We start from the raw sequence: 121,896 nt of genomic DNA, 5'->3' as shown, positions 1-121,896 counted from the left end.
GATGTTGGTGAGACCGCATTTTGAATATTGTGTTCAGTTCTGGGCACCATGTTACAGGAAAGATATTGTCAAGCTTGAAAGGGTTCAGAAAAGATTTACAAGGATGTTGCCAGGACTAGAAGGTGTGAGCTATAGGGAGAGGTTGAGTAGGCTGGGTCTCTATTCCATGGAGTGCAGGAGGATGAGGGGGGAGCTTATAGAGGTGTACAAAATCATGAGAGGAATAGACCGGGAAGATGCACAGTCTTTTGCCCAGTGTAGGGGAATCGAGGACCAGAGGACATAGGTTCAAGGTGAAGGGGAAAAGATTTAATAGGAATCCGAGCGGTAACTTTTTCACACAAAGGGTGGTGGATGTATGGAACAAGCTGCCGGAGGAGGTAGTTGAGGCTGGGATTATCCCATCGTTTAAAAAACAGTTAGACAGATACATGGATATGACATGTTTGGAGGGATAGGGACCAAGTGCAGTCAAGTGGGACTCGGGTAGCTGGGACATTTTTGGCTGGTGTGGGCGAGTTGGGCCGAAGGGCCTCTTTCCACAATATATCACTCTATGACTCTGTCTTGAACTTTTCAGAACATAGAACAGGACAGCACAACACCTTGGGCACACAATGTCACCTGGGCTTGGTGTGCAATTTCCAAGTAATGTATTTCAACAGTTTATTGTCCACCATCAAGAATTGGAGAAAATGCAAAATAGTGCCAATATTTGGATCAGGGTTTGTGCTGCTCCCAGAAACAATACTAATTAAAGTGAGAGGGTGAGGTCAAAGGCCAGGCTGGTCAAACAGATTTTGAAGGGGCCATGCCAAATCTAAGAAGATTATCACAACTCTTTAACAACGAAGCTTGTGAAAAGACCCTTTATTACTAAACAAAAAAGGCTTACTTGTAATGGAATTATGATAGTTGACCATACAAAATATTTAGTGGGGAAATATTGCTTGGAAAATGTGACTAAAATTCCCAACTAGAAACGAGGCCTAAGAAGAAATAATGAATGCTATGTTCAAAAATATGTCTTTTATAAAGTTATTTAAGATTCCCTTTTGATAGTTATAAAAGAAATTGAACCTTTGGAGAAGAATTATGTTTTTCTATATAATTAATGTTGATTGACTCTACATCATGAAAGTTATAATTGTTGGATCTTGATTATTCAATTTCATCCTTAGTTGCTGTGCAAGGTCTGAATAGAGGGCAGATAATAATTTCAATGCTTTGAAGTAGACAAGCTTTATACTGTTGGTGTTTCATTATATTTATTGTTTACTTGTTTTTTTTTTAATGAAATTGTTTCTTGATCATTCATGATTGTGATTAATGCAAAGAAAATACATCTTAATTGCATATGAACATATTTGTGGCCTATTCATACTTTCATAGATTCGCCAGCGAGCATAAATTGTGAATATATTTTGAATCCTCAGTAGCCATAGCCTGTGACATCACTTCTATCATGTGGACAAATGTGTGGATCATCATTAAACAAATCCCACCCACAAAACAGGAGGGGAAAACAAAATAGGCAGCTACATTATCCCCTTCTATGTCCTGGTTCAGCTGGCTATCAAACACAAGAAACAATCAGAAATATTTAACAAACAAATTAATAGTCTGTATTATGGTCAGTGTTACTGAAGGTACTATCATGTATGAAGGTAGACAAACTCCAGGGCTTGATCAGATATATCCGAGGATATTGTGGGAAACTAAAGAGGAAATTGCGTGAGCCCAGGTTGAAATTTACGAGTCTTCTTTAAATACAGGAGAGGTGCCGGAAGACTGGAGGGTGACAAATGTTGTGACTCCATTCAAGAAGGGCTGCAGGGAAAATGCTGGGAACTATAGGCCAGTGAGCTTAACATCTGCAATTGGAAAGTTACTAGAGGGTATCTGAGGGAATGGATATTCAGGTATTTCGATGGACAAGGGCTGATTAGGGATAGTCAGCATGGGTTTTTTTATGTGGGAGGTCGTGCCTCACAAATCTAATTGAGTTATTTGAAGATGTGAAGAAAAAGGTCAATGAGGGCAAAGATGTGATTGGTATTCCTGGACCAGCAAAGCATTTGACAAGGTTCCACATGGTAGGCTGCTCTGGAAGGTTAAATTGCATAGGATTCAAGGAGAGATAGCTGAATGGATAGAAAATTGGCTTCATTGAAGGAAGCAGAGGGTGATGGTGGAAGGTTGCTTTTCGGACTGGAGGCCTGTGACTAGTGGTGTGCCTCAGGGTTCGGTGCTGGGGCCGTTACTGTTTGTCATCTATATCAATGATTTGGATGAGAACATACACGGCAAGATTAACAAATTTACAGATTACACAAAAGTGGATTGTTTTACAGATGGTGAAGATGATTGTGAAAAATTGCAGCAGGATCTTGATCGATTGGCCAGGTGGGCTGAGGAATGGTTGATGGCATTTAATACAGAGAAATGTGAGGTGTTGCATTTTGGGAAGTCTAACATGACCAGGACCTACACAGTGAATGGTAGGTCCCTGGGGAGTGTTGAAGAGCAGTGTGATGTAGGAGTGCAGGTGCATGGTTCCTTGAAGATGAAGTTGCATGTAGATAGGGTGGTCAAAAAGGCTTTTGGCACATTGGCCTTCATCAGTCAGAATATTGAGTATAGAAGTTGGTGAGGCCATATTTAGAGTATTGTGTTCAGTTCTGGGCACCATGTCACAGGAAAGATATTGTCAAGCTGGAAAGGATTTATAAGGATGTTGCCAGGGCTAGAGGGTCTGAGCTATAGGTAGAGGTTGAGTAGGCTGGGACTCTATTCCTTGGAGCGTAGGAGGATGAGGGTAATCTTATTGAGGTGCATTAAATCATGAGAGGAATAGAACGGGTATATGCACAGTCTCTTGCCCTGTACAGGTGAATCGAGGACCAGAGGACATCAGTTTAAGGAGAAAGGAAAAAGATCTAACAGGAATCTGTGGTGTAACATTTTCACACAACGGGTGGTGGGTGTGTAGAACAAGCTGCCACAGGAGGTAGTTGAGGCAGGGACAATTCCAACATTTAACAGTTTATAGGTACATGGAAAGGACAGGTTCGGAGCGATATGGACCAAACGCGGGCAGGTGGGACTGGTGTATCTGGGACACGTTGGCCGGCATTGGCAAGTTGGGCTGAACAACCTGTTTCCACACTGTATCACTGTGACTCTAAATGTTAAATATGTCTAATGTGGTAAAAATTTAAATATTCATCCAAATTTGAAGAATTTGATGGCATTGTTCCACATGGATAAAACAGGTTTTTTCATATTTTTTAAACATTCGGCAACCCCTGTTGAAATGTATTGTGAATTTGCTAATTTGTTCATTTGTTTTTTTTTTAGGAGAAGAGAGTACACAGGTTTACAGTTTAGAAGTAGTCCAGCAGCGTCTGAAGTGAAGTAACTGGTCCTGTTTACAGGATGGATGAAACTAACTGATCTTTGCTAATATCAATATTGTTGATCCTTAAGACTGGGGTACATTATTTCTTTTGGTTTTGTCACACAGCACTTTTGATCATGTAAAACTAAAATCCATTTTCCTACTGGAAGCACGAGTATGTGTGTTCCTGGACACATTCCTGTTAAATCACTCTTATAGTTATGATTGACAATATACCTGTTTTATATTTCTGATATTTCAACTACTATACAAACTTGGGGTTAATGTGTCCTAAGGTTGTGATTTATCTTGTAGGTTCCTTTTGGAATTATCTTTTCATGAAGAAGCTCAGTTAATGAATATCCAATGAACTACAAGTTTAACTTACATTCTGGCTTTTTTTTTGACAAACTTAAAATTCTGAATAAAATGAGATGCTAATGATAGTTAACAGTAGTGGCAACATTGCCTTGATGGTAATAGCTTCAGATTTCAGGAGAGCACAATTATCTTTCAGCCCCAGAACTGCATTGAGTATTCAAAACCTGTTTATTTTTAGTACACATATCCACAAACTTTTACACAAAAAATACTGGAAACACAGCTGATTATTCAGTGTGTGTTAAAAGATCAACCATTTGTTTCTTATTTTTTGTTTCTCAATGTCACATTTTGCTTTATACCCTTTCAAGCACATTATATGGCTTCCACAGAGAATTATTATCATATTTACTTAACAATTTATTTCTTAATGCAGATCAGAAAAATAATTAGGCAAAGCTTTGTCATAACTCCTGAGAAATAGAGATTTTATTATCATAGCAGAAAATATAATAGAATTTCATATTTGTTTAACAAGGAATATTCAGATTTACTTGGCCAAATATTGAGATATCACTACCAAACACAGCGATTGCAATTGTGTATTTTATATCCATGCCATCTTATGTAGGTGACATGACTTTTCATACATTATTGGACCAAGGACTTAAAATCGCTCGTGCGCTCAGTTCTAACCTACAAATCTTTTAGCATATGCTTCCTCTTTACTGTACGTTGTAGTTAAACTGAAACAATTGAACTGTAACCCACAGTAACTTAATGGATCTATTTTTAATATTTATTTTAATTTAGCCACCAAATTAAATGGCTCTGCAAGCAATAAAACTTAACTCCTACAGAAACTTTTATTTGATAACATGTCTAATCTTTAGCTGCCTGTACTATTATTTCTGATCTGACATTATATACTTTTTTGTTTTAAGTAATCTCATTTACATTTTTTAGAACCTGCACAGTCTTTTTTCTCCATTAATTGTGTTTTTGATTGGATTGTGCTCCTTGAAATACCATAAACCTGGAGAAATTTAAAATAAAATATTTTGGTTGAAGGCTGCCTTGTACTTGATTAAGCTGATTTAATTAAAATCTATCCTGACGGTTCTTGATTTTAAACAAAACTCAGTGAGTTCTTTGTCCATCTTACTCAAGTAATATTTAATTGGCTTTAATACTTACAAATGGTTTTCTTTAAAGCAGCCATTTGGAGGAATATGCCTCTCGGACAAAATGGTTAATCTGCTCCAGATATGAATATTGGAGTTTCCAACTTTGTAAAATAAAGGTTAATTGGATCGCTTCATAAAGTATGTTTTAACCATGCTATACCTTATCTGGTAACCTGGCACCAATTTGAGCTTGCGATTAATATAACACTAAAGCCAAAGCTTTTTTGTACAGAAAACAATAAATGACAAATCCAATTTTAATATGGGGATCATCTTTTCCAGAATTTAGCAGGGTCAGTACTTCCTTCAAGTTGTCTAGTGTAAAATCAGTGGAAAAATTTAAACTCTTCAGATATAAAAAAAATTCTTAGACTTTGTTTGTAGTGAAACTTAATAAAACATTTTGTAGAACTGTGTAAAAGAAGCCACCTTCCTTATTGATAAAAGTAAGCTGTCGTGAAGATGACATTTTTTGTAAGTTCGAGATAATATATGTATGAAGTTTTAACTTTAAGTTTCTTGTCCTTAGTTAAAATATGGAATAAATGTCTTTCTTTTGTGAATGCCTTAATCTCATTTTTACAAGTATCAAAATTTGTAAATGTAAAGATTTGCCTTTTTTATACTAAATATGTCAAACTGTAAAATATTGTTTTGCTTAAATTTGTCTGTAGTTCCGTATGCTATCGTATTTAAGTTTTTGATCCATTGTATTGTTTGGAATAATCTGCAGTAAAGATTGACAATCACATCTAAATATACTGGCTGGAAAGCAATTGTTCAACATTTCTGAATTGCATTACATTTCTACATAACAGTAATAAAATAGGTAATTGGAGATGCAAGAGACTACAGATACTGAAATCTGGAGCAAAAAACAAATATCTGGAAGAAATCTTGTGCAAGCAGCGTTTGTGGATGCTACTGTAGGGTTACGACTAGATGCTCCTTCACCAATTTGTAGATTCATTGTCTTCTGTAAAGATTGTAAATTGTCCCTAGCATGTAGGATCGTGTACGAGGATCACTGGGCAGTGCGGACTTGGTGGGCCGAAGGGCCTGTTTCTGCGCTGTATCTTTAAACTAAACTAATTGGTTTATCCGGCAGTTATTTTTGCTCAAGAGTACATCTGTCTCCATTAAATTACAGAGACTCCTACCCCTTGTAAACTGAGGACTACTTGCCTCTTAATCTATAAAGTAGTACTGATTTTAATTGCTGAACACATTTTGACCATTTTAATATGTGAAGAAGAGCAGGGTAGATTTGATTTCTTAGTCTGTATGTAATTAAATTTACTTAACTAACACAGCTCTTGTGCAACAAGCTGGTGAAGCACTGGGAATTCTTTCGGTCACTTTAGCTTTGCTGATATTGAAAGAAAAAATTGTAAACATGTTACCTTGGGGAAAAGTAGGTAAAGAAAAGCCTATTTAGATGGTAGTTGTACAGTATTTCAATTGGAGATTTTCAGTAGATTTAATGTGAATTGGTCTTGGGGGAATTTCATTGTAAACTTTGCCAGGAAGACTTAAACAGATGTTTCATTTGCTGCTCAAGAGGTTTTGCATGCTACTGAAGTGGCTTTAATAAGAGATATCAACAACACTGATATTACCTCTCTGAAAATAATTGCCCCCGAGGTGAAACACTAATGATCCAAAACTTTAGTGTCATAGAGCAATACAGCAAATGGGCATTTGGCCCCACTTGCTTATGCTGACCATGATGCCCCATCCAAGGTAGACCCATTTTGAATGAATAAAAACTTTGTCACATGTGACAAGTCACAGTGAAATTCTTTGCTTACTACATTGCGAGACCCGAAATGTCATCCATTCCTTCTCTCCAGAGATGTGCCTGTGCCGCTGAGTTACTCCAGCATTTTGCGTCACACCAGTTCTATGTTGTCCCACTTTCTTATCCACTCCCTACATATTACCCTATAGACTCGCATATCTTTAGTGTGTAGGAAGGAACTGTAGATGCTTGTTTACTGTGAAGATAAACAAAAAGCTGGAGTAACTCAGCGGGTCTGGCAGCATCTCTGGAGAAAAGGAATAGATGACGTTTTGGGTCGAGACCCTTCAGACTGGGTGAGGGGAGTGAGAAACAACAATATACGTACATAGAACAAATGAATGAAAGCAACGATGATCAAGGAAAGACAGAGCCCACAATGGCCCATATTGGCCATGGAGAAAGTAATAACAAGTGATACAAACTGAAATTGCAACAGGACGACAGTGAAACTAGTAGGAAGACTAGGGTGGGGGAGGGACTGAGAGAAAGGGGATGCAAGGGTTACTTGAAGTCAGAGAAGCTGCCCAAGTGAAAAATGAGGTGCTCTTCCTCCAATTGACAGTGAGGCCAAACACAAATTGGAGGAACAGCACCACCTATTTTGTTTGGGAAACATACAGGCATGAATTGATAAATGGCAAGTAGCATTTGCATCACTAAAGTGCCAAAAGTGACCATCATCAGCAAGCAAGAGTTGAACCACCCATCCATGATGTTCAATGGCATTACCATTGGCAAGTCCTTCACAATTAACATTATGGGCATTACCATTGACCCTAAACTCAACTGACTAAGCAGCATAGATGTATGAGTACAAGACCACAGCAGAGGCCCAGTATCTTGTGAGTGACTCACCTCCTGACACCCATAATACATAGGAGCAGAATTAGGCCATTTGGCCCATCAAGTCTACACCATTCGAACATGGCTAATCATTGTTCCCTCTCGACCCTAGTCTCCTGCCTTCTCCCAGTAACTTTTGATGCCCTTTCTAATCAAGAACCTATCAATCAATCTCCATTAAAAAATATCCAAAGTGTTGGTCTCCACAGCCGTCTGTGGCAATAAATTCCACAGATTCACCAACCTCTGGAAATGTCCTTTCCACCATCAATGAGGCACAAATCAGAAGTGTGATGGAAGCTATTATTAAAGATATTTTCTGCTGGGCACTTTCCAAATTCAAGGCAATCAAGCAAAGTCAAAGTGAATTTGTGAAAGCATATCATGTTTGACTATTGCATTGGAGTTCTTGAGCAAATGAATGGAAATAAATAAATATCTGCAGGCTTGACCATCCCCCTGAACTTCAATAACATAATATAATTGTTTACTCTCTGGCCCCATTCATTTACCATTCTTTTAATCTGGAATAATGAACATTACAGTAATTCTACCAACTGCTGCATTGCCCTCCATAATGTTTGGGACAAAGACCCATCATTTATTTATTTGCCTCTGTGCTCCACAATTTGAGATTTATAGTAGAAAAAAAATCACGTGGTTAAAGTGCACATTGTCACATTATAACAAAGGCGATTTTTATACATTTTGGTTTCACCATGTAGAAATTGCAGCAGTGTTCATACATAGTCCCACCATTTCAGGGAACCATAATGTTTGGGACACAGCAATGTAATCATGTAAATTAAAGTAGTCAAATCACTGCTTGAAGTCTGCGATTCATGGACATCAACAGTTGCTGGGTGTCTTCTCTGGTGATGCTCTGCAAGGCCTATGTTGCGGACCATTTTTAGCTTATGCTTGTTTTGGGGCTAGTCCCCTTCAGTTTTCTCCTCAGCATATAAAACGCATGCTCAATTGGGTTCACATTGGGTGATTGACATGGCCACTCAAGAATTGACCATGTTTTAGCTTTGAAAAACTCCTTTGGCGCTTTAGCAGTATGTTTGGGATCATTGGTACACAAAAATGCTGGAGAAACTCAGCGGGTGCAGCAGCATCTATGGAGCGAAGGAAATAGGCGACGTTTCGGGCCGAAACCCTTCTTCAGACTGATGGGGGGTGGGGGGGAGAAGGAAGGAAAAAGGGAGGAGGAGGAGCCCGAGGGCGGGGGGATGGGAGGAGACAGCTCGAGGGTTAAGGAAGGGGAGGAGACAGCAAGGGCTAGCAAAATTGGGCTAGCAAAATTGGGAGAATTCAACGTTCATGCCAACGCAAGCAACCCAGGCGGAATATGAGGTGCTGTTCCTCCAATTTCCGGTGTTAGCTCACTTTGGCAATGGAGGAGACCCAGGACAGAGAGGTCAGGATTGGGAATGGGAGGGGGAGTTGAAGTGCTGAGCCACCGGGAGTTCAGGTAGGTTATTGCGGACTGAGCGGAGGTGTTCGGCGAAACGATCGCCCAACCTCCGCTTAGTCTCCCCGATGTAAATCAGCTGACATCTAGAGCAGCGGATGCAGTAGATGAGGTTGGAGGAGATACAGGTGAACCTTTGTCGCACCTGGAACGACTGCTTGGGTCCTTGAATGGAGTCGAGGGGGGAGGTGAAGGGACAGGTGTTGCATTTCTTGCGGTTGCAACGGAAAGTGCACGGGGAGGGGGTGGTACGGGAGGGAAGGGAAGAATTGACAAGGGAGTTGCGGAGGGAGCGGTCTTTGCGGAAGGCAGACATAGGGGGAGATGGGAAGATGTGGCGAGTGGTGGGGTCACGTTGGAGGTGGCGGAAATGGCGGAGGGGTATGTGTTGTATTTGCCGGCTGGTGGGGTGAAAGGTGAGGACTAGGGGGACTCTGCCCTTGTTGCGAGTGCGGGGATGGGGAGAGAGAGCAGTGTTGCGGGGTATGGATGAGACCCTGGTGCGAGCCTCATCTATGGTGGCGGAGGGGAATCCCCGTTCCCTGAAGAACGAGGACATTTCCGATGCCCTGGTGTGGAACATTGTTTGGGATCATTGTCTTGCTGTAGAATGAATCGCCGGCCAATGAGTTTTGAGGTATTTGTTTGAACTTGAGCAGATAGGATGTGTTTATACACTTCAGAATTCATTATGCTACTACCATCAGCAGTTACATCATCAATGAAGATAAGTGAGCCAGTACCTTCAGCAGCCATACATGCCCAGGCCATAACACCCCCACCACCGTGTTTCACAGATGAGGTGGTATGCTTTGGATCTTGGGCAGTTCCTTCTCTCTTCCATACTTTGCTCTTGCCATCACTCTGTTATAAGTTAATCTTCGTCTCATCTGTCCACAAGTACTTTTTACCAGACTGTGGTTGCTCTTTTAAGTGCTTCTTGGCAAACTAACCGGGCCATCCTATTTTTGCGGCTAACCAGTTGTTTGCATCTTGCAGTGTAGCCTCTGTATTTCTGTTCATGAAGTCTTCTGCGGACAGTGATCATTGACAAATCCGCACCTGACTCCTGAAGAGTGTTTCTGATCTGTCGGACAGGCGTTTGGGGATTTTCCTTTATTATAGAGAGAATGCTTCTGTCATCAGCTGTGGAGGTCTTCCTTGGCCTGCCAGTCCCTTTGCGATTAGTAAGCTCACCAGTGCTCTCTTTCGTCTTAATGATGTTCCAAACAGTTGATTTTGGTAAGCCTAAGGTTTGGCTGATGTCTCTAACAGTGTAATTCTTCTTTCTCAGTCTCATAATGGCTTATTTGACTTTCATCGGCACAACTTTGGTCCTCATGTTGATAAACAGCAATAAAAGTTTCCAAAGGTGATGGAAAGACTAGGTGCTGAAAGCTCACTTATATCTGCATTAAGGAGGCAATTAAACACACCTGAGCAATTACAAACACATGTGAAGCCATGTGTCCCAAACATTATGGTGCCCTGAAATGGGGGGACTATGTATAAACACAGCTGTAATTTCTACATGACAAAACCATAATGTATAAAAATGGCCTTTAATAAAATCTGACCATTTTTTTTCTATTACAAATCTTAAATTGTGTAGTACAGAGGCAAATATATAAATGATAGGTCTGTCCCAAACACTATGGAGGGCACTGATGTCATATGATATTACAGACTCAGGAATACTTCTGAAAGCGCACTTCAGCCCACAGTGTCAAATGTGATTAATGCAACACCCAAAAATGCTTTGATATAACTTATCATCAAGATGATAACTATTAGCACTTTTCCTTTCAGAAGTTTTGCTGATTCTACTACTTCTTAAAGCAGCTCTCCTTGTAATGTCATCAACGCCACAACTAAAAAATTTGCAATTCAGACAAAAGTGTATCTTGAAACAACTGTTTCTCTCTTCACAGATACTTGACTGATAAACCTTTTCAGCATTTTCTGTTGTTGATTATGTTGGGTTCAACAGGGTCTTGATAGTCTGGGTTTTCGTGGTGTTGGAAAAGGTGAACCACAGCTGGATTGTTGCACTTCAGTTGCCCTGGTCATCCTGGTAGGTTGAGAGGATGCTGAAAAAGAAAATGTGTTCACTGCTGCAATGTGACAAAATGTACCTCTCCCATACCACCTTTGCCACTCATACATCTTCAGTCCACCAGCCTGATTGATTTGTGCACCACACCTCGTGGTAGATTCAATCCATTGGTCCTTTCAGTTTGGGACATGTTGAGCAGTTACTCCAGCTGGTAACATTAGCTGTCATTGGAAAGGCCAGGGTGCAGGAGCAGCAACAGAATATAAGGACGTACCCTTAGAAAGGAGATGAGAAGGAATTTCTTTAGTCAGAGGTTGGTAAATCTGTAGAATCATTGCCACAGACGGCTATGGAGGCCAAATCAATGGATATTTTTAAGGCGGAGATTGACAGATTCTTGATTAGTAAGGGTTATGGGGAATAGAGTTGAGAGGGAAAGATAGAACAGCCATGATTGAATGGCAGAGTAGACGTGAAGGGCCAAATGGCCTAATTCTGCTCGTAGAACTATGAACATCCTCCTAGATATGATGCCTACTGGTGATGTAGTATAAAGAACACCTAATAAGATGGAGGAATATTTCTTCATTCTTTCATGTGCAATAAAGAAATTCAAAAGGAAGCCTTCCATCCCTGCCTTTATTGTGAGATGATTTCATCCAGCAGTGGTCCTTATACTGACCTGTCCCTGGCGGCTATTGAGGGAGTGAAGTGTAGGTTTACAAGGTTAATTCCGGGATGGCGAGACCGTCATATGCTGAGAGAATGGAGCGGCTGGGCTTGTACACTCTGGAGTTTAGTAGGATGAGAGCGGATCTTATTGAAACATATAAAATTATAAAGGGTTTGGACACGCTAGAGGCAGGAAATATGTTCCCGATTTTGGGGGAGTCCAGAACCAGGGGCCACATTTTAAGAATAAGGGGTAAGCCATTTAGAACGGAGACGAGGAAACACTTTTTCTCACAGAGAGTTGTGAGTCTGTGGAATTCTCTGCCTCAGAGGGCCGTGGAGGCAGGTCCTCTGGATACTTTCAAGAGAGAGCTAGATAGGGCTATTAAAGATGGTGGAGTCAGGGGATATGGGGAGAAGGCAGGAACGGGGTACTGATTGGGGATGATCAGCCATGATCACATTGAATGGCGGTGCTGGCTCGAAGGGCCGAATGGCCTACTCATGCACCATTGTCTATTGGCTCTTGCTCATGCCGGTGCATCACAACACACGGAATCCTTTTCGATCACTTTCCACACCTAGGTTCGATCCTGACTATGGGTGCTGTACGGAGTGTATGTTCTCCCTGTGACCCCATAGGTTTTCTCTGGGCACTCTGGTTTCCTCCAACACCAAAGACATACAGATTTGTAGGTTAATTAGCTTTGGTAAAATTGTCTCTAGTTTGTGGGATAGTGATAGTGTACGGGGATTGTTGGTTGGTGCGGACTTGGTGGGCCAAAGGGTCTGTTTCCGCGCTGCATTTCTAAAGTCTAAATTAAGAGGGGAAAGGTTTAAAGGAGAGGCAAGTTTTTTTATATAGTTGGTGCCTGGAACTCGCTGCCAGGGAAAGTGAATGAAGCTGATACAATAGCAATGTTTAAGAGGCAAGGAATAAAAGGATAGAGATTGTGTGTAGACAGAAAGGATGAGTTTAAATTGGCACAACGGTCTGCACAACATGGTGTGGTGAAGGCTCTATGTGTTACAGTTCTGTGTTCACAGACCAAGGTCTTGATCCAATGGCAGAGGGAGACTAGGCTCTACTATGATCATTCCACATTAAATGTGTACCATTATCATATCGATTATGTTGCTAAAACAATCATCTGAAACACATTGAGTTCACGGTGTAAGCATTTGGTGGCTGAACACTTATTTCACGTCCCTTTACAAAAATACTTCTTACTGATCACATTTTGCGCTGAGAATGATGCGTCTAATTTTCTCAGCAAAAAAGTAACTAAACAAGAAGTCTTTCCAGACATTGCTGGAGGCTGCCTTCAAAACTGCATGAATTTCTTTGAAATTACATGAATGTGGAGCAACAGGGGCAGGAAAGTTCTGTTTATTTGAAAGGTGCTACTAGTGATTGTGTACATGCCACTAACATTTGCTTCTTTCCCTTCAGCCATGTCCCTTGGTTTCACTGGGGACCTGGTGCTTGTAACTCTGCTGAATAACATCCTTCCTCTGTGGGGTTGATGCACTGCATCGTGGGGTTTGATGAATGCTCCCAGTGTGCCTGGCACCTCCTCATGATGAAAGGGCAGTAGCTTTGCATGGTACGGCTGTGCACTAGTTTTGTGATTGGGTATGTATCTGAATTTGGGGTGAGAATGATCGACAATCATTCTTTCCCAAATTTCCAGTTATAAAAAAACAGAGCTACATGTTTTCTGCCTCCTTTTACAGTAAAACTGTTTCGGGATTGTTAATCCGCAACATTCCCTGCTTTGACATCAACCAGATAATTGAGTCCCATGTGGCATTTCTTTTTGAACCAGCAGATCTTCCTATTGTTTTATTTAAACAAAATTTCAATTAGTCACAGATTGTCCCAGGAGTGGGTTGCCTCTTTAACAGTCTCCTCTGGAGATCGGAGTAATGGATTTCAGCCTTAGGGGATTGTTCTGGGTCTTAAAATATGAATTTCATTGAAGAGTGAAGTCAGCATGCCGGCGAGCCCCATCTGGCTGCTGAAGTGGAGCTCACACACAGTTCAGCTGGGTAGCCGTTTTCGATGCATTCTTGGCTGCTGTTCTGTCTTTCACCTCAGTCAGTTCACTTACTTCAGGGATCTTTGCGAGACTGTGGCTGGTATTTTTGTGTCGCCTTCAAGAAGCTGTGATTGGACCAGTAAAGAAGGGGTAAAAAAGAAAAACACTGAACTGTTACAGGATGTGGTTTTACTGAACACGCAGTACTGAAGATTAAAATTTTTGATGCATGACGTTTTCAACAGCAAAAGGAAGTTAACGGATAATTTTAGATCCAAATGCTTCAATTGTAAAATTTGTAAAAGTATCAGACCATTTTCTTGCGTAGTTTGGGTTCCTCATATGCCATTCTGGAATTCTGCTTTGTTGCACTCAGCCTTTGCGAGTTAGTTCTTGCTCGTAAAGCTGTTCTAAGTTTCCTTCAGGGACAGTAATTTCCATTCCTGAAATGAGAGTAACTTTAATTGTGGAGGAATTTTGATCGTATGCAATTCTTGAAAAGGTTGCTGGTTTCTTTGAAACATTTTTAGTGGCAAGCATTCCTCAGGTAATTAATAAATAATTATTTGTGTGTTTGGCTGCATGTATTAATTGTTTAATATTAGTTGTACCCTTTGGTGTAATTTTTGGTGCTAAGAATTAAAGCTTTGCTAGAGCATTTTATTTGGTCTTTAGAATCTAATGCTTTTGTTTAAATTCTTCATTTACTTGGTTCATTAACTATCACAGGAAGTGTGTTACTTTGTAGATGTGAAACTGCCAAGAGTGCTCTTTCTTTAACTGTCTATGGACCAAAGTCATCTCTAAATGTCTGAAAAATAAGTATGGGCTCTAGTATTTAATACTGCTAATTTTCATGACAGACGTAGAAAGGATGGTCACTTTATATTTAATAATTAAATTGCAAAAACAACTTTGAATTTATAGAATTATATGTATAGAATATAAAAAGCACTAGCCTTCCTTCAAATGGTTAAATGTTCTGTTTAATATTTTCTTCATATATAATTGCATAATTATAACACAGATTTCCTTTGGTACCTATTGGCTACGTAATTATCTACATCTTAATTAAATTAAAATCTTGCCAAGCTGACAACAAATATATTATGATTTACAACCCCTAAAAATTATTCCATAAATTACAACGTTAACATTTTTAAAATGATTTTGTGTTACAAAATTGTATACATTTTGTGTATATTTTCCTGTTAAAGATCACGTTGTACATAGGACCATTTTTTAACATGCTTTTCGTAGATAACCCCTTGAAAGAGCTGGCAGTTGCTTGAAACTGATTATAGAGCCCAATAAGATTATGACATTGTCCATTGTAAGGATAATAACCATGTAGGCATTAAACATTTTTTTTTAAATGGTACTTTTTATAAATGACCCGCTGTTTCAGTTATTTGTGTGACTGTACAATTGTTTTGAAGAAACACAAGTAAATACATAGTATTTCAGCATACCCAAATTTGTGAATAGGATGGCAAAAACAAAATCTCTTAACTTAGTGAGGCCAGGGCCATTGAATTGAGTACTGGGCTCAGCTGGGTAAAGTAATCTTTGTGGAGGCTGCCTGTGAATTCCCACTTGCATCTTCCCGCAGACAAATGAATAAAACTGATCAATATGGGAGTTGAAAATTGTCATCATTTAATCTCTAAACAAAATAACAAAGGTAACATTCTTGATAAATTAATCTTAAGAAACATGTGTTTAAAGGTAATGAACATGTGTTGTTATTTGGGAGCAGGGCTCTACCATCATAACAGAAGCAATACTGCACATCAGTCATCCATCAGAGATATTCTTTAATAATGTACATCAAGAGGTCTGCTGTGAAATAACTCAATATGCAACCGCTCTCCATTAGTGCTCCAGAATTCTTCCCGTTACTCACCAAAATAATAACAATGTAGACTTAAGAAAACCTTTTAACCTTAGCTCCCTGGAAAGAACTACGTCCTGAAGCTGCAAACTTGCTGAAAAAAACATACTGGATCCTGCCTTTCCCAATTTTTAACGAATACATTTACACATTAAAAGCCAGTGGGATCCTAATTCGCCTCTGCTAATCAGATCTCCTCAGCAGTGTATATTCCAATCAGAAAGCTTACAGGTAAATGAGTATTACATGCGTGGAGCGCTGCAGCATGCCAGCCAGGACCAATGGGTAAAATTGTAGCAAATTCATACCCTCATTTAACCCTTAAAACCTATCTATCCTTTCAATCGATATGGCTGATCTATGCGTTGCCCATGTTTAGCAACCCTTGCTCCATTTCCTTGTCCTTATCAAATAGAAATTTATGTGCTCGCTCTTGAGACTTTCATTTGAGCCAACAATATCAGTTTTTAGGGGAAGAAATTTTGGGCTGCTCACTCCCCTTTGTGTGAAAGCACTTCTTGTTTTAATTTCTGCATGACCCAAATCCCTCAGAATGCCATGGGAACAAACAGTTTCTGTATCTCCACCATAATGAATACAGTTGTTATTTTAAACACCTCAATTAGACGACTTCTTGACCTTCTCAACTGGAGGGAATACAAGGAACACATGCAGCCTGTCCTAATAATTTAATCCTTTAACCCACAAATAACTGTGGTGTAGACAGTAACATGAAGCTGGGAAAACAACTGGCTGGCTATTAGAATCGCAGCCTGCCTCAACCCGCCCTTATTTTCTCACATGTCAAATCTGTGATCTGAAATGTGTAATCTATTCTATCATCGAGCTAGTTTTTAGGTATCTCATGACAAATGCTCCAGGAATCTAAAATGTTGCATTTTTATCTTAGTTGACGTCCTCACAAATAAAGAAGTAATTATTTTCTTATTTCTCCTTAAAGTGAATTTGACCTCCATAAAGTCTTTTAATCATTCCAAGACATACTTTGGATGGAGTCAAACAGCACGGAAACAGGCCCTTCAGCCCAAGCTGCCCATGCCAACCAAGATGCCCCATCTGCACTAGTCCCATCTGCCTGTGTCTGGCCCATATCCCTCTAAACCTTTCCTATCCATGCATCTGTCCAACTGTCATTAAAGAAGTGAATTAAATGATAAAATGTTGCAGATCCTGGACATCGTAAATAAAACTAAAACGCTGGAAATACTCAACTGGTCAGGCAGCGTCTATGGAGAGAAAAACAGAATTAATGTTGGTGATTATTTATAAATCTTGCTTTTCAAAGTTCCCACTGGTTAATCCGTGCCTTCATATTTGGCCTTTAGTTTTATCTAAAGTGTTTCAACTCATCAAGAGTTAAAACATTACTATATATTTAAATGAGGAAAAGTTCTCCTCCAATGCGGTTATAAATTCTATCTAATTATAATTTATTCCAGTCATATTTCATTTATTCCAGTAGCATTTCTGTTAAATAGGAAGTGCGTTTGGCAATAAAATGGAAATGATGGAAATATCAGCTGCTGTAAAAGAAAAAAAGGTTAACTAGGACATCGCTTGTTCAGTATTGCCAAAATTTGCAATCAGTTTTTTATACTGAATTTATTAAGTATTTTCAAATTGATATTAAAAAATATGGAGAAAGAACTCAGTAATTAAAAGATCAACTTCCTGGTTTGCGACTTAAGAGGTCTGTGGTTAAGGTAGGAACACTATTATGAAGTTTTGGCGACAGTAAACAGTCACAGATCAATTAATGTCACTGTTTTTCTAACTGTAGTATATGACTACAGATCCATTTTACTCGTGTATATGTGACACACAGTTAAATCATGCCGACAGTTGAAAGAGAGAATAGCAAAAGTGGAAAATCTTTTATAATGGAGTCATTGTGCATTTAATGCTTCTAAATATTTCCACAGTGCCAGCTGCAGTGCGAAGGATAAAATGGACTGAACAAAGTCAATGTGACATCTATGACAAATAGCATTCATAAAGTTAACAGCATGTTTATTTGATTAAGATTTATTAAGTTTCCCAGAGAAATCTGAGGGTGTCGTTTATTGCTGCTGTGTTGTTGATTCTATCATTTCTGCACCCTTCTATTGTAATTAGCAGCTGAGAAAATGGGTTGTGGCTTACCAAAGCTGGAAAAATCTGATGAAAATAGCCCTGGCAAAATCTACTCAACACTTAAGAGACCACAAGTGGAAACTAAGGTGGACACAGCCTATGAATACAAGCTCCTGGACTTCACAATAGCAGCAGATGGTGGTAAGTGGCGATTATGTTTACTCTTCATAATATTACAAGGCAAAACCATGAATTGTGATCCCATTGTTGAGCAAGTGACACACAGGAATTATTCTTGTGACTTTTGTGTAAATTATAAAGGTCTGTGATGAAACAGTAAAGCAGTTATCTCACTTTCAATGCTGCATTCAGTCATCTTTCAATGTGTCCGAATAGATTACTTACCTTCTTTCAGGTGGTCGCCCAATGGGAGTATTCTTGGAATTATACAGATTCAGGACAAAATAATCAGAGATACAGCAAAATAAATAACATCCATGTTTAATTTAGTTTAGTTCAGTTTAGAGATACAATGTGGAAACAGGCCCTTTGGCCCTCTAAGTCTATGCCGACTAGCACATATACCTAGTTCCATCCGACACACTAGAGACAGATTAACAGAAGCCAATTAACCCTCAAACCTGCATGTCATGGCATGGCATGGGCTTTATTGAACATATATAACATGAATGAACATATAGTCTGAATATTGGTTCTGACCCAAAACATCACCTATCCATATTCTCTTAGGATACGGCCTGACCCATGATTTCCTCCAGCATTTTGTGTCTATCTGAACATATATCACCCACTTCTGCGCTGATTCTACCCTAACCCATTTTTTCCTCCTCATATTCTCATCAATGACCCAAGATTCTACCCCTTATCTATACAGTGGGGTCAATTTACAGTGGACATTTAACCTACTAATCCATAAATATTTTTGGATGTGGGAGGAAAGTAGAACACTCAGAGGAAACCCACGTGATATGAGGGAAAACATGCTAACTTCATGCAGCCTACACAAGAGGCTGCCACTTACTGTCTTCTGCTGCTATTGTGAAGTCCAGGAACTTGTATTCATAGGCTGTGTCCACCTTGGTTTCCACTGGTGGTGCCTTAAGTGTTGAGGAGATTTTTGCCAGGACTGCTTTCATCAGATTTTTCCAGCTTTGGTAAGCCACAACCCATTTTCTCAGTTGCCCATTCAAATAGAAGGGTGCAGAAATCGTAGAATCAACAACATAGCCGCAACAGACGACACCTTCAGATTTATCTGCGGAATTTAATAAATTAAGTACATTTCACCTGCACTTAATTCTGCCTCAGAAAAATAGCAAACATAATCAATGACCACTTGCATTCCCTTTTCTCCCTCTCCCATCAGGAAGAAGATAGCACCTATTACCAAATTTAGAAACAGCTTCTTCCCTGCAGTTATCAGACTACAGAATTATCCTCTCATAACCTAAGGGCATGGTCTCAATCTCCCATCCTATCCCATTGCGGCCTGTGTACTTTTTTAATCTACACTTTCCCTGGAGCCATAACACACGGTAATGCTGCACACTACTCTTCACTTCGATTATTTTTCTCTTGCACTATCTGCTGTATTGGTATATGACTTGATGTACACATAAATGTCTGGCTAACATACAAAACAAAGATCTTCACAGTATCTCAGTACATGTGACAATAAACCTGACTCTAGAGCTGTGAGGCAGCAGCTCCACTAGCTTTACTTTAACCTGTCAGGAGACCAATTGCTGACCACTTCCATTGAACCCAATGGTGCTTGAGCCGCTCAGGTCACATAAATATGTAGACAAGACTGGCCACCTGATATCGAGTCATATGGCGTGGAAACAGGACCATCGGCCCAACTTGCCCACACCGGCCAACATGTCCCATCTACACCAGTCACACCTGACAGCGTTTGGCCCTTATCCCTCTATCTATCCTACTACCCATGTACCTGTCTAAATGTTTCTTGAACGTTGCAATAGTATCTGCCTCAACTACCTCCTCTGGCAGTTTGTTCCAAATGCCCACAAACGTTTGTGTAAAAAAAGTTACCTCTCATGTTCTAATTAAATCTTTTCCCCCTCACCATAAACCTTTGTCCTCTGGTTCTCTATTTCCCTATTCTGGGCAACAGACACTGTGCGTTTACCCGATCTAGTCCACTCATGATTTTGTACACTTCTGTAAGATCACCCCTAATCCTCTTGCGCTCCAAGGAATAGAATCCTAGCCTGCTCAACCGTTAAGTGATATTTTAAGTTGTGAGTTAGATTTCTCAGTTAGTTTCAATAGTGGAGTGTGGCAAGATTTGTTGAATACCACAGGTTTGTTCACTCCAAGCACTGGTTTTGGCTTGGAAGGAGCAGGGATATTCACTCAGTCCTGTATCCTTCCTCCCCCACGCCAGCAACCTCTTTCTCACTCCGCATGATTGTAACCACAAAGCATATCATGGCCATATCCTGAACTTAATCAGCACCTCTACATTTTGCTGTGTCCTGCTGAATTCTCTGCTTCCTCCATCTGTCCTTAGCTGCCACTGATCTATTCACATCACTTTATCTGTGGCCCTGACTCCAGCAGGTCCTTATTTCATTGGCTTCTGCAACCCACCCATAATCTTATCAAATATACCACAGCCTCTGCCCACATCCCCCACACGCTTTATCTGAACTCAATTTGAGCTAAGTGCAGCCTATTCCTACCAGGCTATTGACAATGAATCCTCCCCATACCCCACCTGTCATGCCCTCCGCCTTTGCTGATCTATCCTTGGTCTCCCTCTCTCTGTCTCTGTCTTGGTCCATGACACATAGAAACATAGAAAATAGGTGCAGGAGTAGGCCATTCGGCCCTTCGAGCCTGCACCTGCAGGAGTAGGCCATTCAATATGATCATGGCTGATCATCCAACTCAGTATCCTGTACCTGCCTTCTCTCCATACCCCCTGATACCTTTAGCCACAAGGGCCACATCTAACTTCCTCTTAAATATAGCCAACGAACTGTCCTCAACTTCCTTCTGTGGCAGAGAATTCCTGAGATTCACAACTCTCTGTGTGAAAAATATTTTTTCTCATCTCGGTCCTTAAAGATTTCCCCCTTATCCTTAAACTGTGACCCCCTTCTTCTGGACGTCCCCCAACATCGGGAACAATCTTCCTGCATCTAGCCTATCCAACCCCTTAAGAATTTTGTAAGTTTCTATAAGATCCCCCCTCAATCTTCTAAATTCTAGTGAGTACAAGCCGAGCCTATCAAGTCTTTCTTCATATGAAAGTCCTGCCATCCCATGAATCAGTCTGGTTAACCTTCTCTGTACTCCCTCTATGGCAAGAATGTCTTTCCTCAGATTAAGAGACCAAAACTGTCCGCAATACTCCAGGTGTGGTCTCACCAAGGCCCTGCACAACTGCAGTAGAACCTCCTTGCTCTTATACTCAAATCCTTTTGCTATGAATGCTAACATACCATTCGCTTTCTTTACTGCCTTCTGCACCTGCATGCCTACTTTCAATGACTGGTGTACCATGACACCCAGGTCTCGTTGCATCTCCCCTTTTCTTGATCGGCCACCATTCAGATAATAGTCTACTTTCCTGTTTTTTTGACACCCCTTTCCTGACACCCCTGATGACCTTTCACTCGATGACCTATCCATGCCATAGACAACCCCTCCTAGCTGCTTCTCTATCTTTCCTCCCAAGAGCCAACCAGCCTCTTAATTTACAGTGGCAAAACACGTCAATTAATTCCTTAATTTGGTGGCACCTCTTCCTGGAAAACTGTCCTTGTAGTTCTTCATCACTACACCTCCCAAACTCACTCCCATCAATGAATGAAGACAGTGTCCAGTAAATGGGAAGATGATGCTCAATCCCACTGGCTGGGGAAGAGTATTATTTATCTTTAATCTATTCGGATTATAAAAACTACCACCATTCCAACGGTTGTGCAGGATAATGGAATCTTTTGAATTGGAGTAACTACTTTGCAACTCACTTAAAATGAAATTTAATAGCTGATTGCCAGATGAAGATATTTTTTATCTTTGTTCTCATCACTGAATGGAATTCCAATCCTGCTATGTCAGTATCAGATGCCCATTGAATACTCCATTACATCTCACCTGGATAGAGAGAATGTGGAGAGGATATTTCCATAGCCTCAGATAATGACATACCTTTAGAATGGAAATGAGGAGGAATTTCTTTAGTCAGAGGGTGGTGAATCTGTGGAATTCATTGGCACAGAAGGCTGTGGAGGCCGTCAGTGGATATTTTTAAGGCAGAGATAGATAGATTCTTGATTAGTACATGCTATAGGACTGAGTGAATATCCTTGCTCCTTCCAAGCCAAAAACAGTGCTTGGAGTGAATATACCCGTGGTATTCAGCAAATCTTGCCACATTCCACTATTGAATCTAACTGAGAAATCTAACACAACTTAATATATCACTTAACGGTTGAGCGTTAAGTGATATTCTATTCCTTGGAGCGCAAGAGGAGAAGGCAGGAGAATAGGGTTAAGAGGGAAAGATAGATCAGCCATGATTGAATGGTGGAGTAGATTTGAAGGGCCGAATGGCCTAATTCTGCTCTTAGAACTTATGAAGCAGTTTGAAAAGGGTCCCTGACCTGCATCGTTCTTTCTTATAAATTATTTCACTGTGTCTAGCTTGTTCCTATTAATATAGAGTGGATAATTTCTATTGGTTGGAAAGCCTTTCAACATCTTTAATCTACTGAGGGTCAAAGAAACCATGTGGAAATTCTTCAAGAAGGAGAGAGGTTTGCTAAGTTAAGCATTTTCTTCACCTTGTCCAATGATAGGACTAATTCTCCAGGATATCCATCTAAAATCATAACTAACCTAGCTCAGCCTGACAGGTCAAATCAATAGTTGGCAGTTTCAGAGAGTCTAGGCCACAGGAGCACATATCCTGAAGGATTTGATCATTCATGCCCAATATGTACTCTCAGCCTTCAATCCCCTAACCAAATACCTTCCAGTCAAAACAAGGTTGGAACGATAGAATTAAAAAGTATTACGGCAACACACTGTACAAACTATATGTGCCATTCATCATATCATTTTGGTGCTGGTCCTTGTAGTCCAGCCAATTCACTCCTTCACTCAGTTCACTTGCTTTCCATACCCCTGCAAAGTATCTTCCCTCTGTGTGTCTGTCCAGTTCTCATCGTTGTCCCTGTTTCTGCTGTCCCTTCGGTCAGTGAGTCCAGGATCATAACTGCTCTCTCCATGACTAAAGGTTTCTTTCCACCCCTCCATTGACTTTTGCCCATACTTTAAATCTCTGTTTCCTGGTCATTGAACACTGTGCTAATGAGAACAGGTTCTCTTTTCACATTATCTAAACCCGATTTAGTACACATGCACCAAAACGTCTCTCAATCTTATTTGCATCCAGATAAATAACTCGGTCTCCAGTTTAACTTCATGGCTGAAATTCCACATCCCCAGAAACATTAGAGTAAATCTTTTCTGCATCCTTACTAGGATTTTTACTTCTAAATTGTTTTGACCAGAATTGGATACAGTACTCTAGTTGTGGTCTAACCAACATTTTATAACGTTTCAACTTTACCGCTCGGCTCTTGTGCTTTGTGCCTCTGTTTATGAAGCTCGGGATCCTTAATACTTTATTAACCACGCTTGCATCATATCATGCCACTTTCAGACATTTTGACCTATTTTTTCACAGGTCCCCTTGTTTTAGCACATTTTTAGTTGAGTTCTGTTCAGCCGAAATTGTAACATTTCCTTTCTGCAAAATGGTATATCTTCAGCACTCTCTGTATCTTTTCTGCTCCTTTGACCGGCAAATTGTATTATTGAAACTGGCACTAACTCCTGGAGAACACCATCACTGAAAATCTACAATCTGAAGAAAATATATATTTATCATCACGTTTTTGCCTTTATGACCCAGACAAACATTTGTGGTGTAATGTTTAAGAAATTGTTGATGACACTAAACTTAGAGGTGCAACAAACATCCAGGAAGATGGTCGTTAATTCACATTCTTAGCCACACTGACATCAACCCTTTTTATATTCCTTGGATTGCAATTTTGCTAACTAGCCTGTCAGGCAGCATCTGTGAAAAGAGAAACAGAATTAAAATTACATAATACTAAAATGATTTTTGAGCTGAAATGTTAACTATTCCTCTTTTCATAAATGCCACCTGACCTGCTGAGTGCTTCCAGAATTTTCAAACCTCCTGCAGATTTTAATTTTAATTTGCTAACCAGCACGTTTTGTGGGACATTATCAAATACCGTCATAAAACCATCAACATCTACTCCATTTCTTTTATCAACTTTCACTACCTCATTTAAAAATTGAAGCATATTAGTTAAACAGGAATTGCCTTAATTAACTGCACTGGCTCTATTAACACAAACTTTTCCAAGTGTCTCGTAATTTTTTTCTTTATTATTGTTTCTAAAGCTTCCCCTCAAAATTTAAGCAGGATGGCATGTAGTTGTCGAGGCATATCCTCACATTCTGTTTTAAATATGGGTATATTTTTTTGCTTTTCCAGTCCTCTGGATCTCTTCCAAGGTGAAATGAAAGATCATGATAAATCCTTTGACAAACTCCCAAACCACTCTACTCAGCTATCTCTGATGCACTTCTTAGAGAATCTCTTCCTTACCAGTCTTCACCCCATTCATCACCGCTACAACTTTTTCTTTTGAAATATTGGTTGCATATTTATTTGTAAAGACTGATACAAAGTGTTCATCAACGATTTTAAAAGTGTTCTCTACTTCCATGCATTTAACACCTCATAGTTCCTAATCTGCCCCACCCCTCATATTTACAACCTGATTACTATTCATATTTACATTCTATTATCAGTTGGATTGTATTGACAACACTTTGGGCAAATGTTCCTCAGCCCCACTTTAATGTCTGATTTAATTCTCTAGATTTGATACTCATTGCTTAAGTAACTCTGATTTACACCATCTTTTGCACAGAAGTTCAGCCGTGCAGCTGCTAATTTCAGGATTATATAAATGAAAATGTTTATTTCTCAAACAATTACACAGGTAGCCCAAACTAATTATGTTGTGCTGAAAATTAGTCAGGGCACTTTCAATTGCAAACTGTGCTTGAGCAAAACAGCGATTTTCCAGACAGATGTGCACTATGATAATTCACAATGTAACACTAACTTTGCGTCTGGCAGGAAGAAAGATCACCTTGGTCTTTAGTTCTTCCACCTTTGGTTACCCACAACCTAACCAGAACTTTAATTGTGTCTTTTGTTCTGCAGAGCAATCTATGGCAAAGTAGATTGTGAACAGCAAGTATTCCAGGACCAATCCCTAAACCACCTTACTAGTCACTAGTTACTGGACACCAGTAATCTCTTGTGTAGCACGGTGGTGCAGCTGGTAGAGCTGCTGCTTCACAGCACCAGAGCCCCGGGTTCTGTCTGTGTGGAGTTTGCACATTTTCCATTTGGGTTTCCTTCAGGTGCTCCGGTTTCCTTGTACATTCCAATGACGTGTGGGTTTGTAGGTTAACTGGCCTCTGTAAAAATGACCCAGGTATGTAGGGAGTAGATGTGAAAGTGGGAAAACATAGAACTAGTGTGAACGGGTGATCGATGGTCGGTGTGGACGGTAGACTGAAGGGCCTATTGCCATGCTGTATCTTTAAACTTTAAATTAAACTATACATTATCAAAGGTTTTTTTTTAAATCCACCTTCACTTGCTTACCTATTATAAACTTATAAAACACTAACACATTTTGTCAAACCTTTTTAATAAATGATTTATGTGGATTTGATACTAAGAGTAGCTGTTTTCCTCCTTTCTAACGTATCATGTTTCTTCTCGTTTTTCTACCTCCTAATAATTATAATGAGATAATGAGGATAAACACCCAGGAGGGGGTGATGGGGGTAAAAGTCTCCCTCTGTTGTGAAACATGTTGATCACCCCTGTCCTGGGATGATCAGGGTAATTACCAGAAACAAATAAATGAATTCAGGTTTTTTTAATCTCAGTTTAATAACATAAATGGAACCTTTGACTCATTACAAGATGAAGACATAGTTTCAGTTGAGCTCAGGATTTTTCATCGCTAAGCTTGAGCAAGTTAAAAAAAAAATCATATAGAGCTGTCAGTAATTATCAGAAACTCCCTTGATAGGGTGAAAATCCAATCAGGCACGCAATGTTATTGTTAAATTGTTTGATTTAAGACATCTGAATGTTGTTGAGAACTTGTGGATGGTGATCATTCCTCCATTGCTCCATGCTTTGTTGCTATGGAAATGGAGAGAAACATGACAGTCAGAAGTATGTTAATTGTATGTACTACAAAAAAACCCAGCAATTTATGTCAACATTAATAAACTTTCATTTGAATACTTCTTTTGTATTTAAAGCTATTTCATGGTTCATCTTTTTATGAGTTGGGTACATATAGAGGTAAGAGAGGCTAATACCAGGATTATTTTCTGCAAGGAAATTGGGAGGGACAAAAGGAAGAGAGAAAACAACAGATATAAAAACTTGAAACCTGTACATCTACATAATACCTTTCATAATCTCCCAAAATGTTTTTAGAAGTGTGCGATGCAAGAAATGTGGGGGCCATTTTGCATGCAGAAGAGTCCTGTGACCAATAATATGGTAATGATTGGATAACTGGTTCAGTTAAGTGGTAAGTGCTGGAAAGACTCAGCCAAGGTTGGTGAATCTCTGGAATTGTCTCCGCTGGATGGTTGGGGAGGTTGGGAGTGTTAGAAGAGGAAGTAGATAAATAGTTGAAAGATCAGAGATTAGACTAGGGCTAGACCAGCTGTGTTCATATTGAATATTGGCAGATTTCTGAGGAGCAAAGAGGCCTGCTCCTCCGCCTGTTTTCCAATGAAGGTTTCTCCTCCGATGGGAAGAGAAACAGGTCAATGATCCTTCAGTAGAGCTGGAAATGTAAGAAAGCAAACATATTAAGCTGTAGGTGGGGGAATGGTGAAGAGAATAAAGGGAACATTTGTGTTGGGGTGCTAATCAAGATTGCCAAGGTAATCCTTAGTTTAAATTCCAACAGTTAGAGGTCAAAATGGGAGTAGGTATGGGACCCCGAATTAAAGTAGCAGCGACTGGAACCTTGTGGGCTGAACAAAGGTGCACTGCAAAACAATCACCAATCTACTGATTAGTCGATTAGATGAAACTGATTAGCTATATTGATAATCCGTATCCCTCCATTTTCTGCACATCCATGTGCCTATCTAAAATTCCCTTAAACACTATCATATCTGCCTCCACCACTACCCTAGACAACACGTTCCAGCACCCACCACTCATTATGAATAAAAAAACTTGCCCTGCACGCCTCATTTAAACTTTGCCCCTTTCATCTTAAAAATATGCCCTCTAGTTTTTGGCATTCCTCCCTGAGAAAATAGTTCTGATTGTCTACCCTATCTATGCCATTCATAATTTTATATACTTCCATTAGGTCTGCACTCGTCAAGAAGAGTCAAGAGTGTTTTATTGTCATATGTCCCAGATAATACAATGAAATTCTTACTGCAGCAGCACAACAGAACATGTAAACACAGTACACAGTGGGAGAGAAAAAAAAAGTTCAGTGTGTATATATATATACACATATACGCATACTCAATAAATAAACAAATATAGTGCAATAATAATAATAGTCTGTTATATTTCAGAGCTTACTTGCTGTCGTGTTTAATAGTCTGATGGCTGTAGGGAAGAAGCTGTTCCTGAACCTGGTCAATACGGTTTTTTAGGCTCCTGTACCTTCTTCCCGATGGCAACGGTGAAATGAATGTGTATCCAGGATGGTGTGGCTCTTTGATGATGTTGGCTGCCTTTTTGAGGCAGCGACTGTGATAGATCCCCTCGATGGTGGGGAGGTCAGAGCCAGTGATGGACTGGGCAGTGGTCACAACTGTTTGCAGTCTTTTCCGCTCCTGGACGTTCAAGTTGCCAAACCAAGCCACGATGCAACCAGTCAGTATGCTCTCTACTGTGCACCTGCAGAAGTTCAAGAGAATCCTCTTGACATACCGACTCTCCGTAATCTTATCAGCAAGTAGAGACGCTGATGTGCCTTCTTTATGAATGCATCAGTGTGCCGGGTCCAGGAAAGATCATCGGAAATATGCATGCCCAGGAATGTAAAGTTTTTGATCCTCTCCACCATCGTCCCATTGATATAAACAGGGTCCTCATCCTTCCCCTTCCAAAGTCCACAATCAGGTCCTTGGTTTTACTGGTGTTGGGAGCCAGGTTGTTGTGCTGGCACCATTTGGTCAATCGGTCAATCTCACTTCTATACTCTGATTCATCACCATATGTAATTCGTCCAACAACAGTGGTGTCGTCGGCAAACTTGATGATGGAATTTGCCCTATGTCCGGCTACACAGTCCTGAGTATAGAGTGAGTAAAGCAGTGGGCTGAGCACGCAGCCTTGAGGTGCTCCCATGCTGATTGTTACTGAGGATGAGGTATTCCTGCCAATTCCGCCACTCGACCTTCAGTTCCAGAGAAAACCCCCCAAGTTTTTCCAATCTCTCCTTTTTGTTCATACCCTTGAATCAAGGCAGCATTCTAGAAAACCTCCGCTACACCCTCTCCAAAGCCTCCATATCATATCTGTAATGGGACAACCAGACCTGCACACGATACTCGAAATGTGGCCTAACCATAATTGTATAAAGATTTGGCTAGGTTATCCTCTTGCATGGCAGAGCAGTGTTACAATGCAAAATCCAATGATGTGAACGTGACAACGGAAGTCTTATATTAGGATTATATTTCTTATCTTGTCTTGATATTCTCCTGCCTGTTGTGGAGGTGTTGGTACTGGCCATTGTGTCTGGGTGTTAATTAACACGTTGTGGTGCTTGTCACCCTTAAGGCTTCATGAAGGTTGTTTGTTATGAGCATTGTGAAAGTACCAATCATTGTTACATCCCTGTTTGTGAATTGGCTTTGGAGGGTTATTGCTCTCGGTTTCCTACAACTACTCACTGCTTACTGTTACTGTACAAATAACGGGTTAATTTCAACTTTGGAGCCTGGAGAAGTGACTGGGCTGCAGATACAATGTGTGAGGATTTCTGCCTCAATTATCCTTTCAGGTCATGAGTTACCAAACCCTGCTCTCTGTGAGAAATAATTCTTCCTCTAATCATTCTATCAATCGCTTTAAATCGGTGCCTCCTAGTTTCTGATCCCTTTATTAAAGGATGTTGGCTTCTCCCTTTTGCACTATTTGTTCCCTTATAATGTTAATTAAATCTTCTTTGGACCTGCTCTGTTCCAAAGAGAATCACCCTAGCTATGAACATTTTTCCACATAGTTAGATGTTGTCTGTCTTTGTAATATCCTTTCAAATCTTTCGGCCCGAGAGTACTTTCTCTATTACTACGTTTATCCCACACGGCATTTCTTGCTCCCTATCCTTTGCAGTAGCATCAGTGCCATCTCTTCCTTTTGTAAAGGTAGATGAAAATACTTAAGGACCTCACCACATCTTTTGCCTCCACACACTGTTACCAATTGGCACCAATATCTGGCAATCATGCATTTGTGGTTGTGCAAAAAGAATTTCGCTTTGTTGTGCATACATGACAATAAGGAACCATTGAACTATTTCATCTTTGTTCTCTGTAACCTTATAAAACCTCCTTGAATGTGGTTGATTTTACTTTTTAATTTATTTTTCTGATCTCCATTTGTTTTCTTTATTTCCTTTTAATTTCACTTCTATGCTCTCCACATTTTCTGTGTGTTGAGCTTAGATTATCTTCCATTCTTGTTCTGGTTTTGCCTTTTTTACCTCTTCTTACTGTCTTTGTATCTTGTCTTCCAAAAGACTCTGAATTTGGCAGGTCCACCTTTTCTCTTTGGGGGGAGTATGTTTACCTCGAATCTGCTTCTCATTTCGCCAAAACATGTTTTTCCAGTAATTTTCTTAAATCACTTCACAGTCTTGTAAAATTGACCTTGCCCCCCATTTAAAACTTTCCTGCTTGTTCTTCTCTCTAACTATGCTAAAGAAAACCAAATTATGATCACCATCACAAAAATGTTCTCCCACTGTTACTCCCCAGCTTAATTCCTGACAATAATCATCCCGTCTTGTTTAACTGCTTGCATCCTGGCTAAATTAGTTCTTCTGAATACAATTCAGGAATGCAATGCCTTCTGTATCCCAGTTACTGTTAAGGTAATTGAAATCTCCAACTGACCTAATACATTTGCAAGTTAGGAAGTTGCTTAAATATTTGCTCTTTGATTTTGTTTGGATTACTAGTGTTCTAAAGTGTACTTCCAACTGTGTGAATTACCCTTTTTCATCCTTTAATTCAAAGCAAATAGACTCATTTAATAATTCTTTTAACATATCTCCCTTTCTCATTTCTCTGATTATTTATTTATCTGATTATGTCACTGATTAATTCTCATCTGTGCCTTGTCTGAAATCTCTGTAGCCATGAGGATTAAGCTGCCAGACATGCCACCATGCTATTAAACTTCTGTGTGCCTATTAATGCCCCTCAGCTCACCAACCTTGTTTACTTTACTCTATGCTGTACAATCAGACTCCGTTTATGTCTAAATTCTAATCTTGCTTTTCTCTGCTTTTCAATTTCCACTGATTTTGTTTTCCTTTTTCCGGTTTCGTTCTACTTTCTTTTGTATATTTGCTCAGCTTCCCATTGTTTCGCCATTCTAATTTAAAACCTTCCCAACAATGCAAGCAAAACCACCTGTGGCAATATTAGTCCCTGCCCTGCCACTTCTTCCAATTTCAGTAGCAATCTACCAGTACAGGCATAGGAATTGTTTAGAGGCATGTGGATGCGATTGCAGAAAAATCGGACGAGCTTAGATATGGCAGCATAGAAACATAGAAACATAGAAAATAGGTGCAGGAGTAGGCCATTCGGCCCTTCGAGCCTGCACCGCCATTCAATATGATCATGGCTGTTCATTCAACTCAGTATCCTGTACCTGCCTTCTCTCCATATCCCCTGATCCCTTTCGCCACAAGGGCCACATCTAACTCCCTCTTAAATATAGCCAATGAACTGGCCTCAACTACCTTCTGTGGCAGAGAATTCCAGAGATTCACCACTCTCTGTGTGAAAAATGTCTTCCTCATCTCGGTCCTAAAGGAATTCCCCCTTATCCTTAAACTGTGACCCCTTGTTCTGGACCTCCCCAACATCGGGAACAATCTTCCTGCATCTAACCTGTCCAACCCCTTAAGAATTTTGTAAGTTTCTATAAGATCCCCCCTCAATCTTATAAATTCTAGCGAGTACAAGCCGAGTCTATCCAGTCTTTCTTCATATGAAAGTACTAACATCCCAGGAATCAGTCTGGTGAACCTTCTCTGTACTCCCTCTATGGCAAGAATGTCTTTCCTCAGGTTTGGAGACCAAAACTGTACACAATACTCCAGGTGTGGTCTCACCAAAACCCTGTACAACTGTAGTAGAACCTCCCTGCTCCTATGGTTGGCATGGATGAGCCGGATGGCCTGTTTCCGTGCTGCATGACTCCATGTCTCTAAAACTATATGAATCTGAAGCCTTTCCTCCGGCACCAATTCTCTAGCCACGCATCCTTCTACACTACTTCTACATGGTACCGGGAGTATTTTGGAGATTATTTCATGTGCCTCTTTCCTATTCTTTCACATCTGTTTGCAGAATCTTTGTCTTTGCCCTACCCAATTCCATTGATATGGACCACAACCTCTGAGCTCCAGAATGTTGTGAACCTCTTCAGTGAAGCAGGTAACATGCTATCCAGAAACCCAGAACTACAAAATGTCCGATAAGCATGTTATTTTGAACTTCCTACTCATCCCCCCTGTACAGCTGCGCCTCCCATGGTGCGCTGGTCTTGCTTCTGGTTGCACTCCTTAGGGGAAAACCCCACCATTGCATCAGCACTTTGGACAGATACTGGTTAGAGAACAAAATCAGAATGGTTACTTACAAAAAGAGGCCATTTGGCGTGTGGAGTCCATAGCTACTCCATGTTCCCCTACCCTCTCTTCATTTTATCCTTGCAGATATTTATCCATCTCCCATTTAATTGTCACGATTAGAATCAGAGGATCAGACAGCTTGCAAACGGGCCACTCTTCCAATTTATGCTGAACAGTGGGCACCCTTCTGTATTCACTCCATCTCCCAGCACCTAGTTCCTGGCTTTCCATGCCAGAAGTGATTATAGTGTTCACAGAACAACTTCTTAAATGCTGTCAGTGCCCCAGCTTCAACCACTCTGAAATTCTGCAGGCAGCAGCTTCCAGACCCCAATCATTTGCTTTATTAAAACACTTCCTTGGGTCACTCTTGATTCTTATGCCAATCATTTTGATCCTGGTTCTTTACGCCTCCACCAAAGGGGATTGCTTCTCCTGCAAACTAGTCCATTTACATCCTTCAGTGTTTTAAATGCTTGTATCAGATGACCTCCACTTTACCAAGAAGTGTAACCCTAGCATCTCCAATCAATCCATATAACTGATGTCCCTGGATTTATTTTGGTAAATCTCTTCTGCACTCTCCCCAAAGCCTTCACAGTTATCCCGTGGACTGGACACAGTATTCCAGTTGCAGCCAAACCCATGTTTACAATGCCATGACTGAATCTGCTTCCTCCATATAGCAGGCAGTGCATTCCATATTCTAAGCACTCACTGTGTGAAAAACAGTTTTCCTTTCCCTTTGCCAGTTATTTTAATTTCATGTCTTCATATTCTTGACCCCTCCACCAATGGGAACAATATCTCTACCAATGTCTACCTTAGATTTTCCAGCATCTGCAGTTCCTTCTTGAACACAATATCTCTCTATCTACTCTGTCAACCTATCATGATTTTCAGTCCATTTACCTGATCCCATCTCAGCGTCTTGTCTAGTTTAGTTTAGAGATATAGCACGGAAACAGGCCCTTTGGCCCACGAATCCGCGCCAACCAGCGATCCCCGCACATTAACACTATCCTACACACACTAGGGACAATTTACACTTATACTAAGTCAATTTACCTACATACATGTACGTCTTTGGAGTGTGGGAGGAAACCGAAGATCTTGGAGAAGATCCACCCTGTCATGGGTAGAACGTACAAACTCTGTACAGACAGCACCAGTAATCGGGATTGAACCTGGGTCTCCGGTGCTGCATGCGCTGTAAGGCAGCAATTCTACCGCTGCGCCACCATGCCGCCGTGACTCCAGCTCCTCTGGTCTATCCAAGCAGATGAAACCCATTGCCTGACATTTTACTCCTTTAGGAAGATGCTGTCCTAAACTAGCTGCCTTACTATTGCAGGCAGTGCATTCCATATTCTAAGCACTCAATTCCATTGATATCAACATGGACTTCAACCTCTGAGCTCCAGAATGTTCTGCACCTCTTTTTTTAATGAAGACAAACAAAGGGTGAAAATACTCAGTTGGTCCAGTGGCATCTGTGGAAAGAAAACAGTTAATGTTTCAGGTTCGCGATCCTATACACGGATGCTAAATGTTTCCAGTAGAGTCATAGAATCATACAGCATGGAAAACAGACCCTTCGTACCAATTTGCCCATTCCAACCAAGATGCCCCATTTATACTAGTCCCACCTGCCTGTGTTTGGCCCATATCCCTCTAAACCTTATATGTTGCTGCCCAAATGTATTTTAAATGTTGTTATAGTATCCACCTCAAATACCTCTTCTAGCAGCTCGTTCTACAGACACACCAACCTCTGTGTGAAAAGTTTACCCACAGGTCCCTATTAAATCTTTCCTCTCAAAACCTTAAACCTATGTCCTCTGGTTCATGATTCCTCAACTTTAGGTAATAGAACCTGTGCATCTATCTATTCATCTCACAATCCTAAACACCTCTCTAAGATTGCCACTCATCCTCCTGCACTCCACGGAATAAAGTCCTAACCTGCCCAACCACTTTCTGTAACTCTAATCTTGGCAACATCTTTGTAAATCTTTGCACTCTTTCCAGCTTAACATTTTTCTTATAGCAGGGTGACCAAAACTGAATACAATACTCCAAATACAAGAACTGAGTACAGTACTCCAAATGTAGTTATAAGTTCAAGTGATAGGAGCAGAATTAGCCCATTTGGCCCATGAAGTCTACTCCGCCATTCAATCATGGCTGATCTATCTCTCCCTCCTAACCCCATTCTCCGACGTTCTCCCCATAACCTCTGACACCTGTACTAATCAAGAATCTATCTATCTCTGCCTTAAATATATCCACTGACTTGGCTGCCACAGCCTTCTGTGGCAAAGAATTCCACAGATTCCCCACCCTCTGACTAAAGAAATTCCTGCTCATCTTCCTAAAAGAACGTCCTTTAATTCTGAGACTATGACCTCTAGTCCTAGACGCTCCCACTAGTGAAAATATCCTCTCCACATCCACTCCGTCCAAGCCTTTCACTATTGTGCACATTTCAATGAGGCCCCCCCCTCATTCTTCTAAACTCCAGTGAGTACAGGCCCAGTGCTGTCAAACGCTCATCATATGTTAACCTACTCATTCCTGGGATCATACTTGTAAATTTCCTCTGGACCCTCTCCAGAGCCAGTACATCTTTCCTCAGATATGGGGTCCAAAATTGCTCACAATTTTCCAAATGTGGCCTGACCGGCACCTTAAAAAACTTCAGCATCACATTCCTGTTTTTGCCCTACAAGCACTCTCGAAATAAATGCTAGCATTGCGTTTTCTTTCTTTACTACTGATTCAACTTTCAGATTAACTTTTTGGAAATCCCACCAATGTCTTGTACAGGAAAGAACTAAATCGAAGGTAGACACAAAATGCTGGAATAACTCAACGGGACAGGCAGCATCTCTGGAGAGGAGGAATGTGCCACATTTCGGGTCATATAACCATATAACCATATAAGACCCTTCTTCAGACTCTGGCGATATTTCGGGTCGAGACCCTTCTTCAGACCTAATGTCTTGTACAACTCTAATATAACATCCATACATCTATGCTCAATACCCTGACTGATGAACGGAAATGTATCAAAAACCTTTTTGATCACCCTATATATGTGTGACGCCACTTTCAAGGAACTATGTACCTGCACTCCTTGATCTCTCTGCTCTACAACACTCTGCAGAGCCCTGGCATTTGCCTTCCCCTAGTTTTTGTCTTCCCTAGTTTGACATAATGCGACATCTCACACTTACCTGCATTAAACATTCTTAGCCCACTTGCCCAACTGATCAAGATCCTGCTGTAATCTTTGATAACCATCTTCACTTTCTACAATGCCACCCACTTTAGTGACTTCTGCAAATTTACTAATCTTGTACTTTTATCCAACTCATTGATATAAACCACAAACAGCAATGGGCCCAGCAGTAATCTCTGAGGCACACCCACTAGTCACAGATCTCCAGTTCAAAATACAACCGTCCACCATCACCTTCTTCATGAAGCCAATTCTCTATCCATTCAGCTATCACTTCCTGAATCCCATGTGATCTAACCTTCCAAAGCAGCCTACCATGCAGAACCTTATCAAAAACCATGCTGAAGTCGATATAGACAACGTTTACGGCTTTGCCCTCATCAAACATTTTGGTTACATCTTCAAAAATCTCAATCAGAATTGTGAGCATCTGCAGTTGTTTTTCTATTTTCATCGCCTAATCTTTATTGTCTGTGTGTTAGTCTGCCAGTCCCTCTCTGCGAATACTTGATCTGCAGTGTGACCACTTCCTGAAATATGCTCTTCACAAATCATCCAGCCGCACGGAATGGAACAGAGTGAAGCCAGTTGCTGCTCAAGCACTTCAAGCCAGAAGCATCTGCTCCTCCATCTGACTACACTTCCTGCCCAAGGGGCACTTCCTGGCATCTCACCTGGCACAGGATCTGCCGCTCTGAACTGCCCATCCTAATTATTTGCTTAGTTCACCAAGCAGAAACCATCTCTTCCACCCTGTCTTCCAGCAGACAGCATCTCTTCCACTCACAGTTTCAATGGGAAGAATTCTCTCCCAACAAAAATATAAGAAACAAGTATAATAAAATAATATAAAAAGATTTTGATAAGAAGAAGCCAGTTGACCCCTTCAGCCTGACGCACTATTCAATATGATCGCAGCTGATCTGCCCCAGACCTCATTTCCTCCTCTACACTAGTTCCCTATTTCTCTCAATTAAGCTCATTTAAAAAAAAAATATCCACTTCCTCCTTAAATCCCCCAATGATCTCTGCGTGGAGAATTCCAGAAATGTATCAACCTCTGCAAGAAAGTCCTATGTGCTTCAGTTTTTAACTAAACATCTTATCTTGTAATTATGTCCCCGATTCAAGATTCTCCCACTAGTGGATACATCTCAACACGTATCTTGTTAAGCCCTTGAAGGATCTTATATGTTTCAATAAGATCACCTCTCTTTCTTGTAAACTCCAAGCCAAGTCAAGTTGAGTTTATTATCATATCCACAAGAACAGTGAGATACAGGTACTGCAGAACTGAACGTATTTCTTGTAGCAGCTTCACAGGCACGTAAACTCAGATAAACACGCAAAAGTATAAATTATACATAAATAGTGCCAGATAGTAAAACGGAAAAAAACCCAATTAGAAATAAAAATAGCTCTATCACTTTGAAGAAGGGTTTCGACCCAAAAATTCACCTATTAATTTATTCATTTTCTCCAGGGATGCTGCCTGAGCCGCTAAATTGCTCTAGTCTTTCAAAAATAAACAAGTCTATGTTTGTGCAAGATGTGGTCCACAGTGTTCTATTGTCAAGGTAGTTTAGCGTTTTGTAGGTTAGTTTGAGAAGCTGTAGGAAAGTAGCTGTTCCTGAAGCTGGTGATGTGGTACCTACGTTCATACCTGGTGGTGTGCAAATTCCAAAGAATGTAGCTTCTTCTACTAGTGGGTTCCCCTTGCAAGTATTAAACCTCACCCCAGTACTTTTCTCCCCCCCCCCCCCCTTCATTTGCTCCCTGTGAGATCCAGGCCAGGATAGACTTTCCTCCTTCATTGCTGTGATCTGCAGAAAAAGATGAAAAATGTCTAAAATTGATTCTCCACCCTCTTCCCCCTTCTCTCTCACAGTCTCTCACCCGTTTTGGGCAGAATTTCTGGCAGTTTCTGGGCTGCCAGCCCACCAGGCCTGAGTGACTGAACTGCCAGCCCAAGAATCCATTCGGCCCACAATGTCCATACTAGCCCTCTGGAAACCAGTCCATTCAGCCCACAACACCCATACTAGCGCTCCAGAAAGCCCTCCAACTGGCCAGTAATATTGGAATTGGTGGAGAGGTGGAATATTGCATTGTGGGACCAGCCCTCCCGTGTGAACATGGGACCCAACAGGTCCCACTTAGTCTAGTAATCTTATATGTTTCAATAAGATTCCTTCTCATCCTTCTAAATTCCAGAGTGTACAAGCCCAGCCGCTCCATTTTCTCAGCATATGACAATCCCGCCATCCCGGGAATTAACCTTGTGAACCTACGCTGCACTCCCTCAATAGAAATAATGCCCTTCCTCAAATTTGGAGACCAAAACTGCACACCTACTCCAGGTGTGGTCTCACTAGGGCCCTGTACAACTGCAGAAGGACCTCTTTGCTCCTTTCCTCAACTCCTCTTGTTATGAAGGCCAACATGCCATTCACTTTGTTCACTGCCTGCTGTACCTGCATGCTTAATTTCTGCAATAAGGGGACCTAAATTATGCTTAGTACTTTAAGAGTAGCCTCAGCAGTATTATGTACAATTCAAGACTCAAGAGTTACGAGTGTTTAATTGTTATAATTCTTATGTGCCTGTCCCACTCAGGCGGTTTTTCAGGCGACTGTCAAGTTGGGGCAGTCACCTGAAAAACCGGCAACTGGAACGGCGACTGTCAGAGTGGAACACACACACGCAAACACATCGCAGGTGGGGGACAGGGCAAGCGGGGGGAGCGCTGTCTGAAATTCACACGACGCAAAGCCAAGGTGATACAGACACACACTGCGATGAACAGGAATGTTGGTGCTGTAATTAAGACGGCTAAAGCACAGTGTATGGTAAGTCCTTTAAGAGAGGGGGGGGAGAAGGAGTGGAAAAGGAGTGGAGACAACGTTTAAGAAGCCAGACAACTTTTAAGAAGCCAGAGATACACGGCTGTGAAGCTTGACAGACATTTAACATTACCGGTCGGTTATCCTTGGTTCTGAAAACTACTGCTTATGTTTTTTTTCCCCAATGAGCCAATGAAATTCACCGGTCAGCACCAGCTACAACCTACGAGAACCCAATAGGACTTCCTGGCGACCCACCTACGGCACGAGAATTCTTGCTACGCTCCATGGCAGCTTCATTTTAGTCGCCGCTAATTTTTCAACGTCGAAAAATTTGCGGCGACCAAAATGAGGCCGCGACTAGTTCCCAGAATGTGGGAACTCCTCACGACCACAAAGGGGACTCCCCGGCAACCACCCGCGAACATGTGGCGACCATGTGGTAACTGCATAGTCTCCTGCAGTCGCCTGAAAAGTCGCCTAAGTGGGACGGACCTATAACTTGCAGAAGCAATAAGGGCTTGTAAACACAATATTCATAGAAAACATAATAAACAAAAAACATCAATAACTTAATAACGCCAATTCTAGTGGAAATTAAATGTTGACGCTTGACACCATAAACTCATCGATGACGACAGGTTTGTAGATCCTCAGGCTTCCTTTTCTATAGTCAAAGATCAGCTCCTTGATTCTGCTGATGTTGAGAGCAAGGTTGTTCTGCCACTATACAATTAGATTATTGATCTCCCTCCTATACTTCGACTCAGCATTACCCATAACTCGTCCAACAATTATAAGGCCGTCAGTGAGTTTATTGATGAGATTGGAACTGTGTTTGGCTACACAGTCATGGGAACAGAGTGAGTGGAGCAGGGGACTGAACATGCAACCCTCAGGTGCTCCTGCATGACAGCTTGGCTAGATACATCCTGAATGCATCACAGCATAGTTTGGGAACGGCACCATCCAAGACTATCTTTAATCAGAAGATAGACACAAAATAGAAGCATAGAAACATAGAATGGCGACTGTGGACTGTGCAATCCTGCTCCTTCTTGACCTCAGTGCAGCATTTGATACTGTCGACCACACCATCCTAATTGACCGTCTCCGGTATGGAGTTGATATTGATGGCACTGCCCTGAGCTGGTTCATCTCCTACCTCAAAGGTAGGAGTTTCTCGACTAACATAGACACCTCATTCTCCTCCCCAGCTAATCTCTGCTGTGGGGTTCCACAAGGTTCCATCCTTGGCCCCATTCTCTTCTCCCTGTATATGCTCCCCTTAGACCAAGTCATTGAAAGGCACGGCATTTCCTTCCATTGCTATGCAGACGATACACAACTCTATCTCCCCCTGAAGCTCAAAAACCAATCAAATCTGTTTAACCTTACCCACTGCCTCGAGGATATAAAGTGTTGGATGGCCCAGAACTTCCTCCAAATAAACGAGAGTAAGTCTGAGGTCATCCTTCTCGGCCCCTCGGACTCCATCAAAATGATAGCAGGCAGCCTTGGAAGCCTTACCCCACTACTCAAACCTCACGTCAAAAACCTTGCCGTGATATTTGACTCAGCACTGAAATTTGACAAACAAGTCAATGCCGTAGTAAAAGCTAGCTTCTTTCAGCTTCGGATGATAGCTAAAATAAACCAATTCCTCCAGTTTGATGACCGGGAAAAGATCATCCACACATTCATCTCCTCCCACCTAGATTACTGCAATTCCCTTTACACTGGCATCAGCCAATCTTCTCTGTCCCGCCTGCAACTGGTCCAAAACGCCGCAGCGAGACTCCTGACGGGCACCCGAAAAAGGGACCACATCACCCCGATCCTGGCCTCTCTCCACTGGCTCCCTGTGCGGTTCCGAATAAACTTCAAGATTCTCCTCCATGTCTACAAAGCCCTCAAAGGGCTTGCCCCCACCTACATAAAAAGTCTTCTCACCCACCACTCCACCTCCAGGCCCCTCAGATCGGCCGACTTGGGGCTGCTGAATATCCCACGGTCTAGGCATAAGCTCAGGGGCGACCGCGCCTTTGCGGTTGCAGCTCCTAGACTGTGGAACAGCATCCCCTTTCCCATCAGAACTGCCCCCTCCATCGACTCTTTTAAGTCAAGACTAAAGACTTATCTATACTCCCAAGCCTTTCCTGACTTCCTCTGAGTGAGGGCTACATATATATGTATGTAGTTTGTTTTGTTGTGCTATTCTTATAACAAATGTAAAGCACTTTGGCCAATGAGAGTTGTTTTTTAAATGTGCTATATAAATAAATGTGACTTGACTTGACGATAGAAAATAGGTGCAGGAGGAGGCCATTCGGCCCTTCGAGCCAGCACCGCCAATCATTGTGATCATGGCTGATCGTCCCCTATCAATAACCCGTGCCTGCCTTCTCCCCATATCCCTTGATTCCACTAGCCCCTAGAGCTCTATCTAACTCTCTCTTAAATCCATCCAGTGACTTGGCCTCCACTGCCCTCTGTGGCAGGGAATTCCATAAATTCACAACTCTCCGGGTGAAAAAGTTTTTTCTCACCTCAGTCTTAAATGACAGTCTTTATTCTAAGACTGTGGTCCCTGGTTCTGGACTCGCCCGACATTGGGAACATTTTTCCTGCAGGAGTAATGCTGGAGTAAAATGCTGGAGTAACTCAGCGGGACAGGCAGCATCTCTGGAGAGAAGGAATGGGTCACGTTTTAGAACGAGACCCTTCTTCAGACTATAATCAGATTTTACTGGACTTTATATTGCACTAAACATAATTCCCTTTATCATGTATTTGTACACTCTGCATGGATCAATTGTAATCATGTACAGTCTTTCCGCTGACTGGGTAGCACGTAACAAAAGCTTTTCACTGTACCACGGTATATGTGGCAATAAACTAAACTAAACTAAACATTTATAGTTAAACATGTTTTGTTAAGATTTTATTTTAAATCTGTGTTTAAAATAGTTAAATTCTTTGCACTTTTACAACACCCATCAGCTCAAGAATTTTTTTTTTTTAATGTTTTGCGATACTCTCAGTCCTACTCCTAGTTCCCAGTTTTAATTCACACTTAGATGTGACTGTCAGTGCGCACTAACAAAACCGTAACAAAATAAACAACCATTTAATCTGATTTGGCAGTGTTGATTAAAGGGTAATAATACCTGCTCTTTAATTAGTCATATCTGATTTCATACCTATCTGAACAAGGCATCAGTGTAATACCTCTTCTGCAAGATAGCAACGTAACTATGTTGTTTAGTTCAGAGCTATGAATACTTTAATTTGGTTAAGCTGTCATAAGAGAGAAGAACTAAAAAGGAACCAAAAAGGAAAATTCATAAGAATTATGTCCAAAATATTACTAGTAAAATTGCACGACCACACAACCAGGAAAGAAGTTGCATTCTGATAATGTGTAAATAATGTCATGAAAGACTTTATCTCCTGATTCGGAAGCTTTGTTATAGAAACATAGAAAATAGGTGCAGGAGTAGGCCATTCGGCCCTTCGAGCCTGCACCGCCTTCAATATGATCATGGCTGATCATCCAACTCAGTATCCTGTACCTGCCTTCTCTCCATACCCCCTGATCCCTTTAGCCACAAGGGCCACATCTAACTCCCTCTTAAATATAGCCAATGAACTGGCCTCAACTACCTTCTGTGGCAGAGAATTCCAGAGATTCACCACTCTCTGTGTGAAAAATGTTTCCCCAGGATTCAAAACATTAATCGCTGAATAATTGGAGAGAGTGATGCTATGTAGAAGAGGCTACTAATGCAAATGAGTATTTTTGTGCCATGCATATTGGCGGAATTTATTTGTGATTTTTTTGTGATTATTAAGAATAACTGGAGAAAGAATTAGGAAATTCCCAGACAAAATGTGAAAATTCATCCTTTTCTTTACCTCAGAAACCATAAACCTCGCTGACACATGAGGATACTTCACCTCCCCCTAAGCCTCGGGCTTGGGTTACTATCACCACTCAGCAGACTTCCTCCAGCAATTTGTTTTTTGCTTCGGGATCCAGTATCTGCAGTCACTTGTGTCTCCAAGATGCTTCTTCAAGTGATTATATTATCCCTGTGAGCTAATGGCTTCAAAAAACCTAGTAACCCCATTTGTTATCCATTTTATTTTATCTTTATTGTCTTCTCTTAAGATAACATGGTTATCTGAGCAATATCACATTGAATAAATTGTTTACATAATGAGAGATGACAAAGTAGAGAATCAATTTTAGCTTTGTTCATGTGAAACGTAACCTTGAGTGAGGAACAATAAAATGGACCCTGTAAATTGTTTTGAAATGCAGCTCACGATTACCATCTCTCTAAATGTCTGTGTGATTTGGAGTGATGTTTTAAATGGGTGACTTGCAAAATAATATTCCAATAGTCATTTCCTTCCTAATCATGTGAACCACTGAATGAGCTTATTCCTTGGAAACTACTTTTGCAGAACTACAAAAAAACCCCATACTCACTCTCAGATCTATCCGTCTTTGTGAAAAGTGAGCAATGGTGCTTGACAGCAGTGCATTGGAGCAGGAGGCACTCCTCTTGGGGAATTATACAAGATCTTAAAGTGTTCCCGGTACACTGGCATCATGTGCTGTCCTTGTATGATTTACCAGTGGATCCTACATCTAAGTTGCAAAGTCAGCCCTTACTACTCTAGTAAGTTAATAAAGCAATTGCTGTGGAAATAATTTAGAAATGCATATAAATGACATTATGACAATCAATTTGGGGATTCTATAATTAGGGGGCTAGATTGTGTCCACTGTAGCCACAAGCAAAGTTCACAAAAACATAGGTGACATTGTGGCCCACCTATTAGTGCTGCTGCGTTATAGCTCCAGTAATCTGGACTTAATTCCATAACGTAAGTGCTGTCTGTGTGAAGTATCTTCTCTCTGTGTCCACATGAGTTTCCTGCAGATGCTTCCTCCTGCATCTCAAATATGTGCTGGCTGCAGTTGGCCTTCTGCAGATTACTGATGCAAAGAATCAAAGGGGAGTTGATGGGCAACTGAGAAAAGGCTGCAAGGAGTAAGGATTATGGAATCGATGCCTGGGAGTTGTCATGTACCAGATGTGTTGAACAACCTTGTAAAACGCTGTGGTAAGGGATAAAATAGCCAAAATGATTTTGTTTTCACCTTTTGGGTAGGGCCTCGTTAGCAGGGCCAACGTTTAATGCTAATTTCCAATTTATTCTGAACAGAATGGTCTCTCAAGCCATTCAGTAGACACAATCTAGCCCCCTAATTATAGAATCCCCAAATTGATTGTCATATTGAATGAAAATGTGTTTATTGCATTTTTAAATTATATCCATGCCAATCGCTTTAGAGCACATTTAAGAATCAACTACATGGCTGGGAGTCTGGTTAACATATTGGGAAGGCCAGATTAAATAAGGATGGCAGACCTTGTCCCTAGAAGAATATTAGTACACCAGGCAGGTGCTTACCACAATCCAGTAGCTTAATGGTCAATATTAGGAATGATTAGCTGTTCTTTAAAAAAAAAAGCAGATTATTAACAATTTGATTTTCATAATTGCAAGTGAATCCTGGCCTCTCGATTGTTTGAAAATAAAATAGACAACAATGTTAGCAAACAACATCGAACAGCATTTGGAGACACTTAGGTGGGTGTTTAATAGAAGCAGTAAAATAAATATGTTCCAGAGGACAAATTGTTGCATTGATCAATCAGTGTGATAGGTGAAGATATCTTGACTACAGTAAGAAGAAAATTAATTAGGAAATCAAAGAGGAACTCTGAATTTAAATGAACAAGAAGCATGAAATAAGGTAGTTAAATATTCTTCAGGCAAATGTATGAAAACAAAATTATAGCATGGATAAGCTGAATTATCTGCAGTTACATCACAGGTACCAAGATGAAATGGCAGAAATATTGAATATATATTTTTCCATAACATTTAACAGGCAGATATTACAGATGGACAGTTAATCAGAATGTATAAATCAAAATATGATGCCACATTTAAAATAAGGATAAATATTAAAATGAAGGGAAATGTTAAACAAAGATGACAAAGCCGCCTTATCTATTATTTCCATTCCCTCTACTAGAGAACCTGATATTACTTTAATTTCCTTGTAATATGAATAGAAAAAGAGTCTGAAGAAGTTAAATTAACTATTCAGGTGTTTTAGTGAATAATGAAGGTGCCATATAAGTAATTTCAACAACTTCATGTACCAGGCCTCTCAGGGTTATGAACAAGTTCGGCTGTTTACAGACATTAATAACTCAACTTAGTTCATGTTGGAAAATACAAAAAATCACTTTACAACGAAGCCTTCACAGTATTGAGATGCATTACATTTGTGATTCAGAGTATAAAGCACTGATGCAGGCTCTTCGGCTCAAGGCGTTCATGCTAACCACCTTATCTACCTAAGATACTCCCATTTGCCTACATTTGGCCTATCTCTCTCTAAACCTTTCCTTCTTCAGAATGATCTTTGTTCTCCAGAGATGCTCTCCTGACCCACTGAGTTACTGTAGCACTTTGTGTCTGCTTTCAATTTTCAAAGCAACTCACTTAAGTGGCCTCCCACGGTGAAACTGGTAGCCTGGGTTCTTAAGAGACAATGGTGTCATAGAGTCAAACGGCTATACGGCATTGAAGCAGTCCTTTTGGCCCACCTTTTCCATGCCATCTAAATCGATGCTCTGGGTTAATCCCATCTGTCTGTGTTTGGCCCATGTGCCTCTAAACCTTTGCTATGCATATATCTGTCCAAATCTTTTGAAAGTCATAATTATATCCATTTTTACAGCTTGTTCCAGCCATGGACTACCCTCTGAGTGAAAAGGATGCCCCTGAGATCCCTCTTAAATCTCTTCCACTCACCTGAAATGTCTCACCTGCCTGAATACTGCAGGGTGGTTACATGTAAATAGGAGACACAAACGACTGCACATGCTGCAGGTGCAGACTGCAGTTCCTCCAGGAATTTACTTGACATGTAAACAGTTTTTTTTCGCAAGACTTGTTCTCTTTTGAATTTAATAATATTTATGGGAGCTCAGTCGTATGTATGGGCTGTCCATCAGTTGGGCTTTCATAACCCAGAAAAGGCTGCAATCATCGGTATATATTTTTAGTAATAAATACAATATTTTCCTTGACATTACATTAGATCACAAAAGAATAACTCAAGGATCGATCATATTTAGGATGTGGTACAATTGATTCTATGTTAATGCACAGGCTCAATGTCATTACTACCACTGATACTCGTAATGTTAATACTGGAAAAAGCCTCAGTACAGTTGTCATAACTTGAATTAATCTAGACTGACTCAGAAAAAACATCTAGCTTTGAGAGTCACAATTTTAAACAAGTTCAGTAAAGCACATTGCAATTCAATAACATTATATAAATAAGTAGCATCTGTTTGGCTTGTTGCCATCAACTGTGTTGTGACTCATGTCAATGTTATCCAATGTTAGAGTCTGCAGAGTAAGAGTTAATTGATTCAAGGTTTTCCCAAATTTCGGAATAGGGCTGGCTAGTGGGATCCAGGTTGGTTCCTCAGTGTGCATGTAGAATTAAACTCTGATTCAATAGCTTCCAACCAGAAGCTTCACCAGTTCCAAGACATCACTGTAAATAATTTGTTCTTGAAGCCACTATTAATTTAACCACATTTTGCCTCTGTAGTAGAGAAGTATATTTATAGTACAAAGGTGTGGCAACAGGGATTTCAGATGACATTTTTTGTCTTTCTAAAAGTATGTTTTCTGGGTAACACAAAGAAGCAGCACAACTTCAGTAACTGAGATTTCATTCTTAACACTGATGCTGTCTGTGTGGAGCTTGCCCGTTTCCCTGCGAACGGGTGTGTTGAATGGGTGCCCTGTTTACAATTTACCTATCAATCTGCATGCCCAAGAATATGCAGAATGGTTGGTTAATTCGCCACTGTAATTTGGCCCTAATGTAAATTAGAGTTGTAAAATCTGAGGGGAGTTGGTGGGAATGTGCGGGGACTACAATGGGATTAGTGTAGAATTAGTGCAAATGGCTTCTTGACTGTTGGCTGAGCAGGTGGGCTGAAGGGTATGTTTCCAGGCTGTATGACTCCATGAGTATAATTAATTATCCACCACTGATGGGCATTTTGTGAGAGCACAACCTTAATACTGACACTGTACATTCCCTCTAATATCGATTTACTCGTGTTGATTAAAATAGATCTGGAAATTTCTTTGCTGGTTCTATGAATCAAACAGCAGATGATTCAGATAGATCCATAAATGAAATTTCAACCAATCATCTGAATTTACCATAGCTAATGGTGGAAACTTGGAGAAAATTCCCCTGTGAAGTATGTTGTGGTGCATTCAAACCATGTAAGTTTCACATCCGTGCAAAGTCCATGCAGTGTTATATCAAAGCTGGGCTTGGAGGCTGATTTGATGGTGGAGCGAATGAGCAATTTAGTTTTGTTTTAGCTTAGAGGAAACAGGCCCTGTACGCCCTTCGAGTCTGTGCCAACCACCGATCCCTGCACACTTACACCATCCTACACTCACTAGGGACAATTTACAATTATACCAAGCTAAATAGCCTGCAAACCTGTTCGTCTTTGGAGTGTGGGAGGAAACTGGAGATCCTGGAGAAAACCCACGCAGGTCATGGGAGGGGGGGGATCTCTGGTGCTGTAAGGGAGCAACTCTACCGCTAAACACCGTGCTGCCCTAGACCACTTAGACCACTAGTCTAAATCTTAGATTAAATTCTCACCTTCACAATAAGCCACATTAACAGTGTTAATATACGCTGAAAGTTTTCGTTTGGCAGTTAGTACAAGGAAGTCTGGTCATTCGATCAGGAATTTTGATCTAAGATTTTCTCCATGTGAGCTAAAACTGTGATAACATCTGCGATGCAAATGAATTAAATGTGTTATGCCTCAGAAGATCAAAGATATGCAAAGTAATAACAATATAGAATGAAGGAAGGTGCGAATCTGTTGAACACACTGTTTCAATATGTTACTCCCACGAATCTCTCCAGAAGTCCTGAGACTTGTCCTTGGGGGAAGGCTTTCCGATTGGAGGCAAAGGAAAGTGGTGTGCTGTCTTGACTTGTGCTTTGAGGCAATTTAGAAAAAGTAAGTTTTGTATATTCCGTCATAATCTTGTCATAGATTATAAACTAAAGATTATGGTGGAATATACAAAACTTACTTTTATTCATGACAGAATCATTCAGAAGTAATTTGTCAGAAAATTATATTATTTTATCTCTTTAGAGGAGCAGAAAGACCTTGCATTGTCAAACTTCCTTTGTATTGTCAAACTTCTCATGCAAACTTCATGCTTTCAACACCCGTGCTTTTATTGTGACGAAACAGTGTACTGGTACCTCCAAAAGGTTAAACGGCAACATTTCGATTTCTGCCCACGTAACACGTGTATGTTCATTAATGATGAGTACGGCACCTTTTTATCTACAAAAAAAGCTCTGATTAGAAGGAAGGGAAGTGAAATCAAAATGCATGCAATTATTGTTTTGCAAGGAAGCCTTTTCTCAATGAAGCAAAACAAAAATCACCAGAGGAACTTAGCGGGTCAAGCAGCATCTGTGGAAGCAAAGGATTAGTCATTGTTTTGGCCAGTTGCACCCAGTTGGCAATGCTTAGAGTTCACAGATACAGTACGGCATCGAAAAAAAACCATTGACCCACTGAGTCCACTCTGACCATAAGCCACCCATTCACACTGATTATAAGTTGTCCCGCATTTGAATCCACTCCTGACATACTAGGGGCAATTTATAGCCGTAGAGTCTTACAGTGTGGAAACAGGCCCTTTGGCCCAACTTGCCCACACCGGCCAACATGTCCCATCTACGCTAATCCCACCTGCCTGCATTTGGCCCATATTTCTCTAAATCGGACATATCCATGTACCTGCCCAAATGCTTCCGAGTGTTTTCCAATCAGAAGCCGAGGATGAACTTTGAGATCCGCACTCTCCTGAAAACGAGACACCGGGCATTCATGTCTGATGATACAGTGGTCTACAAGAAGTCCAGATACGACCTTGGTAAGGCCATCAAAAAGGCCAAAAGGGACTTCTGCTCCAAGCTGAAGGATGAGACAGATGTTTGGCAGCTGTGGCGGGGCCTGAATGCAATCACCTCCTACAAGGCGAAATCAGGAGATAGCTCGAATGTCGGCGTAGCATCACTCCCTGACGAGCTCAATGGGTTTTACGCACGCTTTGATAGGGAGAATACTGATGTGCCTTCTCGAGCCACCATTCGCTTTGATGGTATTTCAGTCACAGTCACAGAGGCCGACGTCAGAAAATCCTTCAGAGGGGTGACCCTCGGAAAGCGCCTGGACCTGATGGTATACCCGGTAATGTTCTAAAAACCTGTGCAGACCAACTGGCTGGAGTTTTTATGGACATTTTCAACCTCTCACCTCTGAGGTCTGAGGTTCCCAACTGCTTTAAAAGGGCATCAATTATACCGGTGCCCAAGAAGAGCAAGGTGACGTGCCTCAATGACTATCGACCAGTGGCACTAACGTCGGTGGTGATGAAGTGCTTTGAAAGGTTGATCATGGCGTAAATCAACTCCTACCTAGACAAAAACCTGGACCCACTGCAGTTCGCATACCGCCACAACAGATCAACGGTGGATGCGATCTCGCTGGCCCTCCACTCCGCTCTGGACCACTTGGACAACAAAAAACTCACATGTCAGGCTGTTATTCATTGATTACAGCTCAGCATTTAATACAATCATCCCCTCCAAGCTGGTTACCAGACTCGCAGAACTGGGTCTCTGCGCATCTCTCTGCAATTGGATCCTCGACTTCCTCATTCACAGACCACAGACTGTTCGAATTGGTGGAAAGGTGTCAGCCTCGATAACAATCAACACGGGAGCACCTCAAGGCTGCGTGCTCAGCCCCCTGCTGTACTCACTCTATACTCATGACTGCGTAGCTGGTCATAGTGCAAACTCCATCATCAAGTTCGTTGATGACACCACTGTTGTGGGACATATCACTGATGGGGACGAGTCAGCGTATAGAAGAGAGATCGACCGACTGACCAAATGGTGCCAGCACAATAACTTGGCCCTCAACACCAGCAAAACCAAGGAACTGATTGTGGACTTTGGAAGAGGTAGGATGGGGACCCACAGTCCCGTTTATATCCACGGGTCAATGATGGAAAGGGTCAAGAGCTTCAAATTCCTGGGTGTGCACATCTCTGAAGATCTCTCCTGGTCCGAGAACACTGATGCAATTATAAAGAAAGCACATCAGCGCCTCTACTTCCTGAGAAGATTACGGAGAGTCGGTATGTCAAGGAGGACTCTCTCTAACTTCTACAGATGCACAGTAGGGAGCATGCTGACCAGTTGCATCATGGCTTGGTTCGGCAACTTGAGCGCCCAGGAGCGGAAAGACTACAAAAAGTAGTAAACACTGCCCAGTCCATCATCGGCTCTGACCTCCCTACCATCGAGGGGATCTATCGCAGTCGCTGCCTCAAAAAGGCTGGCAGCATCATCAAGGACCCACACCATCCTGGCCACACACTCATCTCCCCGCTACCTTCAGGTAGAAGGTACAGGAGTCTGAAGACTGCAACGACCAAGTTCAGGAACAGCTACTTCCCCACAGCCATCAGGCTATTAAACTCGGCTCGGACAAAACTCTGAACATTAATAGCCAATAATCTGTTTATTTGCACTTTATTTGTTTTATTTATTCATGTGTGTATATATTTATATAATGGTATATGGACACACTGATCTGTTCTGTATTCTTGCCTTCTGTATTCTGTTGTGCTGAAGCAAAGCAAGATTTTCAGTGTCCTATCTGGGACACATGACAATAAACTCTCTTGAATCTTGAAATGTTGCGATACTGTCAGCCTCAACTACCTCCACCAGCAGCTTATTCCATACACCAACCACCCTTTGTGTGAAGGTTACTGAGTCTCCAATACCTGCCACATATATTCTATTAAATCAGGTATCCTGTACCATTGAATTCAGATTCCATTTCCTTATTTTTGTCACTCACTTGCAGCAAAATGAAAAGATCCAGAGCCATCAACTTCTCAAAACACTAATCAGACTTATGAACAGCAAATGGAGACACAAGTTGTAAACACATTTAAATTTATACATCGCAACTTAAATGAAAGTGAATTTCTAGCCTTGTCAAGGGGAACATGTAGTATATGATGGGTCTGGTATGCCAGAATTCAGAATAGATTGAAGGTCAGTACTATTTGTAAACAAGCTCTTCGCAACATTACTGCAATATAATAAATCAAATTATGAGGAATTTACTAAGCTCCAGATCAGGGTCTTGTGCCCAGAAGCGCATTAGGAATTTAAAACTTTGTTCATACAACGCACAAACAAAAAATAGTGCTGTGCTAATGAAAATGAAAATCTAGAGCACAGAAAATTTGAGGATATTTCTGGGTCATAGAATCATAGACACAGAAGCAGGCGCTTCAGCCGAACTCATTCATGCCATCAAAGCCAGTCATATTTGACCTAATTTGGCCGATATCCCTCTAAACCTTGTGTAGGAAGCAACTGCAGATGCTGGTTTACACCAAAGATAGATACAAAATGCTGGAGTATCTCGGCGGGACAGGCAGCAGCTCTGGATAGAAGGAATGGGTGACGTTTGGGGTAGAGACCCTTTCTCAGTCTGAGGAGGGGTTTCGACCTGAAACTTCACCCATTCCTACTATCTGAGTAGGGGGTCTTGAATCGAAACATCACCCATTCCTTCTATCCAGGAATGCTGTTACTCCAGCATTTTGTGTCTATCTCCCTCTAAACCTTTCCTATCCACAAATTATTCAAACAACATTTAAATGATGTTGTTATGGTACCTGCCTCAACCACTTTCTCTTGAAGGTAGACAAAAATGCTGGAGAAACTCAGCGGGTGCGGCAGCATCTATGGGACGAAGGAAATAGACAAAGTTTCGGGCCAAAACCCTTCTTTAGCCCGAATTCGGCCCGAAACGTTGTCTATTTCCATCGCCCCATAAATGCTGATGCACCCGCTGAGTTCCTCCAGCATTTTTGTCTACCTTCGATTTTCACGCATCTGCAGTTCCTTCTTGAACACTTTCTCTTGAAGCTCATTGCGTATACCGACATCCTCTGTGTGAAAAGTTACCCCTCAGATTCTTATTAAATCTTCCCCTCATATTAAACTTATGCCCTATTTATTCCTGAGGAAAAAAAACTTATTTGCACGTCCACCTTATCTATGCCCCACAAGGATTTTATACACCTCTATTACTGTGTGGGAGTACGTGGGTGTGTGGGTGTGTATGTATGGGTGTGTATGGGTGAGTGTGGATGTGTGTGTGTGGGAGTATGTGGGAGTGTGTGGGTGAGTGTGGGTGTGTGTGTGTGGGAGTGTGTGGGTGAGTGTGGGTGTGTGTGTGTGGGTGTGTGGGTGTGGGTGTGTGTGGGAGTGTGTGGGAGTGTGGGAGTGAGTGTGGGTGTGTGTGGGAGTGTGTGGGTGAGTGTGGGTGTGGGTGTGTGTGTGTGTGTGGGTGAGTGTGGATGTGTGTGTGTGGGAGTGTGTGAGTGAGTGTGGGTGTGTGTGGGAGTGTGTGGGTGTGTGTGTGTGTGTGTGGGTGAGTGTGGATGTGTGTGTGGGAGTGAGTGGGTATGTGTGGGAGTGTGTGAGTGAGTGTGGGTGTGTGTGGGAGTGTGTGGGTGAGTGTGGGTGTGGGAGTGTGTGGGTATGTGTGGATGTGTGTGGGAGTGTGTGTGTGTGGGTGAGTGTGGGTATGTGTGGATGTGTGTGGGAGTGTGTGTGTGGGAGTGTGTGAGTGAGTGTGTGTGGGTGTGTGTGGGTGAGTGTGTGTGTGTGGGAGTGTGTGAGTGAGTGTGTGTGTGTGTGTGTGGGAGTGTGTGGGTGAGTGTGTGTGTGGGAGTGTGTGGGTGAGTGTGGGTATGTGTGGATGTGTGTGGGAGTGTGTGTGTGTGGGTGAGTGAGTGTGTGGGTGAGTGTGGGTATGTGTGGATGTGTGTGGGAGTGTGTGTGTGTGTGTGTGTGTGGGTGAGTGAGTGTGTGTGGGTGTGTGGGAGTGTGTGAGTGAGTGTGTGTGTGGGAGTGTGTGTGTGTGTGTGTGTGTGAGAGTGTGTGAGTGTGTGTGTGTGTGTGTGTGTGTGTGTGTGTGTGTGTGTGAGTGAGTGTGTGTGTGGGAGTGTGTGTGTGTGTGTGTGTGTGTGTGTGTGTGTGTGTGAGAGTGTGTGAGTGAGTGTGTGTGTGAGAGTGCAACTGTGCAATATTTTGTCATATTAAATTAAGTATTATATGTTTTATTGTACTAGTGATACACTGGGATGTAGTGATAGGCTATACTCTTGTTTGACCCTCTTGGGAGACTAGATTGCCCCCCCCCCCCCCCCAGCAAACCTGAAATGACACCCCTGTTTGACAGCTCCGGCACCTAAAAAATTAGCACTGCAACACTGGGTAGCGCGGGAACTTACACGTCAGTTTGCCATAGGCTACCAAGATGAGGGTTTCAATTAAATTTTGAAATCAAAAAACAGTTCCATCCTTCCCATTAAAGTGGTTGCATAAAACTTTATGATTTCGTTGGTTAACCTTAATAATAATAATAATAATAATAAATTTTATTTATGGGCGCCTTTCAAGAGTCTCAAGGACACCTTACAAAATTTAGCAAATAGAGTAAAAACATGTAAGTGGAATGAAATAATTAGTAAAGACATCACCAGTACACAAATTAAAGACAGAATTCAATCCAAAGACAAAAATCAAAAACACAATATGAAGAGAGAGCAGCGGCAGCTAAAGCGCGCCAGCGTCCACTCTCCCTTCCGGCAGCCATCTTGGACACAGAATAAAATAATCATTTACACACAAAAAAACATCCCCCCACAATGGTTACCACTGTGGGGGAAGGCACAAGGTCCAGTCCCTAACCCCAGTTCTCCCATAGTCAGGCCTATTGAGGCCTCCACAGTTGCCTCTACGGAGGCCCGATGCTCCTGGCCGTTCTCGCCAGGTGGTGTTGCTCCGGCGTCGGGAGAGTCCTCACAGCGGCTGGGACGGCTGGAACGGCCGATTCCCTACCGGAGTCCGTGGCTTCCGAAGCTGACAGGGCCACTTGAATGATGGCTACATGTTCTGTTTTGAATTTCTTCCATTTGTTTTACTTAAGTTTTTTTTTTAGTTCAACCCTACCAGGAGGCAATGCCCCCTGGACCCCCATCTCTCTTCCTCTTTATTCAGTTTTTTGCTGTCTCATGCCTGCTACAGAGGTCAGTGCAACAGACCTGTAGTCATTAAGACCAGCAATCCTTGTCTTTTTGGGTAAAGCACATTAGTGGAGACTTTGAAGCAGGCAAGGACAGTACAGGTTTGCAGGGACTGGTTGAAAAGCAAAGTTTTCCATTATCATGGTTTCAGATTGAACAACTAAGAGATGAGAAAATGGACGATCAGTGCTGTATTGAAGTACGAATATAAATAAGTTAACCGCCTTGTGTGTAATTACTATGTAGTTTAATGTCGTTCTGTGCAACCTGGGCGAATGGATTGATTGATCACCCTCAGATTTCCCTGAAAATCAGTGTCTGTACATCAGAGCACACAAGTAACACAACAGAAAACAAGGTCTCAACTCCAAATTCCAATGGGCATTTGGCAATAATTCGAGCTATATCAATGGTTCACAAGTCTGAAGAAGGGTTTCGGCCCGAAACGTTGCCTATTTCCTTCGCTCCATACATGCTGCTGCACCCGCTAAGTTTCTCCAGCATTTTTGTGTACCTTCAATGGTTCACAACTTTGAAGGAACTTTGAGTTGAAAGTTGATTTTTCTGCCGCTCCAGCATTGTGTGTCCCTGTTCGGTTTAAACCAGCATCTGTGTTCTGCAGTTCCTTCCTACACCTTACAAAATATCATGTATGGTGGTTGATGATTTCTAGAGTTATAAAACTAGAATCATATTGCATGGAATCAAGGTATTCAACCCTCCCTGTCCATGCCAACCATCTACATAAATCCCATTTACAAATCCTGGTCCACAGCCCATTGGGCCTATGAATTGTGTGGTGGAGATCATGTCCACTGTGTTTCTCAATGGATGGAAGACTCACCACTGCACTTAAGGCAGCTCTTCAACCACTGAGAGGAGGCCATTTAGAAAGACCCAAGGATGACATTCCTGTGGCCGACAGCAGAGCAATCTTTTTGTAAGTAGCAGAGTGTTTCTTCCAGTGGCCATTGACTTCTGCCCTTGGATAGGGTTTGGGTTTTGTGGCCATATATATATAGCCTTAATACCACGGCCGCACCTACTCACGTCATGGCTGGCAATGAGTTCCTAAACCTCCCGTTTGTTTGCTCTTTAGATCACAGGTTTTCTCCTTCAGGTGCTGTTCTTTTTTTTCCAATCCAGAGATGCCTGGTATTTGCATTTAATCAGTTCCTCTGTCTTTAGGTCATTCTCAATAACCATATAACCATATAACCATATAACAATTACAGCACGGAAACAGGCCATCTCAGCCCTACAAGTCCGTGCTGAACAATTATTTCCCCTTAGTCCCACCTGCCTGCACTCATACCATAACCCTCCATTCCCTTCTCATCCATATGCCTATCCAATTTATTTTTAAATGATACCAACGAACCTGCCTCCACCACTTCCACTGGAAGCTCATTCCACACCGCTACCACTCTCTGAGTAAAGAAGTTCCCCCTCATGTTACCCCTAAACTTCTGTCCCTTAATTCTGAAGTCATGTCCTCTTGTTTGAATCTTCCCTATTCTCAAAGGGAAAAGCTTGTCCACATCAACTCTGTCTATCCCTCTCATCATTTTAAAGACCTCTATCAAGTCCCCCCTTAACCTTCTGCGCTCCATAGAATAAAGACCTAATAAACTAATCCTGCTGGTTTTTGGTAGAAAAGCCAAGCTTCTCTTCGCAGGCGTTGATGATGTTGAATCCAGGGCAGATCACAAACTGTGGACACTCGATGGCTCCGGTAGGCTGCTGGTTGACAGGTTATCTGTGAGGCATTGTCTGAGAAGAGCGACCTCTTTGCGATTCTTGACAGCTTCCTTATTGATCTTCTTGCGGCAATATTTCTAATGTGAAGATATTTTGGGGTCAGGTTGGTGAAGTTGGGCGGTGCGGTGGCGCAGCGGTAGAGTTGATGCCTTACAGCGCCAGAGTCACGGGTGAGATCCTGATTATGGGTGCTTGTCTGCACGGAGTTTGTACGTTCTCCCTATGACCTGCATGGGTTTTCTCTGGGTGCTCCGGTTTCCTCCCGCACTCCAAAGGCATACAGGTTTGAGGTTAATTGGCTTCGGTAAATGGTAAATTATCCTGAATGTGTGTAGGATAGTGTTTGTGTACGGCAATCACTGGTCAGCATGGACTCAGTGGGCCGAAGGGCCTGTTTCCGCTCTGTATCTCTAAACTAAAAAACTAAACTAAACCAAGAGAACTGAACTCATTAGGTGAGGTCAGTCCAGCGGTCATTTGTACCTTCATGGCGTGAGTGATGTGAATTTTATCACGGTTCCTCACTTGCACAATAATATAATCTAGCAGGAGCCAGTGCATGGACTGAGTATATTGCCATGGTGTCCAGTTCTTGGCCCTTTAATGAAACTTATGACAAGACTGTGGTCCAAGCATTTGGTCAGGAGAAGGAACCTATTGGAGTTAGCTTTGCCTCCCTATTCTTTTCTGATCACACCTTGTCCACATTGGTAACCACTGCACCTGACCAATGGTCAAAGTGCAATCAAATCTTGTATCCTGGTCTGCAAACGTAGACCTTTTCCAATGTTTTATGCCCAATAATGTTAAACCATTTGAAGGTTTGATGTTGGCTTTCTATACAATCAAATAAAAGAAATTAGATGGATTTTGTGAGTCTCCGACATTACTATTTTAATATACTTCCCTGTGATTGCATTATATCTTTACTTTAGCTACAGCCTATCTCGATCATGTTAATATTGAGAGTCGAGGAATTTCATACTGAGTATGTCTGGGATATTTATTCATTTGTCCTTTTGGTCCACAGAAATTGCATTAAATGGTTTAGAGTCAATTGACTTCCTCCTGTTAAGCCTCATACATCATAAGGGACAAATTAATTTGACTAATTATTCTCCAGTAATGAATTTGTTTTGAAAGCAATCCTATGCAAAATTGTCATGGCAAACCTAAGATTCAAACAAATAATAAATGTAAGCACAGCTGAGGCTGCTTTTCCTGTGTTTTAAAAGATAACCGGCAACTTTGAAAGACAACTCTGCTTTGGCAAAGAGCCAGTACACATGGGAATCATTAAACAGTAAGAAGCTTTCTAGTCTGCCGTCATATTCTATAGCTCAAGAGATTCAAGTACATCTTTGCATCAGACAAGTGCTAAAGTGACAGAGTTATAAGAACCTTTCACAGCCAAGTCAGATTTCTGTACCACACTGAACACTGTTGGAAGAAAACCAGATAAGCAAAATAGACCTCTTTTCACTCCTGTGGAAAAGGTGACGCTAATGAATTACTATTAGAGTAGGTTTTGGCAATGGTTCCACAATCTTAAAACATGATAATTAACTACCAGCTGCTGCTAAATAGTATGCACATTGTATGTTCCAAAAATCATTTACAGCAACAATTGACTAGGAAGTTAAGTCCTTGGATATATTGCTGTATATTTGATATTTTGAATATAACTCTTTTCCAGTTGGCAATAAAACAAAATAATTATGCTTGTTCAATAGTTGCTTAAATGGCACCTGTACCTAATACAGAGAAATGCTTTGTTTGGCATACAATCCTGTAAAATCATACTGTACATAAGCACAATCATACATAAGTAAACGAGTGCAACAATTGTAGTGTAAAGAAATGTTAGATTTCTTCTGATGCAATACTCAAAGAGTCACTATGTTTTTGGTGTCATCTTGTACTTTTCAAGAATCAAGTTCTTAAAAATGTCGAGTCATATCATGGCCCTACAGGCCTGTTGTCCTGGCAGCGGCTCTGCATCGGTGATGTTGGGGTCAGCCTGGCCCAGTGCCTTCCTCCACCGTCCCCTCCCGCACTTTTCCTCCATCCACCACCGTGATACTAAGAGACTGACTTACTTGGTAGAATGTTGTTCTGGGGAGATCCAGTTTAGACGTTTGGCTGGAAAATGATTGACGTGTTAATTCTATTGATTTCTAATCCTCTGTGTTCTTTTTGGTGTGGTGTCTCTTCAGATGTGGAATCATCTGCAGTCAAGCTCTCCTCCATACGTGATCTTCCTGGTCAGCTGCAGGAACTCTACCAGAAGGGCTTTGTGCTGGCTGCTTTTCACCCTTTCATACAGTCCATTGATGGGCAGAAGAAAACTCCACCAGCGAAAATGTTCAGAGCCATTTTGATCAAGGCATCAGTGAGGTAAAGTAGGCCAAATAACGGAGAAATTAACACAAGCATTGGGTTACTAAAATGGATTATCTTTACGGTAAACTTAGCTTTGTTTTTTTTGTGGACAAAGAGTTATTTAACAATATAAATATTTAAGTTATTTATCCAGTATCGTGCATATCAGGAGTTTCAAGTTCATAGGAAATAATATCATTCAGAAAGAACTGGCTATCATCTTGAAGAAGTTGTTTTAAATGAAGTTTTGGATTATGGACTGAAAATGTTGTGAAAATGTCCTTTTCTTTATTAAAAAAAAAGGATATTATCTAAATGACTTTGTGCAATATTATATAAACAATGTCTAGTCAAGGGTTATCGGAGCAGATCTTTGCCCAAGATTACTAATGTAATTGAGCTGTAATTACCCACTTAAGGTCACGTCAGTAACCCAAGGGATAATTGTTCATATTGCAACCAAAGGAATACAATCACTATTTTCTTAATAAATCCTTGGGCTCACATTCAAAAGAAAAATATACCTTTCATTCTTTTCCATGAGGAAATGGCAAACTTGCACTTTAAAGCATAAATGGCAGGCAGAATTATCTGCTGATATAAATTAAGCTGAAAGCTGAATTCAATTGTTGAACATTTTTCTTTAAGCCAAAGCCAGGTAGATTTTCAAAACACATGTACAATAACTTTAGACACAAAGTCTACTTTCTCTACGGTAATGGAGACAATCGAAAAATCTTGTTATTATCCCAAAGGCACAGCATTAAATTCTTATATTAGTTTAACCGTTACTTGCTCTGGATGTTGCACAATTCCTTGGGTCAGTGTGGCTGTTGTACAAAGATGTTCAAAAAAGTTACATTTGATATTTAAAAGAATAACAATAAATCTCTAGACCAAAAACAATTAGACTTTAGACTTTAGGGATACAGCGTGGAAATAGGCCCTTCGGCCCATCGAGTTCATGCCGACCAGCGATCACCCCGTACGGTACCACTATCCTACACAGTAGGGACAATTTACAATTTTACGGAAGCCAATTTTGTGGTCACCTGGAGAAGACCCACGCGCTCACAGGGAAAATGTACGAACTCCGTACAGACAGCATCCGTAGTCAGGATCAAACCTGGGTCTCTGGTGCCGTGAAGCCGCACCGAAAATCGCAGGATTCAGTATTATCCCATAAATTCGTTGACATCATGACACTTTACAGGTTGATTTTCGTGAAAGGAGTAAGGGACGAATACAGAGACAATTAGAGATTAGTAAGTTTACCCTTCCTCTCTCCCTACCTCCCTCCCTCCCTCCCTCTCTCTCCATCGAGAGTGCGCCCGCCAGCGATTGCCCGTTCACACACTGGTTTAGAGATACAGCACGGAAACTGGGAGAGCCAGTGGATGTGGTGTATCTGGACTTTCAAAAAGTCTTTGGAAATGTCCCACAAAAGATATTAGTATGCAAAATTAGAGCACATGGTATTGGGGGGTAGGGATTGACATGGATAGAGAACTGGTTGGCAGACAGGAAGCAAAGTAGGAATTAACGGGTCCTTTTCAGAATGGCAGGCAGTGACTAGTGGGATGCCGCAAGGCTCGGTGCTGGGATCCCAGCTATTTACAATATATATTAACGATTTAGACGAGGGAATTAAATGTAACATCTCCAAGTTTGCGGATGACACAAAGCTGGGTGGCAGTGTGAGCTGCAATGAGGATGCTATGAGGCTGCAGGGTGTCTTGGATAGGTTAGGTGAGTGAGCAGATGCAGCATATTGTGGATAAATGTGAGGTTATCCACTTTGGTAGCAAGAACAGGAAGGCAGATGCTGCTGCACCCGCTGAGTTTCTCCAGCACTTTTGTTTACCTTCGATTTTCCAGCATCTGCAGTTCCTTCTTAAACACTTATTATCTGAATGGTGTCAGATTAGGAAAAGGCGAGGTGCAACGAGACCTAGGTGTGCTTGTACATCAGTCACTGAAAGTAAGCATGCAGGTTCAGCAGGCAGTGAAGAAAGCTAATGGCATGTTGGCCTTCATAGCGAGAGGATGTGAGTTTAGGAGCAAGGAGGTCCTCCTGCAGTTGTACAGGGCCCTGGTGAGACCACACCTGGAGTATTGTGTGCAGTTTTGGTCTCCTGATTTGAGGAAGGACATTCTTGCTATTGAGGGAGTGCAGCGTAGGTTCATCAGGTTAATTTCCGGGATGGCGGGATTGACATATGATGAAAGAATTAATCGACTGGGCTTGTATTCACTGGAATTTAGAAGGATGAGAGGCATTCATATGGAAACATACAAAATTCTTAAAGGATTGGTCAGGCTAGATGCAGGAAAAATGTTCCCTATGTTGGTGGAATCCAGAACCAGGGGTCACACAGTTTAAGAATAAGGAGTAGGCCATTTAGGACTGAGATGAGGAAAAACCTTTCCCACCCAGAGAGTTGTGAATCTGTGGAATTCTCTGCCACAGAAGGCAGTGGAGGCCAATTCACAGGATGTTTTCAAGAGAGAGCTCTTAGGGCTAACGGAATCAAGGGATATGGGGAGAAAGCAGGAACGGGTACTGATTCTGGATGATCAGCCAAGATCATATTGAATGGAGGTGCTGGCTCAAAGGGCCAAATGGCCTACTCCAGCACCTGTTTTCTATGTTTCTAACTCTACCACTGAGCCACTGTGCTGCTCCAATTCCATCTCAGGGGATTTCTGATATTCATAAATCTTTTCAATATCGTTAAGAATATTTTCATTATACATGTGTCAGTTATCAAATAACTAAATATGAATATAAGGAACCAAATGATCATATATTGCAGTTCGCTCTAAATTGTTATGCATCCATTTTACACTGAGGTGCTGCCCATTGGGAAGTTAGTTCAGGCTGATTTGGATGCAATTCACCCTATGTCTAGTCCAATTTCTCCATTATTTGTTCTCTTTCCTCGCTTGTTCTTATTTTCTGCCATCACCCACCCCCATTGCCTTCATTTTCCATCAGCTTTAATTGGATTGACACACTTCCTAGAACCCATTAGTCATGTTCCACTGCAGCTAAATGGGAGAGAACTATGATAGCGATTTCATAAAATAAGGATAACCCAATTTGTGCCTCTGCAGGTATTGCAGCTGCCCACAGGCCCAGCGACTGGGTTTGATGCTGCCTTTGTAGAATTAGCCTGCTCTCATTTGATAATGGTTTCTGTCGGGTGCTCTGGTTTCCTCTCATATCCTAAAGACATGCTTGTTGTTAGTTTAAATGGGCACTGTAAATTACTCCTAATGTAGGTGGATGGTGAGAGAAACAGTGGGGGATGAATGGGCATGTGTGAGAAAATAATTCAGGGAAATAAATGGAATTGCTCTGAAACTTGGCCAAATCATCCCCTTCAATGTTATAAGGACAAATTGTGAGACTCCCTTTTTGGTAGTCTTGTTGGTGCTCTTTGCAAAACATGTTAAGTGCACCAAATAAAAGTGAAGTGCAATTTCTAAGCACTCACATTCATCATCATTTGTGGAAAAGAAAAATGGATGCATTTCGCAGACATAAACCCATGATCAGAATGGACAAAGGTCAAAGGTCAAAAACTTTATTATGTATAACACATAGGAACTCTTGTGCGGTTGTTCAGAGAGTCAAGTCAAGTCAAATTAAAAAGACACACAGAAAGACACATAATCTATAAAAACATATACTTCTCTAGAAATAAAAAAAGAAAGTGCCTAAAACCCTATATAAAGGGGAAAGTGAGAGCATTGTAACTTGCACAAACCCTATATAAAAGTGTCGATTGCATTGTAAATTGCACAGGCCCAGGAGACAATATAATAGGATATAATATGATATGCTATGAGGTAGGTCAGGACATCAGTTCATTTTGTTTTGGCCAAGAGTCTCACTGTGGCAGGGAAGAAGCTCTTAAAAAAGCATGTTCTGTTTGTGGCGATGCTGTCCGCTCGTCTGTGCCTGAGGTTGTATGTGCAGTTTTTGTGTTTGAGCAGGGAGTGAGCTGGATGTAGTGTGTCTCTGATGATTCTCTCTGCTCTTTTTTGACAGTGCTGTGTGTAGATTGTGTCCATGGAGGGGAGTTCCGTTCTGATAATCCTCTCTGCAGTCTTTATGACTCTTTGCAGAGCCTTCCTCTCTGTCTGTGTGGTGTTTCCATACCACACCGTGATGCCTGTGGTGAGGATGCTCTCTATCAGTCCTTTGTAGACCTGGGTGAGAGGGCGACAGTGCAGACCAGCTTTTCTGAGCAGCCTGATGAAGTACAGTCTCTGCTGGGCTGTTTTCACTGTGGCTGCAGTGTTCAAAGTCCAGTTCAGATCTGATGTTACTTGTAATCCCAGGTATCTGTAACTGTCAGCCCTCTCCACCACAGTCCCCTTGATGATGAGGGGCTGCAGGGGGGGTGGATTTTTTCTGAAGTCCATTATTATTTCTCTTGTCTTGTCTGTATTGAGGCTTAGGTCGTTCACCTCACCATAGGCAAGAATGTCGTTCACCAGACTCCTGTAGCCCGACTCGTCCCCCCCCCTTGATGAGGCCCAGGATGGTGGTATCATCCGCATACTTAATAATGATGGTATTTTCCTGGGTGGAGACACAGTCGTGTGTGTACAGGGTGAAAAGTTTGGGACTGAGACAGCAGCCTTGTGGTGATCCTGTGCTGACGGTGAGCTCTGCAGACACCCTCCTTCCCATCCTCACCACCTGTGGTCTTTCAGTCAGGAAATCCAAGATCCAGTTGCAGGTGGGAGTCGGGACGCCGAGGTCTGTCAGCTTCTCAGTCAGCCTGCCCGGGCGAATGGTGTTAAAAGCCGAGCTGTAATCCAGGAACAGCGTTCTGACGTATGTTCCTCTGCTGTCCAGGTGTTGCAGGATGTGGTGTAAAGCAATGGCCACTGCGTCGTCCACTGAGTGGTTGGGGCGGTAGGCGAACTGGAGGGGGTCGATCGTGCCCGGGACCATGTGATTGATGTGTGTGAGAACCAGTTTTTCTAGACACTTCATGGCAACTGGCGTGAGTGCCACTGGCCTGAAGTCATTCAGGGTGGATGGGTTTGTTTTTTTTTAAACTGGTACAATGGTGGAAAATTTAAAAATACGGGGGACCACTGCTTGGTTTAAAGACAGATTGAAGATGTCTACACTCCAGTGAGTTGTTCTGCACAGGCCTTCAGAACTTTAGGAGGGACGGCATCTGGTCCCACAGCCTTGTGGGGGTTCACCTGCCTCAGAGCTTTCAGGACCTGTATGGGTGTCACCTGAAAAACAGTGTCCGTGGGGTTGCAGGGGGCTTTTGAGGGGGTGTCTGTGTTCAGTCTGTCAAACCTGGTGTAGAAGGTATTAAGGCTGTCTGGGAGGGTGACATCCTGGGGGTCTGTGGTTGGTACTGTTTTCTTGTAGTTTGTGACTGCTTGGATTCCCTGCCACATACTGCGTGTGTTGTTACTTAGGTAAAAGCTTTCAAGTTTTTGGGAATAAGCCCTCTTTGCAGCTCTGATGGACTTCTGTAGCTCGTACCGGGCTTTCTTGTACTCCCTTTGATCTCCTGACTTAAAAGCTTCCTGCCTTTTCCTGATCTTCTGTTTTATGTTTCCATTGAACCAAGGTTTCTGGTTTGGAAACACACACACAGTTCTGGGAGGGGCACATATAGATGTGCAGCAGCTGATGTAGTCACTCACAGCCTCTGTGTATTCATGAATGTCATCTGTGGTCACCACAAAGTGCTTCACACTGCAGTTAAACTTCCTTATTCCTTTCTTGAAGCTTTTACACATTTTTTTAATTATTATATTAGCATGCAAATGGTGATATTTCAAATTTTGATTAGTAGTTTTAAGACTTCACACTGACTTACACATTTAGTTATTACTGTAAATACAACTGTGACTTTCTCCTTGCTTCCCCGCTATTTGGGTATTAAAACAACAGGAAACTTTACATTATTCATGGTAATGAAAATGTTCTTCATAAGTACTGTTTTAATTTCTTGGGAAACAAATGTTAAATATTTTTGGAATGTGCCATGAATGCACGATGAATAAAGAAATTGAAGCAATTATTCCAAATTTACATTCTTTAAATAATTAATATAATTATAAGTAATTTAATGGAAAAATATTTATTTTATCTTCTATCATTAGTAACATTGTTAAATATATTTTTATAATGTTGCAGACCACAAAATAGCACTGCTAACCATAAAGACATGATGAACTAATAAACAACACATCTACCATTTTGAGGAAACGTTACATTATGGCAGAGTCATGGAACTATGCAGCACGGAAACAGGACCTTTGGCCCATCATGTCCATGCTGACCACATTGTCATACTGGGTTGGTCCCATTTGGCTCATAGCCCTCTAAACCCTTCCTATCCAAATATCTGTCCAAATGTTTTTTGAAAGTCATAATTGCATCCTCTTCTACAAGTTCCTCTGGCAGCTTATTCCAGATATGAATTACCTTGTCATTTCAAATTAACAAACCATGTGATCTTAATTGTACTTGTTCATGTGTGAAATACTCTATGTATTAATATTATGAAGAGAATATTATTTTAATTTATCCTTAAATGAAATGAGCTTGTTTCCAAACAAAAGTGCAGCACAAGACCATTAAGATGGTTACAGGAAAACAAGTGTGGGTGTCAGCGATGGCCTCCCAAGCCTGTCTCATCATTTATTATGGTGCTGGCTGGTACTTGCCTCCATCAGGACCACCCCTCCCCATCCAATGATCTTCCAATGTTGGTTTTGGTATTCGTTTATTATTGTCAGGTATTACTGAGATCCAGCGAAAAGCTTCTATTTTATTGTGTTAACATCACCAGAGTACCACCCAAAGGTGAGATGGTATAAGATGTCTGACAGTAGATAATCTATTGGACAGTGAAGCTGGCAGCCACTGGCATTTCAAGTAAGGAATATTAGAAGATTAGAAGATTGAGGGGGGAATCTTATAGAAACTTACAAAATTCTTAAGGGGTTGGACAGGCTAGATGCAGGAAGATTGTTCCCGATGTTGGGGAAGTCCAGGACAAGGGGTCACAGTTTAAGGATAAGGGGGAAATCTTTTAGGACCGAGATGAGGAAAACATATTTCACACAGAGAGTGGTGAATCTCTGGAATTCTCTGCGGCAGAAGGTAGTTGAGGCCAGTTCATTGGCTATATTTAAGAGGGAGTTAGATGTGGCCCTTGTGGCTAAAGGGATCAGGGGGTATGGAGAGAAGGCAGGTACAGGATACTGAGTTGGATGATCAGCCATGATCATATTGAATGGCAGTGCAGGCTCGAAGGGCCGAATGGCCTACTCCTGCACCTATTTACTATGTTTCTATTTGCAAGCTATTCAGTCAATTCAGATCATGCTATTAATGAGTACAATCAAGTCATGCACAGGTATAACAGGTAGTGAAAGAGAAAAATACCAAAGTGCAACATTATAGTGTTACTGTTATAGAGAAAAAGTCCAAGGAGTGCAATGAGGTAGGTTGGAAGATTGGAACTGTGCCCTAGCTTACTGGAGGACTGTTCAGTATTCATTCAACTGCGGGATAGAAGCTGTACCTGAATCTGGTGGTACGTGCTTTCAAGCTTTTGTACAGTATCTTCTGCCCAGTGGGAGAGGGGAGCAGAAGGGAGGACCAGAGTATGTTGGCTGCTTTCCCGAGTAAGTGTGAAATGTAGATGTTAATAGAGGGCAGGCTGGTCTGCGTGATGGAGTGGGCTACATCCACAACTCACTGTAATTCCTTGTGGTCCAGGGCAGAACTGTTCCCAAACCAAGTTGCGATGCAACCTGATTATATCCTTTCTGGGGTGAGTTTCTAGAAGTTGGTAAGTGTCATTGGAGACATGCTGTACGGTGGTCATTAAGTTGGCAATATTCCTTACTTGAAATGCCAGTGGCTGCCAGCTTCACTGTCCAATAGATTATCTACTGTCAGACATCTTATACCATCAAGCCTTTGGGTGGCACTCTGGTGATGTTCACACAATAAAATATTTTACTTTTAATTATGGTGGGGTTGTGGAGAGGGGAGATCTAAACCACCATTTGGAAAACGTCAATGTCTAGGAGATTCCAGACGAACGGCTGCTGCCGATGAAATCTTGTTGGGAGGCCAAGATTGTAGAAGCTGCAAACTTACTGCATTCCCACCATGAACTCAACCCCAATGTTTCATTAGCTGTGGGAAAACATCCTCAGCCCTTACAAGCCAATGTGCAATTCCCCATGTAAGTCAATGAACTGCTGCATCTGGTTCCTGGTCCAGTTCTGTGTCCTCTAGTTGCACTTCTGTTTAAATTATGGAAGCTGTGCATGGAAAGGGCCATGACCTTTCAGTCACCATGATAATGAGCAGTCAGTGTGCACACACAGAATGTCACTCGTTGCAAAGTGGAAGGAAATGTGTCATTCAGACAAGTCAAGTCAGGACTGTCACCTTGGGTTTATTGAACCATGGTCTTCACAAATTTACTGGAACAGTAATTCATTCCAAGCAGCATGGAGCACAGCACTTTTATAGCGTTGAGCTGGTAATGATGTAACAAGGATCTGTTCTAAGCATTATCGTGGGGAAGATAGTAATGTGCTGCATTTTCTTCCCGTGATTGAATCCAGATTGTTAATTTAGTCCAAATGTTGTTTTCTGTTGCTTGAAAATGTGAAAACCTAAGGGTTTCGTCACAGCAGAAAATAATTTATTCTGCAGAACACCTTTCTTGAAATACACCAGCATTGTTCACTGTTGACATCTTGGGGTATCTGAAGGCTGTGTGTTCAGTCCCTTGCTCTACTCGCTCTATACCCATGACTGTTTAGCCGAACACAGTTCCAACTCCATCTTTACATTTACCAACGACACCACCATTGTTGGAAGAAATACAGATAATGTTGACTCGGACTATGGGAGGGAGATCGATTGCCTGATTGAATGGTGCCAGGACAACAACCTTGCTCTCAACGTCATTAAGACCAAGGAGCTGACCAAGGAGGTTAACTTTAGAAGAGGAAGGCCTGGGATCCACAAACCTGTTTCATTTATAGGTCAGTGGTGCAGAGAGGCAACACTTTAAGTTCCTGAACGCGCTTTATCTTTTAATATCTTTCGTGGGCCCAGCACACTGATGCAATCATAAAGAAAGTCCATCAATGCCTCTACCTCCGTAGAAGATTGAGGTGATTCAGTGTGTGGACGAATACTCTCTTGAGCTTCTACAACTCTATGGTAGAGAGCATATTGACTGGTTGCATCAAGGTCTGGTTTGGCAACTCAAACACCCAGGAGATAACAAAATGTGGTGGGCACTACCCAGTCCATCACAGGTACTGACCTCCCCAACATCGAAGGGATCTATAGGAGCATCAAAATAGCAGCGCCCATCATCAAGGCCCCTCACCACCCTGACCACGGTTTCCTATTACTCCTGTCATCAAGAAGAAGGTATCGAAATCTAAAAAAAATGTAACCTCCAGGTACAGGAACAGCTTCTTCCCAACAACCATCAGGCTTTTGAATACTAAACTTCGAACTACAAACTGTGTCAGTTGCATTTGGCACTTCGGGCATTGTTTTGTATTAATATATTTTTTTAAATTTATTGAACTTTTAAAAAAAAATTGTGTTATCTGTGTTTACAGAGATGTACTGTATTTACAAACATGTTATGCCCCTGTCCCACTTAGGAAACCTGAACGGAAACCTCTGGAGACTTTGCGCCCCACCCAAGGTTTCTGTGCGGTTCCCGGAGGTTTTTGTCAGTCTCCCTACCTGCTTCCACTACCTGCAACTTCCAGCAACCACCTGCAACCTCCGGGAACCGCACGGAAACCTTGGGTGGGGTGCAAAGTCTCCAGAGGTTTCCGTTCAGGTTTCCTAAGTTGTTTCCTAAGTGAAACCTGCTGCAAGTGAGAATTTAATTTATATGTTTCAGTACATATGACAATTACATATTCTTGTCTCTTGACTCGATCTACAACCTTTGCACCAGTATTTGAAGTTACTTAGCTCATCTTGGCATTGACAGTTTTTGTACCATGGGCATTTTTAGGATCAATATAGTATGATGCATAGTAGGATCAAAACTTAACCTCCAAGAGACTTCTGTGGTGCATCAAATGAGCCCAGGCTTCTGTCTCGAACGTTGAATTTGGACTTTATTCAGCAGTATAAAGCAAGGGATTGTGTAGTGACAAACAGATGCTTGAAACTTGAAATAAAATTAGAAAATGTGAAAATTTTCGACGGAGCAGGAGGCATTTGTGGGAAGTGAAATCTTTTTAGGTCAGGCGAAGGGTCTTCAACCTGGAATGTTCATGTCAAAACAAAACTAATGTCTTTTCTTTGCACTGCTTTCTTTTTTAACGTTTATGTGTAATTTGTGTATTATTTGATTTTTATGTTTGTCTGAGTCTATATGCCTGTGATGCTGCTGCAAGCATGCCCATCGTACCTGGTCCTTACTGAATGTGTGTATATGACAGTGAACATGAACCTGAACACTTTCTTGCACCCAAAACCAGAGAAGTCTGGTTTGTCTTTCCACCAATGCTACCTGATGAGTATTTCCAGTGTTTTTTGTTTTATTCTAGGAGAAGTAATATGGGCTATTAATCCTATTTGTTCTCTTATACGAGACTGTTGCGGGGAGTAGGTCAAATTCCAATCTCCTCATGAGGTGCCCAGCAGTTTACAATTGTAGTGAGAAATTGCACAACATTTAGCTTATGCTTTGAAATACGAACCACTCTTGTGTACTGCAAGTAGATGTTCACAGCATTTCAAATTAATTTTCTGATGAAATATTTTATTATTCTGTTTGTTTGATATAGGGATTGTCTACGGTCCTTATCCTGATCATTTATTCACGTCTTAAAGAAAAAGCTGCTCACGTCCTTTGGAAACTCCTAGGAGAGTCCAATGGTTTACTCGTGAACCTGAATGATTTATGCAGGCAAATGCAACAGGGAATTGCTTGTCCTCTTGGTTTTTCCTCCTTTGAATGCTTCACACTCTTTAGACCGAAACTTATCTGCAAGTAGATGTTCCCAATCCAACTTTGCCAAGTTCTCCCTTATATTGATGAAATTGACCTTTTCCCATCTTTATTTCTGGTCCACCTCTATCATTTTCCATAACCACTTCAAATATATAGTTATGATTACTTATTTCTAATCAATGGCACTCCCTCCACTGGACCAGCTAATTGTCCCAAGATAAATTCCAGTAATGCTCCTTCCCTTGTAAGTCTATCTACATACTGCGTCAAATAGTTCTCCTGGACACAACACAAGAGTTCTTCCCCTGAAAAGTCTTTGCACTAAGGACATCCCAGTTATCGTCTGGGAAACTGAATTCCCCCAGTATGAAAACCCTATTTTTTTATTGCATCTCTCTGATATCTATCCATCTCTCTTCCTCATTCTCCTATTGAATTTGGAAAGTTTGTAATGCACCCCCAGCAAAGTGATAGCATCCTTTTAGTTTCTAATTTCGAAGCTAGTTATTGACTTCAGGAAGCATGATGGAGTACATGCCCCAATCAGCATCAATGGTGCCAACGTGGAAATGGTTGAGAGCTTCAAGTTCCTTGACGTTAATATTACCAATGATCTGTCATGGACCAACCCTATTGATGCGACAGTCAACAAGACACACCAATGCCTCTATTTCCTGAGACTGAGAAAATACAGCATGTCTACATGAATCTCACAAACTTCTACAAAAGCCCCATTGGAAGCATAATGCCTATTACTCCCCCTCAGTTGGCCTTGGATCCATAAATTACTAACATTTACTAAGTTTGATGTCACTGAGCAAGCAGATAAATAACTCAACATATGAGAGGGTTTTATTAGAGAACAAGACATATGCAGTATCTATGTGACGACTCAAATTCAAAATATTGAACGTGATAAAGCTGTAACTTAACCAGCATCTTCATCTGATTCTTAATATTTGACAGTACCTCATAGTATCTGATAATGATTTTGAATGGGCTCTGTGTCTGCCTGAAACCAGTATGAAGAGCAATCAGGACACAAAAATGCAAGAAACATTCAGCAGGTCAACTGAAGGGTTTGACCTCTATTTATTTTTCCACAACTGCTGAATCTTTTCCACAACTGCTGAATCTGTTTTTGTATTAGATTTCTAGCCTTGGCACTTGGTTTGATTGTTATCACCGTATTCCAGTTTATGACTGTTTTCAAACATTGTTCTGGTATTAGCCCCCAATTTAACACAGTATGACTTTTCCAAGCATGCAGCCAACAGAAATATCTTTTGTGACTTGGGATTAAAATTGAGGGCAGTTGCTGGCTACACTCTCTTCGTGGCAGACCTGGTGCGAGTTTAATTCTTCTTAAATCCTTAATTCTGGAACTGTTATGAGTGCCTGCAATTCGCTTGCAGCATATAAATGAAACTGGCAGATTTTTCACAGAGCAGTCCCTGTAGGCAACACTTTGTTGCTATCATGTGGCATGTCAGTTGTGATCCTAATTCTATGCCATGCTGGCTGTAAAAATGCATTACCAATTACCAATATAGAGCTTGTGAATCTCATTGCTAATGTTAGTTAAAGAATCGGATGCACAAAAGGATGACATTTCTTGTAATTGTCTGCTTTTTCAGTAACATTAGCAAATGATGCAACGTAGCTTTTTAGCAAATTTTATTTGATTGAAAGATGCAGTATGGAAACAGGCCCTTTCTTTGGCTCACCAAGTCCTCGCTGACCATTGATCACCCATACACACTGGTTCTGTCTTATCCCACTTTCACATATACACTCCCGGCATACAAAGGGTAATTTACAGAGGCCAATTAATCTTAGATGGTGAAATCATCAGCTTATGAACCAGGTCTACTGTCTGAATACCCATGTTGGTCTTCATCAGTCAGAGTATTGAATATAGATGTTGGGAGGTCATGTTGCAGTTATAACATAGAAACATAGAAACATGTTGGTGAGGCTGCATTTAGAGTATTGTGTTCAGTTCTGGGCACCATGTTATAGGAAAGATGTCAAACTGGAAAGGTTGCAGAGAAGATATACGAGGATGTTGCCAGGACTCGAGAGCCTAGGCTATGGGGAGAGGTTAAGCAGGCTAGGACTCTATTCCTTGGAGCGGAGGAGGATGAGGGGGTGATCTTAAAGAGGTGTACAAAATCATGAGTGGAATAGGTAGTCTCTTACCCAGAGTAGGGAAATCGAGAACCAGAGGACACAGGTTTAAGGTGAGGAGGGAAAGATTTAATAGGAACCTGAGGGGTAACCTTTTCACACAAAGGATGGTGGGTGCATGAAACTAGCTGCTGGAGGAGGTAGTTGAAGGCAGGTACTATTGCAACATTTAAGAAACAGGTACATGGATAGGACAGATTTGGAAGGATATGGCCCAAATGCAGGCTGGTGTGGGCAAGTTGGGCCAAAGGGCCTGTTTCCACTATGCATGACTGTGATCGCTGTGTGAATAAAACAAAATAATTTAAAACATGTGAATTAACTGGTGTTAGTGTCTGATGATCATGGTAACATACTTATTGTTCTACAATCTCTCCAGCTCAGAAGAAAATCAGTTTAAGACTGAACCAAGCAGCCTTGAAGTAGAATTGTGTTTATTGGCCGACCAACCAGCTAATTTCACTGGGCTAGCAGATGTCCTACAAAAAGTAAGAACACAAATCTTTTATTTTTAAACTTTTCATAATGGCTTTGGTGTTGTTGACGTGCAACAAATAACGTTCTTAATCTGCATTTTTGCAGGTGTTTGTTATCAAAATGAGAACTCGGTAAGTTCTTAGGTTTGGCTGCTAGATAACCTTATAGCAGGTTCTTCCCTTAGTAAACATAACTTCCTCTTCATTCCTTCCACCTTTTTTCAACTGTTGAGGCTTTTAACTAGTTTGAGATTTACTGAGAACCTTGATAATATGCTGGCAATAGGGATATTCTTCAGGTACAATCAGTGCCTCTGTTTTAAAATAAGGCCCCAGCAAATATATCCTTCCAATTGTTTATGTGCAGAAAGAAAACAAGAGGTTTTGGAACCACTTAGCAGGTCAAGCACCATCCATGAAAAGATAATTAATATTTCAGTTCAATGGCCTTCCACCAGATGAAGATGTACAGAACACAAATTCCACTGCAGGGGCCTCAAGGGAAAACATCAATGAGACTGGCAACAGATTACAGAAGAAGGATGATGGGTCTGCACATGAGATGCTCGATCTATTTGGAAACATGAAAAAAGATCCCAACATTTGTTGACAAGGGTCAGTGAGCATTTTGCCTCAACGAAATGACTTGTACACTCCTTGGACCCAAGCCACTCCAGAATGGAAATGGTGGCCAACTTCATTCCATTCAAAATCCATTCGGAGTCTAAAAAAGGGGCCCGACTTGAAACGTTGCCTGTCCATTCCCTCCCCAGATGCTGCCAGACCCACTGAGTTCTTCCAGCACTTTGCGTTTTGCCTAATTCCAGATTTGGATCAAACCATGGGGCAATGTTAGATGGGCATTGGAACAACTTCCATCGAATCCCAATGTCTGTGTCCCATGATGGAATTTCAGTCTGTTACTATCATGGTTGTGGATCAGAGTGTGCACAAGAGATATTAGATCTGACAGTTGCTGGAAATCAGCCCTCCAGTAGATCACTAAAACTGTACAGGTCCTGGTTCAGGGGAAGGCACTGATCCCACAGAGCATGAAGCAATAGTTTTCTACCAGGAAGACAGTGCACATTCTCCTAGTGAAGTTACTCCACTGAGCCACACTGTGGGCTACCCTTCCTACATATTTTCACTTGGCATTCAGTGTGTGGCTGCATTCAAGCCCTCTCCAATCTGCAATTCAGAGTTGTTTTCATTTTTCACAATCACCATTTGGATCATAATAGGCCTTCGTGGAACACAAAATGATGAACAGAAATAATCCAATTTCCTCCTTACTCACCGTCAGCAAAGTATTCTGACAGTGGATTTGGGAGTTTGAGGTTGTACAAGCACCAGCAGAGTTCAACGATAGTCTGAAGAAGGGATTCGGCCCGAAACGTCGCCTATTTCCTTCGCTCCAAAGATGCTGCTGCACCTGCTGAGTTTCTCCAGCATTTTTGTGTATCAACGATATATCAGCTGTTTCACCTGCGGGAATGAAGCCAATGCACTGCCACTCATCTGAAATCGAGATGTGTGCTTCTTAAAGTGTCAGTTCAGTACCTTCATTAGTCTATGCAATTAGCACAAAATGATACTGAAACACTGATTCACTGTTGGACGTATATAGAAACGGAAAAACATAGAACCATAGAAAATAGGTGCAGGAGTAGGCCATTCGGCCCTTTGAGCCTGCACTGCCATTCAATATGATCATGGCTGATCATCCAACTCAGTGTCCTGTACCTGCCTTCTCTCCATTCCCCCTGATCCCTTTAGCCACAAGGGCCACATCTAGCTCCCTCTTAAATATAGCCAATGAACTGGCCTCAACTACTTTCTGTGGCAGAGAATTCCACAGACTCGCCACTCTCTGTGTGCAAAAAATTCTCATCTCGGTCCTAAAAGATTTCCCCCTTATCCTTAAACTGTGATCCCTTGTTCAGGACTTCCCCAACATCTGGAACAATCTTCCTGCATCTAGCCTGTCGAAACCCTTAAGAATTTTGTAAGTTTCTATAAGATCCCCCCTCAATCTTCTAAATTCTAGCGAGTACAAACCGAGTCTATCCAGTCTTTCTTCATATGAAAGTCCTGACATCCCAGGAATCAGTCTGGTGAACCTTCTCTGTATTCCCTCTATGGCAAGAATGTCCTTCCTTAGATTAGGAGACCAAAACTGTACGTAATACTCCAGGTGTGGTCTCACTAAGACCCTGTACAACTGCAGTAGAACCTCCCTGCTCCTATACTCAAATCCTTTTGCTATGAATGCTAACATACCGTTCGCTTTCTTCACTGCCTGCTGCACCTGCATGCCTACTTTCAATGACTGGTGTACCATGACACCCAGGTCTCGCTGCATCTCCCCCTTTCCTAATCGGCCACCATTCAGATAATAGTCTACTTTCCTGTTTTTGCCACCAAAGTGGATAACCTCACAATTTATCCACATTATACTGCATCTGCCATGCATTTGCCCACTCACCCAGCCTATCCAAGTCACCTTGCAGCCTCCTAGCATCCTCCTCACAGCTAACACTGTCCCCCAGCTTAGTGTCATCCGCTGTCATCATATGTTCTATTAAATTAACATTCTGAGATGTAATACAATCAACTTTTGTTCTGTACTACATAAAGAGAGCAATTATACATCCTGATGATTATTTATAGTAATTGTATGGTAACCATTACAGTAACTAGTAATGACCTAACGTTCATATTTCATTCAATTTTTAAAAATAACTTTAAGTTTCTGGAACAAACTTGTACTTTATGGATTCAAATTACATCTGTGAAGTCAAGATATGGGCCTCTCGACTGGTCAGGGTGCAGAGTAATATTCTTAAGTTATTCAGTGGCATAAAATAAGTTTTCATTACAGCTGACATAAGGACTCCATTATTTATGGTAATTGCATGTTAATCAAAGCAATGTCTAGTAATTATTATAACATTTATGTTTCAGTTCCATTACTGGGAAATAAATTTCCATTATAATTGTGTCCTGTATATTCAAAATGTAGCTGTAAAAGCTGTGATACAGGAGAGGATCTGTTTTAATTTATGGTGAGGGTATAGTTTAATATTCTTTATTTTGCTACTGCCCACACCATAAATTAGTTTTTTTAATCTTTCTGTAAGTGGGGGGGAGAAGATGCTGAAACAAATACATTGTTCCCTTGATGATGGGAAGAAAACATATGCAATAAATTCTTCATTTATTCTCCATTGGTATTCACACCAAGGCACAGCTGTTTGAAAATAATATTCTGTGTCAATGCCCTAGGAGGTAACGGCAAGATCAGAATAGTTCTGATCATTAATACTGTTAAGCAACAATTAAGAAAACCATGTTTGATCTCTCTCTTGTTATGAGGCATTATGTGCATCGTTACAAGAGAAAGATCAAACATGGTTTCTTAATCGCTGTTTAACAGTATAAATGATCAGAACTATTCTGATCTTGCCGTTGTCTCCTAGGGCATTGACACAGAATATTATTTAGAAATATTGTCCTTTATTTTTCAAATCCAACAAATAGTGAAGTAATGGATCAAATGCCCATACATTTGGGACTTGCACCTGAGTCATAGCAGGAAGTCGAGCTGTGACACAGGAAAAACGTTCCTTTTTTTTCTTGGAAAGTGTTTCTTTTTACAGATTTGATTAAAGGAAAATATCTGCGATCAATTTAATTGTCCCCACTGAGCAGGAAGTGGCAGCAGTGCGTTGGCTAATTAATTTACCCACAATCCGATAATCACCACTAAAGAAATAAGCGTAAGAATTGGCACCGTGGCTAATCCACTGCTGCTGTTCCACATAAAATGTTAGTACAGGTTCACAATCTCTTATCCGAAAACCTTGGGACCAGACACTTTTCGGATTTTGGAATTTTTCGGATTTCGGAATGGAAGATTTTTAGCGTAGATTTTAACGTTTAACGGGTGGCTCAATGGTAGAGTGCTCGGCTCGTGGCCGCAAGGTCGCGAGTTTGCGCCTCGATCCCGGCAGTTAAAAATGTTCGGTTTTCGGAGCTTTTCGGTTTTCGGAATTTCGGATAAAAGATTGTGAACCTGTATGGAAATGTATTAAAACTATAATTTTTAACAATCATCAAATACATTTTGAGTTTGAGTTTATTTTATTGTTGTGTGTTCTGATGTACAGTGAAAAACTTTTGTTGCGTGTTAACCAGTCAGCGGGAAGACATTCCATGATTACAATCAAGCCTTTCACAGTGTACAGTTACATGATAAAGGGAATAATGTGAATAACATTTAGTGCAGATAAAGCCCAAAAGGTCTGATCAAAGATAGTCTGAGATCTCCAATGAGGTAGATAGTAGTTCAGGACTGCTCTCCAGCTGTGGTAGGATAGTTCAGTTGCTTGATAATAGCTGGGAAGAAACTGTCCCTGAATGTGTGTGTTTTCACACTTCTATACCTTTTCCCCGATGGGAGAGGGGAGAAGTGGGAGTGACCACGGTGTGACACGTCCTCGATTATGCCTTGATTTTTTAAACATATTTAGTTGACGTTAATTAAACACATTGGACATTGTGGGCTCCATGGCCATTGGTGCCAGCTCTGATTTATTCTGTACGTTTTCATATCTCCAGTTTCCCTCTCCACTGCCTCCCAATCTGAAGAAGGGTCTCCACCCGAAATGTCACTTATTCCTATTCTCCAGAGATGCTGCTTAGCCCACTGAGCCCACTTAGCCCACAGCATTTGTGTCTGTCATTGGTGTAAACCAGCATCTGCAGTTCCTTCCTACATAGTATGAAGGAATGATTTTGATGATTTAGTATGATTTTACATGTGAACTTGGTTAGCCTGTTTTCATTTTGCACCTGTCAATTCAACACAATTCAATCAGTTACAATTAGAAAATATGCCAGCACAGTTCTTATTAACTGTTTGTTGTAAAAATAATCTGTCTGCCAGTAAATGTAATTATGGCTTTTCATCAGACTGAGGAATGTTAAGCTTTGGTTTAAGCAATAAGAACTTTGGGAATCTGTTAATGTTACATGACACTTTTTTTTGTTTTTATGATCTATTCAAGGAAACTCATTATTCAGTGGTTCTGTAGCTAAATGGACTGTTTGTTAAGACAGGGACAAATAGACTGAATCATTCTGGTTCAGTTCTTCAATCTGTATTGAATTAGCTGATCTCAGCTGGACGTACTGAGCCATAAAGTTGATTTAGTGTTTTTGGCCAAGGGAAGAGAATGTCACATGGATTCTGATCTTCTCAAATAATCCTTGTCTTAGGTTTAAATTAAGATACAGTGAAAAGCTTGGTTTTGCCTGCTATCCAAACAGATCAGATAAACCATACATAAACACAACAATAGATAGAGCAAAGGGGAAGCTACAGAGTGCAGAAGATAGTTCTCAGCATTGTAGCGCATCAGTTCCATAGACTATCCATCAATAGAAGTTGAATGTGGCTATGATCCATTGGCGTTAATTCCTTTGCAAACATCCACAAGATGACTCTATATGTGAGGAATGGCAAACCGGCTGAGCCACCGTGGGCTCACTGATAATTGATCCAGGGTCCAGGAGAGGTCACGGGACAACTTCCACCTGATGCTCAAAATAGCGACACAATTGACTGTGCAGATATTCTTTGGTCCTAGCGTAGGAAGTGAACAGTATAGGGACAAGCCTTTTGGCCCAACTCCTCCCTGCTGTCCATGGTGTCTGCATTTAGCCTATATCCCTCCAAACCTTTCCTATCCATGTACCTGTCCAAATATCTATTAAATTATTTCCATCTCCTCCCATTTGCAGCTCCTTAACAACCAATGGCCAGAGTTTTTCTTGTCCCGATTTTCAATTGCTGCTCAACTCTTCCTCAGATTGGGAATGGTGGCTGTTGTTTATCAATAAAACTCTTTATGTCTTCAGGAGAGAGGAGCTAAGAGAGCAAAAGTATTTTTAATGTATAAATTAAGTAATTATTTTCTGATTAATAACCAGGTGCAAGAAAGGACAAAAAACGGCCTACGATTTGTTGGACATGTACAACATCGAGTTTGCACAGTGAATTCAATGGAAAAGCCTGAAGAATGTTCAACAAATAACAATATTTTGAATCAAAACAACGAGGAAAAGAATGAACAGAGTGATAGTAATGGAGATAAATGTGCACAAAGTCAGGATGCAGAAGGAACACATGGGGAGGGATCCCAGTCTGAAACACAAGTTGTTGAGTGTCAAGAGAAAGTTGATGATCAACCAATGGCAAAAATAACCAATCAAAAATCTGAAGAAGATGAAAAGCAGACAGAGAATAAAAGAGCAGCTGGTGGTGAGGTGGAACACAAGGTTACTGATCAGCAAGTAAATTCATCACCAGCAGAAGCACTGGAAAGTGAAGCAGCAGACAGCCTACCTACTGCGGGACCAGCTGGGGGTGAGCCGTCTCCAATGGCAACGAACAAGCTCGCTGAGGGGAAGCCGGTTACAGAAAGTTGTGAAGCCAATGAGACCAGCTCCTCTGAGGCAAATGACAGCAAGCAGGAGGTGCATTCAGAACAAGAAACAGCTGAGGAGATCGCAAAGAGGAATGTTGGCGGTGAGATGCTTTTACTGAACTCTGATTCAGTCCCTGCAAGATATTTATCCACTGTCATATTTTGTTAGAATTTTAGCAAAGCTATTTAATTTTAAATGAATCTAAGTAGTTATTCTTGTTTAATAATTCTCAGAATTAAATATGTACAATAAATGTAGAAATAAATGTAGAAACAGCATTAGCATTAGCAAACATCTGATTTCACCCATGCATAGATACACCAAATTATTTTCTTCTCCAAATCTATTTTAACATTTAGTTTTTGGATCACCATTGAACACTTTGTCTCTTGACAACATTATTCCAGTCATACAATCGTTGCTCACATCCTTGGTCTTCCCCACGGATCAGCACACCCCTCACCTCTAATTAGTCTCAACCCCCCCACCTGACTGACCAGCTGAGTACTTCTGTCTTTACTTTAGATATCTCCAGTATTTTGTTTTTGGAGGATTGAGTATTGAGGATTGTTTTTGGAGTATTTTGTTCAGTTTTGGCTCATCCTGTTATAGGAAAGATGTTACGCTGCAAAGGGTGTAGAGAAGATTTACAAGGATGTTGCCAGGACTCGAGGACCTGAGCTGCAGAGAGAGGTTGAGCGGGCTAGGACTTGAAGTGCTGCAAGATGTGGGGTGATCTTATAGAGTTATGTAAGATCATGGGAGGAATGGATAGGGTAGATGCTCAGAGACTTTTACCCAGGGTTGGGGTATCAAGAACCAGAGGACATAGGTGATGGTGGAAAGTTTTAATAGGAACCTGAGTGGCAACTTTTTTTCACGAAGTGTGGTAAGTATATGGAATGAGCTGCCAGAGGATGTAGTTGAGGCAGGTACTAGCACAATATTTCCAAATCATTTGGACAGGTACATGGAGAGGATGGGTTTAGAGGGATATGGGCCAAATGCAGGCAGGTGTGATTAGTGTAGATTAGGCATGTTAGTCGGTTCTGGACAATTTGGGCCGAAGGGCCTGTTTCCTTGCTGTACAACTCTATCACTATGAGACCGAGGATTTAACTCTCAGTGACCATTGACCAAGTAATTTCCGCACCATTTGTCCAGTACTGTAGTGACAAATTTTAACCATTGATGAACAAGGCTAGAGGAGGGAGTCAAAGGGTAGTTGTTGAGGGCTATTTTTCTGATTGGAGCCCTATAACTAGTGGAGTGCCAGAGGGGTCCATAGTGGTTAGTTATCTATATTAATGATTTGGATGACAATGTAGTTAATACTTTTCAAAAATTTGTAGATTACACCAACATTGGTGGTATAGTGAACAGTGAAGAAGGTTATCTCTGTTTACAATAGGTCGAGATCAGATCGTATGCTGGGCCAAGGAATGGCAACTCTGACTGGTGTGAGGTGTTGCATTTAAGTATGTCAAAGCAAGCAGGACTTTCACAGTACATGATACAGGTCTGGAGAGTTTTGCGGAAGTATAGTTAAATGTTTTCCTAAAAGTCATAATTCAGGTGGACAGTGTGGTGAAGAAGTTGTTTGGCACACTTGCCTTCATTGGGAAGAGTATTTAGCACAAACTTTGGGACATCGTGATGCAGCTGTTGGTGAGACAATACTTGGAGTACTGTGTACAATTCTGTCATTAAGTTGGAAAGGGTGTAGAAGAAATTTACCAGGATGTTACCTGGGCTTGTGGGCATGTGTTATAGGGAGCTAATTGAAAGGCTGTTGAGGGGTGACTTAATTGATGTTTACACGATCTTGAGGGGCAAAGATAAAATTAATGCTAACAGTCTTTTTTCCCAGGGTAGAAGATTCAGACTGGAGAAGGCTCCTGACCCTAAACGCTGCCTATCGTTTCCTCCACAGATGCGGCCTAACTTACTGAGTTACCCCAACACTTTGTGTTTTGGGTATAAGCTTAAGGTGAAAGAGGAGATATTTAAGATTTCATGGGCAACCTTTTTCACTCCAAGGGTAGTTCGCACCTGGAATGAGCCACCAGAGATGATATATAAACGGATACAATTAGGACTTTTAAAAGATATTTGGGCAGATATATGGATAGGCAGGGGTTAGAGGACTATGAGCCAAATGTAGGCAAATGGGACTAGCCCAGAATACCAACTGGGTCAGTATGAACAAAATGGGACGTAGAGCTTGTTTATGTTCTGTGTGGCTCTATGACATATGTTGCAATATCTCCAAGTTTGCGGATGACACTAAGCTGGGGGGCAGTGTTAGCTGTGAGGAGGATGCTAGGAGACTGCAAGGTGACTTGGATAGGCTGGGTGAGTGGGCAAATGTTTGGCAGATGCAGTATAATGTGGATAAATGTGAGGTTATCCATTTTGGTGGCAAAAACAGGAAAGCAGACTATTATCTAAATGGTGGCCGACTAGGAAAAGGGGAGATGCAGCGAGACCTGGGTGTCATGGTACACCAGTCATTGAAAGTGGGCATGCAGGTGCAGCAGGCAGTGAAGAAAGCGAATGATATGTTAGCTTTCATAGCAAAAGGATTTGAGTATAGGAGCAGGGAGGTTCTACTGCAGTTGTACAGGGTCTTGGTGAGACCACACCTGGAGTATTGCGTACAGTTTTGGTCTCCAAATCTGAGGAAGGACATTATTGCCATAGAGGGAGTGCAGAGAAGGTTCACCAGACTGATTCCTGGGATGTCAGGACTGTCTTATGAAGAAAGACTGGATAGACTTGGTTTATACTCTCTAGAATTTAGGAGATTGAGAGGGGATCTTATAGAAACTTACAAAATTCTTAAGGGGTTGGACAGGCTAGATGCAGGAAGATTGCTCCCGATGTTGGGGAAGTCCAGGACAAGGGGTCACAGCTTAAGGATAAGGGGGAAATCCTTTAAAACCGAGATGAGAAGAACTTTTTTCACACAGAGAGTGGTGAATCTCTGGAACTCCCTGCCACAGAGGGTAGTCGAGGCCAGTTCATTGGCTATATTTAAGAGGGAGTTAGATGTGGCCCTTGTGGCTAAAGGGATCAGAGGGTATGGAGAGAAGGCAGGTACGGGATACTGAGTTGGATGATCAGCCATGATCATATTGAATGGCGGTGCAGGCTCGAAGGGCCGAATGGCCTACTCCTGCACCTAATTTCTATGTCTATGTTTCTATGTACTGCCTCCACCCAGGAATTCAATTTCTGCACAGTCTGAGCTAAGACCAAAACACAAGCAATCTCCTACAGGAAACATTTCCTTTTGTTTCCCATTTCTTTGACTGTTTCATGGTTTAGTTTCATTAATGGCCTGTCTCTTCGCCCTTGCCACTAAAGGGGATTTAAAAAAAAAGTCCAGTATTCACCATCATCTCCTATGATCCTGCGCATTTTTATAAATCAACACACTCTTGTCGTTAATTACATACTTTAAGAATATAAATGTGTCTCTTTGACCTTCGTGCTTTGAAAAACTATCACCCTCCTAAATCATTGAATGTTCGTTTTGCAGGCTACATCTGGGACACTGTCAAATACCCATGGCAATCAGTTGGTTTCTGTATTGTTTTGGGGAAGTCCGACTTCAAGTTTGAAAGCTCTAAATAATCCTTTCCCTTCCCACAGCAGATCAGAGATCTTTATTACAACTGTGGATTATGGACACTATTCAGAACATGCATTAAAAAAATACACAATAAAAGAAAACAGACGTACTTAATAAAACTCCAGAAGCTATGTGCTATGCATGCCATTAAACTGTAATTGTTGCATGTGCACTTTTGCTAAACACTTTCATGAATGTGTACATTAAAGAATTAAAGGGAACAGTTCTCCTGAATAGTAGTAACCAATCCAAAGAAATATTTGGGAGAATTCATTTTATTTAAATTTCTATTTCAAAATAAAGTTATGTCTAAAAATGTTTAAACTGTCAGGATATTTTTCCCAATAACTAGCAACCTTCAAACACATACCCATGAGCCACTTCCAGTTGGCATATATTCAGCTTTAGTGATGTTGAAACCAAACATTTTAGGCAATGCCATGATTCATTTATCAAGTTTATTCAGAGCCAAGGATTCCATAATTCCATTCTCAATTAAACTTATATTAAACAAACTTTGAAAATGTCAGCAAATCAGATAAGCAAAGATGGGAAGCAGACACAGGGAGCTGCAATAAATGCCCAGTGGTGATTATTTATATCTGCTCAACTCACATTTAGAAATTTACCTTTCATGTTGTGAAATATCCTGAGGAGCTCTGGAGGTTGTGGATAACAAACAAATTGAAGAGAATGTGAACTTAAAAGTTGTGGACCAAGAGGCAAATTTTGAAGATACATTTTGAAATTGTTCTATAAACAAAATCTGAATACATAGACAGTAGAGAAATATTGCTGCGTTATCTTATTAACTTACAATTATAGATGGTATAATAGTAACATAAATTTACAGAATTAAACTTTTTTGTGTTTATTTTCAGAAAATGAGATATTTCTCCTTTTCGATAAACATCGAAAGCAGAAATCTTGCAAGTACTATACAGCGACAATTCCATTGAAGATCAGTAAAAAGGGAGAGGATATCAGCAGTTTAGAAGCAGACTGGCTAGATCATATGACAGAACACTTCACTAAGGGAGCCCTGTTAGTGGATGCTTTGATTTGTCTGGGAACACCGACAGGTACGGAAACCAAAACTTACATAGAAACATAGAAAATAGGTGCAGGAGTAGGCCATTCGGCCCTTCGAGCCTGCACCGCCATTCAATATGATCATGGCTGATCATCCAACTCAGTATCCTCTACCTGCCTTCTCTCCATACCCCCGATCCCCTTAGCCACAAGGGCCACATCTAACTCCCTCTTAAATATAGCCAATAAACTGGCCTCAACTACCTTCTGTGGCAGAGAATTCCACAGATTCATCACTCTCTGTGTGAAAAATGTTTTTCTCATCTCGGTCCTAAAAGACTTCCCCCTTATCCTTAAACTGTGACCCCTTGTTCTGGACTTCCCCAACATCGGGAACAATCTTCCTGCATCTAGCCTGTCCAACCCCTTAAGAATATTGTAAGTTTCTATAAGATCCCCCCTCAATCTTCTAAATTCTAGCGAGTACAAGCCGAGTCTATACTCGCTAGAATTTAGAAGATTGAGGGGGGATCTTATAGAAACTTATAAAATTCTTAAGGGGTTACAATGGATCAGCTTTGATTGGTGGGTTGAAGGGCCTGATTCCACGCTGTACCTCTCTTCCACTTTACGACTCTCTATGACTGACTCTAGTTTGTAATGCTAACGTACCTCTGCTAATTTTTGGTGGGAGATGGAGAATGATATCACTCATGTAAAGGCCGCCAGGGTGGTGTGGAGGCAGACTTTCAAGACCACCAGCCCATAGTCGTCTGCACTTTACAGAATGGCTCAGAGTCATGGAATGATACAGTGTGGAAACAGGCCCTTTGGCCCAACTTGCCCACATCGACCAACATGTCCCACCAACACTAGTCCCATCTGCCTGCATTTGGCCCATATCCCTCTAAACCTGTCCAATCCATGTACCTGTCTAAATGTTTCTAAAATGTTGCGATAGTCCCTGCTTCTGTGGCAGGTACAGGCAACAAAAGTAGTGGCAGCAAAGCCTCCAGCTGAACGAACCCGCCGAGCTGCCCAAGGCTGGAGCAGCTGTGACGATCACCCTGGGAGCCACAGTCCATGTCGTGCTTGATTTGGCCCATCTGTAATATTTGCAACTCTTTATTAACATTGTGATGTAAAACAGATTGACCAGAAGTGTGTTTCATGTTTGGACAGATTCAATCCCTAAATCGGTCGATGGGCTTTTTATCTTTGAAGGGGTTTCTGAGGAAAAGTATGAACCTTACGATGCCATCGTTGTGGAGCAATGGACAGTGATGAACGTAAGTGACAATGCACGGTCTGCAGTCCATCTGTGTAACGTGGGACCAATGACTTATGTCCAGCAGCTGATAAACTCAAAACTGGGGATAGGATTCTTGCTGTGCCTCTCTTTGACTTTACGACTCTCTATGTCTGACTCTAGTTTGAAATGCTAACATAGCTCGGCAGGGATGAATGGAAATGTTAAGTAATAGGGAATAAGTTTATGGAGCAACAGTTGAATCATTAAGATTTTTACAATTGTATCTCTTAGTACAACTGTAAAATATCACAGACAACAATTATACTTATATAGATCTAAAAACCCAAACTATCATTTTAAATCATGATCCTTCCTCAACAATGAACACAGGCAGTACACATGGTAATATATGAAATACATTCTGTACATCAAACCGCCTGACTGTAAAGCCTTCATATATCGTTAATGGACATCAGTTTTGATGTAAATCAATTTACAATAGTTACCTGGATTACTCTGAGAAATAATTTCAGACTCCCAAGGTTAGATGGGGGGTGGGGGGTTCTGAGTCTCCCGTTGGAGGAGGGCGGTCAGGCGCTGGTCTGTGTTCGTACCCAGGTGGCGGCTCTCCGACTCAGGACCCTGCGGAGGTATGTCTACTTGGACTACCCTCCTAAATGGCACGTGTTGGCTTTTCCGCCAGGGGAGCTGCCTTCAGGAGGGCTCACGGCTCCCGGTAGCGGGTATGTGTCGACGCGCTAGGTGGGAGTTGCCTGGCTTTTACCGTGACCTCCTGAAAGCCAGGAATTTGGTCACATTCAGCCAGGGCGCTGCTCCTCAGTGGGAGGGGGGGGTGTTGTGGCTGTGACGGTGGGTGTCGAGGAGAGGCGTGTGCATGGAGCGATTCTGGACGAGCTTACCCCCACTCCGTCGGAATTGTTCATAGGACCCATGGCCCGGGTCCCTCCCCGAGAGCCGGCCCCATGCAACATGAGCCGCCTTTCCGAGATGCCTAGCGTGCCGTTCTGTGATGCGGAGAGGCGTGTACTGTACAGGCTGCTCTTGCACACTCTCCACTTCCTCGCCCTCGTCTTCCGTCCAGACACACCCTGGCGGTCCGTGTTACCACCTGACGAGGGGAGCGGTCCCCAGTGGAGGTCTCTCTAAAAGGGAGTCCTCCCCCTTTACATTGGGGACCTGGGGTGGAGAGTGTTGCACAAAGCCGTGGCCTGCAACAGGTACTTGAGCCGGTTCACAGACTCGTCCGCTGCCTGTCACTTCTGCGGCGAGGAAGAGACCGTGTTCCACGTCTACATGGAGTGTTCGGGGTTGCAGCCCCTGTTCGAGTATCTGAAGGGGCTGCTCCTCACATTTTGGCTCCACTTTAGTCCGACGTTATTGATTTTTGGGCACCCGGTACAGAGGGGGGAGGGTCGGGAGGGAGGAGGGGATCTCCCTGTCGGTCTGCTCCTGGGCCTGGCCAAGATGGCCATTCGCGGGTCCAGGCAGCGGGCAGTCAACGGCCGCGCAGCGGTTGGCTGCCTGCCCCTTTTCCGGGGTTACGTCCGTGCCCACGTGTCCCTGGAGAGGGGACACGCGGTGTCCACGGGGACTCTGGAGGCCTTCCGTGAACGCCGGTCACGGTGGAAGGCCGAATGTATTGTTGATAAAAATGTTAATATTTTAATTTGATAACCTTGTTTGTAAAATGCCAATATAGGCGTTCTTTGATCGTGTTATACTTCGTATTTTTGTTTGTTCTGAATAAAAGCATTTTGTATGAAAAAAAGGTCAGATGGGGGTTATATTAGTTGCATGCGAAGTTTAAAATTGTCAGCCATTGATGTTGTTTGTAGGCTAACTGAAAATAAAAGCTGTACACTTTTAGACATTGTGAATAATTAATAATTCGTTCTGCATGAGTGCAACATTCAGAAATCGTCAGATGTTGCTTTAGAAGGGTGATGTGGCTGTTTGCAAAACCACTGCAAGCTTCCTGTTTTGATATGAATATGAAGCACGTGAGATTGTGATAAATACACTGAAACCAGGGTAATGTGATTTAATGATCATGTTCTTCCTATCGGAAATTAAGCTCACTAAGAGAAAGAAATGTGCTAAAATTGGCAGCTCAATGCATTGCACAAAAATGTTTAGCTTGCAATTGCAAACCAAACATTCGCCTCAATGACTATCGACCAGTGGCACTAACGTCTGTGGTGATGAAGTGCTTTGAGAGGTTGATTATGGCGCAAATCAACTCCTACCTCGACAAAAAGCTGGACCCTCTGCAGTTTGCTTAACGCCACAACAGATCAACGGTGGATGCGATCTCGCTGGCTCTCCACTCCGCTCTGGACCACTTGGACAACAAAAACTCATATGTCAGGCTGTTATTCATTGATTACAGCTCGGCATTTAATACAATCATCCCCTCCAAGCTGATTACCAAACTCGCAGAACTGAGTCTCTGCGCATCCCTCTGCAATTGGATCCTCGACTTCCTCATTCACAGACCACAGTCAGTTCGTATTGGTGGAAATGTGTCAGCCTCAATAACAATCAGCACGGGAGCACCTCAAGGCTGCGTGCTTAACACCCTGCTGTACTCACTCTATACTCATGACGGCATAGCCGGTCATAGTGCGAACTCCATCATCAAGTTCGCTGACGATACCACTGTTGTGGGACATATCACTGATGGGGACGAGTACAGATGTGAGATCGACCGACTGACCAAATGGTGCCAGCACAATAACCTGGCCCTCAACGCCACCAAAACCAAGGAACTGATTGTGGACTTTGGAAGGGGGAGGATGGGGACCCACAATCCCGTTTATATCAACGCGTCGATGATGGAAAGGGTCAAGAGCTTCAAATTCCTGGGCGTGCACATCTCTGAAGATCTTTCCTGGTCCGAGAACACTGATGCAATCATACAGAAAGCACATCAGCGTCTCTACTTCCTGAGAAGAATACGGAGAGTCGGTATGTCAAGGAGGACTCTCTCTAACTTCTACAGATGCCCAGTGGAGAGCATGCTGACTGGTTGCATTGTGGCTTGGTTTGGAAACTTGAGCGTCCAGGAGCGGAAAAGACTACAAAAAGTGGTAAACACTGCCCAGTCCATCATCGGCTCTGACCTCCCGTCCATCGAGGGGATCTATCATAGTCACTGCCTCAAAAAGGCTGGCAGCATCATCAAGGACCCACACCATCCGGGCCATACACTCATCTACCCACTACCTTCAGGTAGAAGGTACAGGAGCCTGAAGACTGCAACGGCCAGGTTCAGGAACAGCTACTTCCCCACAGCCATCAGGCTATTAAACTCGGCTCGGACAAAACTCTGAACATTAATAGCCAATAATCTGTTTATTTGCACTTTATCAGTCTAATTATTCATGTGTGTATATATTTATGCAATGGTATATGGACACACTGATCTGTTCAGTATTCGTGCCTACCATGTTCTGGTGAGCTAAAGCATGACAATAAAACTCTCTCTCTCTCTCTCGTTCCAACATTCACATATTCTCATTCAGTCTGAAGAAGGGTCTTGACCCAAGACATCACCTATCTCTGTTCTCCAGAGATGCTGCCTGACCTGCTGAGTTACTCCAGCACTTTGTGTTATTTTTTTCCTCATCAAATGGCATCTGCTTAACCCAACAAATAATGGAGAAATCAGAAAGGGTCAGTGATAGCATTTCACATAGTTTCTTCTCTCTGAATTAAATGTTAATATCTTTATTTGTTTTTTAACCTCCAATCACTGATTCAATAGAAGGCTGTGCACTGCATTGACTGATATTAAGATAAAAAATATTCTAAAAATCGGAGGCATGAAAATTACACCATTCGCCACTGACATCTTGTAGCATTTACACACAGCCATAAGATGATTCATCTTAAACCATCCCATCAAACATAATGCACAATACACTTGGTTCCTAACCCCGCTCCCTCCCCCACCCCTTCCTGTAGGTGGTGACACACAATCATAAGCAGCAGTGGGAGATACCTACTTGGAGCTGTGCACCCCCATGTTCTAACCATGTTGGAGGGGGTGCTGCCAACCATCATTGAATGACCCATTCCTCAGATCCTATTGACCCCATCTACCCCACAATGCCTAATGGTATAGGCTCTTCTGTTTCCCTGCCTCCCGTCAGCACAACTTCATCACCAAGCCTCCCCTACAGGTAGCTGAGATGTGTAGCTGGCCAGAACATGGAGAAGCAGAAGAGATAGTATTGATTTAGCAGGGTGGCGCAGCGGTAGAGTTGCTGCCTTGCAGCGCTTTCAGTGTCAGTCACCCGGGTTCGATCCCGACTACAGGCACTGTACAGTTTGTAAATCTTAGAATAAAGTGGAGGCCATTTAAGACTGAGGTGAGAAAAAACTTTTTCACCCAGAGAGTTGTGAATTTGTAAAATTCCCTGCCACAGAGGGCAGTGGAGGCCAAATCACTGGATGGATTTAAGAGAGAGTTAGATAGAGCTCTCGGGGCTAGTGGAATCAAGGGATATGGGGAGAAGACAGGCACGGGTTATTGATTGGGGACGATCAGCCATGATCACAATTAATGGCGGTGCTGGCTTGAAGGGCGGAATGGCCTCCTCCTGCACCTATTTTCTATGTTTCTATGATTAAGATATACTTTAATTCCCCTTCCCATTCTCACACTAATGTTTGTGCCCTAGGCATCCTCCATTGTCAGAGTGAGGCTAAACGCAAATTGGAGGAACAGCATCTCATATTTCGCTTGGGCAGCATATAATCCAGTGGTATAAATATTGATTTCTCTAACTTCAAGTAACCCGTGCATTCCCTCTCCCTCCCCCACCCAAGTCTTACTAGCTTCAGTCGCCTTGTTGAGTCTCATGGTCTATACTCGTTCACACCCAACAAACAGATAACAATTGTCAGAGTGAGGCTAAACGCAATGGCCTGTTTCCTTTATCATCGTTACTTTGTTGCATATCTTTCATTCATTTAATCTATATCTCACAACGTGGCTATATCTCTCGTTTCCCTTTCCCCTGACTCTGTCTGAAGAAGGGTCTCGACCCGAAACCTCACCTATTCCTTTTCTCCAAAGATACTGTCTGACCCGCTGAGTTGCTCACAGCTTTTTGTGTGTATCTTCGGTTTAAACCTGTATCTGCAGCTCCTTCCTACGCAGTTTACCAAAGGTTGTGAAGGTTCAGACTGGTGCAACACTGCTGTGGATTATTGCATTGAGAAAGAGCCTGCAAATTTATTCTAAACCTTTCCAATCCACATATCTGTCCAAATGTCTTTAGATTAGAGATTAGATTAGAGAGATACAGCGCGGAAACAGACCCTTCCGCGCCGAGCAGCAAATCTCATTACACTAGCACACACCACACACTACTGACAATTTACAATTTTTAACTGAAAAAAATGAACCTACAAAACTTCTTTCCAGCAAAATGACAACTTTTCTATGGTAGGGTAACCTAAATTGAACACAGTAATCCAAGTGTGGTCTCTCCAATGTCCTGTACAACTGTAACATAACATTCCAATTTATATTCTAATAGCTTGAGTTCTCTATGCTCTTTGTTCATTCCCCCTGTCATCACTTTTTCTAAAGGAATGTCTATTAATATGCAGATCTGGTACCAGCAATCCTTTACACAGACTTAAAGTAATAAAACCATTTGGCATCTGCCGCACATGCTCTCTGCATGCATTTGTGACTTGTGAGTACACTTGTAAAATTCATCTAAACATAGAAAGCAGTCAGAACAAACTTTTCCCAACAGTTACCCTATAAATGTAATTCAAATAACACTGGAAGTCACTAAGAGGGGGTGATCTCTGGCACACTTTAACACATGGGAGGCAACAAAGTGCTGGCATCATGTAACGATAATATGATCTGCTGCTCAGCAGACCTCTGGTCGACATTTGTTGCTTACATACCAAATCTTCAGCAATAACACATCTGGTACAGTTTCCAACAGATGTTATTGCCATTTCAGTGTACAATTAGCACCGGAAGCATCCAAACACCAGAGTGTGTTAAATCTCAGTGTTTCAGTCTCTTTCTCTGTCTGAGTTTTTAGTACCATATTCAAGTATAGGTTTAGTTTAGCTTAGTTTATTGTCACATGTACCGAGGTACAGTGAAAAGCTTTAGCTGCGTGCTAACCAGTCAGCGGAAAGACATAGAAACATAGAAAATAGGTGCAGGAGGAGGCCATTTGGCCCTTCGAGCCAGCACCGCCATTCATTGTGATCATGGCTGATCGTCCCCTATCAATAACCCGTGCCTGCCTTCTCCCCATATCCCTTGACTCAACTAGCCCCTAGAACTCTATCTAACTCTCTCTTAAATCCATCCAGTGACTTGGCCACCACTGCCCTCTGTGTCTGGGAATTCCATAAATTCACAACTCTCTGGGTGAAAAAGTGTTTTCTCACCTGAGTCTTAAATGACCTCCCCTTTATTCTAAGATTGTGGCACCTGGTTCTGGACTCGCCCAACATTGGGAACATTTTTCCTGCATCTTGCTTGTCCAGTCTTTTTATAATTTTATATGTTTCTATAAGATAATAATAATAATAATAACAATATATTTTATTGTCATTGCACATATGTGCAACGAGATTTGGTATGCAGCTTCCATCCGATGTCATAACTTAAACAACTAATAACATTTAGATTTAGATACCCCGAGAACATGGTTTATAAAAAGGACAGTAAAACTGTCAAAACAGTCTAAAGTGCAAATATATCTGTGCCGGGTCGATGTGCGACGTGACCATCTGAGGGAGACGGTTCATGGGGGTGGGGGGCACTCAGCAGGGCCGATTCAGAGCAGCTATAGCTCTGGGACTGAAGCTGTTCCTGAGTCTGGAGGTGCGGGCATAGAAGGGCTTGTAACGTCTGCCGGAAGGTAGGAGTTTGAACAGTCCATTACAAGGGTGTGAGGAGTCTTTGTGAATGCTGACCGCGTTCCTGAGGCACCGTGTGTAGTAGATGCCCTCCAAGGCTGGTAGCTGTGTCCCAATGATCTTCTGCGCTCTGTGGACGACGCGCTGAAGAGCTCTCCTCTCCGCCTCCGTGCAGCTGAGATACCACACAGAGATGCCATACGTTAATATGCTCTCTGTGGTGCAGCCGTAGAAAGTTGTCAGCAGCTGTTGGGGCAGACCAGTCTTTTTTAATGTCCTCAGGAAGAACAGTCATTGCTGTGCCTTCTTGACCAGCGCAGCGGTGTTGGTGGACCATATGAGGTCCTCTGAGATGTATGTGACCAGAAACTTAAAGCTGGACACTCTTTCCACACTGTCCCCGTAGATGGAGCTTGGGGCGTATTCCCCATTATGTGTCCTCCTGAAGTCGATAATCAGCTCCTTGGTCTTGGAGGTGTTTAGGGACAAGTTGTTACGTGAGCACCAGTCCGCCAGGTTCTACACCTCCGCTCTGTAGTTTGTTTCATCACCGTTGGTGATCAGCCCGATCACCGTTGTGTCGTCTGCAAACTTGACGATGGTGTTGGTGTCGAATGCAGGAACACAGTTATGTGTGACGAGGGAGTAGAGCATGGGGCTCAGTACACAGCCCTGTGGTGTGCCGGTGCTCAGGGTGATAGTGGAGGACAGGTGCGGGCCCAGTCTCACTGCCTGCGGTCGCTCCGTCAGAAAATTCAGGATCCAGTCGCATATCGGCGAGCTGAGGCCTAGCTGGTGGAGTTTGGTGGTGAGCTTGGTGAGGATTACCGTGTTGAAGGCAGAGCTATAGTCTATGAAGAGAATCCTCACGTACGTGCCCTGTCTTTCCAGGTGAGTCAGGACAGTGTGAAGAGCCAGAGAGATGGCATCCTCTATCGATCTATTTGCCCTGTATTGCCCCTCATCCTTCTAAACTCCAGTGAATACAAGCCTAGTCTTTTCAATCTTTCCTTATATGACAGTCCCGCCATCCCAGCGATCAATCTCGTGAACCTATGCTACACTGCCTCAATCACAAGGATGTCATTTCTCAAATTAGGAGACCAAAACTGTACACAATACTCCAGATGTGGTCTCACCAGAGCTCTATACAACTGCAGAAGACAATACATGATTACAATCGAGCCACAACCAAAGCCTCCCGTATTCCCAATTCCAAAGTGTCCAAGTCCTCAGTAATGAAGCCACCATCATTGTCCAAGGAATTCTGTGACCTACATTCATCTCTTAACAATTGTGTTCATTGCCTCACTCGTGCAGGTTTACACCACACCACATCTGACAAATTTCCTCCTGATAGGGAATTGTGGGACAGTATTCTGTCAGGGCTCAAGCATTACAATCGCCTCTTGGTCTCTCCTGCTCCTCGTGTTTCGCCCTTAAGGTTTATTGAAACTAAACTGATCCCTTTTCGATTGACACATAATCCAAATATTGATGAGTGAGAAGAATTCCACTTCTAACTAAAAGCAGGGATGATTTTCTTTCTTCCTCATCAAACCAAAATCGCCCAGTGTTCAATTAAAAACAGTGTATAGTTGAGGAAGCATTACTATTTTGATCAGAATGCTCAGTGATAACCTTGGTCATCTCCAAGGGAGCAAAGAGAGCTTTGCCAGAGGAAGAGAGCATGGACCCGCAACGGAGAAACCCAGGCTGGTTTGTGACCTTGTGTTGGGCTGAAGGGGCTATTTCCACGCTGTATGACCTCCAAGGCATCTGAAGAATAGAACTGACAGTACACTGCGAAAAGCACATGAAAACCTTTCAGATGCCGGTAGAAATATCATTGTTCTATTATACATGGGTAACATGGTGGGAAGGGAAAAAAAATTCTACAACAGATAATTCCAGGTGGAGTATATTGTTGTCTTTCAACTTTTTGAATGAATTTTGATGCTTTGACATTTAAGTGAGTTTCACCGATTCTATTTATCAGCTGATACTGCATAATTCAGCACAGGGGAATTGAAAACAAAATGCAAAGTTAAGAGACACAAACAATAATATAATTCAAGAATAACTTTAAAAAAAGAACATCTCAAATACATATTTTTTCTGGGAGATATAACTTACCTTTTGGTGAGAGGAACCAAACAATATCATTTTACAGTAAATCAATAGCATCTGTAATTCTGAGACTCACTATATAATTGTTCTGACTTCACATTGCCCTTTTGCACATGGTAAACCATCTTGAGATGGTTTACGGCCCCACAGTGAAGATCTCTGTTCCTTCGCCATGTATTGCAGTTCCCTGATCTAATTGAGATTTTGTGTTTTAACTTGCAACTTCATTAAAACATAATTTTGAAAAACATTCCGTGAATATATTTAATAGTGGTGCAATTGCATTAATGATTAAAAATGAGTTTGGCAGAAAATAAGTACTGTTTAAGCAGTGTCCAGTTCAACTCTTTGAAAGTAACTCAATGTTAATACAAAAAGCAGAACTACACAGAACCAACCTGGTTATGTTCCAGCAGTAAGCATTTTAATAATTTATGAACATTTAAATTGGTATCCTTATTCCAAAGAAAGAGCATCTTTGAAAGTCCACTCACTGATGCAGTTCCTCAGCAGGATAATGTATTTGATTTCCCTTCAGGATGAGCTTCCAACATGATTGCCCAGATATTCAACCTTCATTAGTGGTGTTGAACATACTATAATTGCAGAGGCTGAGTACAACAACCATTCATGACTATAGAGAACGTATAGCACCATTTTCTCCACAACCATTTAAAAAAATAGTACACAATATTGTGACAACACTATGTTCAATCGTTTTACATGGCTGATATGGGAATGCAGCTCCAATGGAAATTCCTATACAGCCTATCATAAACTCTCAGCTGGAAAGTTAAGCATGCAAATGTCACCACAGTAATTCCATCTGATTATCTCACATGTTATGTCTGAATATTTTAAGTGTATTACCACCTTTAGGCCTCTTCTGAGAATTTTACCTGAATCTTATTTTATCCATTGTCAAAATATTATTTTTTCATTATTATTCATTCTGGGAAAGGAGTGTTTAGTTTCTGAAGGACTTAACACCAAAGTAGAACCAAATTTGAAATAAAATTAATTGACCTTTATAAGGAGAGATATGAGTATAAAGTGTAAATTTAGAAATTAGTTGCAGTATTTCAATTGGCCAATAGTTATTCGAATCGCAGGATTACCTCCAGGTTAGTAAAATATTTACTTTTTGCTAGAAGCATTTAAAAGAACAAAGCATTAGAAAAAATGATGCGAAAATTGTTAAAAATTAATGGCACAACTGAATTTCCATAAAAGATAATAAGTGTCTGAAATGTTATATTCTTCAACATAAAGAAAATGAACCTCACATTTTTGGTACATTTATCAAAATAATCCATTTTAATAAGCTTTGGAAGTTCTACTTGTACCCAAGTTGACATTTGACTAAAGTTTTACATCATTGGGATTATCTGAACTCGATTGCCTCCAGCACAATTATTTGCGGCTAAATGTAACCGGGAGCCCTATATTTCTGCCAGTGTTCATGTAAGTAGTCCCAGTAATGCTTCACAATGCAAACTTCTCACTGCCCCCGTGGGGATGCCTCTGCTCCACCTGGATGCTCTGTTTAGCAACATCACTTAGAATGACAACTCAGAAGAGTGCGACCTTGAATTTACAGCCTCTCACTTTTAAAATTCTAGGGTGACGGAGGAACTGAAGGAAATTCACATTAGTCAGGAAATGGTGTTGGGTAGACTGATGGGACTGAAGGCTGATAAGTCCCCAGGGCCTGATGGTCTGCATCCCAGGGTACTTAAGGAGGTTGCTCTAGAAATCGTGGATGCCTTGGTGATAATTTTCCAATGTTCTATAGATTCTGGATCAATTCCTGTGGATTGGAGGGTAGCTAATGTTATCCCACTTTTCAAAAAGGAGGGAGAGAGAAAACAGGGAATTATAGAGCAGTTCGCTTGACATCAGTTGTGGCGAAGATGCTGGAGTTGATTATCAAAGATGTAATAGCGGCGCATTTGGATAGCAGTAACAGGATCGGCATGGATTTACAAAGGGGAAATCGTGCTTGACAAATCTTTGGGAATTTTTTTGAGGCTATAACAAATAAAATGGACAAGGGAGAGCCAGTGGATGTAGTGTACCTGGAATTTCAGAAAGCCTTTGATAAGGTCCCACTGGAGATTAGTGGACAAAATTAAACCACATGGTATTGGTCGTAAGGTATTGACATTTATAGAAAATTGGTTGGCAGACAAGAAACAAAGAGTAGGGATTAACAGGTCCCTTTCAGAATGGCTGCAAGGCTCGGTCCTGGGACCGCAACAATTTACAATATACGTTAATGATTTAGATGAAGGAATTAAAAGCAACATTAGCAAATTTGCAGATGATACAAAGCAACGTGGCAGTGTGAACTGTGAAGAGGATGCTATGAGGATGCAGAGTGGCTTGGACAGGTTGGGTGAATGGGCAGATGCAGTATAATGTGGATAAATGTGAGGTCATCTAGAACCAGGGGCCACAGTTTAGGACTGAGATGAGGAAAAACTTTTTCACAGAGTGAGTTGTGAATTTGTGGAATTCTCTGCCTCAGAAGGCAGTGGAGGCCGATTCACTGGATGCATTCAAAAGAGAGTTAGATAGAGCTCTTAGGGCTAACGGAATCAAGGGGTACTGATTGTGGATGATCAGCCATGATCACATTGAATGCTGGCTCGAAGGGCTGAATGGCCTACTCCTACTACTGCACCTATTGTCTATGTATCTATGTATCAAACAAATTGACAGCAGGCAGCAAGCATTAAAAATAACGATACTAACAAGAAAGATGAAAATCAGCATTTTGATATGAAAAAAACCCATCATCAGCAATAGCCAAAAATAACTTTGCTACCCTTAACAGCTTGTTTTTCTTTGTTTCTTTAGGGAAATAAAGTGAAAACTGATTATGCTCCTTTGCTGAATTCTCTGGCTGCATACGGCTGGCAGTTAACCTGTGTGTTACCTACTCCTATAGTGAGGAGGGACAGGTAGGACATTTTCTGGCACTTCAAAATACACTTTAACAAGTTATGCAAGGACTGAGAAATTGGGCAAGGATCTGTTTTGTTTGATGTCCCCCTTGGCTCACGGTTTGTTAATTTTCTTGGTTGCTCAAACACTATTTTTCAACAATGCTGTTTTGGTGTTTTATTTGATGGTTATTTGATGTAAATAAGACCCAGAGTAAATCCTATTTATGCAACATGATATCTCAAATATTAATATATTGTTCACAAATATATAGGTCCAGTAAGTAATTTCTTCAATTGATTAATTGTTACGAAGACAGAAACAGCTGCAAATAATCATCCATAAAAGGCCATGAACCTTTGCCATGAACTAACTTTCTCTCTCCACAGATGCTACTTGACCTGCTGAATATTTCCAGCATTTTCAGTTTTTATTGCAGCAACTGCAGTATTTTGTTCTCGAATTGAAGATTGTTAATTAGCAAATCAAAAATATATACAGAATGATCACTGTGCTTACTGCTCCTTCAATGTGAACTATTTGGATGTGAAAAGGGAGACAGAATGAAGCATTAATGGTTCAATGGTAGTTTAATGTCACAAGTACCTAGGTGAAGTGAAATTCATTTTTTGCATATTGTTCGGTAAAAATAATACTTAAATAGGCACAATCATACTTAAATACACGAGGATACGAATAGTAGATTACACTGAGACAGAACATAAGAATCGCCACGTTTCCAACCATCCTTTATCCTTCAAATTTAAAGTTGTTACAAATGTAGAATATTAACAGCCATAAGGATTTGTTGACCTGGCAGAAGAACTGGGTTGGAGTTGCTGGAGCCCCTATCTGGCCTGATAATGTTGCTGATGTCCTCCACTACACTGCTGTGTGTCGCTGCAGGCTGGGCTCTGCCTGCACCACTCAGTATTATGCGGCTTATGTACAGTTTAGTTTATTGTCATGTGTACCAAGGTAGAGTGAAAGGCTTTTGTTGCGTGCTCTCCAGTCAACGGAAAGGCAATACATGATTACAATACAATTGAGCTTATGTTTGCAGTTCACCCTGCATTGAAAAATATTGTTGTTGGTGATGTTTGACAACTGGGGCATTACCACAGCTGCAATCTCAGTTGCAGAACCCCCTCCATGAGAGAGTCACTCAGTGTGAATCAAAGTCTTCACATCCTGAACCTATGCTGCTATTCTTTTTCTAATCACTGAAGTGAACATGTGCTAAGCTAAGCAATAGGCAGTACACAGATTTGTCAAACAATCCAACTGCTTCACCAGTGCAAGCACATTCACTGCCATCACATTAGTGAAATTTGGAAGTTTAATACTTTTTCTGTTCATTAAGTCTAAGAGCTGCCCCAGTCATGTCTTTACTTCCAGTAAGCACTACGGTTTGCCATTTTAACAGCAGGCCTTTGGCATGACATTCTCAGTCCAATCGGCAAACCTCAAATTAGACAGAAGAGCCTATTGTATATCTCAGCTCTTTTAATATAAAAACAAGTAGGCAAAGTAAAATAAGATGGATTTTATATAGGAAAGATTATTTAGAAAAGATACAGAACAGACAATTGATTGCTTTTCAGTTTTATTTTACATCCTCTCCAAAAACTATATGAGATGGAAATAATGCTACTTCCATATATAAGGAGATTGCGTACTGTGGTTAGCATGAAACTTTTCTTTCCCAAAGCTTTCAGTGCCACTGTTTTCCACTGTGTTGTCGGAGTTGCACTACCTGCCCAGTTCGCTGCGGTCCCCTGATGAAGGGGAGTGGTCAGCATGTCAAACATAGCAGCCCTCCTCTGGCACGTCTCACGCAACAGGAGCCCCAGCCCGGAATGAGAGATGTTTTTCTCAGCCTTGCTTCATTGCAAATTCCCTTTAATTTTGCATAGTTTCCTCTCAATGCATGGTGCATTTTCAGTCCCGAAACCCCACAGCAAATCTCCATAAAATGCCAGCTCACAGATTCAAATAAACACTTTAAGGTGCTTTGAAAGTGATATGAAAGTCATGGTATATAAAAGATTTTGTTTCTACTAATTGTTGTTTGGAGATGATGGGGCTTAGTGGAATGTTGCTAATTGAAAGCTACAGACCTCGTGATTCCTATCAATTCCCTATTACTGCAACCAGTTACAGTCAACAAAGCACGCATTTAACTCTGGCGACAGTGCAAAAGAGGAACATGCGGACTGATCGAATGCTATGGGACTGACATAGACTGGCGACAACATTGAACGTAACATTGCAGGAATGTAAAGCATAACCTTCTGACATTTTACTCTGCCAGCTCAGAATATGCGTTAAATTTATTCATCACAATAATTAGTAATAATTTCAGATTAATAAAACAAACACACATCTTCTGTAAATTTATTTGAGGGCTTTGGTTATTCTCCTACATATTGCCTATGCATCACAGCTGCTTAGATGATCCCATACAATTTATCCTTTGGCAATTGTGAAACATTTTTGAGTAGCTTAAATTTATTACAAAATGATATAAATGTAAACATATTTTTGAAAAGGAGAACTCTAGAGACTCATCTCTACAGGGCGTGCACAGCATAGATAAGGGGAATGAACAGCATAGATAAGGGGAATGTAAATGGATATTGTGGTAAATGCTCAGTAGGTCAGCCAGCATCTGTGAAAAGACAAACAGAGTTGGCTCAACTGAGTCAGGATAGGGAGAATAAAATCAAGTCAAGTCAAGTCAAAATGGGTCAGGGTTCCCATTTCTGACAGTAATCCAGGGATCTGCTGGAAATGCACATCTGGAGAAAAGCTGAGCGCATGGAAGAAACCCATGAACTCACAGGGTGAATATGGAAACTTCACACGTATAGCACCAGAGGTCAGGATCGAACCCACGTCATTGGAGCTGCGTAGCAGGAGCTTAAAGGGCCTGTCCCACTTGGGCCGTCACTTCCACAACAGGCCGGTAGTGACGGTCGCGTGACGGTCCCGCGAGAGTCGCGCGCATCATCATGCGTCCGCACAGCCGTCTGGAGTGACGTCATTTGAAGATGGACACAAAATGCAGGAGTAACTCAGCGGGACCGGCAGCATCTCTGGAGAGAAGCAATGGATGATGTTTCGGGTCGAGACTCTTCTTCAGTCTGAAAGAAGGGTCTTGACCCGAAACTTCACCCATTCCTTCTCTCCAGAGATGCTGCCGGACCCGCTGAGTTACTCCAGCATTTTGTGTCTATCTTCAATCTTCTTGGCCCCGCTCTGGGAGGAGGAGTGGGGGCGGATCCGGATCTGCAATGGCCGTGAGCCCCAGGCCGAGCTCGACGATCGTTTGCCTGGTTCTGCTGCTGTTGGAGGCGAGACGTTGCGCCGCGCCAGGGTCTTGGGCCTGTCCCACTTTGGCCATCAGTTACGCGACAGGCCGGTGGCGCGCAAAGATTTCGTGCAGGACGAAGTCCACACTCCTCCACGCCACTCCATGCTCCTCCACACCACTCCATGCGCCCGTCCCCGCGCTACCCACACGCTACCCACACGCTACCCACATGCTACCCACGCGCTAGCACGTCACGTAAATAGTGCGCTAAATACAGCCAAGTGGGACAGGCCCTTTACTGGCTGTGCTGCTGAGAGTAGGGAATATCTTTGTATTGAACCTATTAAGATTTGTTTACAGCTTTTACAGACATCCTGCACAATATTACTTCAGCAATTAATGCACTGAGGTTAATTTATTTCATTGATGAACATAAAAGCCTGCTCGATATCTTTTTATCAACTGTTTTATCCGCAGCAGTATATCTCGCAGTGTTTTTCTTGGTTATCTTGCCACGTTTCTGGCTGCTTCAAATGCAGGAAGACATTTGTGAAATGTTAGAATTAATTGGTTGTTTCTTTCATGTGCATTTATCTATATTTCATTACAACACGGAAGGAGGCTGTTCGGCCCATCAAGTCTATGCGTGCTCTTGGAGCAATCCCATTCTCCCACTTATTTTCCTGTAACCTATTCTCTGACATCCCAAATTCTCTCACACTAAGCACGATTTACAGTGGTCATTGAAACTAATAATTAGCATGTCTAGGGATGTGGGGGAGGAAACTGAAGCACCCGGAGGAAATCCATGCAGACACATAGTAGTTTGGATTCAGACTGATTTACTCATAGGCAAAGGTTAATGGTGGATGGGTGGCCTTTTGACTGAAGGTCTATGACTAGTTAACAATTTGCATTAGTAGATTTGGTTAGATTGCATGAAGTGAATGAAATGAAGTAACCTCCTTCTCGTATTTGTGATGTATTTTTCAGTGATGGGAATCTTGCTACAAAACAGATTGTTTTTCTCCAGAGGCCATCACTGCCTGGCAAAGAAAAGAGGAAAGATTCAAAGGTAAATGGCCTCTTTGTTTTCATTGCGTAAATTCTTTGCAGCAGAATTACTGTGGGTTAGGTTACTCTAAAGTGTGAGTATCGCTGAGCATAACTTCTCAACTCCCTTTATATCTGACTGCACAAGGTTGAAGTTGTTGAACAAGGTATCAAATGCTGATTGGCTCCCAGTTGAAGATTTCCTGCCTGTGTAGCCAGGAGAGAGGATTCATTCCAGCAGCATGTGTTTAACATCCTATATGTTATATGATAATTTTTTCTACAGCCCTCTCAGAAGTTGTTACCAGTCATACTCATAGCTTCTGGCACAAAAAAAGCAGACTGCTGGAGGAACTCAATGGGTCAGTGAGTCAGGCAGCGTCTGGGGAGGCAGAGGGATGGCCGACGTTTCGGGTCAAGACATCGACCAAGCACTGAGTTACTCCTGCACTTTCTATCTTTGGTGTAATCCAGCATTTGCACTCCTTTGTTTCTACTTTATAGAGGGCTTGCTGCTCTGTTCTTTTTAATGCTGACTTTTGCTACTGATTGCTATATTTCTGTCACTTGCAGCGAAGGTTTCTCTATTTTGTGGTGTTATGTGTTTTATGCTTTTTGTTATCAATAGGCTTTTCCCAACGGTCTCCCCTTTCTATAAAATGTCTGATCCATGTGGGCTTTGCTTCTCATTTCCAAGGAGGCACACAGATAACTGTAATAAGAATTACGTTACCAACATTATTACAAAGTGCCACAATGTGCAGCAGCATTGATTCATTTTAATTCAGAAGAGAGGGCTTTCAGTTACAGTCACAGTTTCGTTTATTGTCACAGTGAAAAGCTTCATTATCCAGACATAAACTTCCTGGCAAAACACAGAACACTTTATAGAGGGCTTGTTCCTCTGTAAAGCATCTGCAATTCCTTGCGTCTCCATAAACTTATTGTCGTACAGCAGCCACTTTCAGTAGAACAACCAAAGGAAAAGGATCCTAATCAACTCACCTGCAGAAGGAGAACCCCCTAGAAACAAATGGGTCACTTGAAAGGGAACTTTATTCATCAGAACAAATATTGTGTGTTTATAAAATGCAGGCATTCCCCGACTTACATCATAGCGACTTGCGTAAGCTCGCACTTACTTAAGCAATTATAGAGTCATCGAGTGATAGAGTATTACAGCGTGGAAAAAGGCCCCTTGGCCCAACTTGCCCACACCGGCCAACATGTCCCATCTACACTAGTTCCACCTGCCTGCATTTGGCCCGTACCCCTCTAAACCTGTCCTATCCATGTACCTGTCTAAATGTTTCTTAAACATTGCGATAATACCTGCCTCAACGACTTCCTCTGGCAGCTCATTCCATACACCTACCATCCTTTGCATGAAAAAGCTACCCTTCAGATTCCTATTAAATCATTACCCCTCACCTTAAACCTATGTCCTCTGGTTCTTGATTCCCCTACTCTGGGCACGAGACTCTGTGCGTCGACCCGATCTATTCCTCTCATGATTTTGTACACCTCTATAAGATCACCCCTCATCCTCTTGCGCTCCATGGAATAGAGTCTCAGCCTGCTCAAGGTCTCCCTATAGCTCAGGCCCTCGTGTCCTGACAACATGCTGGTAAATCTTCTCTGCACCCTTTCCAGCCTGACAACATGTTTTCTATAACATGGTGCCCAAAATTGTTGAACACAGTACTCTAAATGCAGCCTCACCAACTTCCTATACAACTGCAACATGACCTCCCAACCTCTATTCTCTGACTGATGGCCAATGTGCCAAAAGCCATCTACCTGAGATGCCACTTTCAATGAACTATGTACCTGTACTCCTAGATCCCTCTCCTCTTCAACACTCCCCAGAGCCCTACCATTCACTGTGTGTTGGAGCTCCCCTGTGATCTCCGCATCGGAGCTCCCAACATGGTCTCCGTGTCAGAACTCCCATGTGGTCTCTGCATCGTATAGTAACTTTACTTGTGTGCAGTAGTACTTCCATTTCCAACTTACGTAACATCTGACTTAAGCGGGACGTAACCCATACGTATGTTGGGGAGCATCTGTCTTCTATTTCTATTTAGGGAGTCAGAGATGATATTGCTTTCGATGCAACGGTGAAGCAGCTATGTGTGAACTGTTTAGAAACATTTGATTGGTATATATTTGAAATACTTGGGTTTATGGGATTTGGACAGTTAAACATCCCTTAATGATGGCAACAATAAATGAGTCATGCCTTTATGTGGGAAAAGAAAAGATCATTGTTGTAGCTGGGAAGTGAAACTGCAGACAATTGTAATTCAATTTTGCTCCCCTTCTCTATCTGCAGAAAAAATCAACAAAAGATGACAAGTCAAGCAAGAAAAACAGAAACTGCTTAAAAGACAAAAATGGCACAGTGCCTCTTCAAGTGAAGGACTCTACAGGAGTTTCTGATGAAAAAGAAAAAGTGGAACAAAGTGCGGCAAAGAATGGAGACAAAGAAAATGCTGAAATTCTTGAAAAAGAATCCTTGAAAAAAGGGGAAAATGAAAAAAGTATCCCTGCAACTGAAGTAGCACAAAACTACTTCTGTGTGACGAATTCTGAAGTGGACGGGTGTGCTGGGAAAGTCGGTGGCAACAATAATATTTGTGACAATGAGGATATGAATGAATTACAGGAGAAGAATGAAAACAAATGTCAAAATGATACAACTAGGAGACGTGATGACGAAGGCAGCCAGGCAAAGGTTAACAACAGTGCAGTGAATGGTGAACATACTGTCAGTAGTCAGTATCTTGATAACCTGCCGGCTGTGGAGGGGGCTGCTGAGGCCCTGGTGGAAACAACTGGGCCCATCACAGAGGCAAGGGAGGAAGTTACAGAGGCACACGGTGGTGCTGATACCTTCCTTGAGTAAAGCAAGATTCTGGATAATAAAAAGATGGTGCAGATCTTTTCCCTCTGGAGCTGGCTCGATTGTAATATTATGCCTGTGTTGTGCCATGCATTTAGTGCCAAAGTTCACACACTCGCCTTGTTCGCTGTGCAATAAAATAAACGCAGATGTCATAGGCTTGCATTTTGTGTGATACTATATATGACTCACTAACATTGTAAAAATGTGCAGGTGTTACAGTTAATGTTGCAGGTAACATAATAAATTTCTATTAGTTGATCAGATAAACATTTTATACAATAATAAATGCCTACTGTCTGTCAGATGTTTTCCCTGTCGAGATTATGTGTTCTGCAATCGTTTAATATTGTTCCTTTAAATAAAAGATTCTTTTCACTGAGAAACTCACTTCACCATTTGTATGATAAGCATTGTCTATCCGAGTTTTATTCTCTGATGTTAAAATCAGGATACCAGGTTCCGTTTCTAGGCCATACTGGGTTAATGGATCCCAAACTGAGTGAAGACATAGGTGTTACATTACAACTTTTCCATTGATCACCATTCCCTTTGTCCTATTTTCAGACGTTACACTTCCTTATCCATGTAACACCCTCTCCCTTGATACCAGTCTGAAGAAGGGTCTCGACCCGAAACGTCATCCATTCGTACTCTCCAGAGATGCTGCCTAGCCCGCTGAGTTACTCCAGTATTTTGTGTCTATCTTCAGTTAAAAACCAGCATCTGCAGTTCCTTCCTACACAAGGGTCATCAACTGCTGGACTACATTTGCTAACCTCGGTTTACAATGTATTAAGATAACAACAATCTTAAACATACAGCCCCAAGGTCTGGTCACCCCGAGGCTACATTTCCATATCATCATACCTTTTTAATTGTGCCATTAATTCATCCACCTTCTTGGAAATACTGTGTGCCTTCAGATATCCCATGGGATCTAAGGAGAGATAGCCAACTGGATAGAAAGTGTAGGCAGGAACTGCTGATGCAACAAAAGCTTTTCACTGTACCTCAGTACACGTGACAATAAACTAAACTAAACCAAAGATAATCACAAAAGGCTGGAGTAACTCAGCGGGTCAAGCAGCATCTCTGGAGAAAGGGAATAGGTGACGTTAGAAGGGTCTCGACCAGAAACCTGCTGAGTTACTCCAGCCTTTTGTGTCTGTCAACTAGATAGAAAATTGACTTCATGAAAGGGAGCAGAGGATGATGGTGGAATATGTGTTTCAGGCTGGAGGACTGTGACTAGTGGCGTGCCTCAGGAATCAGTGCTGGGCCCATTGCTGTTTGTCATCAATATCAATGCTTTGGGTGAGAACGTACAAGGCATGATTAGCAAGATTATTAAGGGTTTGGACACGCTAGAGGCAGGAAACACGTTCCCAATGTTGGGGGAGTCCAGAACCAGGGGCCACAGTTTAAGAATAAGGGGAGGGCCATTTAGAATGGAGATGAGGAAAAACTTTTTCACACAGAGAGTTGTGAATCAGTGGAATTCTCTGCCTCAGAAGGCAGTAGAGGCTAATTCTCTGGATGCTTTCAAAAGAGAGAGTTAGATAGAGCTCTTAAAGATACCGGAGTCACGGGATATGGGGAGAAGGCAGGAACGGGGTACAGATTGTGGATGATCAACCATGATCACAGTGAATAGCTGTGCTGGCTAGAAGGGCCGAATGGCCTACTCCTGCACCTATTGTCTATGGTCTATTGCAATGACAGTAAAATCAGCTGGTATAGTAGATAGTGAAGATGGTTGACAAAAAATGCAGCTGGATCTTGATTGGTTGGCCAGGTAGGCTGATGAATGGTTGATGGAATTTTATACAGAGAGGTGCAAGGTATTGCATTTTGGGAAGTCTAACCAGGACAGGGCCTACACACTGAATTGTAGTGTACTATTGAGTGTTGTAGAGCAGAGAGATCTGGGAGTGCAGGTACATAGTTCCTTGACAGTGGCATTACAGGGTGGTTAAGTAGGCCTTCATCAGTCAGAGCATTGAGTATAGACATTGAGAGGTCAAGTTACAGATGTACAAGACGTGGATGAGGCCACATTTAGAGAATTGTATTCAATTCTGGTCCCCCTGTTGTAGGACAGATGTTAAGCTGGAAAGGGTGCAGAGTGGATTTGTGTGGATATTGTCAAGACTCAAGGGTCTGAGTTATAGGGAGAGGTTGAGACAGGAGGATGAGGCATGATCTTATAGAGATGTATAAAATCATGAGAGGAATGGATAGGATAAATCTTTTACCCAGAGTAGTGGGGTAATCTAGAGCCAGAGGACATAGGTTTAAGGTGAGGGGGAAAGATTTAAAAGGAACATGAGGGGCAACTCTTTTACACAAAGGGTGGTAGGTATATGGAATAAGCTGCCAGAAGAAGTAGTGATGGCAGATACTATCACAATGTTGACCAGGACAAATTGTTGGTGATATTTACACTTGGGAACATGAAACTCTTGACCATCTCTGCCTCTGCACCATTGATAGCCTGGGGTGTGTACAGATATGTGCAGATATAGGAAACAATCAGGAAAGCAATTGGCACATTGATCTTTAGTTTAAAAATAATGTTGATTACCTACTGTAATTACATAGTACGGTTCAATTGAACATGGAGTATTTGGTGTATCAAAGGTTCATCAGGTTGATTTCTTTATTGGATAATTGTACTATGATTAAGCACTGGGTTTTTACTCTCTATAGATTAAAGGTTTGTGAAGTATTTTCATTGAAACACAAAATTCTTACAAGGCTTGACAGGGTCGATAGAGGAATGATATTGGTTGATATTGAGGGATGATTCAGATTCAGATTCAGATTCAATCTTTATTGTCATTGTGCAATGTGCAGTGTACAATACAGAGACAACGAAATGCAGTTAGCATCTCACCCAGAAGAGCGAACATAGAATAATGAGCAATAAATATATATACGTACATACAGTAGCATTAGTTCAATTTTTCTGGGGGAAGGAGTGTCGGGAGGGGGGCGGGGGGGGGTGACTGGCAGGGACTATAACAATGTTTAAGAAGCAATTAGACAGGTACATGGATAGGACAGGTTTAGAACGGTGTTGGCCAAATGCAGGCAAGTAGATGGGACATGTTCATAGGTGTGGGAAAGTTGGGCCGAAGGGCATGTTTCCACTTTGGATGACTATGAAACACCAGGGACAATGTACAATTTTACCGAAGCCAATTAACCTACAAACATGCACATCTTTGGAGTGTGGGAGGAAACCAGAGCACCTGGAGAAAGTCCACGCAGGTCATGCGTGCCACACCTTAACATTACTGAATTCTGGGTTAAAGTCATTAACTTGAAACATTAATACTGTTTCTCACTCTATAAATTAATAGTTAAGATGAATTTTCAAATCTCTATGAGGGAGAATAAAAGATAAAATCGAATGAAATATAGGGTGGGGTTGAGCAGGGAGTAAATGCTGAAATGTTTAAAAAAGGACACAATGCGCTGGGGTACGTCAGCAAGTTAGGCAGCATCTCCGAAGAACATAGATAGGCATCATTTCAGGTCGAGACACTTATTCAGAATGATTATAAGGAGATAGAAGTAAACTGGAAAAGGGGAGAGGCTGGACAAGGCACGGCAGGTAATAGGTCAATATAGATGAGGGGGGTTTGGGAGAGGCAAATGGTTGCAAAAAAGGAAAGATTGATAGGTTACTATGACATTTAAACATTTCCAAAAAATTACATTTTAAATTAAAGATTTCGTTATTTTTATTTTAACATGTTGAATTTTAATCCTTTTCTGACCCATTGTCGATGTTGTGTTTTCCCTGTGGGTTTATGGTCTATTCTGCTGCTAGGATGAAAATATAGCAGTCACTAGAGCTGCTGCTTCACAGCGTCAGAGACCTGGGGTAGATTCTGACCTCAGATGCTGTCTACATGGAGTTTGCATGTTCTCCCTGCGATTGAGTAGGTCTCCTCCAGGCACTCCATTTCTCCCCATCTCCCAAAAACATGCGGGTTTGTAGTATAATTGGCCTCTGTAAAATTACCCCTAGTGTGTAATTGTTGGGGGGGTGGGAGAAACTTGTTTTAGTCTCTTCCTTCGGGGGGATGCAACCTTTTCTTGTCGTATCCCCCGTCTCCATCTCCGCTGCGCTGAGGCCTAATCGCGGAGCTGGCGGCCTCCAACTGGGACCGACCTCGAGGCTCCGGAGGCAGAGCCAGGACTTTCCAATGCGGTGCTGTGGTGGCGTTGCGGTGGCGGCGACCCGACTTTGGAGCCTCGGAGCCTCGGCCGCGGTCCCAGTGGACTCGGCCGCTGGCCTAGTGGACGACATCGTCGGGAGCTCGCAGGTCCCAGGTTGGTGACCAGTTCTCCAGAGCTCCCGCAACAACAGCTTCGTCTGCTGGACTGGAGGGTGGCAGCTTCGACCGCCCCGGGCCGCGGAGTTTGAACCCGCCCGTTCGCGGAGCTCGGATTCAGCCGCGGGACTTACCATCACCCAGCGGGGTCCCAACATCGGAAGCCTGGATCGCCTCAACGCAGAGGGAGAACAAGGAGGGAAGAGACAAGGACTTTAAGACTTTTGCCTTCCATCACAGTGAGGAGGACCTGGTGGACTCACTGTGGTGGATGTTAAATCTGTTTATTGTGTGTTTTGTTATTTTATTACATGTATGACTGCAAGGCACGAAATCTCGTTCAGACTGGAAAGTCTGAATGACAATAAAGGATACTTTACTTTACTTTAAGGAATGGATGAGAAAGTGTGAACGGGTGATTGATAGTCAGTGCGGACTCAATGGGACAAAGGGTCTGTTTCCATGCTGTATCTCAAAACAAAACTATATACAGAACAATGGTGCAGTTTTCAGAACAACAGTTGTGTACCGGTAACTCATGCGCATGCGGCCTTCATCCCTGCCAGCTGGGAATGTCACGGGTATGCGCGCGCACGGTAGATTGGAAACGGGGCTCAGCCAGGACACAATCTGAAAGGCTGCAGCCATCTTTTGTAAGTCACTGTGATGTTTAAAGCTTGAAGTTCATTAGTAAACTACTGTTACATCACTTGCTCCGTTGTGCTTATTGTTCCCGGCAATACATAACAAGTACTGGTTTATTTCTCAAGAAAATAAAAGAAGTCAAAATAATCTGGGCAAAATAACTTGTGGCATTCCATTTTAAGAACATAGAACATAGCCCAGTACAGCACAGAGGCAACCCATTCAGCCCATAATATCTGTGCCAACCATTATGCCAATGTAATGTACACATTGTTTATATCCCTCAGTCCCCTGCCTATTCATGTTTGTCTAAATGGTTTGTATACATTGCTATTGTATCTGCTTCAACCACTCACCCTGTCTGCATATTCCAGGCACCTTTCTCTCTCTCTATTTGCCTCGTAAATCTCCTTTTAATTTCCCTCTCTCATCTAAAAGCTATGTCCTCGAGTAATTGTCCTTTACATAATTGAAGGAAAATCTGACCATTTACCCTTTCTATGACTTTCATGATTTTATACACTTTTACATATATTCTTGTTCCACCTAAACGCGCATCAAAAACATATTACTGCCACAGCTGGTAATTTGAAATGTTGCAAGAGTGCTAGAAAATGCAAAACAGACATGGCTGCATCTATAAAGAGAAACAAAATAAACCTTTCATGAATTATGGCTAAAAACCATTAATTTGAGATGTTAACACTAATTCTCACTTTATAAATTAATAGTTCAGGTGAACTTTTCAATTCTCTATGAGGGAGGGAGAGAAAAGATTGAAAGAAATACAGAATGGGTTTGAACAGGGAGTAAATGCTGAAATGTTCTTCCATTTATGATTATACAGAGCTATTAGTAAATGATTTATATGATTTCCCATGCAACATTTCCCATACAATTCAATGAACTAATTGTTTTTACCCCAGAAAGATTTAATCATTTTCCACTGCTTTGCCTATCATGGATATGTCGATGGCATTGACTTGCAGTTTGTGTAATTTAGAAAAAAAACCAAGTGGTACCAAGAGGTTTTGTACCAGAGACTACCACCCACAATCAGCCGCTCTCCCCTGGTGTTCTGAAGCCCGACACTCGGAAGAAAGGTATTCTTTAATTTCTCCTTACAGAATGAAGAAGTGGTACTGGAGGCACATATCTTCCATCTACACCCGCTAAAGTGCCTCAAGGATGCTTATCCTTTGTTGGACCTCAGCATACATCCCACAATTACCTATCAATTTCTTCCCCATCAATTCACTTTGGACCCATCTTTCATGAGTACTTCCTAATAAAATCAGGTAGATCATTTGCCTCTGCACCACGTCCCCATACTAACCTCATATTCCCTGATTCCTCTAATATCTATGTAACTATTGATCTCTGTCTGAAATATACACAGCAACTAAACCCCTGCAGATCTTTCCTTACAAGTCTTTTTTTTAACTCATAGCCTTAGGCTTTACTTCATTTTCTCTTAAATCTTATTTTAAAAGAAATGTAACAAATATAATCTTGTATGTATATCCTTTCATTGTGTGACAGGTGCTGTATCTGGGTTGTCATCATGGTCAATGGTACATCTAGGAATTGTGCATCAATATTCAATCGCATTTCTTGTAGGTAATTTCTTGTACGGTAATGTAATGCCTCTGAGGATCAAGAAAGGATCAAAAATACATCTTCTGATGTCTGCTGCAGAAAGCCAGTGCATCAAGGGCCGTAGAGTATCACCAAGTCGATTCTAGAATGTTAATGATACACCAGGGAGCAGAGGAAATATTCTTTCACATCTGGGTTTATTCATCTCCATGTGTCAGTAACATACATTTCAATCATCATACACATAAATCCCTGGGTTCCTCTCTGGAGAATATTTCATGTGAACTATTCATCTAGTACTGCATTTCAGTTGCTCCCTGTGATTTTAAATGCAGGAAGAACTGGGGACAAATCATTCTTTAGGAAATGGGTAAAAATGTTACCAGCTGGCTACAAACCAATGAAACTATGCTTCTCTTTAGATCACATTATCGTTTGCTTTTATTATGTTCACAGATTTGAGGTTCTTTTTTTAAAAAAAAGTTGTTTTCATATTTAGATTTTCACATAATTGTTGGTGTCAGTGATGGTTCTATTTCACTGCCTGACACAACTCACGAGGTGGGTGGGAAAGTAAAGGGCTTGTCCCACTGCACGAGGTAATTCAAGAGTTCTCCCGAGTTTTCCCCTGATTCGAACTCAGAGAATGTCCGTAGCGGGTCCGTAGGAGTTCGTGGATGTCTCGTACGAGTAACGGTAGGTACTTGGGAAATCCGGTAAACTCGTGACGTTTTTTCAACACTGTGAAAAATGTCCACGAGTAAAAAAATACTCGTGATGAAAAGATATTTTACTTTTTACTCGTACGAGCCGCTACGAGACATCCACGTACTCCTACGGACCCGCTACGGACATTCTCCGAGTTCGAATCAGGGGAAAACTCGGGAGAACTCTTGAATTACCTCATACAGTGGGACAGGCCCTTAATGGGAGTTATTGCAATGCCAGTGGTGATTCAGGTTTCAGCAAGTGTCGTGCTCTGTGGCTGCTGACCTCCATGGGAGCAAAGGAGTAAGCGAGGAAAAGGATACTTTAAACGTTTCTATAGGTATGTAAAAAGGAAAAGATTAGCAAATTTATAATGGGAAGCAAGGAAATGGCAGAACCCTTAAACGAGTACTTTGCTTCTTTCTTCACTAAGGAAGACACAAACGATCTCCCGGAAATACTAGGGGACTGAGGATCTAGTGGGAGGGGGGAACTGAAGGGAATCCACATTAGTCAGAAAATAGTGTTAGGTAAACTGTTGAGACTGAAGGCAGATAAATCCCCAGGGCCTGATGGTCTGCATCCCAGAGTACGCAAGGAGGTGGTCCAAGAAATCATGGATGCATTGGTGATCATTTTCCAATGTTCTCTCGACTCTGGATCAGTTCCTCTGGACTGGAGGGTAGCTAATGTAATTCCACTTTTTAAGACAGGAGGGAGAGAAAACAATTAGTACATCTGTAGTGGAGAAGATACTGGAGTCGATTATTAAAGATGTTATAGCAGCGCATTTGGAAAGCAGTGACGGGATCGGTCAAAGTCAGCATGGATTTATGAAGGGGAAATCATGCTTGACTAATCTTTGGAATTTTTTAAGGATGTAACAAGTAGAATGGATAAGGGAGAGCCAGAGGATTTGGTGCATCTGGACTTTCAAAAAGCCTTTGACAAGGTCCCACACAAGATATTAGTATACAAAATTAGAGCACATGGTATTAGGGGTAGGGTATTGACTTGGATAAGGAACTGGTTGGTAGACAGGAAGCAAAGAGTAGGAATTAACGGGTGCCGCAAGGCTTGGTGCTGGGATCCCAGTTGTTTACAATATATATTAACGATTTAAACGAGGGAATTAAATGTAACATCTCTAAGTTTGCGGATGACATAAAGCTGGGTGGAAGTGTGAGCTGCGAGGAGGATGTTATGAGGCTGCAGGGTGGATAGGAGAGTGGGCAGAAGCTTGGCAGATGCAGTATAATGTGGATAAATGTGAGGTTATCCACTTTGGTGGCAAGACTGGAAATCAGATTATTATCTGAATGGTAAATCTGATTAGGAAAAGGGGAGGTGCAACAAGTGTGCTTGTACATCAGTCACTGAAAGGAAGCATGCAGGCACAGCAGGCAGTGAAGAAAGCTAATGGCACGTTGGCCTTCATTGCGAGAGGATTTGAGTTTAGGAGCAAGGAGGTCCTACTGCAGTTGTACAGGGCCCTGGAGAGACCGCACCTGGAGTATTGTGTGCAATTTGAAGAAGAACATTATTGCTATTGAGGGAGTGCAGCGTAGGTTCACCAGGTTAATTCCCAGGATGGCGGGACTGACATATGATGAAAGAATGGGTCGACTGGGCTTGTATTCGCTGGAATTTAGAAGGATGAGAGGGAATCTTGTGGAAACATATAAAATTCTTGGAGGATTGGACAGGGTAGATGCAGGCAAAATGTTACCGATGTTGGGAGAGTCCAGAACCACGGGTCATCGTTTCAGAATAAGGGGTAGGCCATTTAGGACTTAGATGAAGAAAACAATTTTCACCCTGAGAGTTGTGAACCCGCGGATTCGTTTGCCACAGGAGGCAGTGGAGGCCAATTCACTGGATGTTTTCAACAGAGTTAGATTTAGCTCTTAGAGCTAAGGGAATGAGGGATATGGGGAGAAAGCTAGAACAGGGTATTAATTTTGGAAGATCAGCCATGATCATATTCAATGGCGGTCCTGTCTCGAAGGGCCGAATGGCCTACTCCTGCACCTATTTTCTATGTTTCTATGATACAGGAAAGGAACCTATAAGGGGAGAAGCAGTAAAGGTTTATATGAAAGTGCAATCTGACTGAAAGGCAGTAAGATAAACCAAGCCAGCGGAAAACATCATCCGAATCACCATGACTTCTATTTAATTGAGTATGGTATGCTCAGTGATTTATTTAGGTATAGGGAATTCGTCAGAAAAGTGTGCATGCTATCGGAAACTTAGTTATTGCAACGGAGCACTGTAGTTATATTCAATTTTACAAAAAAATTAATTCTCTAATATAACTTAAAAGAAGCATTAATATCCCTATTTAATTCATCTATCTTTAACCATTCTTAAATCTTATCTTTCAAGATGTCATTTCACATATGCCCTTTACTGTTAATTCCCCATGCAGCCCCTTGAAATGGATCTCAATGGATTATTCTCAAAGTGCCCTCTCTAAATTAAAAAATCACTGGACTATATAGGGCCCTCCATAACGTTTGGGATAAAGACCCATCATTTATTTATTTGCCTCTGTGCTCCACAATTTGAGATTTATAATAGAAAAAAATCACATGTGGTTAAAGTGCACATTGTCAGATTTTATTAAAGGCCAATTTTATACATTTTGGTTTCACCATATAGAAATTACAGCAGTGTTTATACATAGTCCCCTCCCATTTCAGGGCACCATAATGTTTGGGACACAGCAATGTCATGTAAATGAAAGTAGTCATGTCAGCGCTCTCACTTAACTTTTTTTCCCTGTTGCCAGTCGGGCAACCTTGGCAGCTTTTTAGGTTGCCAAATGACAGTTTAGGTGGTCATTTAAGACGGTTTGCTTGACGGGTGCGATAATGTGCAGCGTATGATCAACCTGTGTCAATAAATCCTGGACCATGGTAACATACAGTGGCTTGCAAAAGTTTTCATACCCCTTGAACTTTTCCACATTTTGTCACGTTACAACCACAAACGTAAATGTATTTTATTGGGATTTTATGTGATAGACCAACACAAAGTGGTGCATAATTGTGAAGTGGAAGGAAAATGATACATGATTTTCAAATTTTTTTACAAATAAAAAACTGAAAAGTGTGGCGTGCAAAAGTATTCAGCCCCCCTGAGTCAATACTTTGTAGAACCACCTTTCGCTGCAATTACAGCTGCAAGTCTTTTGGGGTATGTCTCTACCAGCTTTGCACATCTAGAGACTGAAATTTTTGCCCATTCTTCTTTGCAAAATAGCTCAAACTCAGTCAGATTGGATGGAGAGCGTCTGTGAACAACAATTTTCAAGTCTTGCCAGAGATTCTCAATTGGATTTAGGTCTGGACTTTGACTGGGTCATTCTAACACATGAATATGCTTTGATCTAAACCATTCCATTGTAGCTCTGGCTGTATGTTTGGGGTCGTTGTCCTGCTGGAAGGTGAACCTCCGCCCCAGTATCAAGTCTTTTGCATACTCTAGCAGGTTTTCTTCCAAGATTGCCCTGTATTTGGCTCCATCCATCTTCCCATCAACTCTGACCAGCTTCCCTGTCCCTGCTGAAGAAAAGCATCCCCACAGCATGATGCTGCCACCACCATGTTTCACAGTGGGGATGGTGTGTTCAGGGTGATGTGCAGTGTTAGTTTTCCGCCACACATAGCGTTTTGCATTTAGGCCAAAAACTTCAATTTTGGTCTCATCTGACCAGAGCACCTTCCTCCACATGTTTGCTGTGTCCCCCACATGGCTTGTGGCAAACTGCAAACGGGACTTCTTATGACTTTTTTTTTTCAACAATGGCTTTCTTCTTGCCACTCTTCCATAAAGGCCTGATCTGTGGAGTGCACGACTAATAGTTGTCCTGTGGACAGTTTCTCCCACCTGAGCTGTGGATCTCTGCAGCTCCTCCAGAGTTACCATGGGCCTCTTGGCTGCTTCTCTGATCAATGCTCTCCTTGCCCGGCCTGTCAGTTTAGGTGGACGGCCATGTCTTGGTAGGTTTGCAGTTGTGCCATACTCTTTCCATTTTCGGATGATGGATTGAACAGTGCTCCGTGAGATGTTCAAAGCTTGGGATATGTTTTTATAACCTAACCCTGCTTTAAACTTCTCCACAACTTTATCCCTGACCTGTCTGGTGTGTTCCTTGGGCTTCATGATGCTGTTTGTTCACTAATGTTCTCTAACAAACCTCTGACGCCTTCACAGAACAGCTGTATTTATACTGAGATTAGATTACACACAAGTGGACTCTATTTACTAATTAGATGACTTCTGAAGGCAATTGGTTGCACTGGATTTTATTTAGGGGTATCAGAGTAAAGGGGGCTGAATACTTTTGCACGCCACACTTTTCAGTTTTTAATTTGTAAAAAAATTTGAAAACCATGTATCATTTTCCTTCCACTTCACAATTATGCGCCACTTTGTGTTGGTCTATCACATAACATCCCAATAAAATACATTTACGTTTGTGGTTGTAACGTGACAAAATGTGGAAAAGTTCAAGGGGTATGAATACTTTTGCAAGCCACTGTATATGCTTAACCATGCACACTACAGATTGATGCAAACATGTTTTCTGTGAAGGACCGAAAATTACCATGACATGGCCATAGCATGGGTCGTTATTGTTATTGGCACAGAAACACTCTCGCTTCCCACATAATTTATCCATAATAAAATATACAGGTTGCAAGGAAATTTCTAAAGGCATTTTATGATAATAGCTGTTAAAACCGACTATACCCATCTGACAGGTTAAACATTACACTAACTGACAAGAGATGGCCAAAGGACCTAACTGCAGCAAATGTTCTTTTGGTAACATGTTTAAAGGTGTCAAAACGCCACATTACCGTACATTCAGATTAGATGTACGTGTTGTGAACAGCATGAAGATACCCAGTTTGTACGCACTAGATTTAAAAAATATATATTGATAAACGCTGTTTCCAAGTCAAGTCAAGTCAAGTTTATTCGTCACATATACATACGAGATGTGCAGTGAAATGGAAAGTGGCAATGCTCGCGGACTTTGTGCAAAAAGACAAACAAACAACCAAACAAACTATAAACACAATCATAAACACACACATATTCTTTTACATATTAAATATTGGAAGGAAAAACGTTCAGTAAAGTTAGTCCCTGGTGAGATAGGAGTTTACAGTTCGAATGACCTCTGGGAAGAAACTCCTTCTCAACCTCTCCGTTCTCACTGCATGGCAACGGAGGCGTTTGCCTGACCGTAGCAGCTGGAACAGTCCGTTGCATGGGTGGAAGGGGTCTCCCATGATTTTATTGGCTCTGGAGTTGCACCTCCTGTTGTATAGTTCCTGCAGGGTGGCGAGTGAAGTTCCCATAGTGCGTTCGGCCGAACGCACTACTCTCTGCAGAGCCTTCTTGTCCTGGGCAGAGCAATTCCCAAACCAGATGGTATTATTTCCGGACAAGATGCTTTCCACAGTCGCTGAGTAGAAGCACTCGAGGATCCTCGGAGACACTCTGAATTTCCTCAATTGCCTGAGGTGGTAAAGGCGCTGCCTTGCCTTACTCACGAGTGCTGCGGCGTGTGATGTCCATGTCATATCCTCAGAGATGTGGACTCCCAGATATTTAAAACAGCTCACCCTATCCACAGTATCCCCATTTATCCTCAATGGAGTGTACGCCCTCGGATGATGTGCCCTCCTAAAGTCCACGATCAGCTCCTTAGTTTTTTTGATGTTCAAGAGGAGGCTGTTGTCCTGGCACCAGAGTGCTAGATCAGCCACCTCCTCCCGATAGGCCTTCTCATCGTTGTCTGAGACCAGGCCCACCACCACAGTGTCATCAGCAAATTTAATTATTGATCCATCATTCCCACTTCAGAATTAATGTTAACATTTCAACTGAAAGATCTCCTGACCAAATTTATGACGTATATGACCGACTGTCGAAGTAAAACCTGGATAAATATAGTTGTGAATGTTGCTCATTAAATAACTACAGTACTGATACTCCATATTAAGAGCATTGATTTGCCGTTAAAATGAATTCTGTATTAACGTGTCAATGGTAGCAATGACAATCAAACACTGTGGTTTTAATGTTTCATGTGTTCACAATTTAATTAATCCATCTTTATGGACTAAAACAAATAATAACATTGGGAATTAAAACACATTTGATTGCATTCCGTTATCAAACATAGTCAATGTTCGCTCTGAAGACATTTCCAGCACAATGGGGTCAGGGAGGGGGGGGGGGGGGGTGGGTGTGAATCAGTGCCGGGTGGATAGAGGGCGGGGGGGGGGGGGGTTGAGAAGGCAATCGGTGCGGAATGGATGGATTCAGGCAGGTGAATTAGTACGTGTTGGTTGGAGTATGTAAAATTGTGAGGGGAGAGCACGGAGGATGTCAGTGATGTTGAATGGGGGGGGGGGGGGGGGGGGGTTAGTATGGGATGTATAGGGGGGTCAGCACAGGATGAATGGGGGGATCAGTACAGGATGAATGGGGGTAGACAAAAGTGCTGGAGGAACTCAGCGGGTGAGGCAGTAACTATGGAGCGATGGAAATAGGCAACGTTTCAGGTCGAGACCCTTCTTCAGACTGTTGGTTGGTTGGGTGGGGGTGAATGGGGGGATCAGTACAGGATGAATGGATGGGGTCAGTACAATGTGGATCGGAGGGTCTGTGCAGCACGAATGGGGGATCACTACAGGATGACTGAGGGGTTCAGTACAGGATGAATGGGAGACGATTAGTACAGGATGAATGGGGAGGGGGATCAGTAAAAGATGAATGGGGGATCACTACAGGATGACTGAGGGGATCAGTACAGGATGAATGGAGGATCAGTAAAAGATGAATGGGTAGATCACTACAGGATGGATGGGGGGGGATCGGTGCAGGATGAATTGGGGGACCAGTGTAGAATGGATGGGGGGGGGGGGCGGCGGCAGAAGAATCAATGTGAGGTGGATAGGGTGATCAGCGCAGGATGAATAGATGTGGGGGGGGGGGGGGGGAGATGGGGAGGAGAGCACAGGGTATGTCAGTGAGGACTGAATAGAGGACTGAATGGGGATCAGTGCGGGATGGAGAGGAGGGGTCTCAGGATAGGGGGGTGGGGTGGAGGGGAACGTACGAGAGAGAGAGAGAGAGAGAGAGAGAGAGGGGGGAAGGGGCAGAGGAGGTGGGGAGGAAGGAAGGTCATTCGCTCCAACCCTTCATTACCACGCACCTAGTATCTTTGCCCTGCAATACAGCCGCCACCGACACGAAACGTCACGTTCCTTTTCTCCAGAGATGCTGCCTGGCTCGCTGAGTTACTCCATTTTTTTGTGTCTACAGTATAAACCAGAATCTGTAGTGCCAAGCCGGGCAAAATGACTCGGCGTTTAGGTTGCCCACCCACTTTGGGTGGTCAATGGCACCCGGGCAACCGCTAATTCCGAGTCCTGCATGTTTAGTATTTTGTTGCAAATCCTTTGCATGCAATGACTGCGATTCATGGACATCACCAGTTGCTGGGTGTCTTCTCTGGTGATGCTCTGTCTTGCATTGCAAGCCATCTTTAGGTTTTGGGGACTAAACCCCTTCAGTTTTCTCTTTAGCAAATAAAACGCATGCTCAATTGGGTTCAGATCAGGTGATTGACTTGGCCACTCAAGAATCGACTATTTTTTAGAAAAACTCTTTTGTTGCTTTAGTAGTATGTTTGGGATCATTGTCTTGCTGTAGAATGAACCACCGGCCAATGAGTTTTGAGGCATTTGTTTGAACGAGCAGATAGGATGTGTCTATACACTTCAGAATTCATTAAGCTACTACCATCAGCAGTTGTATCGTCAATGAAGATAAGTGAGCCAGTACCTTCAGCAGCCATACATGCCCAAGGCCATAACACCCCCACCACCGTGTTTCACAGGCAGTTTCTTCTCTCCTCCATACTTTGCTCTTGCCATCACTCTGATATAAGTTAATCTTCGTCTCATCTGTCCACAAGACCTTTTTCCAGAACTGTGGTTGCTCTTTTAAGTACTTCTTGGCAAACTGTAATTTGGCCATCCTATTTTTGCAGCTAACCAATGGTTTGCATCTTGCAGTGTAGCCTCTGTATTTCTGTTCATGAAGTCTTCTTCGGACAGTGGCCATTGACAAATCCACACCTGACTCTTGAAGAGTGTTTCTGATCTGTCGGACAGGTGTTCGGGGGTTTTTCTATATTATAGAGAGAATTCCTCTGTCATTAACTGTGGAGGTCTTCCTGGGCCTGCCAGTCCCTTTGCGATTAATAAGCTCACCAGCGCTCCCTTTCTTCTTAATGATGTTCCAAACAGTTGATTTTGGTAAGCCTAAGGTTTGGCTGATGTCTCTAACAGTTTTATTCTTGTTTATCAGTCTCTTAATGGCTTCTGACTTTCATTGCCACAACTTTGGTCCTCATGTTGATAAACAGTAATAAAAGTTTCCAAAGATGATGAAAAGACTGGAGGAAAGACGAGGTGCTGAGAGCTCTCTTTTACCTGCATTAAGGAGGCAATTAAACACACCTGAGCAATTACAACTGCCTGTAAACCATGTGTCCCAAACACTATGGTGCCTTGAAAAAGGGGGGGAAGGGGGGGACTATGTATAAACACAGCTGTAATTTCTACATGGTGAAACCAAAATGTATAAAAATCGCCTTTAATAAAATCTGACAATGTGCACTTTAACCACATGTGATTTTTTTTCTATTACAAATCTCAAATTGTGGAGCACAGAGTCAAATAAATAAATGATGGGTCTTTGTCCCAAACATTATGAAGGGTACTGTAATCATATCCTTCAAACAATTTGCTTTCATACTGATTGCAACAGTCATTTTAATTTCTAGTCTAGACATCTAAACAATTATATGAATAATACAAGCAGATCTCTGCAGGGCAGAAAAGATGTTTTATTCAAAGTAAATTTACATAAATTAAATAAGTCAAGTTCAATTTTTCAATTATATTCTACCATTTTGCCAGTAGTTTCGGAACTCAGCCTATTATTGTGAAAAATCATGTCATCATATTCTGAAGAAAACATATATTTTATCTGTGCATTTTTTATCTTGAATGATTTTTAAATTCTTCGACATACAACAAAACAATGTTAGATATTGCAACTGGAGTAGCAAGCATATTTTCTAAATTAAAATGCAACCTATTTACAATTAAAATGGTGTGTTCTCCTGAACCAGGCTGAAATATTATAATGAAGGAAGTATGTCTGTACATTTTGCTTGGACATATTTATTATAAAGTAACAAAACAAAATGGCATGTGAAACAGAAGGGCTGACATATAATTTGGTCTGTGCTTGTTCTGCAAGGGCTGCCATTCTAAGCTCCCAGATCACCACGGGCTACAGGGGGTAGCCGCCAAGCTGATCCCCGGTGGCCAAAGGCAAGACCCGGCGGAGAGCTGCCTGCAGGGGTAGCTGCCGAACTGGCCACAGCTCGGAGAACTCGGCGGACCCGCCTGGAGGGGGAGCCCGCTGAGCCAATTTGTGCTCGTCCCCTGATGACCAGAAACCGGGAAGATGAAACCGGCAACGACAACCAAGTGAGGAGAGGCCAGTAGAAGAGGAGAGAGAACTGTGGTCTGGCTTACTGCACCCTCGAGGTCGGCTGCAGTAGGCCTGTGGGCACAAAGGTGGATGGGCGAGGAGAGTGAACGTGGAGGCCTAGAATGTGGACTGGACTTTGAAAATAGCTCCACAACGGCGCCTCTTGTATGTGGGACCAGTAGACTGTTTCTATATTATTTGCTAATTGGGGATGTGCTTAGGAATGGCAACTGGACTATTTGTAAGAAAATATTTTCACTGTGCGTTTGGGCTTTGCACATGTGACAATAAAAGTAATTGAAACATTGGCAATTAAAATCTCCAGCCAGATAAAAGCAAGAGCGTGATCATTGGAAGCAGAAGTGGTTATGGGACCTAGTTACCATCCCAGACAAAATGATTATCATCATGACTTGGCGTCACTCTCAAATGACAGGGAATGAATGACAGCATGAATTTGACCGCTTTATGTAATTACATAAACTCTCCTAATTTTCCTTCTGCTTGTGCTGAGTCTTTGCTTTTTTGCTGCTCAGTCGCTGCATTTTGTCCCTAACTTTGTAAGTTCCTCTTGTTTAAAAGACGTTTTTCAGCCTCTCTTAGAATTTATAAAATCAGCCTCCACCAGGCAGGGTATTTCAACTATCGTCAAAAAATGTTCTTCATCTCTCCCTTTTTGATTTTTTGATAACGCTTTTAAACCTCTGAATATTGAGGCCAGAGGAAGTAGCTTTTTTTAAACCACAACACAAAATGCTGAAATAATTCAGTGAGTCAGACAGCATCTGTGGAGGCAATGGAGAAGCAAGAAGGGTTGATACCCTTCTTCACACCGATGGAGTGGTGGGAGAAAGTTGGTAACGAGAGGTGGGAGTGGGGCTCTTTCAGCTTTCTCCCCCCGACTACAACCGTCTGAAGAAGGATTCAATCCAAAATGTTGCCTGTCCATTCCCTCCACAGATGCTGTCTGGCTCACTGCATTTCCTCCAGCACTGTATTTTGCTCAAGAATCCAGCATCTGCAGTCTCCTATGTCTCTAACTTTTTTAATGTATTATAACAACTCTCTGTTATCATTTAGAATTTTAAAATCTCTTTTAGGTCACTTCCCTATCAGTTATGCTAAATGAAAACATGTTTAACTCACCATCCGCCTTTTCACAATTGATGTAATTCATCCCAAGAACATCCTGGGAAATTCTACTCATGTGGTACCAAGAATTACGCGCAGAAATCCAGTGATTTGCAACATTATAACATGAATGTTCGGCTTTTATGTTTTAAGCCTCTATCAATGAAATGAAGAAAACCATATGCTATTTTATCCATCCAATCAACGTGCTTTGCAATTGGGAATAAAGTTACTAAAGTTGGTCCATACATTTAGACCCTTCAACGGGGTCTTATTCATGGCCAACTGTCTTTCCTTTCAGCCTTGCAGTGAATTAGACAGAAGGGTGGCCAATAGTGATCGATGACACATCGCACTCCCTGCTATTGATCTCCATCTGAAGCCAATGTTTCCAAGTTTTGCAACATCCACAATGTTTCAACCCCTTCCACACCAGAAACAGGATCATTAATGTAAATCATTCCCATGTGCCATCTCCGCAGTACAACTCATAAGACCCATTTCACCAGCATTATGTCGTTGGCAGATGTGGTGGTGGTGGGGGAGTGGGAGGAGGGTTGGAATTGGGCCACTGATGGAGAGATGGCAGTTGTTATAGTTTGCAGTGATTTCAAAGCTGATCTTGGTTAATATAAAATATTGAAACTCTTAAAGCATTGGACAACTGGGAAATCAACGTGAGATTTAGAAGGAGGGAATCAATTTCAAGAAAATATAATTCAGAATTACAGCTTAAGGGGCAGGATAAAGCCTGGCAGACAATAGGTGTATACAGGGAGGGAGGCTTTTGATAGGCAGATTGAAGGTATGAGACAAGACTGAAGAGGACACAAAGATGTTCCTGGGCACAAAGATGTTTTTCTTGAGAGGAGTTGCTTCCTATAAAGAGAACTGTATCCAATTGCCTATAGTTGACTCTTGCAGCATTTTATTCCATATCATCACAAAACCCTTTATTTAATTCAACTTGTTTTAGAATTTGCAGCTGTTTTGTTCCCCAGCCTCTCTTCATGTGACTGACAT

At 41.9% G+C, this 121,896-nt stretch overlaps 1 protein-coding gene across 2 annotated transcripts; it reads left to right on the top strand.

The window, feature by feature from the left end:
* The first annotated feature begins 13,770 nt into the window (after positions 1 to 13,770).
* rftn1 (raftlin, lipid raft linker 1) lies at positions 13,771 to 103,227 on the top strand. Of its 2 annotated transcripts, none has more exons than XM_033050878.1 (10): positions 13,771 to 14,349; positions 17,836 to 17,991; positions 57,290 to 57,470; positions 71,046 to 71,154; positions 77,140 to 77,737; positions 82,156 to 82,356; positions 83,489 to 83,595; positions 95,481 to 95,584; positions 99,877 to 99,958; positions 102,272 to 103,227. In XM_033050878.1, the coding sequence occupies exons 2-10, from the start codon at positions 17,844 to 17,846 to the stop codon at positions 102,842 to 102,844; spliced, it is 2,103 nt and encodes a 700-aa protein (XP_032906769.1). In that variant the 5' UTR covers positions 13,771 to 14,349; positions 17,836 to 17,843; the 3' UTR covers positions 102,845 to 103,227. The 2 variants fall into 2 exon arrangements, with proteins under 2 accessions (XP_032906769.1, XP_032906761.1); XM_033050870.1 differs by having other exon boundaries at positions 17,833 to 17,991.
* Positions 103,228 to 121,896: the final 18,669 nt, after the last annotated feature.

Source organism: Amblyraja radiata, chromosome 2, assembly GCF_010909765.2.
Source record: "Amblyraja radiata isolate CabotCenter1 chromosome 2, sAmbRad1.1.pri, whole genome shotgun sequence".
Taxonomy (NCBI): domain Eukaryota; kingdom Metazoa; phylum Chordata; class Chondrichthyes; order Rajiformes; family Rajidae; genus Amblyraja; species Amblyraja radiata.
Note: the sequence above shows the minus strand (reverse complement) of the source record. Positions and strands in the feature narration are given on the sequence as shown.

What these genes read in the sequence shown, in the direction of transcription:
- rftn1 (XM_033050878.1), top strand. Translation starts at nt 17,844, where the DNA reads ATGGGTTGTGGCTTACCAAAGCTGGAAAAATCTGATGAAAATAGCCCT. An exon ending in TTGTCTGGGAACACCGACAG is followed by an intron (nt 82,357 to 83,488) that starts GTACGGAAACCA and finishes ATGTTTGGACAG; the next exon opens with ATTCAATCCCTAAATCGGTC. An exon ending in AAAAGAGGAAAGATTCAAAG is followed by an intron (nt 99,959 to 102,271) that starts GTAAATGGCCTC and finishes CTCTATCTGCAG; the next exon opens with AAAAAATCAACAAAAGATGA.